Source organism: Zootoca vivipara, chromosome 6, assembly GCF_963506605.1.
Source record: "Zootoca vivipara chromosome 6, rZooViv1.1, whole genome shotgun sequence".
NCBI lineage: Eukaryota > Metazoa > Chordata > Lepidosauria > Squamata > Lacertidae > Zootoca > Zootoca vivipara.
Window position 1 is genome coordinate 26130429 of NC_083281.1, and position 142216 is coordinate 26272644.

A 142216-nucleotide genomic window follows, 5' to 3' on the forward strand; every position below is an offset into this window, starting at 1 on the left:
ACTCATCGAAATTAACAGACATGGCCACCTTAGACCCATTAATTCCAGTGTCTACTTTTGAGTAGAAGTTTCAGTACAACACCCATGACGGTTGTGGAATTTCCAGTTTGCAATACCAGCTGAATTAAGGCCACGGGTGGCTGCCATGCTGTCAATCAGTATTTCTGGCACTCAATCTCTTCCTCTGCCCCCTTTCCCCAGAGCACTGTGCGCTTTGCTCAGCTCCCTCAAGGAGAGCCAGCTATGTTCTCTGCGGATTGCTCTTCCTCATCCAGTGTCAGTGGATCAACAGCTGTGCCCACAGCGAGATCTGCGTCGCCTTCAGAGCTGGACTTCTCTGGCACATCAGAATAAAGGTTCTTCAAGTAGCTGACAAACTTGTCTTCCTTGCTGCTCCAATCCACAGCACATTCCTTCCCCCTGGCATCTGATGCTCCCTGGTCCTTCACATCGGACCCTGGAAGGGGAGAAGTCGAGAGCTCCGGTTTGGGGGGATGGGGAGGTGTAACACATTCACCTACCGCATCATCGCTTACTTTGCAAGAGTCGGACTTCTCATCCTGGTGGGAAGCATCCGGAGCACCCTCTGTAGCAGCGGCGACTGCTGGCTCACTCTCATATTCGGCCTCCCAGTCTTCCCCGTCCTCCAGAGCTGTGGATTTGGCCGGTCCAGCATCTACAGCCTTGCCTACGAAACCAGCAGAATTCCCAGCGCCTTGGGTATTCTGCCGCTCACTCTCAGGGGCGCCAAACACGCATCTTTTCGCTTCTGGGGCATCCTGAGCATCCTGCCAACGTCCCCCTTCCTGGTTCCTTTTCATGCTGCTAGCGCTGGACCCAAAAGAAGACCCTTCTCTCCTCCACCCTTGTGGCCCTGACTTCCAAGAGCTTGATTCGGCAGCGCCTTGCCTCCGGTTGCCCCAAGCCCTGTCAAAATCCTGCCGCTTGTCCTGCCAACGACCTCGATTCCCATGCTCTCCTCCTCCTCCTCTTTGGTTCCCCCTCCAGTCTGTGTGGGGCTGGGCTCTCTTCCAACCCCCTTCTGTGTGTGGCTGGCTGTAGTCAGCCCTGCCGCTCCCACCATTTCTCTGGGCAGCGCTGTTCCAATGGCGCCCATCGTTTTGCTGCTCTAGGACTCCACCGCTTGGCCCCATGTGGCCGCCGTATCCTCCAGGAGCCGCTCCACACTGCTGGGCTCCACTAGGCTGTTGCTGCATGCTGGTGCAGCCCGACACAAAACAGCAAGCCGACCGTTGGCAGCAGCTCACGGCGCACTGAGCAGGTGGCTCGTGACATGTGGAGAAAGAGGCCTGAGCGCAGTTGTTAATGGGTGCTGGAGGAAGGACACACTGTGCCCCCCTGGCAGCATTAATGAGGACACAGAGGACGTCCAAGCGCACGGGCACCGTGAGGGAAAGGGGGTTGTTTGGTGAGGATGTGCGGCCCAGGGAGAAATGCTGGAGGCTGCTGGAGAGCCAGGAAGAGGTGGGCTCATTGGAGGATGAACTAGATGCCACCAGGACTGGCCTCCTCTCTGGGGAGTGGCTATTCACTCTGTCGTCAGCCATGAGGTCTGCCTGTGTGATCCCAGCACTGGTAGCAGCTATGTAGAAACTGCAAAGGATGAAACAAGAAGCCAAGTTTAGAGAAAATAATTATAATAGCAGGAATCCCAATTCTCTGCCCTCTATAATCTCTGAAGGGCAGAGACCATGAGACCCCCAGTTGCTAACCCCCAGTTTGGGGTCTGATTCAGGCCCATTAAGCAAATTCTTCGGCTCACCTCATGCTGAAGATGGTGGGAGAGTAGTTTTGGTGGCGGGAGGATAATGAAAAAAGGGTAAAGTAGTACTGGACGGGAACCTGTCATCTTAATGGGGAAACAAATCTTCGTCCTGCTGGTCATCACACTGACCAGAAATAGGATAACATCTCAGTCCCTAAAGAGGTTAGACACCCATCCTGCAAAAACAACTTAAGAGTAAGTCCCACTGAGCTCAATGGGACTTACTCCTGAGTAAACATGTCAAGGAGTTCAGTGTAAACATCGCTCTACCTGCAAAGACAACTCACCCCAATATGAAACTCGGGTTGCTGGGAAATCATGTTTAATTCCCCTGCATGCAGAAAACAAAAGTAAGCAGACCACCAGGCTCTCCTACTCTACAATATCTGTGTTGAAGGAGGCAAAAGATTGAGCTGGCGAAGATGGAAAAGTTTTGGATTTTTGTTTGGAATACGTTCAGATATCACCAAGTTATTTTAAAGAAACTATTATTTATTACAACGATTTGTATGCTGCTTAATCACAGTTGTCTCCAAGTGGTGCATGTAGCAAGGGAGACACACATGCATGAGACATACGTGTGCGCGCGTGCACAAATCATTTTTATCCCGCTGGAACTAATGGCACAGAAACCAACCCATGCAATAAATAGTAAAGAAAACGCCTTTAGGCATGCACTGAGCGTCTTTCCTCTTGGGTTTGTCTTTGCAAGCTGCCCACACAGAAAAGGGGGTTGGGGAAGGAGAGGGTCCCAGCGAACAGTAACTTTGCAAGCTACCGTACTTTGAACCTCAGCATTCCCCCCCCCCCCTCCTTACAGTGCATTCCCACGCCTGTGGCTATTCCCAAAATGCCTACGTGCAAAAGGCATCTAAAGCCTTGCACCGTGGTCTTTCTTTCTGGCCTTGCAAGCAGCCGCTGGGCTGCTGGAGCAAAGTGTCTGGGAAGAGCCGTGCAGGCATCAAATTTGCTGGCTTGGAGAGGAAAGGAGACCGGGTAGCTCTGCGTATTTCGATAAAAGGTTTTTAGAACGAATGTTTTCCACCCCCCGAAAAGCCCCTGCTTGGGGACACAAACCCAGCTAGGGCGCCTTCCTCCCATGCACCCGGCTGCAAACGGTTCCCGCGCTTTACCTGCAATCCACTTTGCTGTCTCGCGCCCAACAGCGACTCCTGCAGCACGAGGACACGGGCAAAAAAACCCCAAAAACGCCCAGACATGCGCAGTTGTTCTCGCTAAAGGGTGGCGCCCAGAGACCTCATTTGTATACATAGAGGGGGGGGGGACCTATTGGAGCGCTGGAATTAGCCTACGGGGGAGAGGGGCCTAGAAACTTAGATGAAGGGGCGGGGCTTCAAGAGGCACAGCGCGAGAACGCGGGAAGGTAGAATACTTATTATCATCATTGATACTCTAGTCACGCTAATAATGTTTATCATTAGTATTAACAATGCTGCTAGTGCTACTACTAGTATAGGGATGTAGTTGCATTAATAATATACTAGCAGTGTACTGCTAGTATAATACTAGTAGTAGTCCATAGTCATGTATTAACATTCGTAATTATTAAGTAGTGGGTGGACATATCACGATACAGATATTTCTCCAAGTAGTTCTTTATAAGTAAGCTGGAACTGAACCGAACAGCTCAGCCTGCCTGCTTATATAGGCAGCCGGATGAGAGACACTGCACACACCTTTGTAATTCAAAAAAAATCTTTAATAAAAATGTTTTTTTAAAAAAATTGTAACAACAACAGCCTAGGGTTTCCCCCCTAAATTAACTGACATGGACCTGAGTGAAACTGTACTGTACTGTATACGCAATACCCCTGGTTGCCAGGGTGAGAATTCCAATACATAACAGTAATACTCAGTGCTTTTTTTCTAAGAAAAATGTTTAGTGGTACTCTTATTTTGACTCAAGAAAATCACCATTTTATAGTTCAAATCGGGAAAAATAAATACAGTAAATAGACAAAAGTACAAAGATTCACAAAATGTTTAGGGGTATGCATTCCCCCAGAAAAAAGTACTAGTAATACTGCTACAGAAATATTACTACTATGCTACTAGTATAGTACAGTAGTACTAACGCCAATGCAACACTGCTAAAAGTAAACGTACCCCTGATCATTAGGTCCAGTCGCGGACGACTGGGGTTGCGGCGCTTATCTTGCTTTACTGGCCGAGGGAGCTGGCATACAGCTTCCAGGTCATGTGGCCAGCATGACTAAGCTGCTTCTGGTGAACCAGAGCAGCGCACGGAAACGCCGTTTACCTTCCCTGTTTATCTACTGTCCTTGCACTTTGATGTGCTTTCAAATGGGAGCTCACCCCGTTGCGGGGACACGAACTGACCTTCTGATCAGCAAGCCCTAGGCTCTGTGGTTTAGACCACAGCGCCACCCGTGTCCCTTGCAGCACTGCTATTAATGTTATAAAGGACACGAGGGTAGATAGGAGGAAAATATCAGGATCTTTTAGGGATACTCCCCCCTCCAGTTGACCAGCTTCTAGCCCCTGCTTCCACATTCCTCCTAACAAACATGGCTCCTGTGCATTTTAAAGCAGCATGGCAGGCTGAGGTTCATCAGGTAGAGCTTCTACCACCACCCCTGACCTTTCCTCCTGCATAAAGTCAGGGATGGGCATGGGGAGTTTCACTGGCCAAAGTTCTGCCACAAAGGGCATAGGATCCCATCCTGGGAGAGTTGGGGGAAGGTGGTCATCCTTTTAATTCATTGTGATGGGGTAGAGAGGGTTTGCTTCATGCCTTCAGCACAGCAGCGATCCATCAAGGCAGAGATGGGAATGACGAGAGGGGAAGGAATTACCATGCTTACTCTAATGCTCTTCCCCCCCTCCCCCCCCTTTTTGCCAAATCACGTTGCGAAAATTAAGGTGCGCATTAGATTCGATGGCACCTTTACATTTGCCAGCAAATACTTTTTTTGGTTTCAAGCTTTTGAAAACTGAGCTGCGCATTAGATTTGATGGCGGATTAGACTCGAGAAAATCCTGTAATTTGCACAAGCGAACACAGACACATTTTGCACAGCGAGGACGCTTGATGTGCATAAAGTATTATAAAGTTAATACAGTACCGGTAATATCCTCCGCCCTCCCACTTTAGCCAGCTCCCCACCCGGCTCCCACCTGCCTTGTTACTCATCAACCAGGCCAGGAGGTGGCACTGCCCACCAGCTTCCTAGAATTAGGTGTTTCTGCCTACTACACACAGTGCATTCAAAGCATGTTCAAGGCATGTTTAAGGCACATGTCTTCCCCCAAAGAAAGCTGGGAACCGTAGTTTAAGGGTGCTGGGAATGGTAGCTCTGTGAGGAGGAAAATACAGTTCCTAGGAAATTCATGTATTGAATGTATGGAATGGATCCCCCTATGGCTCCATCTCCACTTTTTGAGTGTATTCTGTAGACTGTAGTCTGGAAACTGATGTGGAGGCTATTTATGCACAGGCTTTGCCCAAACCAATGCTGTTCTGCCCCCAAAGGGATAGCAAATCTGTGTATTAGTATTAGGTGGCAGGAATAACAATGCTGCGCCTTCAGAAAAGATAGTGCCTTCCCCCCTTTTTTTAGACCCCCCATGGCAGGTTGGGAAATGTAGGCACAGAAATAATCTACTTTCTATTGGCTCTTGCCAGGGAGTGAGAAGAAACCTCCCTTCCTCCTTTATAATCTAGTGGTAGTCTAGTGATGGCAAACCCAAGAAGAAAAGGTGAAGTCACTTTGTCCTTACAAAGCTCCGCGGAAAACTTCATAAAATGCTTCTAACCATCTGCATTCAGAGCCATGGAGCAGTGTATTGGAATGTGAGCAATATTTCAACACGTGCCTTGTTTATCTCCCATAAATCTATGCATGAGAGTTTTGTGGAGTTTTGTTAATGTACTATCCAGAAAGAGAGAGAAATCTCATAGAATCCTAGAGTTGGAAGAGACCACAAGGGCCACCCAGTCCAACCCCCTGCCAAGCAGGAAACACCATCAAAGCATTCCTGACAATGTTTCCTGCTTGGCAGGGGGTTGCTCCAGACAGAACAAATGCCATCAGGCACCTTCTTCAGTCCCTTAACTGTGCCAGCTGGTCTTTATGAGGACAAAGATCCTTCAGTTTGATTCCCTGCTCCCTCTTCCCTCCCTGTCCCTTTCCCACTAGGTGTTGTGTTTTTTGAGACTGTAAGCCTGAGAGTGGGGACTGTCTTGTTTTAATTGATTGGACGTAAGCCGCTATGGGAGCCCCTTCAGGAAAAAAAATACTTTCATACACTTTTATTTAAAGACCTCACATGTGGTATTTCTACGGCACCTGCATTCCCCTATCCCAGAAGAGGCTGTACTTTTGTAATTACCTTTGCAATTTATTTATTTTAAAAAAGCTGTATGATACCGTTTCCCAAAATACTTTGGTGGAAGCCATGGCTGTTTACATATGGTCTCCCTGAAAGTATTCCGGGAAATGTAGTTTGTTAAGGGTGCCGAGAGTTATTAGGAGACCCCTGTTCCCTTCCCTGTGTTACAGAGCTACAGTTCCCAGACAGAATTCCCAGGGGACTTTGGGAATTGTAGCTCTGGGTGGAGAAGAGTGGTCTCCTAACACCTCAACGACCTTTACAGGTCTTTGGGGAAAACAAGCACTGTTTAATGTGGTACATACCATGAGGCTTTAAACTTGGCCCTCCAGCTGTTTTGGGACTATACTTCCACCATCCCTAGCTAACAGGACCAGTGGTCAGGGATGGTGGAAATTGTAGTCCCAAAATAGCTGGAGGGCCAAGTTTAAAGCATCATGGTACATATAGTATGAATGTAGCTTGAAAGATCAGGAACCAAAAAAGGCAGAGCAAGAAGGAACCTGAAGTTGCCCATCAACAGTTAGCAGGACCTGAGCAGCAGACTGAGCAGCCAGGCACCCATAGTTTTCCCCACCAGGCATTGTAGGTTTGTTTGTTTTTAAAATTATAATACTGTAATTATTTCTAAATTTGCATCTGTACATATAAATCGCCAAATGCAAACTTTATGCAAATTGGCACCTCCTGATGCGTAACTTGCCAGCCTGTTTAATAATACCTTTGCAATTTAGATCAGCATGTCATTTAAATCAGGAAGGGGGGAGGGCAGGGAGCATGGCACATAGGCAAACACCCATTTCAGAGCAGTTGCTTTAGCTTAAAAGTTGTTCAGCAGACCTGATCACAGAACTCCTACATTGTGCCTGTTTTGGCTCCCGATAATATATCTGATGTCTGAGGTGTGTTTGTTTGTTCAGATGCAACAGCTTCAGTTCACATACGATGTCCTGAATGAGAGATTAGCAAAGGAAAACAATTGCACACTCTTGTAGCTCATTAGTCCTTCTTAAGTTGCAAACTGAATAGTCCCAGTTGTTTGCACTTCCAAGGACTAGACTCCCATCAGCCCCAGGAGACATGGCCAATGGGCCAGGGGTCATGAGAACTGAACTCTGACAAAGTGAGAATGTGATTTTCCACAGCTCTTAGCACCTTCATGTGGATATACCCATATCTGGGGTGTGTGTTCTACTGATAATGGCAAACCTGGCATCCCCCTGATTTAAGACGTGCAACCTTAACTCAGTGGTCAAGCACATGCCCTCCATGCAGAAAACCTAACGTTCAAGTGAAAAAGAATCAAGTAGGAGCAGGTGATTTTACTCCTTTACTTAATGATATTTTCATTCCACTTTCCAGGCAATTATTGTCTCCCCCAAACAGCTCCCATAAATGAAACGAGGGAGAGAGGCCCGGACAACAGACTCACAGGTGAAAGAGACAAGACACGCAAGGAAAAGGGGAGGGGAGGGAAAAGGAAGAGGAGGTAGAGCAGCTCTTGAAAGCCCAGAACAAAATGGTGAGCTGTGAACATTTATATCCCTTTCAGGCCAGGCTCATTTCCCTTTGCTGGCATCGTTGCTTGAATGGAAGTTGGCAGACCTTGTTCCTTTGGCTCGGGGGTGGGCAACCTTAGGCCCAGGGTCCCAATACAGCTTTCACAGGTCCTGCTTTGTCCCCGGAGTGTTTTCGCCTGCCTGGAATGTGACATTGGACTTTAATAATGCCTCTACCATGCCTGGAGAGTGCGTGTATTAGCTCACCTACTGTACAAAGGTAGAATTTACATGTGTTGCTCCACCCACTTTTGCCCCCGGCTTCACCCACCACTGCCCTGTGACTCTTGGATGGTTGATCAGAAGGGGATGTGGTTCTCAGGCTGAAAGAAGCACCCACCCCCTGCTTGGGCTGAAGGATGGCGTCACAACGTCCTTCCGCCTTTGCTTCTGCAGCGTTTTCTCAGGAAGCAAGCTCCTTTTCGCAGCTGCGCTTTCTCCAGTTGATCAATAGGACCAATGAGGTCTACCCCTTGCCTTAAATGTTATTCCTGGGAGGCAGTGGGTACAGGCTCCCAGTGGCCCTTGGTCCCCTCGCTGGCCACAGGGGCCCAGATGTGCCCTCATACTCTGCAGTCTGTGGTGATGCGAGAGATGTCTTCCCAAGAGCAGCTGCTAGCACAGAGCATGAACAAATAAACTGACCTAGTATAAAGACAGCTTCCTGTGTCCAAGGGGCTGAGTAGGGTAGGGAGATTCCCCACGCAGAAAAAGCTATGGGTAGGCTGAGGTGCCCATCCAGAGGTCCTTTATATTGTGTGTCCACAGATACTCAGTTGGCATCATCCGTCTGTCTCCTGGAGACAATGAAAGATTGCGCCTTCAGGGGTGAATTCAAACCGTTGGAGAATTGCAGCGCCTGCTGTGGCTGTAGATACGGGAGAGACATGTTCTATTGCAGGTAGGGCAGGCGAAGGCACCCACAAGTATTTTTGCTAATGTTGGGGCACTTAAGACATGATCCTGATCTCAGGACTGTTTATAGCTGCAAACATTTCAGGACTTCATTTCTAATCGCTTACACATCCTGTAGTAGCTTCCTGTTGGAAGTTCAATAACTTTCCATACCTAACAACCCCAGGGGGAATGTTGCACTATAGAGGGAGAACAAGGTAACACTAAGGAGGCATCTCAGAACAACGACTGAGGCAGAATGATGTGCGGACGGTCCAGTAAAAGTCTACCACTAACGCCCTAATATTGCATCCACAACATGTTGCAGAATATACCCGTTGAGATGGTGTCCTTTGGCCTCCCAGCAGATGCCTCAATTTGCAGGACAGGTGAAGCAAAGTAGACATCACGGGGTCCCATTTTCCTTTGCTTTCTCCTCCCCCAGGAGGACAGTGATTTGTTTCTTCAGTAGTTCAGCTCTTTCCCGAGCTTCCTGGCTGGCTCCTGGATCTTCTGTTTCCCCCAGAACTTCCAGGACAGAGCGCAAGGCGTCAGCATTCTTGACTGACTCCATCTGTTCCTGGTCTGCTTTGATCTCTTCCACCCAGTCCAAATATGCCTGCAGCAGCCCCATGTCAGACAGGAAACTGCTTATGATCTTGAGCTCCGGCTTCCTGCGACTCAACTCGGAGAGGACTTCTTTCCCAGCTTTGCTCAAGCGGTTCCCCACAATGCTGAGAAAAGAAGACAGGTGTTATAAAGGTATACTGGGGGAAAATGTGGATAGACACGGGGTTGGGTCCAAGCTAAGTTAGGGCACATGCACACTATACATTGAAAGTGTTATGATGCCGCTTTAAACAGTCATGACTCTCCCCTGCACCAAAGTATCATGGGAACTGTAGTTTGTTGAGGGAGCTGTTAGGAGCCCCCTTTCCTCCCACAGAGCTACAATTCCCAGAATAGATTAACAATCAATCCTTCTTCCTAGGGAACTCTGGCAATAGTAGCTCTGTGAAGGCATTGGGGTGTCCTAACAACAAATTTAGTGTAATTAACTCAGCCAGGATGCAACCCATGATAGACATAGACCTTGTAATAGAAGAGCATGCAGATCTCTCTCTCTCTCTCTCTCTCTCTCTCTCTCTCTCTCTCTCTCTCTCTCTCTCTCTCTCACACACACACACACACACACACACACACACACACACACACATGCTCAAGAAACAAGTGAGGAGGGTTTCAGGGTGAAACACACAAGGGGAGCACTCCCTCAGAACTACACAGCCAGGATATGTACTACCTCAGCAAAGGTCATGCCATTCTGACTGGTTGCTAAAGCAACAGCTCCACTAGTCTCCCTCTTGGATAGTCGACTTTAACAGAATTAACCCTTAAGCGCCAAACTGAATGATCCTTGCTGTTTCGCTTCCAACAGCTCAACTCCCATCCGAACGCCCAGGAAGCATGGCCAATGGTCAGCGGTTATTGGAGTTGTAGTCTACAAACATCTGGAAGGCCACAAGTGTCCCACATCTGACTCAGTGGCTTTCCCTTCCTCCTCACTGCAGCTCAACTAAGGAAATTCATTCCCCACTTTTAAAATTAAATACCGGTAGTTATTTTGTTTACAAATACAGTGGAAAGGAAAACCAAATCTGATAAGTATATCTATGCATGCATACTTTAAATATTTCATTTTGGGGGAGGGAAAAACTATATTCATGATTACATATTCTGCAATGCACACTATAGAAACTACAACTACAGGAATAAAAACTGTAGAAATTCATGAAGGTATTATCTGGTGTGTGTGCATCTGTAAAAAAAATTCCTATATGTATACAGTATTATTCCTTATTACTCCCAACACAGATCCTCTGTGTTGGGATCTTTGCAAAAATGTGATCACCTCTAATCAATTATACCTCCTGCCCAAATTCTATTCTGGTAGGCAGGCTTTTGATTTCATTTCCAGAAGTTTGCAAAATATTATAGTGCAATATCATTGGAGCATACTTACGTCAAGAGCCTGAGCGTTCTGTTGCCCATCAAGGAATCCATGATATTATCCAAGCCACTATCTGTGATTCCTGTGATATCCAGATAAAGCTCTTCGAGGGTGGTGTTCTCCTGGAGAGCATCCCATAAACCCCTCACCCCTTCAGAGCCCAGGCAGTTCCCACAAAACCTTAAGAAATTTGGGGTGGGGGTGGAGATTGGGGGGGGGGAGAGAGAAGTTTAACTTAAAGCAAAGAGGAACTCCCGTAATCAGTGGAATTCAAACTAACACATTGTGAATTCCTGTATAGGAAATCCCCACTTCCAGATTATCCCATCAGAATGAATGAAGCAAAACACACCCCTTCTGGGAATTAGGATTTTACTTCCGTAGAGCTGAAACTGGTTAGAGGGTCATAATGTCTGAACTCCCAGTTAAAGGCAGAATCCTATGGAATCTAGGCAGTGGGCCATCTCAAGGAGGAGGTAGGGACATTATACAAAAGCAAAGAACTTGAGCAAATAAACCAAATCACATGCTGCAGGTGAGCTGTCTGAATTTACGGACATAGGATTCTATGAACTAGAACCACAATGATACATACATTGGAAGCACACAGTTTTCTGCAAAGAATCCTGGGAACTGTAGCTTACTCCTCACTGAGCTGCAATTCCCAGCACCTTAAACAAACTATGCTTCCCAGGACTCTTTGGGGAAGGCCATGTCCTTTAAATGCATGATGTGGATATGACCATAAATCAAGGACCACCTCATTCCATATGAACTGACCCTGTAATTGTGATCTGAGGCCCTTCTTCATGTGCCTCCTCCATGGGAGGTCCAAAGTGTGGCAGCACTACAATGGGCCTTTTCAGTGGTGGCTCCCTGTTTGAGGAATGCTCTCCCTAGGAAGGCTCACCAGGCACCATCATTACTTATCTTTAGGTACCAGGCAAAACCATTTATTTCCCACCAGGTCTTTGGCTTTTAATTATCTGTGGCCTCCTTCAGTGTGATGCATTATTGTTCTAAGTAGAGTTGCCATAGATCCCAGACATTTTGCGCCCCCCCCAAAAAAAAGCTCAACAACTTGGGATAATTCCCCCAAAAAAGCAGCTTTGGGATTTTTTTTTTTAAAAAAAGAGGGTCAACAATTCTTCTTTCTCCTTCTTTCTGGTTCCAGATTTTCGCTTCTTGAAATATGGCAACCCTATCTTAAGTTGCTTTGAGTCACTTTTAAAAACAACCACCACCACCTAAGTAGTAGTAGTAGTAGTAGTTGTGTCACTGGTGAGAGTGATGCCAAGACTTTTGTAGGTTACATCACACACATACAAGGACATTCAAGGTGACTCACAGGAGTCGTTTCACCTGGCACCTTGGGGACCTGAGTATTTCAGCTTCTATGGCTGCTGCCTCACAGTCCAGAGAATTGTACCGCAACCTGGAAAACAGGAAACTGCAGGTGAGAGCTGAGCAAACGGTACGGACCAAAGGTGGGCAAACTATCCCATAAGGAGCATGGTGTGTCCCCTACCAGAAATACTACCCCTCCCCTAACACTCCATAGAGGTCTGAATACGTAGCACAGACTAACTTTACTGTTTTCCTCCTCTTGTAAACCGCTTTGAATTTGCAAGCGGTGCATAGAATTTATCTAAATAACTAAATTCAACGGCATCCAAATCTGTTCCTGCTCCTTTAAACACCAAGGGCATATGTATGTTGCAGATTTAAAATGGATTTTTAAAAGACACCTGGAGGCAAGCCCAGTTCAGGGAAGTTTTTAGTATTTGATGTTGTATTTTTTAATGTTGGGAGCCACGCAGAGCGGCTGGGGCAACCCAGGCAGATGGGTTGCATATAAATATGTTGTTATTATTAGTTATGACTATTATTCCCTCTGCATACAGAGCACTGTGGGAGTTGAAGTTCTGTGCTTTGGCCTCGGGGTCTCTTACCGGCTATTCACAGTACCCTTGCCAAACTATTCCGAGAATTCCTGGGAGAAACATTGCAATTAAAATGATGCAAGTTTGCATTGGACGCCTGACCTGAACGCCACTGCTTGCCCCTATTGATGGCAGGGAATAAGATGCTGGCATCCTGCAGCCACTGCCCATGGCATATGGCCAAGGCTAGAACACTTCCAACCAGGTACTCACTGGAGAGTCTCACACCGATGGAGGAGCCCCCGGAGTCGCCTCAGCCCCCCGATGCCCATGTTGCTGTAGCTCAAGTTGAGGTTCCGTAGCCTCTTATGCTCCGAGCAGCCCAAGACATAGGCCAGGGCTGCACAGTCAGCTGGGTTCAAGGTCACCTTGAACAGATCCACTTCATCCAGGTTGGAAGCTACCTTCTGTGTCACCCAGTCCTGGTGGAGCTCTGCCAGGCAATGCAGCAAGGAGAGCAGCTTCCGGTCTGATTCGTACTGAGCTTTCTTCCCCAGCCACTCCGCCAAAGGAACAAGGGGGTCCCCTGTTAGGCCATCAGCCAAGCTCTCCAGCTTCCCCTGCATCCTGGAGCTCAAGAGGCCCATGAAGAACCTGGAGAACATCTGCAGGTTGTCCCACTGTTGGCCTCCGCTCAGGAACTCCCTAGTGTAGCCGAGAAGTCCAGCTGGAGCACGTCCATCTGGTGAGGGCAGAAGTCTCTCGGCCTGCCCACCTTCTGGAGCTTCTCCATCCCACCAGAGATCCAGGCAAGAAGTTAACTCCTCAGTACTGGGGTCCAAGATAGCCACCGAATACAACGCAGCTAAGAACTCCTGTATGGTCAAGTGGAAGAAGGCATAGACCTCGTCTTTCTCCTGGAAGAAGATCTGGTTCAAGAAAGTGCTGGGCAGGTTCTCTGGGTCGAAGCCGAAACCCCGCAGCTCATCTGCATAGAAGACAACCTTCCCCTTCAGCAGACCAGCGTAGGCTAGCTTGCCAAGCTGCAGCACCAAGTTTTTGGCTTTTTCCAAGGCGCCGCCAGCTTCCCCTGCTCGTCGCAGCCGGAGGATGGTGCTCAAATACTGGCGGTAGACCTCGGTGATGGTGCTCGGTGGGGAGGCCTCCATCACCCCTGTCCGTGGGAAGAATTCCCCCAGCGCTGTGCAGAGAATAAAGCAGTAGAGGGGAATGAAGCTGAGGCTGGCTAAGCCCTCGTGGGCAGATATGTAACCAAGCACATCTGCAGCTCGTGCTGGGTTACGGAAGAAGCGGAAGAAGTAGTCCTTTACCTGCTGCTCTTGGAAGCCAAGGATAATGACGTGGCGGTCAAAGAGGTCTTCTGGAAGGGCAGCAGAAGGCCTTGACGTGACCACAATGGTGGCCTCGGGTAGCAAAGTCCCATAGAGGAGTCCGTGCACCAGATCTTTGATGTGAGCTGGCTGGTCCGATTGGAAACGGGGATTCTTGCTCTCGAGGGAGTGCCGGAACTCATCCAGGCCATCTAAAATCACCAGAAGTTCCCCAGGCCGATCTAGCAGCTCAGGGAGAACCCCGCTCAGGTGGACATGCTTGCTGCGGATCAGGTCCTCGAGGCTCTGGGGTGTCCTGATGAGGCTGAGCTCCCGGAAGGAGAAGTCTAGCATGCAAAGGGCCTTTTGGAAGGCCGCTCCCAACGCCCAGTCGTGGACGATCTTCTGGGCCGCGACGCTCTTGCCGATGCCGGCCGCCCCACTCAGCATTACCCGGCGAGGTTGGGAACTCTCCTCGGGCAGCGGGGAGAAAAGCTGGCTCAGAGCCAGGCGGCGGGGGGCATGGAGGGAGTAGAGGCGGGCACGGCGGGAGGCCAGGTGCAAGTAGTCGTGGCTGCTGGAAGCAGAGCGAGGGCTGTCGGACAGCAGCAGGTCGGTGTAGCGGATCTCGATGTGGCCACAGGATTCAGTGTCTTCCACATTGGTGCAAAGCTTCTCTGTGCGGGTCAGCAGGGACCGGCGGTGGTTCTGCAAAGCAGCTGGCAGGTGGGTAGCAGTTGGAGCAAAAGATAAGGAGGAGACCCAGAAAAGTACAGCAGATAATCCTGATGGAACGTACAGGGCTGGCTATTGTAGGGCAAGGAGATCCATCCCTTGCCCTCCCGTTTGCAGCTCCCGTTTGAACAAGCCTCTCTCTAGACCCACATCCACGTGGACCCGTCTTTTGCATGCATTTTCACAGTATTACTTTGGGGATCTTTACTGGAGATGCAGAGGTTGTTGCAATGGGCAGGATTGCTTTGAGTCAGATGTCTGTGTCGGAATCCTAGGCACCACACAGTTAAAGACTCCTGGGAACCGTAGTTCGCTAAGGGTGCTGAGGGAGACCCCTATTCCCCACTCCCAGAGCTACGATTCCCAGATTTCCCTGGGAAGAAGGATTGACTGTTAAACCACAGGGGGAGCTGTAGCTCTGGGAGGGCGATGGGGGTCTCCTAACAACTCTCAGCACCCCTGAACAAACTAAATTTCCTGGGGATTCCGTGGGGGAAGTTTAAAGTGGTATGATACCACTTTAGATGTATGTGGCCATAAAAACATAGAATTTTTAAAGCTGAAAGGGCCCTCTGCTCAGTATAGGAAACTTGCAACTAAAGTTTCCTTGGCAGCTTCAAGATTCATGTGCTGAGCAATCCATCTTTATCCTCACTGCCTTCCTTAGCATTCATATGTGTATTATATTATGCTGCTCATTTAACAAGATTTAGAATAGATGCTGCTTAATCAAGTGTGAGAATGCCAATGCCTCTTGCTTGCCTGGACAGAGGATGGAAAGGCATGGAGTTGAGGGGGTAAATCTCTGACCTTTGTAAGGCTGGACTGTAACCTGCCGTGCGAAGTTATGAGTCTCATTTGTTGCCCAGCCCAGTTTTGCCTCGGGCCCCCAAAAGGTGGCCCTCAAAGGAATGCAGCCCTCAGTCTGAAAACAGTTCCCCATCCCCTTCTGCACTGAATCCGTTGTCCTGGATTCTGCTTGCACATACTTTCATTGCTGTTTCTCCTCCTCCTCCTCCTCCTCCATTACCTTTGAGTTGTCGGCTCAGGGCTCTTCGAAACGTCAGGTCATTGCTCTTTTCCCCATCTGCCATGACAAGAGAGCATTTAGTGCATAGGGAACAGGCGCCCTACAGAGACCTCCTAGCCCAAGAGAGTTTGCCGCCTGAGGCAAAGGACAAGATGGCTCCCGCATTTCTCATACGGAAGCTGATTGAACTGGCAGGGGAATCTTATTTTGACACTGGGGACTGGACAGTGGCCTCCTGAGGGCAGCAGGGGAGATTCGGGGGCACAGGCAGCCTGCTGTCCAGCTCTTAGCCACTGTTCTCTAGCTCCCATCACTTGCTGCCTGAGGCAATCCTCTCACTCTGCCTAACGTTAGGGCAGGTCCCAAATTTGTGCCAGCCCTGCCTGTCACAAAGCAACACAAACCAGCTGACTGATGCACTGCTCTTTCTGCAATCATTTCCAAGAGCGCATAAAACTGGAACCATTTATCCCAGTTCAGCCCTTTTCCCCATACTGTCAATAGGTCTGAGTATTGTTACAAGTGCCACATAATGTTCATCCCACACACGCCTTTTAATATGTCGGCATTCGCCATTGTTGTTTTCAGCCTGCAAATGATATGCAATTGGGGAGGCTCCCCCCTCATTACAGTGGTGTTTCCTTTGCACTGAAGTGAACATTGTGGGAATAATTACGTCATTAATTATGATAAATTTGTAACTTAACATAAATAACTACACAAATTACGGTAAACGGCAGATAGCCAACAGATAACATTGTATTTGGCAGAAACCAAACTGAAGCAGAAAGGAAACAGCACAGATGGTGACAAAGGCAGGTCAGAATGAAAATTGCTGCCACCTTAAGATCCCTACTAAAGAGTTGGAACAATATGTTTTTTGCAATGTTTATTTCAGTAGAGCATCAGGAAAGGCAAGCAATGCATACTCCTGTTAAGCAACAGGTAGGCTTCCCCACACCACATCCTCAGAGAGAGAGAGAGAAAGAGAGAGAGACATACCCCGGCCTGCAACCCACACCATGTCTTTAACCTTCATTATATTCTCTCTTGCCTAAACTCACACTCCCCCCCACACACAAACGTCTCTTACATCAGCCCCCTCCCTCTTAACGGGTGGGAATTTGCCAACTCCATCATCCTCTGATGGTTTTCCCACTCCAAAACACTCAGAGAGCCGGAGCAACTTCTCTCAAACCAGGGGTAGCCAATGTGGTGCCTTCCAGGACTACAACTCCCATCATCCCTGATCATAAGCCACATTGACTGGGGGCAATGGGAGTTGTAGTTCTAACAAAATTGGTGGGGCATTCCATGGGCTATCCCCATCCCAAGTGCTAGTTCTCCTTGTTGTTGTTGTTGTTTAGTCGTTTAGTCGTGTCCGACTCTTCGTGACCCCATGGACCATAGCTAATTCTCCTAGCTCTCCTAGACTCTTCGTGACCCCATGGACCATAGCTAGTTCTCCTTATGAGGCATCAACTACCCATCTTGGACTATTAACCAGCAACCTATTGGACAACAGAAACTGTTCTTATGTTGAGCCTCCATGGCACCGAACCTTTTACACATGTTAAAGATAACCAGCTTTGGAATCGTGGCCAAAAAAAGTGGGGCGCCGGGACCAGTGGACAGCTTGGGGCAATGATGCTCACCTGGCCTCCTGGTTGAAACATTGCTGCTTACAAGGAGGTAAAGGAGCAAAGAGCAAGATGGCGGCAAGGCCCATGCTATGCGCAGATGCACCAGTGGGGACGCCAGATTGGCTTTGCCGATGCGTTTACATCATACTGACCACACCACGGTCTCGTCCCTCCCCCTCTGCCACCTGGTGAGCAGCGGCAAAGCAACCTGCTGGACGCCAAGAGAGCCCCACTGCCCCACCGTCCACTCAAAGATACAAATATATACACAGAAGCAAGCCCTCCTATGGAGCAAGGTGGGAGGGATGACTTGCCTGCAGGCACTGCTGGGAGCTTGTATTTCTTTGAATTCCAGAATTTCAGCAAAGCTCGTTTGGGAGTTTGGGGAGGAGGCTCTAGATTGAAACAGGAAAGAGAAGGATTGTGAAGGCAAAGCAGTGTGAGAGCAGATGCCCGCCGGCAGGTCTACGAACCAGGATGCCTGTGTGCAGAGTGGGGAAACTAGCCCACTATACAGAGGCAAATATTTGTGTATGTTACTCGGCATCCATCTACACCTAACCCCATCCACCACTGGAACGTGGCCCCCAGAAGCTTGCCAAGAAAGGAATGTGGCCCTTCCCTCCTCCTGCCCTCGAGGTGTATCACTGGCGTGCCTGGCTGACTTGGAGAAGGTTCTCCTTTTCCTTTCTCCGGACAGCTCTTTTCCAGCCAGTGCTGGAGCTCAGGACAGTAGGCCTCCTGCAATTCCCGTAGTGCGTCCAAGAACTTCCGGCTCTTCTCCGACTTGCTGCAGAACCTGTCCAGAAGCGCAATGACTTGGTTGCTCTTGGGTTTGGTCTCCAGCAGGGAAAAGTACTCTGGCTGGGTCAAGAGCCCGTTGTCATGGAGTAGGCGGAGCAGAGGAGCTGGGTTGGGCTCCACCCAGCGCAGGAGAAGTTCCCGGTGCTCCTGGATGAGCCGAGTGCAGTCCAAGGGAGCAGCCATCTGCAGCGATTGAAAGAAGAGGGTGAACAGGAGGGCAGTAGGCCAATCCCATTTTGTTGCTTGGTTGGAAGAGTGTTCCCTGATTATAGGGGGCAGAACCCCCCCCCCCATGTTAATGTATGTAACAACAACAGCTCGGATTCTTTATGTGCAGAAATGGAAGAAGTTCCTACCAAAGAAGAATGGATGGTGGATTGCAGAACTGGCAAAAAATCAACAGGAAAATTAAGATCACCTAATGGTGAGTGTTTCAATGGAAGAATGGACGCCTTGTTTCAGAAATACTATAGTATGATGAACTCGCTTGCAGGATTTGAACTATGAGCAACAGAAGTTATTAGGTTTATAATATTGTAGTTATGATTTAATAGATAGGGTGTAGCAGAAGGGGAAAAACAACAACTCCATGGGAAACGGGGTGGGAAGTTGACAAAAATAAGAGGAAAGACGAAATTGTGTTTTGATTGTATATGTTAAGAAAGCTGAAACTTAATGAAATATAATTGGAGGGAAAGAAAGAACCTTTACATATCTGCCTACATGTCTAAACACGCATATATGTGAACTTATCTCAGATGGGCAACTCCAGGCCAGCTCACTCTTAATGTTCTCAGAGACAAGCAGTTTACTCCTAGCAATGCCTTCAGCAGTACATTACTTTGCTTCTTTGGCAAAAGATAGGGCACTGTGACAAGTCCACCTGAAGTTTTCAGACTACAACTCCCATCATCCTTGACCATTGGCGATGCTGGCTGCTGCGAGTTGGAGTCAAGCAACATCTGGAGGCTCGCCACCCGTAGGGTTGCCAGACTCAATAGAGAACAGGACTCCTGTGCTTTTAATTGCCCTGCTCTCTTTTGAGTCTGGAAACCTTAAAAGAGAAATCAGCAGACCCTTTGCTTGGAAATTAAACAAAGGGTCTGCTGGTTTCTCTTTAAGGTTTCCAGACTCAAAAGAGAGCAGGGCAATTAAAGGCACAGAAGTCCTGTCCACTATTGAGTCTGGCAACCCTATTTGTCAGCAACAAATTGTCGCTGTTTTTTTGTGTTGAATATATGCCATATGGTAATTTATGGACCTAATAGGTACCGGTATCTAAACCATTTGCACATGCAGAATGTAGCCACTCTATATATAGAAATGAGCAAACCAGTAATATTTTAGGGAGCAGGCTAGCAGGCGGGGCCTACACAACACAAAACACCGTTGCTGTGTGTAGGTTTTGTTTTTTATCTTATATTTTGGTTTTTTCCTTTAATTTTTCCCCCCCCCCCAAGAGAGTGCGGCCCTAAGCTATAGCTTGTTTAGCTTATACATAAATCCAGCACTGCTGCAAAGGCACCAGCTTCTCAAACAACATTGGGAAGAAGCATGACGACACTCTGCATTGCAGGGGGTTTGACTAGATGATGCCTGTTGGTCCCAATTCTGTGCATTTCCACATACGTAATCGCTGGAGGTTATTGCAATTGGCACAGTTGCTTTGAGGCAGACAATTGGTCCATCTAGCTCAGCACTGTCTGCACAGACTGACAGCAGCTCTTCAGGATTTCAGGCAACCCTATCTGGAGATGCTAGGGATTGAACCCCAGACCTCCTGCATACAAGGCAGATGTTCCACCACTGAGCTACGAGGTGACTCTGTCCTCTCTGATGGAAATCACTACAGTACTAGGAAGGGAGGTTTGTGAGCTGCAGCAGCAACTGGGGTCCTGCAGGTGCTTGGCCAAAGCTGCAAAGGCTAGAAGGAGCTATGGGGTAAGAAGGGGGCTGCTTTGTCCCTGTTTGCTGCCAGAGCATTTTTGCTTCCACCTACTGGCTCAAACACAAAGTTGTTGCTGCCCCCATATGAATGACACATTTGCAGCGCACCCAAACGTGTTTGGTTCCACCTACTGGAGGGTTTGCATTGCAAAATCATGGAACACCAATCCCCACTTCTCTCCACCTCATTGATTGTGTCCTTGCTGTGACTAAAGCCAGAAAGCATATTCTTCCAAGGAATCTGTGGCCCTGCAGATGCTGTAGGACTGCAACTCGCCCCAATCCCAGCCAGCATGGCCATCACAAGCCAGGGTGGAGGGAGTTGCAGCTCAGTGACATCTGGAGGACTACAGCTTCCCATTCCTCTTTCAAGGAAAAGGGGAAGCGGGTGCCTGGAGGATAAGCTGACATGGAGAAAAGTGTGGCAGGATAGAGGCAGCCATAAAGCAGGGGGCAAGAAAGATGGATGCAAAATTGCAGGGGGGGGGATTGGTGCAAAGGTGCAGCACTGGAGGACGAATGGGGAATTGCACTTTTACAAGTTGGGATGAATGAATGATGAGTGGGAAGATGTATAAATAAATTCCTTGCAAGCAGATCAGGAGGAATGCAAGGCCAATGCTCCTTGTCATGCAACCCACCTGCAAAGAAACCGGAACGGATGCTCAATAAACACCAGAGGTAATTTAACCTCCGCGTAACCTTCGTGCAAGCAAATCAGGATGGCTACTCAATAAAGCAGGTCATCTGAAAGGGCCCTCCGTCGTGCTTTTGCCGCAACAAATTTACACAGCTGGAAAATTTGCATTACAGTGTAGAATCTCCTCGTCTCTCATCTTTGAAAACAACTCTCTTCCTGACTACTGTGTTTGGATTAAAATGCCGGTGGGTTAGCAGGGACCAGGGGAAATCGTTTTGGGCTTGGATCCAGTTCTTCAGTGGCCAGATAAGCAGCTACTGCTCAAGTTGGGGAAAGAGCCACAACCTGTTAATGCAACAGTAAATTGTTGTTGTTGTTTAGTCGTTTAGTCATGTCCGACTCTTCGTGACCCCATGGACCATAGCACGCCAGGCACTCCTGTCTTCCACTGCCTCCCTCAGTTTGGTCAAACTCATGTTCGTAGCTTCGAGAACACTGTCCAACCATCTCGTCCTCTGTCGTCCCCTTCTCCTAGTGCCCTCCATCTTTCCCAACATCAAGGTCTTTTCCAGGGAGTCTTCTCTTCTCATGAGGTGGCCAAAGTATTGGAGCCTCAGCTTCACGATCTGTCCTTCCAGTGAGCACTCAGGGCTGATTTCCTTCAGAATGGATAGGTTTGATCTTCTTGCAGTCCATGGGACTCTCAAGAGTCTCCTCCAGCACCATAATTCAAAAGCATCAATTCTTCGGCAACAGTAAATGGCTCTCCTTTATCACCTCATTTCTCAAAGGCAGGTGCTGATAACGGAAGCTATGAACTCGACCTTTCATTTGGGCAGAGTCAGCGATAAGGGGAGCTGGTTGCTGATCAAGCCCAAAGGTTCAGTGAGGGTGATGTGATATGAATCTATTGTAAATTAGTGAGTTGAGCGTCTTTCCCATAGGGCTTAGTGGTGCATTGCACCGGGTGCCGCCCTCTCAAGGGCGCCCCAGCAAGTGGGGGAGCTGCACAGCTTTGCCAGTGGCCTCCCTTTTCCCTGCACGCCCGCCAGCTGCACCCCGCCAACTGGAAGGCTGGCGGGCGCGCAGCTTCCCTCCCAAGCTTCTGCAGGGATTGCTCTCCTCCCGAGGAGGCTTGGAGGGGAAGCTGTGCTCTCCTCCCGCGGAGGCTTGGGAGGGGCGCAACTTCACTCCCAAGCCTCTGCGGGGATCGCTCTCCTGCAATGGCATGGGGGAGAGTTGCGCCCCCCCCCCCGGATGGCTGGCAGTGTGCAGCTATGGCCACCCCAACACTATCTGTGGTAATTTGGGGGCACTGGCCGGATATTTGCACCCTGGTGCTGCGTCTGCTAAAGACGGCCCTGGTCATCCTTGTACTCTTCTAGGGCTGCCATCTTTTACCTTGCTCCAGTTCAGGAAAATGAACTGGGGAACTTTTTTTTTCCGTTTTCTGTTGCATGAGATTTTTCAATTGTTCTTATATGTTCTTTCAATGCTGATTTCATATCTGAAGTCGGTTTTGTTCTGTAAGCTCTAGGTTGTTTTTTTTTTGGCAATTCATGTTTTTCACTTTTCACCATAAACCCCCTCACTGCCCCTGCTCCACACATCCCTTGAGTGTGTCTGAAATGTTTCCCTGAACTCTGATTATAAGCCGCTTGCTTGCTTGGCTGGTAGGTAGAGAGGGGTGTGTGTATTAACTAGCTTATTGTACACAACATGAATCAATTGATCTGCCTGCATTTGCCTCTGGCCCTAACTCACTGGCCCTCTGGCTCCCGGAAAGTTGCCCAGAAAGGAATCCTGACCTGTAATAGTTGTTTGAGAGGCAGGCAGCCCCATCCCAAACAAACATCACTGCATCCTTTGCTGCATACATAAAAGCCATTTCCTCCCAAAGAGTCCTAGAAGCTGTAGTTTACCTCTCACAGAGCTACAATTGCCAGCACCCTTAAACTACCGTTGCCGGAATATATTTTTCAAGAGTAATTTAAATGTATGGTGCGGACATGAACCAAGCCTGTGGATAAGAGGCACCTGTTGAATGGCACACATCCTTTAAAAGGATGTGGAGGAGGCTGTCAAAAAGAAGTGTCCTCTATATTCTAGCACCACAAACAACAGCGGGGTCGGCAGGGCGTGGGGGGGTTGGGGTGGAGAGAGAAAATTGCTGCCATCTGGGCTTTAGGAGCCTCTGGCTCAAATCCCTTTTCATCCGGGGAGCTCATTGGATGACCTTGACTGGCCTGTATCTCTCCAGCTTAACTACCTCAGGGGGTTATTGGAAGGATAAACAAGATAAGAATTACAAAGCGCGTTGGGACACAAAAAGTGCCAGAGGATTGATGAATAATAATCATAAAAACGATAAAAGTTGTGTCAGGAAGAATAGCTGCTTAGTAGCTAACACAGCAGTTCGTGTGCGCCCGAGAGGCAGGCAGGCCGACAGACAAATCACGCCCTCTAAAATGAAGTAAATTTCAGATTTAAGTAAGGGGCGATGAAGGCGAAGCTAAGCTCAGCCTCAAAGCCCTTGTGTTGTTCTTGTGGTCAGCAGATTGCATTGTTCAGTCCATCTGAAGGACTAACGTGAGGCACATCCCATCAGGCAGCAGATCCCAATTTTTCTACATTCCCAGCCTAACCTTTATTTTAATCAACTAATTTCACATTGCCGTGTACATACGTGTCTCAAGGCGATTTCCAGTTGCCCCATGCAAGCAGCTAAAATGCATTTCAAAACAGTAGAAAAGCAACAACTGGAAAAAAAGTTTAAAACCATAATAAATGGAAATGGATGTCTACTCGGTAACCTGCCTCCCCATCCCAGAATCTAGCATGCACAACGGAGGTCCTTACCTGTTAGCGGACAGCCAAATGTTTACAACCTCAAACACGAGGGAATGCAATGTGCAAGCTTATTTCTCTGTGTGACTGGCGTCTTTAGCACGTTTGCCAATCAATAGTTACCAAGGAGTGGCTCTAGTCAAATATTTACCACAGGTAACTTGTAGCAATGCCCCATTCACCATTGCAGGCGATGCAAAAACAAAACCGGGGCAGAGAAGTGGTTGGAGGACCTGGATATGGCAGGATTTCTGCTTCGGAGGACTTTGAGGGTCCCTAAGTATTGGGCAATTGGGACACAGGTGGCGTTGTGGATTAAACCACAGAGCCTAGGGCTTGCTGATCGGAAGGTCGGTGGTTCGAATCCCTGCGACGGGGTGAGCTCCCGTTGCTTGGTCCCAGCTCCTGCCAACCTAGCAGTTTGAAAGCACATCAAAGTGCAAGTAGATAAATAGGTACTACAGCGGGAAGGTAAACGGTGTTTCCGTGCCCTGGTCTGGTTCACCAGAAGCAGCTTTGTCATGCTGGCCACATGACCTGGAAGCTGTACGCCGGCTCCCTCGGCCAATAAGGTGAGCGCCACAACCCCAGAGTCGGTCACGACTGGACCTAATGGTCAGGGGTCCCTTTACCTTTACCTTAAGCAAAGGACGCGGGTGGCGCTGTGGTCTAAACCACAGAGCTTCTTGGGCTTGCCAATCAGAAGGTCGGAGGTTCGAATCCCCACCTAGTAGTTCGAAAGCACGCCAAAAACTGCAAGTAGATAAATAGGTACCGCTCCGGCGGGAAGGTAAACGGTATTTCCGCCCACTGCTCTGGTTCTCCAGAAGTGGCTTAGCCAGGCTGGCCACATGACCCAGAAAAACTGTCTGCGGACAAACGCCGACTCCCTTGGACTGTAAAGCGAGATGAGCACCACAACCCCAGAGTCGTTTGCGACTGGACTTAACGGTCAAGGGTCCTTTACCGTTCTTAAAGTATTGGGCAAAGCAGGACATTAATTTGTGGTTGGCTACGCTCTGTCCCCATGGTCAGAGGCAGAAATGTTTCTGAATACCAGTCAGTGGAAATCATAGGAGGGGGAGAGCGCTCAGGTCTGGCTTGAGGGTAGCCACTGCGAGAACAGGATGCTGGACTTGATTGGACCTTATCCAGCAGGTTCCTCGGAAGTTCTTAAACCAGAGGAGGGACACAGTAAAGATTTGGAGTGGTCTGTGTAACCTAACTGTATAATTTTGGCCCACTGCTTGAAAGCAGAGACAGGAGAGATTTTGCAAACTGTGTGCACTACACTTAGTGATTTGGGGGGGGGGGTAGATTCCACTTTGTTTGCATTTTAATGAGAATTTACCTCCCTCACGCTTCTCGGATCAACATGTGAACTGAAACACAGCTGGCCTTCAAAATTGGCACTGCCTCAAATTTTGCAATGCAGTTCTCCAGCCAAACAGCATGCTGCAGAAATGCATGCCGTAGGGAAAGCATGTATAAGATATATATTGTTGGTGTACAAAACTGCATCAGGGGAAATTGCCTGCAGGGAAGTTGTATGTTAGTCAAAACTGCAAAAGAAAAAAGTGTTTATGTGGAGAAATTTGCACTAAATTGCCACAGGATTTTCATGAGGATCGAAAGAGAAATGCGAACTGTTGTGCTTCAGCTTGGAAAAATGAGAAACAGGAAACTGACAGATCCATTCCTAATTAACCTCATTGCTTATAAACCCCTCCCCCAAAACCCAGCTTTTTATTTTTTATTTTTTGTAGGGTACTTTTTAATTGAAGAGTGGCATATAGATTCTTGAAAACAGACACACACATTCGCTCATCCATAAATAAATTTGCTTATTTTCATAATTTATACTGGTTGCAGGATCCAGGTTTTCTTTGCGCAGAATTCTGATTTATTTGGAGGCTGTCGTGCATGTCTTTTTCAGCTGAAGAGTAGCCTATAAATCCTTAAAATCAAATAAAAAACTACAGTGAGACTATCCAGCCGTCTGCTTAGCCTGATAATTCATGCAGGTTGCAGAATCCATCTTTTCTTTGCATGGAATTTCCGCACACACATACATGCTGCCCTGTCTTTATCCTTGCAACTACAAATGACACCAAATAGCCGCCGTCTAGGTTGCCCTCCATATGTTGCCATAGCTGCCAAGTTTTCCCTTTTCTCACCTATTCATGCCTATTCAGCATAAGGGAATTTCCCTTAAAAAAAAGGGATAACTTGGCAGCTATGTATGTTGCTGGACCACCTCTCATCATCAACCCTGGCTTGTTGGCTGCACTGGCTAAAGCTGGTGGAAGCTGAAGCCTAACAACAGGGCCGTCTTAAGGCCATCCAGCGCCCTGGTGCTATGTCCCTCCAGCGCCCCCCTCCAGAGCCTCTCCAAGGGCCTGGGAGTGCCAAGCGGACCGCGGCAGCAGTGGGAGGCCACCTCCGAGGACTCAGCGCTGCGCCTCCTTCTCGTTTCCCCAGCGCTGGGTTCCGCTCAGTCGAGCTTCGCCACCAGCACGTGCACAGCGCCCAAGCAGCTCTTGCTGGTCCTGACTGAGCGGAACCCAGCGCTGGGGAAACGAGAAGGAGGTGCAGCGCGGAGTCCTCGGAGTAGGAGAGAGACGCGGCGCAGCCTCTCAGCTAGTGGAGCGCAGTCCTGGCCAGATCGCCGGAACCCTGCGCTCACTTGGCGCCCTTCCAGCGCCCGGCCCCGTGGTTCTCTGCGCCACTAGCCTCTATGGCTTGGACGGGCCTGCCTGACAACATCTGGAGTGACCGCAGACTGGGGAAATCCACTGTAATTAGTCATCTGCAAGGCTTCGCCCTGCCCTCATATTGAGGCGTTTAGATGACTTGAACGCGGTAGCATGTGAGGGATGCCGGAGAAAAGGGAAACAGCCAGAGAGGAGCTATTTCTGCTTTCCAAGCCTTGCTTCCGTTCTCAACTAAAAATGCTGCCTCCGCAATAGGCAGCCCACACATTGCTCAGCATCATCTCGGTCCCTCTGCTGAAGGGCCCCGCCCTTGCCTCTTTCCACCTGGCTTGGTGTGGGGCTTGACAGGCTTCACAAGTACTGCAGCTGCTGCTTAGTGCCGAGGACTCCTCTTTTCAATTGTTTTTAATTTTTATCTGTGTTGTTTCAAATGAGACCATCTTGGCTGTGAGCCCTGGAAGACCCGCACCCTGCCTGCCAGATCCTTTCCCATCTGGCCCGGGAGAGTGGAGTGCTGACTGACTCCAGCTACAAAGGCTGAGGCTGTTGAACAGATTCTTGGGCTGGAGTATTGTTTACGGGGGGGTTGAGAGAGCTGTTGTTGTTGATTGATATTATTGTTGTATCTTTAGTTTTAGATCTTACGATTTATATGGAAATTGTTTCCCTTGGGTTGTGTACTTTTTGATGTGCTGTATTTATTGTTTATGACTTCTGTTGTGTTTGTAATTATGTAAATCTTGCCATGTTGTAAGCCGCCTTGAGCATAGTTCCAACTGTGGAGAGGCGGCATACAAATAAAATGTTGATGGTGGTGATGTTTTAGGTTTGCTGCTAGCGCAGTCCACTCTTACCACTAACATTGCAGGGATGAGCATTTGAGGCTAGCAATGCAATCCTAGGCACAGGAAAGGGGGGCCCTTGAGAGATTTATCCCATTCTGAGGTGGGGGGGCATGCCTGAGGTGGATGGGGCCAGAGACAAAAGTGGGCAGAGAAATTAATAACAAGTTTGCTTTTGTGCAGGGTGCAGGTTTCTAAACACACTGCTACCCCCCTCCCTGCTCACTATCCTCCATGCAGGCAAGCAAGAGTCTCCATCGGAGTCCAAGGATGCCTCCCAGGCAGGCGAAGATGCTCAAGGAGGATGTGAATTGCAGCTGGTGAGGGAGGGTGTGGCTTGTAAAAGGGGTGTGGCCCAAGGGCCAGATAAGGACATGCAAGCCTGAAGTTCCCCACCCCTGTGCTCTGCTCCATCAGAAGCGATCCCCATTCAACTCAATGGGACATCTTGCCAGGTAAGTTTATAAAAAGATGCTGTCCTGGATTTGTTGGATGCCGAGGGACAGTGGGAGGAAACAACTGAGGAACACCTCCCCCCCCCAAGGGAAGAAGGCTCAGAGCCCAGGGAGTGGTGGAGGGATGACGATAATTGGTCGCAGGGAGAAGACTGGGAAGAGAGGGTGTCAGAAGCTGAAGAGGTAATAGGGCTTAGTGAACGGGGGGGGGGGGGAGTCTGTGGAAGAGAGAAGTCCAGAATCGGAGGCAGAAGCTGAAGCAGGAGGAGGGAGGCCAAGAGGCAGAGATGAATCAGGGTGGTGAAGAAGCATGAGTTTCTACCCCTCCTGCTGCAACATGCTCCCCTCCATATTGGTCTCCCAGGACCTGGAGAGGCATGAATAGGGCAGAGGAGTCATTGGGTGCAGGCAGGCAGCACCCCCGATTCCTTGGGGAAATCCCTGGTGAGGAAGGGGGGGGTTTCAGTCTCAGCAACTGATTTTCATGGAGGAAGACCACCGCAAATGAGCTGCTCTGCACATTAAACCTGACACTCAGCCAAGTCTGTGGAGGTTGTGTTTGTGCTAATGAAGAGTTAACTCCATCTTTGATCTGCGTGATTACTGACCGAAAGGTTCCTGTGACATTTGCTGTTTGACTGGTGTTCTTGGGCTGGTAGGCTCGCAACATCTGGAGGGGAAAGGGAACATAACTTTCCAACTCTCTGCTCCATAGGAAAGCGTTTTGAGAAAGAGAGAGAGAAATGAGACAAGGAAATCACTCTCACCCCAGCAGCTGCCTTTGCTATGGCAGAAGGACATGTGATCAGGTGCAGAAAATAAAGATATCAGAGGCTGGTGCAGGGGGGGGGCAAGGCCTTGAAGTTGCCCATTTGCAGAGCATGGCAAGTGTACAAAATCACCTGGTTAGCAATGGCAACTAATTCTACTGCTTGCATTCTGCCTCCACTGTCAAATACAGTATGCTTCTGAATGGCCTCTCACTGGAAACCCCAAATGAAAGAGTTGCTTTTGTGCTCAGGTCCTGCTCGCAGGCTTCCCAGAGGCTTCTAGTAGGCTACTGTGAGAATAGGATGCTGGATTTAATGAACCAGCTGCGCTGAAAGCATTTCAATTGCTGCGGGGGCAGTTGGGCAAGTACGATTTTGAATTGTGCTTTCTATTTTTATTCCGGTGGTCTGTGGCGAATTAGCTTCCTGTGCTGTGACTTTTTAACTGCTGCTGGTTTTTAACACTGAAATAGTATTTCGGAAACTCATTGCAGTGTTTTGATATTTTGCATGGTTTAAAATAAAAATAATAATCCTGTAAGCCACCTTGTGAGAGTAATGTGTACTGAAAGATTTGGCAAAGGTGCATTAAATAATTTTTTTAAAAGCACTTGGAATCCTTCCTTTTGACCAGAACCACAGTCAGAAATAGTGTGATATTCTTAAAGACGAAATGGCTTTTTAAAAATAAATAAACTGAACATTCACAGAAGAGTTTACTGCAGGCATGTCCAAAGTCAATTTCGGGGGCCAGATAGATAGATGATAGATAGATAGATAGATAGATAGATAGATAGATAGATAGATAGATACTTTTATTGTCATTGTACATAGTACAACGAAATTGAATGCCATCCCATAAAATCAAAACAAAAACACAATTGCAGCCACACACACACACACATACATAAACACCCATCACAACTCCCTAAGATCATATTATTTAGTTACAGCATTTAAGATGGTTATAGCTCTTGAATAGAAACTGTTTTTTAATCTATTCGTTCTTGATTTAATTGTTCTGTATCTCTTGTGGCAGTTTATTTCCTGGGGTAAAATCCTAAAAAAACCCTCCACAACTTCAATCCTAAAAAAGGTCAGCAACTTTGGTTGGCCCTTTGGTCGGCCCTCATGGCCCTTCACTTCATCAAATCTGGCCCTCTTTGAAAATAGTTTGGACACCACTGGTTTACTGGAAAGTCCTTAAGGGCTCCCAGCTTTTCTTGCATCTTCCTCCCCCTCCACACACCCCACCACTCCTTAGGCTACAACCCATTAGCCAGTTCAGATGGGATGGGGTCAGTCAAGAGATGAGCGCTTCTTCCCTTTACCTCCTAGTACCACATCCCTTCACGTCAGAACCCAGGATAGTTGTACCTGGAGGAGAGGGGGGAATAGTTCTCTTTCTTCCATGGGGCTGGGGCTGCCACTGAGTTAACAACCTCAGCTGCAGCCGCCACTCCTCCCTCTTCCGCCAGTGTGGAATAGTAAAAAGCTGGAAGCTTTGGTTTGTGCAGCAGCCAATGCAGCAGAGGAGAATGTCTCCTGGGGGCCTTGGTCAGCTTCTGGAGAAATGAAAGAGGAGGAAGAGAGAGCCACCTACCCCTCCCTTTTCTCCTTCCTCCACTTTCTCTTTCTCTCATGCTTCGTGTTGCTAGGCACACATGTCTTGCAGAATGGTCATGATCAAAATGGGGACACTTGTATTCTTGCAAATGAAGAAGAGAGGAGTGTGTCTGTCTCTGGGTGCTTCCAGGTCATTCATTCTGATTTGGTTGAGGGGAGGCCAGACTTCATGGCATCAAAGCCACTGTTACCCCCACATTCTCTGGCACATTTCCTTATTGCAAAAAGTCCAAACTTTTGGAGGAGCTGCTTGTTGTGTGAACAAGGCCTCTTGACCAGCTCTAATAGCATGACCTGACCAGCACAGCATTCATCACAATCATTTTGCACAAAGTTCTGGGTGCCACAATAAAAATATTGATAAGTTGGAACATGTGTAGAGAAGGGCAACCAAGATGATCAAGGGTCTGGAAGCCAAGCCTTATGAGGAATGGTTGAGGGAACTGAGTATGCTTAGCCTGGAAAAGAGGAAACTGAGAGGAGATGTGATAGTCATCTTCAAATATCTGAAGGGCTGTCACATGAAAGATGGAGCAAGCTTGTTTTCTCCTGCTCTAGAGGCTAGGACCCAAACCAATGGCTTCAAGTTACAAGAAAAGAGATACCAACTACACACCAGGAAGAGCTTTCTGACCATAAGAACTGTTTGACAGTGGAGGTTTTTAAGCCAGAGGTTGGATAGCCATCTGTCATGGATGCTTTAATTTCCTTCATTGCAGAGTGCTGAATTAGATGACTCTCGGAATCCCTTCTGTGATTCTGTGAAAGTTTGCAGGGTGTGTTAGATGACATCAGTGATTCAGTGTTCTTTCTTGGTTTGTTTGCAGGGATGTTAGAAGATGTTCCATCAAGCAATTGCCATTCCACACTTTCCAGTGCAGTTCTCCATCATTTTTCAGGGATGTGGAGGGACACTGGGATTTCTGGCATAAGAGCACCAAATCAACTTCAGTTGTGCAACCTGAGTTTGCTGATTGAATCCCTCCCAGTCTGGAAGTGGCTGCAGTATTGTTTTGTTTTTCCACATCAAAATCCATTTGTGGTGTCCTTCCCCAGCTTTTTTTTTCTTTTTCATTTTGGCAGCCTGATTTTCAGTTGTGTGTATTTGCTATTGTTAAAGAAGCCTGAGTGACCTTCAGATCACTCAGAGGGCAGAAGGCCCATGTTGGGCATAAGCAGCCAGTGTGGCAGCGGCCAGATGCTGTGGACTTCAGCTCCCATCATCCCTGACCTAGGGAATGGAGAAGGAATTCAGAGAGGTTTGCATTTAAAGGCAAATCTACCCATTTCACACTTTCTGAAGCAATATGTGAACTCTTCGTGGGGATGAAAATGTCCCCGTTTTAATTGCCACCAGAGATTTATCAAGCCGTTTGTGGATTTCCAAATACTGCACAGCGTTTCTCCAAATGTTGCAATGCAGCCCTCCAGCCCAGTGCATATTCTGGGGCAAAGTGTCCATAAAAATAGATATATTGGTGAAAGGGACATTAAAAATGCATTATATTGGGGAAAAGCACTTTGCAAAAGTGCATATATCATGCACAGATGTTGTTGTTGTTGTTGTTGTTGTTGTTGTTGTTGTTGTTGTTGTTGTTGTTATTATTTATTTCCATGCAAAAGTGTGCCTATTGGGATAAATTTGCCCTAAAATGCTGGTGGATTTTCATGAGGACTTTTTAAAAAACCACAAACTGATGCGGGAATGTGGAGTGCTGAACTTAAGGCTGGAAAACTGGGAAAGTGAAAGAAACCAAAATCAATTGATTCGCCCATCCCATTGGCCATGCTGGCTGGGAACGATGGGAGCTTTAGCAGACTCTGGCTTGAGGAGTGCAGGGCAAGACTGCCTGGCACTCACATCTCTGTTCTCCCACGGAGTGAAATTGCCCCTGTTGATCCTCTATAACGGCTCTGGGGCAGAGGTGCACTTAGGTAATCTTAGCTCACTTTCAGGTGACCTGCTTGTTGAGCATTCATTCTGATCAGTTTGCACAAACTTCGCAGGGAGGTTAGATGGCTGTTTATTGAGCATTCATTCCATTTTGCTTGCGGGGAGGTTAGACAATGTTGTTTCCAGTGCATTTTCCGTTTCCTTATTGCAAAAAAGTCCCGGGGTGTGTGGGTGTGTGCAAGTAGTTTTTTTTGCACAAAAGCACCAAAACAACTTTAATTGCAGGGCCTGAAATCGTGTGATTGAATCCTGCACAAATTTAGCGACACTCTGGAAAGGCCCTTAGACACTGGTCTTTATAGTCTTGTGGAATGCCCCTGCTTTAAAAGCGGTGGGATTTAATCACATACCAGCAACTAATGGGCATGGCTTATCTTACCTCAAAATGTGGGAAGCAGTGCTTTTTCCTGGTGTCATGCAACAATACACAGGATCCAGAGGCGGAGCTAGCTTCTCTGACACCCAGAGCGGCGCACATGCTGTGCATCTGGGGCAGGGCTAGTCACCTACGGGGTGGGACGAGAGTCCCAGGGGGGCAGCGTGGCGATGCCACCCCCCACTCAGGGATGACTCCAGGGCAGACTGTACCCACCACACCCCCTTCCTCTGCCAGTGACAGTACCACCACTTTTGTGGGGAGAGGAGGTGGAAGGACTCTGACCCCTTCAAAGCATCACATCTCCTTCCCCAAGGCCAGGAAGCATTTGCCTCACTTAGAGGTGCAATGCTCTGACAGGACCCTGGAGCTCTGCTGCCACCTTCTCAAAGCCAGGCAGGGGAGGCCTGTTCACCATAGCTGCCAAGTATCCCGTATCTGCCGGGAAAACCCCTTTTTTCTTACCGTTTCCCGGCGGTCTCCCGTTTGGTGGAAAATCCCGGTATTTTCCCTTTAATTGGCTTCTGCCCAGCGGCCATTTTTCTGGTGCCGCTTTGTCCTTCTATGGGCACCAGAAAATGGCGGCGCCGGCGCCGGAAGTCGCTTCCGCGCATGACCGGAAGTTGCGTGACGCGACTTCCGGCGCCGGCGCCGCCATTTTCTGGTGCCCATAGAAGGGCAAAGCGCCACCGGAAGTTGCGTCACGCAACTTCCGGTCATGCGCGCGCTGCCGATCCCGGATCTTTACGACCCGGACTTGGCAGCTGTGCTGTTCACCTGGGTGGCAGTATCCCACTAGGTGGGTGGGTGGGCAAAGGAGCATCAAGCGGCTAGCCTGACCTCACTGCCCAGCCTTGGCTTCAGGCCACGCCCCTCCTCCACCTGCTTGCTGGCAGCGGCGCTGGGTATAGGGGGCGGAGGGGGCTTCGGCTCCCCCAATATGCCTTGGCAGGGGGCAGCACATCAACACATCACATGACTGCGCTCCCTCCATGTGTGTGTGGGGGGGGGGGAGTCAGCGCTCTTCTGGCCAGTGAATACCGGCACTTTTTTTTAAACCTAGATGAAAAGCACTGGTGGTAAGCCAGCCCTGCTAAATGGGGCTCTGGGCTTCTGCACTAAAGTCCTGCCTTGATGGCTCCATTTGTTGGTTTCCCAGGGAACGAAGTAGAGGGACAAAAAATAGAATCTCTGGAAGGGAAAGGCCGACTGGAAGGGAAAGGCCGTGACCGGGGTGGGGAGGGGATGATAATGATGTTTAAAAATTTGTGAAAGTAAGAATAATAAAGAGGTTCTTTGGAGGGGGAAAAAAAGATAGGCTGGTCAAAAAAAAAAGGTAATGAGTAGATTTGATTATGAAAAGATTCGGAAATATAAATTTAGTTTGATTAAGAGGATTTAAAAATTGGGATAGCTTTTATAATATAAGGTAATTTTTCTTTTTTTCTGTAGTAATAGAATGGGATTAAGAATACTGCTGAATAAGAATTGAAAATGGAAGTCGGGATAGGGGGGAGGTTTGGGGAGGTCCTTTTTCTTTTTCTTTTTCTTTTATTTTTTATTTTTATTCCTTTTCAGTTTCTAGTTTTCTTTTTTCTTTTTTTTTTCTTTTTCTTTTTTAGGGGGATCTTTTCCTTTTTGCCCCCCCCTCCATTTTTTCTTTTGGTTTTCTTTTTTTCTTTTCCTTTCTTTTCTTTTTTCTTCTTTCTCTGTTTGGAAACTGGTTGGACGGATGCCCCCCATTCGTTCCCTCTCTTAGAGCCTCTCGGTGGCAGGGGGGGTTCTGGGGAGGGGAGGGAGGGGTGGGAGAGAAATTCAACTACAAAAGGAAACACTGCCGGCTGCCTGCCTTTCGGGGGTCCCTCTGGTGGGAGGAGAGGGCTCTGGAAGGGTGGGCGGAAACCAGTGGTAAATATGTTATGTAGTAGTTCTTTTGTATGTCTGTCTTTTTTTCTTTTTTCTCTTTTTTTATACTATAAAACCAATAAAATATAATTTAAAAAAAAAATAGAATCTCTTGGACCCGTGGCTAGAAATCATGAGACGAAAGGAAGTGTGGACCAGCCCTAGCTCTGCCTAACAACAGAGCCGGCCCTGCCTGCTTGCGACATATGATAAACAATGACCACATGATAAACAATAAAAATGCAACCACAACAAACCAGCTGTGCTTTAAAAAAAAAGCAGGCCGCATGCCCAGAGGCAGGAGTCCTGGGTCCAAATGCATCTCTTGCCACATTCCCTCTCTCAGAGATCCATCTTCTGCAGCTGCAGTCTTCAACCTTTCCTTATCCAGCCCCGCTTTTAACTTAAACATGCATTTGGGGACCCATCACTTCATCTTTTTACCATATATTTGCATGGTGGGAAGTGTTCCTGTTGAGACCCACCTTGGATCAGGCTGTGATCCACTAGTCTACTGTTTCCCAAACTTGGGTCTCCAGCTTGGTCTTGGACTGCAGCTCCCATCATCCCTAGTTAGCAGGTCGGGGATGATGAAAATTCTAGTCCAAAAACAGCTGGAAACCCAAGTTTGGGGAACAGTGGACTAGTGGGCCCCAACTCACCAATGGAAGACCAGTGAGCTAGAGTTTCCAGGGTGTGTGTGTTTGTTTGCCTTTGCCTGATTCTAGTGCAGACATAGGCATAGTATGTTATTCCCCCAAAGGCATCTCTACCCTCAACCCCAAAAGCAGCAGTGAGAGGATGGTTTTTTTTCCAGATCAGGAAACGGGGACTTGCCCTAGAAAATAGTGACATTGGGAAGTTTCGGTATGGAGAAGCAAGAGTGAGAGAGAGACCGAGACCAAGAGAGAGAGATCAATGCCCACAAAGTGTTTTTGTTTCGTTCAAAAAAACAAAAAAACCACTAGAGGGAGTCTCACATGACTCTGATTCTGTAAACAAGTGTATAGGGATTTCCACTGTATTTCACAAATCACTTGCATTTCTCTTGCACCTGTGTGCAGCGGGAACAAGCCAGCCAAAGGGAAGCACACTAAAATGCCATGGGCATTGAAAGGCTGCCATCCCAGACTCTTCGGGTGTCCCTATTTTCCAGGGACAGTCCTGGATTTACAGAAGCCATCCCAGATTCTGATTTGATTTTCCTTAGGACGTCCCTATTTTCATCAGAGAAATGTTGGCGGGTATGGAGGTATACGACCCTCCAAGCAAACTAGATAAGTAACTTGACAACCTTTAGAAGACATCTGAAGGCTGCCCTGTGTGGAGAAGTTTTTAAATGTTTTATTATGCTTTTATATACGTTGGAAGTCGTCCAGAGTGGCTGGGGAAACCCAGTCAGATGAGCGGGGTATTGTTATTACTATTTATTGTTGAATAGGACGTCCCTATTTCCATTGGAGAAATGTTGGAGAGTATGCCATCCTAGGCACACTTACTAGGGTCTGTGGAGTAAATCGCACTGTATATACAGGAGGGTTGCTTCCACATAAACATGGCATTGGAATTCCCTGTTGAATTCCTGGCTCTTGGCTCGGCTTTGCACATTGAGTCAAATCTTAGACCTAGTGGACCTGCAGCCAACCAGAACCCACATTTGCCAGCAACACCATCCTGCACCGGTCCTTAACTTGTTGCCAGGGGCTGGTTCCTGCATCAGCCTTCAATGCCAGGGGTCAGGCTAGCAACTCGGAGAGTAAGAATACACAACAGCAACTCTGCACAGGTGCAGAGCGCGTCTCCCTTACCGTGGGAATAATTATGGATAATTTTCACATCGTGGATTAGGGAGAAAAGTATCCAGATCAGACACCACGCTCTTGAGCACTGTCACCTCTTTTCCTAGATGTGAAGCATATGCTCTCTCTCCCCCACCCAACCCCAGGCATAGCTGGCTTTGCCTAGCCATGCCACAGGATGCTCGAGAACAGATGGGTGTTGACCACTTGATGATTTGTCTCTGAGGTCTGGTCTCAGGAGGAAATGTGGGGAGGGTGAAATGGACTGTACCACTTCAGGCTGCAGGTGGGGGGAAAACAAGTTTGGATGCTCCCCTGCCTTTAAAAACAAACCCACTCCCTGCAAGGAGAAAACTAGCATAGCCCTTTGCCAGATCTAGCTAGTTTTCTATCTGGAGGGACGTTAGCTTTTTGTTTTATGTTTTTAAATGTAAACGAACATTTTTTAAAAAATGTGCTCAACTCTGACTTGAAGTGGCACAGTCCATTTTTAAGCACTTCTGCAGATGCTTGCCTTCCTAAGGCCGTGAATGAAATGATGAAATGATGTATCCTAGCTGTTACACTGTGGGAGCGGCACCAAAATGTTGTTCCACAGGAAGTAGCAGCTGTGGTGGGTAAGAACTCAGTCATACGGGCAGAGCTGGCACTGCTTATGGGCGCCACGTGATCCTTGTTCTGCATTTGGGAGAAACTGATGTGACAGCACTTACACTTTGGAACTCGCTGCCTATTGACGGCAGGCAAGCGCCTACACTGGGAGTTGCAGTCCAGCGGCATTCGGAGGAGCCACAGATTCCCCCAAATGAGTGGGTTGGGCCTATGGCTGAGTTGCAGCCTGACCTGAGGTGGGCTGCAATAGCATCGCTACCACCATAAGGAGGGATAAGAGACATTTAATATAAACACAGTTTTTACAAAATAAACAGGCGGGGTTCTGGCCAACTCAAATCCTGCTCAGAGTAGGCCCATTGAAACTAACTTTAGCTGCACCCATCGATTTCAGCGGGTCTTCTCTGAACAGGACTAACAGTGGATGCCAACCCGGATCAAAAAAATCCATGTTTTGAACTCCAGGCTGATCCCCGTTCTATTGGCTTTGGCCTTCAACAGAGGGTCCCTGATGCGCTGAAACGGCATCAGAAAATGAGAATGGAGTGAAAGGGAAAGGAAGGAGAGAGGAGAGGAGAAACAGAATGGAAATAAATAGCATTTCAGAGCTGGGAGGGGTCCCAGAAGGCCATGTAGGCTGACTCCTGGCTCAGTGCAGGGATCTTGCACCTACAGCATCGCTGACAGGTGGCCACACAGCCTCTGCTTAAACACTACCAGTAAAGGAGAGAGAGACCACCATCTCCCCAGGCAGGGTCTTATGCTTTAGACTCATGTTGGATGCCAGATTCATAAAGGCTGGAAGCCACTGCCCCCAATCACATTTCAGAAATGGTGAGTGGATATTATTTGTTTGTTTACATTTATATCCCACTTGTCCTTTAAGGAGCTCAAAGTGGCATACAAAGTTCTCCCTCTCCCTCTTTTAGCCCCACAACAACCCTACCAGATAGATTAAGCCAAGAGTGAGTGACTGGCCTCCAAGAATAGGCATCTGCGAATGTGTCAATTTCAGTTTCTCTCTGTTTTTAATTTCCCCAATCCTAAATTTAGATCTCTCTCTTTCTTTCTCTTTCTCTTCCTCATGAAACTTCATCAGTGTTTTAGCCCAAATCTCTCCTGATAAACACATGTTTCTATGTCATTTCTGCCTCATATCTGGTTGCAAGAAATTTACCCTCGTATAATGCACCATTGCACGCCATTGTCACAACCTTGTGTGCATTTTTACGCACGCTTTCACCCCAGAGCGTGCCTTTTTGTACACATTCCTTGACCAGGAAAGTGCAAGGTTCGGGGACGTGCGCGTTCAAAAGGACAGCGACTCTGGGAGCACATAGCCAAACATTCCTCTTTGCCAGTAAAACCAGCAGGTAGTGAGGCAGGTTGGCGAGTGAGGCCAATTGGTGCTGAAGGCTGGAAGCAGCGGAGCGCAGAAACTTTGCAGCGCCCTGGGCTAGAGAGAGAGAGAGAGAGAGAATGAGAGAGAGAGGGAGGGAGAGAGAGAGAGAGAAGTGATTATTTATAGTTGGCAGGAGCGGGGAGAGGACACGAGAGGGAGGGAGGGAGGGATGAAATGATAAAGAGAATGACACACAGAGAGGAAGAAATAGAGCGTGAGGAGGAAGCTGCCCCGCTTGCAGGTGCTGGGGGGCAGCAGCTGGAGACCCCCCTGGTCTGTGATAGGTGAGTCCCTTGGAGAGATGTTTGTTGGGGTGGGTGGGGAAGGGGCATTCTTTTCTCGGTTGGGGGTCGCTTGGGAGCAAAGCTTGTGAGAGGGAGAAGTGTTTACTAGTTGTTTACACAACCAGTCAGAGGAAAGAACCCAGGAGTCCAGGGGACCATGCCAGGCTATCCCTTCCTCCTCCTCCTCCTCCTCCTCCTCCTCCTCCTCCTCCTCCTCCTCCTCCTCCTCCTCCTCCTCCTCCTCCTCTTCTTCTCTTACCCCCTAACCACACTGCTGCTCCCCTCCTGTAGTTGAAGGCAGAACCCAAGAGGCTTCCCCTCGCCTGCAAATCTGCGGAGATTTTGACAGCTAGGGAAAGCAGATTCTCTCAACCTCCTGGCTCAAGCCTGCAAAGAATCCTCTTCTGCCCCGAGAAGAGAAGGGAGACTCTAACCCCGTTTCGAGAATCCTGGGCTGGATTACCTCCCCCACCGCCTTCAACGAAAAACCAGCATAGACCCCCAGATCCCTCCCACAGATAAGGACAACAACTCGAGAGAAGCTGCTAAGACTCTGCTGCCCTCTCAGGCGGAGGGATAAAAGGCCCCAGAAGAACTCTGCCCTTTGCTCTAAGCCTCTGTCCACTAGCCACTACTTCCCTCCGATGCCCACGACATTTGGAGAAAGTCATGCTTAAAATGAAAACAGGGAGTTTTCCAGGGCTGCAATACTGTGAGCTGGTCAACCGGTTGGATGGATCGATGAGAAATGTTGTGGGTGACTGAAAATATTTTAAAATGAAATTGTGATTTCAGGCAGCAAGTGGCATTTTTCAACAGGCATCCCTTCCTCCTGTGTAAGAGAATTAAAGTGGGGTCTTTGCCTCTTATTAAGAAGGTGCCTGCTGTATTTGACCCATGAACAAGAAAGTAGGGGGTGTGGGCCGTTGTTGTTACTGTTTGTTTTATTTATATCCCATCCTTTTCTCCAAGGAGCTGAGGTAGGCAGGGCTGACAGGTAGTGACTAGCCCACGGTCTCCCAGATAGGTTCACAGCTAAGTGGGGATTTGAACCCTGGTCTCACACTATACTCCATTTCTTTAGAATGATTCCCCTCCCCTCAAGTATGTAAAGGTATGCATATTTCATTGATTAATTCAGGGATGGGGAGCCACAGACCTAAGGAGAGCAGATGTGGCCCTCAAGGTCTCTATATGGCCCTTGGAGTTATTCCTAGGCTGCACCCTTTTTCTGGCCCCGTTCTGCACCCGTTTTGAGTGCTTTTGGCTGACTAGCATGTGGTCTTGGACTGTGACAATGCCATACCTTCCAAGATATGGAAAGTACCGGGGAGGGGGATTGTGAGTGTCTGGGCCCCTGGGCCCCATAGTCAGGTTTCCTTGCCCCAAAACTGGAAGTTTACTTTTGCCGGGGAAGCTGCTTTGGAAAAATGTGTTATGATAGGCAAAAAATGCGTATGTGCATGTGTACGTTAGGAGCAACTAAAATGCTTAGCAACTTCCATGAGGAATTCTTTACCAATAAAATAAAATAAATACATTGCAAACTGATGTGGGAATGTGGATGTTTGGAAAAATGAGAAACTGAAGTGGACCTGTTGGCCCAATCCTAGTCAGGTTGTGTTATGTATTTATTGTGTTCACATCCCATATTTTTTCTTTAAGGAGATCAAGGTGGCAAAACGTTGTTCTCCCCCTCATCTAATCCCCACAACAACCCTGTGAGGAAGGTTAGGCTGAGAGGCTGTGAATGGCCCAAGGCAGGCTTCCTCAACCTCGGCCCTCCAGATGTTTTGAGACTACAATTCCCATCATACCTGACCACTGGTCCTGCTAGCTAGGGATCATGGGAGTTGTAGGCCAAAAACATCTGGAGGGCTGAGGTTGAGGAAGCCTGGCCCAAGATCACCCAGTGGGATTCCTGGCTGAGTGGGGATTCGAACCTTGGTCTCCCAGGTCCTAGTCCTGACACTCCTACCACTATGCCACATTGGCCCTTGGACTGTTATCCTCTTGGCCAGGGGTCAGCAAACCTTTTCAGCAGGGGGCCAGTCCACTGTCCCTCAGACCTTGTGGGGGGGGCGGACTATGTTCGGGGGGGGGGGGGAATGAACGAATTCCTATGCCCCACAAATAACCCAGAGATGCATTTAAAATAAAAGGACACATTCTACTCATGTAAAAACACACTGATTCCCGGACTGTCCGTGGACTGGATTTAGAAGGCAATTGGGCCGGATTCCAGCCCCTGGCCTTAGTTTGTCTACCCATGTTCTTGGCCCAGCCTCTTTCCTGAGGTTGGAAGATGCTAGGGAGAAAAAAAATAAGCAGGGAGGTGGGGATTCGATGCCGGTGTGTATGAATGTCCACAGGGAGACAGATTTTTTTAATGTCCAGGGAGCAATGTATGCCAGGAGCAGAGATGAACAGATAAGGTCAGGGTGGGTGGAGATAGGAATGGTTTGGGAGAGGGAGCCCATAGGGACAGAGAGAGGGAGTTTTGCAGAGAAAGAGAGAGGGGTGTGTCAGAACAGATCGAAGGGCTTGTAATTACAACTGCACAGATAACTTTTGTTGTTTTTTGGAAAGTGTGCCTGTGTGTGGCCTTTTGCCTTTCAATCGTTTGTTGTTTTTTTCAGTGCTAGTCTGTGAGCAATTTATATGGGTGACCATTAGTAGGTTTGTCAGCAATGGGATACTGAACCAAAAATTTCATGTGCATTTGAAAATGTCCAGGCAGATTTCCAAATCCATGTTCAACGTTAGCAGAAATCCAGCTGCCCCAACCTACCCTCGACTTCTTCATCCAGAAAAGCCAGAAAAATAATTGTAACATTAATCAGAATACTAGGCAAGGCCTGTTCCAGTGTGGGGGGTTTTTTTGGGGGGGGGGAAGGACTTGAGTGAAATGCCATCTGATGTCCCCACTCCTCGGCCAGTGGGCAGGTTTACCAGACTATGGTTGTTGTTGTTTAGTCGTTTAGTCGTGTCCGACTCTTCGTGACCCCATGGACCATAGCACGCCAGGCACTCCTGACTTGCACTGCCTCCCGCAGTTTGGTCAAACTCATGTTCGTAGCTTCGAGAACACTGTCCAACCATCTTGTCCTCTGTCGTCCCCTTCTCCTATTGCCCTCAGACTATGGTAGCAGCTCTCTAAGCTGCAGAAGGAGGCAGGAAGTGGTCGCCATTTAATTTCCCACAATGCCCCAGAGTGGTGCTACAGTTAGGGCATTGTGGGAAAATAAAAGGGTGGCTACATCCCACCTCCTGGGTTTGGTCAGAATGGCAGGCTGGAAGGACACTTCAGCTGGGTGACTGACATTTTAATTTCCTGCAACAAAGAGAGCCCTGCTGGACCAAAGGCAAAAAAACACATCTAGCCCAGCATCCTGTTCTCACGGAGGCCAGCCCACAAGCAGGACTTGTGTTGCAAAAGCAGAACAGTCTAAACAACAACACGCAACACTGATGGCTAATAATATGCTAACTGAATCTTTGTAACATAATATTGTTTCAAAGTTCGTAAACAGAAGAACTAAATATATATAGGAAAACACAAATAAATAAACTGTTTCAAAGATGATTCTTCAGCAGCAGCTTGCTACACTTTTCAGTGATTGCTGATCCATGACTATTTGTTGTACCTTTTAGGACAGTCATTTGAAACAGTTTATTATCTGGAAAAACTGTTCTGTTTGGTGCTGAGAACCTACCATCACACAGTTGTAGGACATTGACTTTGGAAAGGTTTTTTGCCTCCACCTTAAAGACTGACCGCATCTAACATTCATTTGAATCTCATTGTTTGTGTTTTCTCATATATATATATATATATATATATATATATATATATATATATATATATATATATCTTCTGTTTATGAACTTCGAATCAATATTATGTTATAAAGATTCAGTTTAGGGAAGCTTTTATTGTTTAATAAATTATTGTATATGGGCGGGGTATAAATAAATTATTATTATTATTATCATATTATTGGCCATTGTGTTGTGTGTTGTTGTTTACACAAGCAGGACTTGAGCAGGAGCTTTTAGACCAGGGAAGAACCTGTGGCCTTCCAGATGTTGTTGGTGTATAACCCCCAAGGATCTAACGCAGTGGTTCCCAACAGGTGGTCCGGGGACCCCCAGGGGTCCGCAAGCTATGCCAGAGGGGTCCGCAAGATGCTATTAGAATAAAAAATATATTAAATATATTTCGTATGATAACAGATTTTTTGTTTTGGCCACTTCCTGCATGAGCAGAGTCTAGCGCAAAACTAGAATTAGATAGAGGCAGTAGTTCTGCTGTATGCCGTTAGGTGGCGCTTTACAAACACTACTGTTTTGCAAAGAGGCAGCACGTGCATTCTACTAACGCTCACCTCCCCAAGATGCTTTGTGCGCGTCGGCTTCATTTGTGCGCTACTGCGCAGGTACCCTGTCTTCTCCATTCCCCTCCCTCCTCCTTGGCGTGCGCTGCTTCTTTGCAAAACAGTAGTGTTTGTAAACAAAGCGTTGTTTTTCGCGGAAGCTACAGTTCACGTAGTTAAAAATGGACCGTTGGTTAAAAAGTGGTTCGTTAAAACGACAAAGGCCTACAGATGAAGAGGAAGAACTGTAAAAAACGTATAAATATAAAATATAAAAAGATTCTTAATTTGGCTCTCACTTTTTAATTTTAGGATTAGGAATTAATGGGGGTCCTTGTCACAATAGCGGCTCGATGAGGGGTCCTCGAGAAAATTTTGTTGGGAACCCCTGATCTAACAGAAAGGAGAACAGCCTGTGAAAGGCTTGCAAGTTCTTTAAATACAGAAGCATTTGCCCTGAGAATCTGAACTGAAGAACCAGCTATGAAGTTGCAAGGCAAAATGTCTCTTGCTGGACTACAACTCCAATCCTTCCTGAGCATGAGCCATGGTAGCTGTGGCTGATGGGAATGTCTTAGAAGGCCACAGGTTGCCTATCCCTGCTCTACACGCTGAGCAGGTTCATAACAACGACAACAACCAACTTCCACCAAGAGGGCTGGTGGAGGAGAGACAGATCACCACACACCCTGTTCAAGCTCACCTGCCCCCTCCCACTATGAGCCTTGGTCTCCCCTGCTGTTATCCTCACATCCTGCTCCTTCGCAGGCAGAGAACCAAGGCTAATGAGCGAGCAGGTAGGGAGAGGCAACTACTGATCCCCTTTGGTTTACTGAGCCAGAACGAGGGATGGTGGACAAGGAGCTTGCAGTGGGGAAGAGAAAGAGCAGGTCAGTGAGCCCGCAACTGGAATGTGGTCTCCAAGCAGATGATCAACTAGGTTGACCCTCAATGGCAGCTCTGGAGCAATTGGTCCCTCTTCTACCAGCCTGCTTACTCGCCTGCATGGAATTCCTGGTCACCTGTGGTGACCAGGCAAGTAGTTAAATAGAAGACTGGGTGCAGGCGCGCACCCACCTATATTTCACTTTGTTTCTTTGAATTTGCATATCGCTTGATGGTAGGAAGCCTGCCAAAACTTTTTGAGTCGCAGGGGCTGGGTAGAGAGGACAGCAAGGCTGAGATGAAGCATGGAGATGCAGAGGAAACAGCAGCCCTGCTCTGGAGGCCGCTTGGTCCATCTCTCAGTATTTGACTAGCAGCAGCTCTCCAGGATCTCCGACAGGATCTTTTTTGCCAGCCTTATCTGGAGATGCTGGGGATCGAACCTGCCACCAAGCTGGCTGCTTGGATCCCGCGGGAGAAGCCTCTGCATGAGCCTCTTGTTCACAAAGGGCCTACGCACATGCAAGGCAGGGTGCAGGAAATGGCTGAGGCTAGAAAGCCAGCACACATCGAGGGCAGCAGAGGACAGTAGTAAGAAACAAGCAGACAGGGAGTGGGCAGAGATGCATAAAGGAAGGAGCATGCAGGACACTGGCTGCCCATTTGATACCCAACCAAGTTCAAGGTGTTACTCTTGGTATATAGAGCCCTTAACAGCTTGGGACAAGGTTACTCAAGGGCTGCTTCAATCTGTGGGACTGGTTCTCTTACAGGTGCCACATTATATTTCCCCTGCGTTTGCAAAATAAAAAAATGAATAAATAAAATCGACCTTTCAGCATAGCAGCACCTACATTTCAGAACTTTCTGCCTTCCCTGTACTCGTTTTGGGGCCTGCTTGAAGCATTTTTGTTTCCAGACATGTAGGATGCTGGCATGCATTTTAATTTTGTATTTTGTATTAGCTTATTGTTGATTTTAATTATGTTTCCAATCTTCAAAATATCCGTTTTTAGCATTTGTGCTTTATCGACAATGCTGACGTTTGTTTTTGCAAACCTCCAGGAGGTTCTGTTTACAACCAAGCGGCATGTACGTTTTGTTGAATGAATAAAGGATTGCGTGTAGGGGGTTGTAGCTCAGTGGCAAGATTTAAACTGAATCGTACCCATCCCCTGGAACAGGTGAGGATACTAAAGTACAGGGTGCTCCTGAGAATGCACAGAGTATCCCCTCCCCTATGGCTACTTTGCACCTCGCCCATTTCTTATCCAGAAAGCACACCCTGCATAAGATGAGCTTGCAACCCACATACAGCTCAACATATTAATTATTATTATATTGGAATTTATTACCTGCTCTTCACCATGGTGGGTGACAGCAATTTAAAATTCAGAAGATGTGATCCCTGGGTGTGTATGCCTATTCTGGACACAAGTTCATGCATAGAGTGTTAGGGATGCCAGCCTCCCTGCCCAGCTCTTTCCCCTTTGCCTTTGAACAACAGGATAATCTGCAGGCAGTAGCAGGAGATGGTTAAAAAGAGAGGAATAAACTCACAAAATTGTTGAGCTTGAAAGGACCTCGGGGGTCATCTAGCCCAAGCCTGTGGAATCCAGGAATGCTGCCCACAGCTCCCCCTGGGTGGGCTCAAACCACCAACCTTCTGGTTAATAGCCACACACACTAACCCATTGCATCACTAGCTGCCCTGAATCAATGGAGTTCAACCAATAATAATGATAATAATAATAATAATAATAATTTATTATTTATACCCTGCCCATCTGGCTGGGTTTCCCCAGCCACTCTGGGCGGCTTCCAACAGAAATATTAAAATACACTAATTTCTTAAAGATTAAAAGCTTCCCTAAACAGGGCTGCCTTCAGATGTCCTCTAAAAGTCTGGTAGTTATTTTTCTTTTTGACATCTGGTGGGAGGGCGTTCCACAGGGCGGGTGCCACTACCGAGAAGGCCCTCTGCCTTGTTCCCTGTAACTTGGCTTCTCGCAGCGAGGGAACCGCCAGAAGGCCCTCGGCACTGGACCTCAGTGTCCGGGCAGAGCGATGGAGGTGAAGACGCTCCTTCAGGTATACTGGACCAAGGCCGTTTAGGGCTTTAAAGGTCAGCACCAACACTGTGAATTGTGCTCGGAAACGTACTGGGAGCCAATGCAGGTCTTTCAAGACCGGTGTTATGTGGTTTCGGCGGCTGCTCCCAGTCACCAGTCTAGTTGCCACATTCTGGATTAGTTGCAGTTTCCAGGTCACCTTCAAAGGTAGCCCCACATAGAGCGCATTGCAGTAGTCCAAGCGGGAGATAACTAGAGCATGCAGCACTCTGGAGAGACAGTCTGCGGGCCATCAAGTTGCCATGAAAAGCACAGCAACAATAGGCCAGGCCGGTCAGTTGGCAACCTTTGGGAAGCCACACCCGGCCTGTATGTAGATGGGGTCGGAGAATGCGAGTGCCACAAGCGGCAGAGAACACACAACATGTGCAGCACCCTTAATGAATCAGAGCCAGCCTCCACTCATCAGGGCAGCCTCCCCCCCCCCCCAGATGGGAAGGCGTAACATTGAAACTGCCTCTTCCCCACCCCCTATTTTGCTTTAGAAATTAAGCACTATCTAGCCGCTGGGGTGCAAGCAAGGGAGGGGAGGGGGGTGAGAGGCAGCGGCTTCAAATTGGTGTGGACAGCAGCTAGATCGCCCTGAGGCCACCTCTCCGTGCATCGCTAGAACATTGTGCGCTCTTGGTGGTGATGCTGCCGATGACACAGAGCCCTGGCTCTGTGGTGGGCTGCAGGCCTGAGCGAGAGGAGGGTGCAGATGTCTGTCGCTTGGCAGCCAGGATGCAGGCAGAGAGGAGGGGGCAGCTGCTGTTTTTTGTTTTTGTTTTCTCTGGAGGGGAGTGGGCTATCTCAAATCCCAAAGGATTGCGGGTGGGCGCTCAGCTGCAGGCAACAATTAACTGAGCCATGCTAGAGGTGACTGCCTGGCGTTTGAGGTTCTGGTGCTGGCCATAGAGGCTGGGAGCTGGGACTTGGCAGCCTGCCAGCACCTTCGGGCTCGCTGGCTCATGTGCCTCTGTGTCTCTCTCTGTGTGTGTGCCTGCTGCATCCCAGCGAGCCTATGGATGAACTCCAGAGCAAACCTGTTCTATCCAGAGGTAGCTTGAGGCTTGAGGTGGCTCTCGCCGCATCCAGTGTGCTCCCACCACTGGCATAGGAAGTGGTGCACACACAGCCAGCATCTATCCTGTGTGACATACTGCATTTCGACGCATTCCCCCCCAAAGCCAGTTCCGATCCAAATTGATAAAAAGAATGTTTTCCCTCCCTATAGAACAAAATATTATGGGAAAACATTATGCCAAAGTTGGTAAATGTGAGTCCGATTCACACCATACCTCTAAAACAGGCATCCCCAAACTGCGGCCCTCCAGATGTTTTGGCCTACAACTCCCATGATCCCTAGCTAACAGGACCAGTGGTCGGGGAAGATGGGAATTGTAGTCCAAAACATCTGGAGGGCCGAAGTTTGGGGATGCCTGCTCTAAAGCAATATGAGACCACTTTGAACAGTCATGGCGTTCCCCCAAAGAATTCTGGGAGCTGTAGTTTGCGAAAGGGGCTGAAAGTTGTTAACAGATGCACACACCCATTCTCTTTCCAGATATACAGTTTTCAGAGTAAACTGAAAAAAGAGGCATTGGTTCTTAAACTGCTCTGTGAATTACACCTCCGTGAGAGGAATGGTGGACTCTCTCAGCACCCTTAATGCAGCGTTTCTCAACTGCTGTTCCCCGTGAGACGCTGGCTGGTGTGCCGCGACATGCGGCGACGAGAAGGGCGATTTGCATTGTCACGTGCCTGGCGGCCGCCAATAAACAGCACTGACCCGCCGGAAAGCAATATTTCTCCTCCTCTTTCCCAAAGCTCAGTGCAAACGAGCCTGGCGGCCGCCAATACACAACACTTACCCGCCGGACGGCTTGTGAAGCCTTATTACAGGAGATTGCAACCAACACAGCAATTGGCAAGTGTTTCTTACAGTCATAATTATAGTCAATATAGGGCGGCACAGAGTTAAATTTTTTAACTTTTTTAATGGTGGTGTGCCACGTGATTTTTTTCACGGAACAAGTGTGCCGTGGCCGAAAAAAGGTTGAGAAACACTGCCTTAATGAACTACAAGTCCCAGAATTCTTGGGGGGGGGGGAGTGTTGACTGTTTAAAGTGGTGAATGTGAATGTGCATACCCTCCAACATTTCTCCAGTGAAAATAGGGATGTCCCATTCCACAGTGATAATTGTACTATTTATACCCCACACATCTTACTGGGTTGCCCCAGCCACTCTGGGCAGCTTCCAACATATATAAAAACATAATAAAACATTAAACCTTTTTTTAAAAAAACTTCCCTAATACAGGATTTCTTTCAGACAGCTTGGGGGTCAGATAACTCCATAACTTCCAGCATTTCGCCAATGAAAATAGGGACATCCTAAGGAAAAGTAGGACATTCCGGGATCAAATCAGAAACTGGAATGGCTTCTCTAAATCAGGGGCGCCCCTAGAAAATAGGGAATGTGGCACTAACTGAATTTTAAAGTAGTAATGTGCCCAGAGCCCACATGTCTTGATGGCATCATGGTATAAAAGTCCTGCATTCAATACTATTTGTGCCTGCAAAAGGTTTGTGGTTGGCATACTGCTTTGATTCCAATTCTCCATAACATCCTGCTGAAATACTGCAATTTTTTGCCCCACAAATATTCTGGTTTGTGTGTACAGGGGGTGGGGTGTTGTTCTGCTATAGTGAGTGCCGCTCCAGACAGTAGTAACATTGAGGAAGTACTACAGGACACTTATATACTCACCCACCCAAGGTGTGCTTACTTGGTATAAGCTGTATTCCCCCCTTGCTTAAAAAAAAGTGTGTTTACTCTTAGAAATGTACAAATATTGGGAGTGGGGGACAGGGAAGCAAGGGCAAGAATACAAAGAAGGAGGAAACAATGTGTAGAAAAGAAATGCCCATAAAAGAAACCTGTGATAAAAAAATAAATAAATACGGTTGGCTTTCCCAGCGCTTCTAATATTGTTTAGCTTTAGCATATTCAGGAATCAAAAGTTTTGTGTCTCTTTTGTAGGAAATGTATTCTTTTTTGTGCATTCTGCAATGATGGGAGTCAAAGTGCCCCATTGCACATCACATTTGCTATACAGTAGTCTGCTTTCGCTTTCCATCAATTTGCAATTCCTGGTGAGGGAGGGAGCCCAGCAGGGTGTGTTTTCTTGCGCTATTTTAGTCTCTTGCAAGGCCCTTTATCCCAGTTTCTCCAGGCCTTGGAGACTTTTGCCAGGAGCCTGGTGTTTCGACATCTTCACGTTGCAGCAAGAAAGTTAAAGGGGACCCTTTAACTGAGGTTTTTGGATGGGCTTTCAACAGCCTTGAGATGGGCAGGAATCCAGCAACATGGAGCTTCACCCTTCATGGCTAGGGGCAGCTCAAAATGTTTTGCTGCCTGAAGCAAAGGATTAGATGCTGCCCCACCTCACCAATCCACATACTGTACAAAAGTTGATTGACTGGCAGTTAAATCTTACTTTGCGAGGGTCATAGGGCAGTGCTAGAGCTTCTGTTTTTGGATGAAAACAGTCTGAGTCCTTGCAAGACAGAGATGCTACTTTGCAGTTCTCTTGCCCTGAATCTCCTACCATTCTGCTTAATTGCTTCTAGCATTATGAGGGAGGGAGAAAATCTTTGCTCCGTCTGCTTTCTCTACATCAAGCATAGTTTGACACAATTCTATCAAGCTCCCCCATTCCTCACTTTTTTCTCTAAATTAAAAATCCCCAACAATTGTAATCTTTCAGTCATAGAAGAGCTGGTCATTTTGTCTGCCCTTTTCTGCGCCTTTCCCACCTCTGGGATATCCAGCCAAGGCTGGGAGTAAGCCCCATTGAAGTTAATAGGGCTTACTTATGAGTAGGGATGGGCAAGTCTGCCCATTTTGGTTTTTCTCAGTTTCTAATTTGCCCCACTTTTAAATCCAGTTTCCCACATTTCCTCATTAGTTAGGAACCTTATTTTTTAAAAATTATCGTAAGAATTCACCCGCATTTTAGTGCGCATTACTCCTAATATTAACCTTTTTCATGTGCAATTTTCGCCTATTATGCCTATTTCTGCAAAGCAGTTTCCTGTAATATAATGCATTTTGTATGCTCTTTTTGCTACTGCTTGTATCTTTGTGCACCCTTTACCCCAGTATATGAATCTTTGTACGCAATACTTTGATGGACAACTGCATTACAAAATTCAAAGGGCAGATTTCGAAGGACGGCTGCTTCAGTTTGCATATTGTTTCGGGAACTCTGCATTACGTAGGTTCCCCTGTGAAGGTAAACTGGGTTGAATTTCTCCTTCAGCACTACTTCTGAGTAGACATGGCTTGGTTTGCACTGTAAGACAGCTGAGACGTGTGTTCGGTCGGTGGGGGATGACACAGCGTGCCAGGAGAAACAATGGGGGAAAGGCCATGTGAATTTAGCCAAAGAAAGAGGCCAAAGTATGAGTCCAAACTGTGTATTTCAAAGGTTTGTGAAATCCTGGACGTCCATTAAAGACAAGCTGTCTCCTTACACTTCTTTACACACACAGCCCTCAGTCTGAACATCCTGGCAGCAATTCAGAAAATCCAGAACGTTTAACAAATCTGTTCCTTGGTCATGCCTTGCAAATAAGCTCACTAAAGTTACTAGCCCGGGAAGAGGAAACAATGCTTACCAGCAAGCGACAGACCTAAGAGGGACAGGGCTTCCATCCCCATGTCTCCCAGGTCCTACTTCAACACTCTAACCACTACACCATGCTGGCTCCCATACAGAATCAAAGTTGTCACACACCTGATTTTCTTGACTTCTCTTTAATTTTCTCCAGCTTTTCCTTCTTCCAACTCACCCGCTGGCTTCGCTGTGCATGACGGAGAAGAGACGGATTTCCCATTCCCCCAGCCCTGAGCCTCTCTCAGGGCTGCGAACCCAGAGGTGCTTCACAACATGAGACTCTCCGGCAAAGGTCTCCCACTGGCATGTCTCCTAGGTAGGTTCCTTGTTGCTGGCAGGTCTTATCAGGAAGCCCATGTCGCACAGTATAGAATTGGGTCTTTAGCAATGCTTTTCCTCTAAGAAAAGTGGTACTGGTAGCGTGTACCCTTGAGCATTCCACAACCACTTAAAGACCCGCTGAAAGACTCTCTCCCTGCTCCCCGCACCTTTTCCCCAGTTCTGTTTTACAGCCCTGTTTCTGATGCCTGGACGTCCATGCTGCCTAGCTCCATCCAAGCCCTGAAGGGCTCCTGCGTGGTCATTCCCTGCTCGTTCACCTTCCCGGGTTCCCGCGATTCCTGGGCTGGCAAGTTCAGTGTGGCTTGGTACCAGTACCGGTCGAGAGGGTACCCTGAAATCTACAACAGCAAAAGCCAGGGCAGTGTCTTGTCAGGGTACCAAGGGCGGACAGACGTCCTGGGAGACCTAGAGATGGGCAACTGCACCCTTAGCATCAACCCTGTTCGCAGCGAGGATGCCATGAGCTACTATGTCTGGATCAACCCCGATTCGGTTAGCCACCGCTTCTACGACGTCACGGTCCGGGTGGACGTAGCAGGTGAGGTGGGGAGTAGTGGTGATGGTTTGATGGTGATGATTTAAACCACGCATCCCCAAACTGCGGCCCTCCAGATGTTTTGGCCTACAACTCCCATGATCCCTAGCTAACAGGACCAATGAAGGGCCGAAGTTTGGGGATGCCTGATTTAAACTTGCATACCGCCCTATACCCACAGGTCTCAGGAAGGTTCACAACATAAAAGCACAAAATGCATAGTAAAAACGAAAGCAAGAACCTCTCGCCTCCATCCTGATCCTCTCCCCCCACCCCGCCCTCGGAACTTCCTTCCAAACTCAAAAAACCCCAAAGGCTCCTGCCTCTCCCCATGTAGGCTTCCCCTCAATGCCCCCACCCACTTTGCTAAGAGGCAAGCTCCCTCCGGTCACCCCCACCCCAAAATAGGGGCATCACCTTACAAGCTGCCCCATTTCAGGCCACCTGACCGAATCTCCATCCCCACCTGGCCGGAACGCCCCTCCACTGCCCATGTCACATGACCCATGGGGCTCAACACCTTTTGTGTGTGGGTGTTTAGGTGGCAGCTCAGCCTTCCCCCTCCCTGCATCACGTGACTATCCTTCCTCCCAGGAAACCCCTATCCCATCCCGCCGCCCGGCTCGGTCTCGGCTCACCTTCCTGGCTCCCCGCCTTCCCATCCTTGCTGCATCCCAGTCTCTCGCTCGCTCATGGAGGAATCTCATGGCCAGGGCCCAAATTTGGCCTCTTTGGCATCTCTATCTGGCCCTCAGGGCTCTTCCCAGGCCACACCCCTTCCTCAGGCCACACCCCTCACTGCACCTCCTTGAGAGCTTTTGCCTGACTGGAATACGTCCTTGAACTCTGATCATGCCTCTTGCGTGCCTGGATGGAAGTTTGAGAGGGGATTGGGAGAGGAGTGCTCTGGCCCTGTCCACCACTGGCATGTGGCTCCTGAAAGGTTCCCCACAATGGAATGTGGCCCTCGGGCTGATTTGTAGCCTCTTTGCTTGCAGACACTCCATCGCAACTGGAGGTGAGTGACCCAGGCTTACTGACCGAAGGCGACCGCACCCTGATCACTTGTTCAACCCTGCACACCTGCCCCTTGACTCCACCTACTCTGGCCTGGAACCTTGTGGGAGTCAAGGCTGCCACAGCCCAGGAACGTCTTGCTGGGGGTTCCTGGCGGACGGAATCGGAACTCAGCTACACCCCTTCGCACAAGGATCATGGCAAATACCTGCAGTGCACAGCCACCTTCCCAAACCAGCAACAGTCTAGTAATGGAATCTACCTGCAGGTTAAATGTGAGTGTCTGGACACAGTATTGTGGGTGGAGATTCGGCCGGAAGGTCCCCTTCACTTCAAAGCAATGGATGCTCTGCCCTTGAAAGCTGGCTCTCATTTTAAATTGTTAAGACGTTTTCTTCCAGCTACCATGAGGACTAGTTACTTGCTAGCTTTATAAATAAAAGTGGGCATTTTTTTTAATCTAAAGTGAAAAGATTCCTGCAGTTTAGGAAAGTATGGGAAAGAGTGGAGGGGGTTTGAACAATCATTTTCTATACCCACATGAAGCATAGAAACAAGATGTTTATAGCACAATTTAGCACACTCCCACCGTGCATTTAAAGCCCATGGCTCTCCCCAAACAATTCTGAGAACTATAGCATCACAGTGCTACAATTCCTAGCAGCCCATGATTCTTTGGGGAAAGCTGTGTGCTTTAAATACATGGTGTGGATGTGGCCCCCATCACCCACTGCAACCATATGCTGTTATCCCCCTTTTTGTGTGACCCTGCACCTTTAATTCCTAGAAAACAAGTAGAAATTCAGCAGGTGCAGACGGAGGAGTTGGGATCAATAGGTGAGGTGTAGGACAGGCATCCCCAAACTTCGGCCCTCCAGATGTTTTGGACTACAATTCCCATCTTTCCAGATCACTGGTCCTGTTAGCTAGGGATCATGGGAGTTGTAGGCCAAAACATCTGGAGGGCCGCAGTTTGGGGATGCCTGGTGTAGGATGAAGTGTGCAGCCTTAGCAGCAAAATGGGTTTCCATTGACCTCTGCCCTACTCTGACGGACTCTTCCAGATTCTCCCAAAAATGCTGTCGTCTCCGTCGTGGGGAACCCAAACCTGAAAGAAGGAGACAGCGTCACCCTCCGATGCAGCAGCCAGAGCAACCCCCCGGCTGTCAGTTACCGGTGGTTCTTCGGGCCTCGCAAAGCACCACTGCGGGCAGCAGGTGTTGGGCCAGAGGTGACCCTGGCAGATGTGCGGAGGGACTCGGGGCCATACCACTGTGTTGCAGAGAATGATGTCGGGATGGGGGAAGACTCGCCGCCCACCTACCTCAACGTGGAGTGTAAGAAAAGGCTTTGATTTCTTGTTTCACTATCACCGTATTTTTATGTAGCCTACTTAGGGCTTAGTGGCAAAGTCACACCAAGTTCATGTTTACTATGTCAAGTTGCCACCTTTTTCTTCGCCTGGAGCTCCTATGCCTTTATAAAAATGCAATGGGTGATTATTATTACAGTGGTACCTCTACTTACGAATAACTCTACTTTTGAATGTTTCTACTTACGAACGGAGCTCCGTCCGCCATCTTGGATGTGGTTTAGATAGGACTTTTTCTACTTATGAATTTTTAGATAGGGTTGCTTCGACTTACGAATTTTTTCTCCCAATGCATTCCTATGGGATTCGACTTACAATTTTTTTCGACTTACAAATGTGTCTTCGGAACGCATTTAATTAGTAAGTAGAGGTACCACTGTATTATTATTTTGTTATTGTTGTTGCTGTTGTGGCATCTCCATGCCTGGGAAAGCTTTGCCAGATCAATTTCTGCCTATCAGGCACAGTCCAATAATGCATGTTAAGCAGAGGCACCGAGATGCGCCCAACATTGGGGGGGGGCTTTGACTTCCCCTGAGGATCCCAAGAACTATAGTTTACCCCTCACAGGGCTACAGTTCCCAGCACCCCTAACTGCAGTTCCCAAGATTCTTTGGGGGAAAGTTGTGTGCTTTAAATGTGTGGTGTGTGGTATATTCAATCTCTGTCTAGAGATTTGAATGACGGGACAGGGGGAATGGGGGAAACTATTTCCCCACCCTCTTTTTCAGCCCTTCTTCCCTGTTCTACTAACCTCAGTAAACTGGTAAAAAAAAACCTCTTGCAGGCTAGTACTTATCTGCAAGGCTGCATTGAGTGCACATTTTAAAACCCTTTAAGCTTTTGGAAATGTAGCAGCTTGGACCATGGGAACACACACTGTGACGTCTAGTTGTTCTAGTTTTTAAAATATCCCTCTGCCATCCTTGCAGATAAGCCAGTGATCCTGCCTCAAGGGAACTGCACCCTGTCACGGACTGGAGAGATAGTAACGTGTTACTGCATAGCCGAGGGAAACCCCTTACCCGAAATCGAGTGGCGCCTACCAAACCGTACCGTTCCTGGGGAGTTCAACAGCTCTGAGCTGCAGGCAGCCTCAGTCTCCTGGGGACAGGCCATCATTGGGATATTGACAGGCCCCACCTCCAGCCTCACCAACGTGTCTTGCACAGCTACCAACCAACACGGGCCAAGCCAAATCACACTGCCCACCATCCAGGCAGGTAAGGTCTAAGTGCTAATAAGAGGTATCTGGGAACATAGGAAGCTGCCTTAAAGCAAAATAAAAAAATTCCTTCAGTAGCACCTTAAAGACCAACTAAGTTTTTATTTTGGTATGAGCTTTCGTGTGCATGCACACTTCTTCAGATACAGTGAAATGGAAGTTTCCAGGCACTTATGTAGAGAAGGGGTGGGGAGGGGTGGGGATGGGGAGGGGGGATCACTCAGAAGGGTGGTGGAAATGGGTGATTGACTGACTGATAGCTGTTGATGACCGCAAACGACTGCAAATGGTTTTGCATGAAAAAGCAAGGGTTGAGATGGCTGAAGATCGCTTATCATGTATAATGAGATAAGAACCCGATATCTCTGTTCAAACCAGGTCCCTCCATGGTTTTGAGCTTGGTGATAAGTTGCAATTCAGCAACTTCTCTTTCCAGTCTATTTCTGAAATTCTTTTGTAGTAAGACAGCTACTTTGAGATCTTGTATAGAATGTCCTGGGAGATTGAAGTGTTCTCCTACTGGTTTTTCTGTCTTCTGGTTCCTGATGTCAGATTTATGTCCATTTATCCTTTGGCGTAGGGTTTGGCCTGTTTGTCCAATATAGAGAGCTGAAGGGCACTGTTGGCATTTGATGGCATACACAATGTTAGAGGATGAGCAATTAAATAGTCCTGAGATGGTATGTTGGATGTTGTTGGGGCCAGTAATGGTGTTGTCTGGGTGTATGTGGCAGCAAAGTTGGCATCTGGGTTTATTGCAGGCTCTGGTACCAGTGTCCATGTTAAGTCTGGTGGTTGTATTATTGTGGGTGAGGAGTTGTTTAAGATTGGGTGGCTGTCTGTAGGCAATGAAAGGTCTTCCTCCCAGAGCTTGAGAAAGGGAGCGGTCATTGTCCAGGAGAGGCTGTAGATCTCTGATGATGCGTTGTACTGTTTTAGCTTGGGAGCTGTATGTGATGACTAGTGGTGTTCTGTTATTTTCTTTTTTGGGTCTGTCTTGCAGCAGGTTCTCTCTAGGTATCTGTCTGGCTCTGTTGATCTGTTGTTTAACTTCATCAGGTGGATATTTTAGTTCTAAAAAGGTTTGCTGTAGATCTCTTAGGTGAGATTCTCTGTCTGTAGAGTTGGAACAGATGCGGTTGTAACGTAAGGCCTGGCTGTATACGATGGATTGTTTGGTATGTTTGGGATGGTAGCTAGAAGCATGTAGATATGTTTGTCGGTCAGTTGGTTTTCTGTATAAGGTGGTGTCTATACGTCCATCCTGTATTTTTATAGTAGTGTCCAAAAAATGTATTTCTTGCATAGATTGGTTCATTGTTAGGTTGATGGTGGGGTGAAAGTCATTGAATGTCTGGTGGAAGGTTTCCAGGGTCTGTTGTCCATGTGTCCAGATAATAAAAATATCATCAATGTATCGCAGGTACAGGAGAGGTTTGAGTGGGTAGGAGTTAAGGAAACGTTGTTCTAAATCTGCCATGAAGATGTTGGCATACTGTGGGGCCATGCGGGTGCCCATGGCTGTGCCGCTGATCTGGAGGAACAGGTCATCACCAAATTTGAAGTGGTTGTGGGTAAGGACAAAGTGGCAGAGTTTGGTAGCAAAGTCCGCTGTGGTTTTATCTGAAATGGTGTTCCTTATGGCTTGTAAACCATCATTGTGAGGGATGTTGGTATATAGAGATTCCACATCCATAGTGGCTAGTATAGTATTGTTAGGAAGATTGTTCAAATATTGTATTTTCCTCAGAAAATCTGTGGTGTCACGTACGTAGCTGGGAGCACTGATAGCATATGGTTTCAGAACAGAGTCCATATAGCCGGAAACACCCACTGTAATGGTGCCAATACCTGAGATGATGGGGCGTCCTGGGTTTCCTGGTTTGTGTATTTTGGGTAGAAGATAGAAAGTTCCTGGCCGAGGTTCTGCTGGTGTGTTTGGGAGGATCTGTTCTTGGATGTGTAGGGGTAGCTCCTTAATAATCTTGTTCAGTTCTTTTTTGTATGCTTGTGTGGGGTCTGAGTCCAATTTCATGTAAAAGGCAGTATTGGAAAGTTGTCTGCGGGCCTCTTGGATGTAATCAGTTTTGTTCATGATGACGACAGCTCCACCCTTGTCTGCCTCTTTAATTATAATGTCTGGGTTGTTCCTGAGATTTTCTATGGCTCTCCTTTCAGCATGGTCTTAAAGCAAGTGAGACCATTGGTCCATCTGGCTCAGTATTGTCAGCTCTGACTGGCAGCAGCTCTCAGCACTATATGGAGATGCCGGCTGAGCCTGGGATCTTCTGCATGCAAAACAAATTATCTCTATGAGACATGGGGACAAATCTGTCACTTTTGGTTTCTCTCAGTTTCTTATTTTTCCAATATTCAGTTCTCCACATCACTTCTCAATTATATAAAAAAAAGTTGGTATGAGGATACGTCAATGTGAAGTAGTATGAATCTCTCCCAATGTGCACATTTTTTAAAGCAAATTCCACTCATACAGTGCATTTCCCCCTCTTAACTAGTATATGCAGTTTTACTCACATTATTTGTTTGGAGTACAGTGGAACCTCAGGTTACGGCGGGGATCCATTCCGGAGACCCCGCACAACCCGAAAATGACGCACATTGAAGCGCCGCATCTGCACATGCGCGAAGTGCGATTTAGCACTTCTGCGCATGCACGAGCGACGAACCCAGAAGTAACCTGTTTCGGTACTTCCAGGCTTGCCGCAGACGTTCACTGAAGCGGACGTGGACACAGAATGAAGTTTGACTGTACTACATTGCAAAAGTCAGAAGAGTGTGAATTTTGGAAGGGTTACAGTACATGGTTTCAAGATGTGCAAATTAAGTAGATTCACTACATGTAAGGGCTGAACTACCGTTACATGTGACGGGTTTGGGCCTTTGCTTCCTAGCTGTTTGATTTACTAAACGGGAGACACAGGACCTGGGGGTGTGGGGAACAATCCATATCAGAGGAGGGTTATAAAAACCCTTTCCCCATGCCATGGTCGAGATCCAGACCTTTCCCCACCCTCACCCAACCCCTGCACTTCTGAAATGGCGGTGCTCTGTGCTCTAGGTCTAGACCAGAGGTGGTCAACCTGGTCCCTACTGCCCACTAGTGGGCGTTTCAGGATTATAGGTGGGCAGTAGGGGGTTCTACGGCACAAGCTGAATCCTCCTTCCATCGAGTGCCAATACCTGAGATGATGGGGCGTCCTCCTCCCTTCGACTTGCTGTACATGTTGAACTGCTCCTCTGGACACTCGTTTTATTCCCCACTATGCCTCAGAGTGGTGGTAAGCCAGAGGAATCGTGGGAAATTAGGAGGATGGCTTGATTTAGCCATCAGGCACGTTTTGGAATTCTGGACCAAAAAGGGATGGAGGACCGAGGGCAGGCACCACCAGGGGCTTGGCTGATGGCCAAGGATACTAGGGGCTGATACTGACCTTTCTGGCAGGCTTAGCATCCAACAGGTGGTGCTGTCATGGAGAAGGTACCACCTGGATTTCTGCCAGTCAGCTGACTGCTAAAAGGGACCTTGCATCTCATCTGCATGAGGCCGACCTTTTTGCAAAGGACAGCTGCCAGGTTTCACTGTCTCTTTTTGCAGGGGACACCACCCTCCTGCTTATGGCCTCTGGGGGTGCTGTTGGGGGCCTTCTCTTCTTCTCCCTGCTGGGAACGGTGATCTACAAGGTGATGAAGAGCAGGTGAGCAGCTGGATTCATCCACAGCACTGTTAGCAAGTAGACACTGGCTTTCATTATTTAGCAAAAACCGGCTTATGTACCCTCTTCCCCCACCCTCTCCCCATCTGCATTACTATGGAGGGTTGCCAACTTTTTTTACGGGCTGACGCTCCTGCGCCTTTCAGAGAAGCCTGATCTGCAGACATGAGCAGTTGATCCCCATGGCTGGGGAAGCTTCACCTGCATCAATCTTCCATGAACGGTGCGAGATTCTCCCACCGCTTTCAGTTGACAACCTTATTTCTACACCCCACTTACAGCGTCACAGCTTTCTTCCCCCCTCCCTTTTTTGCCACTAGAAAAAAGGGGCAGAAGCAAGAGGAAGACGAGGACCAGGAGGACCCTACGCTGTATGTCACGGATGAAAATGGGGAGCAGAAGACGTCGCTCAAAGTAGAGAAGCCCTCCAGGTCCAAGAAGAAAGAGGAGCAGTTCAACATGTACAGCAAGTCGAAGGGAGGAGGGAGCCCAGCTGCTGACAATGTAGGGGAAGGCTCAGGGCAATACAATACTCAGGGATGGATCTACTGTGAAACTAGCTCAGTCCTGATAGCTCAGTTGGTTAGAGCGTGGTGCTGATAATGCCAAGGTTGCCGGTTCGCTCCCTGTATGGGACAGCTGCATATTCCTTCATTGCAGGGCATTGGGCGAAATGATCCTCAGGGTCCCTTCCAATTCTATAATTCTACAATGAAACTTAAGCTTTGGGCTCCTAATCCTGGAGGAGCCCCAGAAGCTGCTTTTGTCCACATTGCTTAAAAACTATGAGACCCCATATGAGTTTCATGACTCAAATTGATAATTTTTTTTCATAGAATCATAGAACTGTAGAGTTAGGGAAGCAGGTGGCGCTGTGGTCTTAACCACTGAGCCTCTTGGGCTTGCCAATTGGAAGGTTGGCAGTTCGAATGCCCAACACGGGGTGAGCTCCCATTGCTCTGTCCCAGCTCCTGCCAACTTAGCAGTTCGAAAGCACGCCAGTGCAGGTAGATAAATACGTACCGCTCTGGTGGGAAGGTAAACGGCATTTCCATGCACTCTGGTTTCCCTCACGGTGTTCCATTGTGCCAGAAGCTGTTTAGTCATGCTGGCCACATGATGTGGCCTCAGCCTCAAAGTGAGATGAGTGTCGCAACCCCATAGTCGCCATTGACTGGACTTAACTGTCCAGGGGTCCTTTACCTTTACCTTACTTTTAGAGTTGGAGGGGGGCTAGTTTGACCCTCTGCAGTGACTGATGTGGGGTTCAAACCCACAACCCTGAGATTAAGAGTCTCATGCTCTACCAACTGAGCTATCTTGTTAAAGGAGATGACTTGTTGTATATATTTCAACAATCCCGAAGTCTGAGAGTCAGTAGCGCAGATGTTGTAAAGGTGTGGTGATCTGATGTGGAACAACCCCACTGATGATGATAATAGGGGTTACCCAGACCTTGTTGCTGGTTGCGAAGGGGCCCCCATGGCAGTTCAGCCCCCCAAATGTAGGTCTGCCAATGACAATATACAGCTTCTCCAAAGCAATTGTATTATTATTATTATTATTATTATTATTATTATTATTATTATTAATTTGAGACCATCATACCATCAAAACAGATCAAAACAACCCTACCACAGGAAGCTCGGGCAACACACTAGTAACAAAACAGCACCCATCTTAAGTCTATCGAAAGCCTGGACAGGGAGGCGGGGAAATAAGTTTTTACCAGATGCCAAAACATATGTCAACAAAGGAACCGGGTGGCCCTCACTGGGGGAAGCAGATTCCACAAATGGGGAGCCACAATTAAAAAGGCCCCTCTTGTCACCGCTCTCCGAGCCTCCTTCAGATCAGCGGCGTCACTAGCCTTCTGGCTGCCCGGGGCAGCAAACCAGAAGGCACCTCTCGGGGGGGGGGCGTCCATTGCACGCATGCGTCACACGTCACGACACACAACGCACACGTCGCACTACGGAGCAGGTTGCCGGGGGGGGGCAGTGCTCCAGTGCCTGGATCCTTGGATCCGGGCGCTGGAGCACCACCGCTGGCAACCCACTCCATAGCTCCACTCCACCACTGGCAACCCACTCTCTGCTGACGCACCTCGCCGCTCCGCCTCTGCCTGAATAGGAAGAAGACAAATTGCGCTATGGATCAGCTTGCCGCGCGCTTCGTCTTCTTCCTACTCAGGCGGAGGCGGAGCGGTGAGGGGCGTCAGTGGCCGCCGCTGACGCTGCTGTCTGGCCCACCCCTTGCCTCCACCCCACCAGGAAGAAGCGAGGGGCAAGGCCAGAAAGATTGAGGCCTCCGCGATGGCGGTCGCGCCGCCGCCACAGTAGTGAGGGGGCGCCGTGCTGCCCCCCGCAGAGCGGAGCCCGGGGCGACCTGCCCCCCTGCCCCCCTATTGCGACGCCCCTGCCTCAGATGGGGGAACTGGAGAAGGGCCTCTGAAGGCGATCTAAGGGTCTGGGTTATGTTCATATCAGGTAGTTTGTTACGGGTGCTGGGAATTGTAGCCCCGTGAGAAGGGTAAACCACAGTTCCCAGGCTTCTTTAAGGGAAGCCATGTACTTCAAATGGACTGAAACTCTTTCTTTCTCTTTTTTCTTTTTAGGATCTGAGCACCAAGGCCTACGAATCCATGGCGGTGGTTGAAGATTATGAAAATGTATCAGCCGGTGAGCTGACTGGACTTTATGGGAACCTGGGCAACTGGCAGCCCACCTCTGGAACCGACCAGATCTACTCCAATGTCTGACCCAACCCAAGGGAGGAGAGAACTTTTGCCCAAATGCTTTCCTTTTCCTTTTTTTTCTATTTAACAAGTGCTTGTATAATAACTAGAAGTAATGCTAGCTAGACCAATGGGGGTGATCGGGTAGGAGAGCCGTGGGGGTGGTGTCAAATTCGTATGCCCAAATAAACCTTCTGGGGCTCCCTCCATGCAACGGTTACCTCCTACAATTCCCTGGGGGAGTATTGTTAGTATAAACCCTTGGGACTCCCTGCTCCAGGGAGAACAAAATACTAGTATTAACTCTCAGGACTTCCTGCTCTTTTTGTGTGTGTCCAGGGATATGTTCTTGGGTGTAGAACCCCAGTTCCCAGTACATGAGGGGGAATATTTATGACCTTACCCCCCGAGGCTCCTTTCTGTGAGGAAGTATTATTGATCCTCACCCCTGGGATTTCTTGCTGCGAGAGGGATAGCTGTTGGCACTGAACCCCTCCAAGACAGCCGGCTGAAGGGTGTTTGGAAGGCTGTGCTGTTACCGTGTTTCTCCTTTTTTAAGACGTAGGCATAATATAAGACATAGCAGGATTTCTAAGCAATTGTGCGATATAAGCCATAACCCGAAAATAAGACATAGTGATAGACCCTTCCCCCCTCCCGCCAGCAAACTCCCCCCCCCTAAAAATCTCTCCCCATTTTGCTGTCGCTCCAAAGACACGTATTTCTTTTAAAAGCTTGTAAAAATGCACCGAAGAGCCATAGCTGCTGGTTGCTGCAGACTCGTGATTTCCCCTCCCGTTCGATTTTTTTTTTTTTAGCTAGGCTGTGTGAGTGAAGAGGAGAAAAGTGGCATTTGCGGTGGGGAGGAGATGAAACAGGAGGAAGAAAAGAGGGGCGATTGAAGACGCTGCCTTCCCCTTTAGGGAGAGACTCTGTGTGCGCGTCTCTCTCTCTCTCTCTCTCTCTCCCCTGCGTGTCTCTCTCTCTCTCTCTCTCTCTCACACACACACACACACACACACACACACACACACAGAGCCCACCTCTCGCTTCCCCCCACCTTCCCCCCTTTTAAAAACCTTTTAAAAAGTGAGGATTCTTTTTCTTTCTATTGCTTGTCTGTAGAGCTGCCCCTTTAAGGATTTTTACTGGTACCGGGATCGCTGCCGGTGGCTTCTCGCTGTTTAGGAGCTGCTAAAAGTTAACATTTTGTGGGTAAGAGAAGCAGTTAGGACCAGCAGATTATCTCACCCCGCTTTCCTGCTGGCTCAATTGCTACAATTGCTACCATTTACCATTTTAATTGCTGCTCAACTGCCTTGTTTTCTACAGTATCTCTTATCAGCCGGTAGCCTCTTTGCTATCAGTGCTACAAAGTGCTACATTGTTGGAACTTTCGCTCTTAAGTCTTGGGCTGGCTGGTAGAGATCCTTATTTGCTATACGTACTGCATCACACAGATAGATTCCATTATACTGTACTGGTTTAAATTTAAGAAGCTCCAGTGTAGCAGATTGCTATTAAGTGAGTCCCCACCTGGGAGGAGAGAGAGAGAGAGAGCAGCCCTTCGGAGGAGCTCCCTCCCTCCCTCCCTCACGAACATCCCAGGGCCGGGGAGAGAGGGCTGGGCCAGGGACGCACACACTTCCCTTCCCTCAGACTCCCTCTCACGGAGTTTGGTGGTGGCTGTTGCCCGTCCTTTTCTTTCAGTCAAGAATCCTGCCCCGCAGGGAGCCAGGGAGCAAGAGGGGCACTGCTCCTGACGTAATAAAAACAAGACATTCCCTGAAAATAAGCCACCCAGTGTTTTTTTGAGGGAAAAAAGTTATAAGACGGTGTCTTAAAATGTGAGAAACACGGTATAATCCTGTCTTTTTTTTCTATGGCTGAGGTCTTTCCTGCTGTGCTGAGCCCATTGTGTCAGTGGATTTTACTGTCAAGACTTTCAAAGTATATGTCTCTATTTTTGTACTTTCAACATAAATCTGTGGCTTTTATTACTGTGATTAATTTGGGAATGGGGTGGCAGGGAGGGTGCCATGGAGATCTCTCAGCGGGGGGTGGGGGTTGGCAGCGGCAGGAGGCTGCTTTAAACGGAAGACTTCTTCCAGCGCACTGTGTTTCCTTTCAAATGTTCCCCTCCAGGCCCCTCTAGACCCAACCATCAGGACTTTCCCAAAACTACTGCTCTCATTGGTAGTAGCGTAGTGGAAAATTCAGAAGTTCAGGGTCTCTTTCTTATAATCACCCCCACGCCCCTTCTAATATTATACAATATTATAATTATACAACCATCACCACCACAACAAGGAATGCATTGCAACAATCAGTGCAGATCTCCATGTCTTGCCTTTCAGCAAGAACCGCTATTTTCTGTGCAAGTACACATGGGCGAACGTTTTGGTAAACGGTTTTTTTCATGAAGTGGCGATGTACAGTACATGACAAAAGTTGCACACCGTTCTCTTGAGACTGAAGCACCTTGTGTTTAAAGTTTTCCCAAATGGTTACCTTTGGAGCACACAGAAACCCCACACTTCAGTCTTCTTTCTGTGCACCTTTTCCAGGGGGACCCTAGGTTTGGAAGCCTGGAACTCCACTGGTCTGAGTACACCTTATTCTGGGCCTCTATGCATGAAATTCCCCTTTTGCCCACTTTGGTTTTTCATGCTTACATTTTCCTTGTATTCATAAATTTATGAAGCTTTTAAAGGTGTTGTCAGGGAGGTTGCTAGCTACCCTCGAGCAATGACATTCCAAACCATCTTGTCTTTTGTGGTTTTATTGTGAAAGCTATTTACAAGGCAAGAGCTTCATGAAAACATGTCTACTCAGTACTATCAGATTCTCCCAATGGCGCTTTTCGGCTCCTTCCCCCAGCAGAGCAGTTTGGGGACCCCAAATCTCCCCCCCCCCCCGGCGTTTGCGAGCCGTTGATCGCCTCAGTTCTGGGGTGAATTTGAAAGGACGCCCCTCTGCCCTTTCCCCGCTGGAACTCTCTGCTGGCCTCTCCTTCCTCGCTGATATCACAGGCTGCAGGTAGGGCTCTTGTATGCTGCCTGAGCCCCGGCCTGCTCCTCTCACTTCCTCTTTCCTGTTTCCTGTCCTTCCGCTGCTGTCTGAGCCATTGGAAGAGCTGGATTTGATGGGGGGTGGCTGCTCCCTGTAAGCCCACCCCCTTACAGGTGTTGAAACATTTTCACATGCAATACTATGGTATACAGAAAGACAGCACTACACATACAACCCCAGGTTTTCCAGGGATGTCCCTGATTTAGAGAAACTGTCCCAGTTTCTGATTCGATCCTGGAATGCCCCGCTTTTCCTTAGGATGCCCCTATTTTCAATGGAGAAATGTTGGCGAGTATGCAGATATCTGAGGAAGTGTGCATGCACACGAAAGCTTATACCAAAATAAAAACTTAGTTGGTCTTTAAGGTGCTACTGAAGGAATTTTTTTATTTTGCTGGGACAACCCAGTAAAATTTTCATTATGGAATGGGACGTCCCTATTTTCATCGGAGAAATGTTGGAGGGTATGCAACCCCCCCCCCCAATAAGTTCAAACTTCTAGTCCACTGCAATTGGGGTAATGTGCAGAATCCAGTTGTATAATTTATCCAAACGCACAGAAATCTCACATTAGTTTAACGCCAGCCTTCATCACATGGGCATCCTGAGCTGAAATACTGGAGACCAAAACCTTATTGAGGAGACCAAACCTTAGCTTTAAAGACTCATGAACATTTAAACTGGAGAAGGGATTATTACGAGGCGATACCATACTCATCTCCAAATATTTGAAGGGCTTTTACATAGGTGATGGAGCAAGTGTATTTTTTTAAACTCTGAAGGGCTGGACCCCAGCCACTGGGGTTCAATTTACAAGAGGATTTTGGTTAAACATTAGGAATGACCTGCTGACTGTTTTAGCTGTTCAACAGTGTAACAACCATCCTTGGGAGACGGGGAGTTATTCATGGTTAAGCAAAAACGGATGGCTACCCACCAGGGAGGCCACGGTTGTAGATTACTTGCATCAGCCAGTAGAAGATAAGGAAGAAGAAGAACAGCTTGAGACTAAAACTCCCACCTTCCCCTGCCAGCAAAGTGCTATGGCAGTTGTGAGGTAAAAAGTAATTGCAGACACTCCGTGAGGTAAAAAACAAACAAATGCCGCCAGTCATGAGGTAAAAACGCTTTAATTCCCAACAGTAACAAACGAGAGCGCACAAAGCGAGCAAACGAAAAAAAAAACAGTGCCAAACTAATAAATAAGGGAAAATTTGTTGAAGGTGGTAGGGAGCAGTACGGGGTGGGGGGCAAGTTTGGGGAGCCTGGTGTGTGTGTGGTGCTGAGACGGGGAGCAGCCCGGCGGTGCCAAAGTCATCCTTGGCCCTCAGGCCCAACAGCACAGGCCACATCCTTCGTTTCTGCAGCAATTGCAGCAGTAGCGGCAGGTGGGGAAGTGGCTGTTGAAGCGCTTGGCTCTCCGTAGCAACGCCTGTGGTGGCGAGAAGAAAGAGCCCATCATTAACAGATTAATTTATTCGTTTTGCAGTCTGTCCTCCCCATATATGCTTAAAATGAGGCTCACAGTGAGGCTTGAATACAAAGTGCAAACAAAGTAAAATAATAATAAACACATAAAACCAATAAGACCTATAGCAGCCTCTCCAAGTGTCCCTATTTTCCAGGGACGTCCCTGATTTAGAGAAGCTGTCCCGGTTTCTGATTTGATCCCAGGGTGTCCCGCTTTTCCTTAGGACGTCCCTATTTTCATTAGAGAAATATCAGAGGGTATGGTGTTATTCGACTCCGGAGCTGTCTGAAGGCAATCCTTTTTTTTAAAAAAATGTTTTATTATGTTTTTGTATATGTTGGAAGCTGCCCAGAGTGGCTGGGGGCGACCCAGTCAGATGTGTGGGGTTATAAATAGTAAAATGATCATTAGGGAATGGGACATCCCTGTTTTCATCGGAGAAAGGTCGGAGGGTATGGTCTAGTCACTAGTGCAATTAATTTAATTAATTAATTAATTAATTGTCACTCATGTTTACCTCAGAAGAGGGTCTACGGGCATTTTTCGGGCCAAGGTTTGTGAGCGAGGCTTGGCCTGATTTTGTTTATTAAGGAAAGAGGTACAGTACAGATTGTATATTCCTTTTTCCCAAATGCAGTTAAAAGGGGGCTTACAACTAGGCTCGGATACGAAACAACAGATAATATAAAACATGGGAGTATAAATAAATAAAAATCAGTAATACTGATAGTGTAATTGAAACAAGTGGAATTAAGAGTTGCTACAGGAAAGGGAAAGCGGAGGGGGAAACTGAAAACCCGATAGGCTTTCTAGGTGTGGGATTGAGGAAGTATGGACAAGCCCTGAGAGAAGAGCCATAGCTCAGAAGGTCCCTGGTTCAAACCACTGGCATCTTTCATTAAAAAAGATCACGAGAAAATGACCATCCTGGCACTCTGCTGTGCCACTGCCAGGCAGCTCTGATCTAGTAGAAGGGACCTTTCTATGCTCCAGAACAAAAGAGACTCTTAGGGTCCTAATCGGCTGTCATTAGGTAGGACTGCCACAATTTATTTTATTTTATTTTTTAAAATCTAGGTATCTCAACCTGAATGCTTCTGAGCCTATACAGAGAAGCTCTCTTCTGAATGGGCATTTGGTTTTTGGTTTTGGTTTTTTAAGGGATTTAAGTGGGGAATGGAGACAAAAGGAAGGGCAGGAGTAGCCAGAATTGCATTCTCCTTCGAGGCTGCAGGACTCTAAATCAAGATTCAGGAATATAACCTGGCACACCAAAGGATCTTAGTGTGGTACTAAGAGAGACATCTATTTCTCCTTGCACCATGCTGCCCCCTTGCCTTCTCACTGGAGTAGTACAAGCACCACTGGATATAGGTCTCACCTGAACAGTATTTGCCCTGGGCTCTGTCTTGTACGTATCCAAGCTCGTGAGGTCTTTCTCAACATCTGTCTGTGAAGAGAAAGAAAGGAGGAGATTTGTTTTGGCTCTTCTGTTTCTGAAGGGGAGAAATCTTTCCAAAATTCACCGGGGGGGGGGGGAGAGCGAGACATGGCACATTTTCAACTCTGGTTCTCTCCTTGTGTTCCTCACCCTCCCTCAGCACAGTGGCACAGTTGGAAAAGTTTAGACCAGGGTTTCCCAAACTTGGGCCTCCAGCTGTTTTTTGAGGGGGGACTACAACTCCCATCACCCTAGCTGGCAAGACCAGTGGTCAGGGATGATGGGATTTGTACTCCGAAAACAACTGGAGACCCAAGTTTGGGAAACCCTGGTTTAGAATCAGATTTCATAAAAACCCTTCTCTCTTGGCAGTGGGTCAGTGGGAGAACATCTGCTTTGCAGGCAGAACGTCTCAGATTCAATCCCTGGCGTCTCCAGGTAGGGCTGAGAGAGAGAAGCCAAAAGCAGCCAAGATAAATAATGTTTCTGATAATCAACTGTTTATTCAACTCAAGGCATTTCAGTGGAATTTCCTTCACCGGGAGCTGCAAAAGCATCCAATTTCTTAGGACCCTGATTTGTCAAAGCTAAGAAACTGAAGAGCTGAGCTGGATCAACAGTTGATCATGAGCACTGGAGCTCTCCTCTCCTTTTGATCTTTCTCCCCCTCTTGTTGCCAAGGCTGGAAGAGACCCTTATCTGAATCCCTAGGAAGCCACTGCTGGTCAATGTGGACAGTACTGAGATAGATGAACCCAATGGTCTGACTCGGCTTAAGGCAGCTTCCTATATTCCTAAATATCCATTTCCATCTAAAGAGAGGGGCCATTAAGTCCACAGTCTGAAAGTACCTTCCTGCACGACTGCTTAGAGAATGTGGAGCAGCCTTCGAAATACAAAACAAAAGGAAGCTTTCCTCAAAGGTGGGGGGGGAGAGGGGGAGCAGAGATCTGTGATTGTTCAGGGATTGATCTTAGAAAACAAGGACTAGGAACAACTGAAGTCCTTGCCCAAACCCCACAAAAGCCAGTTATTGTCCCCGTTTATTGTAGATAAGTTGCTAAAGCTGAGGCAAGTGAGGCTATCTTCAAGCAAAGCCAGCCCAAGACATTTGGTGCTCTGAGAGTGGCCAATGCCTTCCTCTCAGTATCAATGTCATGTATCAATGTTCAGCCATGGCCAGATTCACACCATGCCTCTAAAGTACCACTACACCACTTCAACAGTGCTGGCTTCCTTCTAAGAAACCTGGGATCTGAAGTCTATAGCAGTAGCTGAGAGTTGTAAGGAGACCCCGTCCCTGTCCCCGTCCCAGAGTTGCGGTGCCCAGAGGGGGTTAACAATCAATCTCTCTCTTCCCCGAAAACACTGAATTGTAGCTCTGCGGGGCAGGAACTCACTAGAACTCAGTTCCGGCACCTCTCCGGTGGACACCATTGCCATCCTAAGATAACAAGGGAGGTGCCCATAATGAATTTGGGCACCTCTTTTTCTAGAAAAATATAGCACTGGACAATGCTAACAAAGTAACAATTTGCTATCTTTCATGGCACCCCAGATCTGTCACGAAGTGGCCACCATGCTTGGCCTCATAGGAGCCAACTCCTAAGGGCCAAGGTCCCTTCAGCCCTCCCCCAAATATTTTTGAGGACCCCCCCCCCCAAAGCTGACGGGCATTGCCATTCAAATGGTGTGCATGTACCATGTCTTGTGGTCAATTATGCAGGGTGGGGATTACCTCCCCCCCCCCCCCAAAAAAAATATTTTAATCAAGTTGGCATCCCTGCTTGGCCTAAGGATAGCTCCATCAGCTTGCAAGTTCATGGAGTCCAACGCAACTCAAGACAATTAATTGTGAAGCTATGCCACTTGAGTCATACCGCTAGACTAATATGTGGATCAGAATGAAGCTTTCTGTGAGATTTCAAAGTTCTTGGCTCGAAAGAAGAACTCCAAAGTGTATTTTTAAATTATGTGCAGGAAGAAATGTTTACTGTGAAGTAAAATACTTTTACAGCACAATTCTATCCATATCTACTCAGGTAAGGCTCAGTGGGGTAACTGTGCATAGAACTCCAGTCTTGGAAATACACATTTTAAGAGAAAAGGCATCCAAAACATAATACTGAGATGTGAAATTTCCTAATTTTTTTATATTAAAACGCCAACAGTTTATATCTTTTGAAAACAACCCCCCCACACACACACAGAGAGAGAGATTTTGAAAGTTTTTTTAAAAACAACAACAACCCCAACAATATAAGATGATGATAATATATGGAAACAGGCTGGAACGGATTTATGAGTGAACACATGTGAAAGTGATGAGGTTCACAAATAGACTGATCCATCCTAGTTGAGGGGGCCTTTGCTCAGTTATATGATACAACACCGGCCAACACCAAAAGATCATTGGCAGAAGATCTGCTTTGCAAGCAGATGGTCTCAGGTTCAAACCTTGGCATGTCCAAGTTGGACTGGGAATGTGTCCTGCCTAAAACCTTGAAGAGACACTTCCAGCAAGTGCAGATGTTCCCTAGCCAGATGTTTCAATAGTCTGACTTCCTATGAAGTCCTATGACTTCCTATAGCAGCTTCCTATGTTCCATTGGATGAACTTGACTAGGAAGATCATCTCAAATTCCGCCTTGTAATTTATAACGTGATTCTCACCTGAAGTTTGAAGGCACAAGTGTTTCTGGTGGCCGCGCTGAGAAGAATGAAGACCACGCAGACTAGTTGCAGTTTCATCTTCCTTTCTTGCGATGGGTCCAGTCCCTTTCTTTTCAATCTGTTTTCTTTTCTTTCTTTTTCTCCCGCCCTCAGGCTGTCGCAATCTCTCTCTCTGAAAGGCCTAGAATGTGTTATTCCCAAGCAAAGAAGAGGGCTACTTTTATATGCCGGAGAGTCCCTCCTCAAATTGGAATCAGCCAATCACCTGTGTTCCAAGAAAGAACACGTTTGGAAGAGATAACTCTTGAGCAAACAGGTCAATAGGCTTATCACATTTTATCAGGAACTCATATTCCACACACACAGAGGAAGAGGGGGCCAAATTTCCTAACTGATGTAACTCGAGGTTGCTCCATGACACTTCACATCCTTATTTACGCCAGCATGTGCAGCAATTGAATGGATAAAGTCTGATGTACAACAACAGGATTAACACATTCTTTCATAACTTTTAATCTACCATCCTTTCTGGGGTTTCCCCAGGCTCTACAACTGATTTACTGTAATTTTGTGGTAGGGTTTTCCCCCCCTTCAATATTTTTTTTTTAACTGGAAGCCAAAAATAGGAAAATGTTTATACACTATGACTTCCCCAGGTTTTGCAACAGGCTTCCAGTCTGCGAACAGAGGAAGTTTCACAGAAGGGGAGAATGGTTTAAGAAACAAATCGGGAATGCAATCGCCACAACAGAGTTCCTGGGGAATACTTAGAATGGAAGACATTACTGATCACTAAAACCTAGTTCTACGGCAGAGCCCATAACAGACATATGAAGAACACAATTCAGATTCGGATTTCTGAAGTCTATGCACATTAACAGATTTCAATGCAAATTGATTTCAGCTCAATGAACTAGCAGCTGGTGTCAATCTAGTTAAGATCTGTTGCGGTTTACGGTGCAATTGTGAAGTTGGATCTAATTCATTGAGAGTCATCTACAATTATCGATTGGGCTGTGAATTCCCAGAAATTAAAGAAAGAAGTGAACAATGACATTCTTAAATTATTTGCTGCAGCTTTACTTCTGGATAATTTTGTGCCACCGAAGGAGATAATGTGTTTGCTATTTTGAATTACAAGGGTTTAAAATAAATAATCAACCCCCCCTTTTTAGTTAATGAAAATGATCAATTAGCTGCCAGTGAAGGAAAAAAGGAACAGTGAAAGTGCAAGACATGACTGTAAAAGCTATTTAATTAGAAGTATCGAAATCCCAGCAATTTTGAACAAATATGGGAAAATCTGAGCAAATCTTTAAAAACAGCAAACATTAAAATAATAATAAGCTATATTAAAAACTTAAAACTATAGTGTGTTCACATACCATTTCAGAGTTTGTCCATGTTCCAAAGGTTGCAAAGCCCTCATAACTTATAGGGACTGGAAATCAAATAATCTGTTGTTTCAAATCCAGTCAGAATGAGAATTAAAATGTATAGGATTTATGTTACATATCAAGGATCTCCCTGTGCGCCAAACAGAATTTGCAGGGGGACATTCCCAAGCAAATTATCCCAGCTTGCATTTGTTTGCATCATATTCATATTTTATACTCCCCCTCCTCAGTGTTCCTAACAATTAATTATTAATATTTTAATAGCTGGTTTTATAGTGCCCCTCAATCATATTCTCAGTACAGTTTACAAAAAGAAAATAATGATAGTTATACAGTCATACCTCGGTTTAAGTATGCCTCGGTTTGAGTATTTTCAGTTTAAGTACTCCGCGGGCCTGTCTGGAATGGATTAATTCACTTTCCATTACTTTCAATGGGAAAGTTCGCTTCAGGTTAAGTACACTTCAGGTTAAGTACAGACTTCCGGAACCAAATGTGTTTGTAAACCGAGGTACCACTGTAATTATGGTTCTTCTTCTGCTGCTGCTACTACCACCACTACAGCTAAAAATAGTGACGGGAAATAAATCTGCAAGAGATTCTCAATTATGAATTTTATTTTATTTATTTTTAAAAGAAGCAAATATTGGGTTTAGTAAGGCAGTAATTTACTGCACTGGAATTCACCCATGCAAGCTTTTCTTTTTTCTTTTTAAGGTATTAATCAAAGCTGGATTTCAAATGCTAAATCTGCAAACACTCAACATTTCAGAAGTCAGATATGAATCCCAGGACTGTGCAAATTTTAAATGGGTAGAAAATTTCCCTTTCAACTCTTCTTATTCAGACAACCTCTGCAAATGTGTCCTGTTAGCTTGATGCCTGCTTCATAAATTGAAACTTGTCAGCAGATTAAAGAATTCTAGTTAATGTTACTCATTCCATTTGTTAAATTTATATATATCTTCAGATTGCCAAAATTGCAATGTCTGTGTCTTTTTGAGGTACTGAAGAAAATACAACTTACAATTTAATAAATAAGACTTACTGTTTATAGTGGAAAGTAGAGGGCAACTTTGCTGTTCTCTTTTGCACTAAACAAAAAAAAAAAAAAGATATAGAGAAGCATGCACTTAATTTGCAACTCCAGATAATCAACTACAGGTTCAGTTGGCTAATAATATTGTTAATTATTGTCACCATATACAGTACAGCACAACCCATTCTGAAATCTTGTCCAGCGTTCTTAAATTCTGACTGTTGATTTTAGTGTCATGACTCTGTTGAGTTCTGTTGCAAGACCAATGCCACAGATTGTCTTTAGAACTTATTTGACTTCAGTCACTGAATATTTATTGAGTTGCTTTTTTAATCCATACAAAAATCAGTGCAGGTAGTTGTAGTTATTTTTATTCTTTATTTCAAGTTTCTAAATAATAGTAGAAGTAGAAATGAATCAAGTTGTGCTGAACTCAGGCAAGCTTTTATAGATTTAGTAAATTATATAAATGAGGTTTTCAGTTCATTTGGGTCCCAGAACAAAATGCTGAAGCAATCATTATTTAGACAACACACAATTATATTTATTAATACTCATTTATTTTGTTGTAAATATGCTGATCATAAGTTTAAGTTGTTCCATGTTCATTCTCAGAATCTTTTTATATGAAATTTTCCATTACTTCTGGGTGTTTTTTTCTGAATAAGATTTGTTACTTTTAAAAATCATTATCAGAATACGTCTGGATAGCTGAGATGCAGATAATTCAATTCCTAATCGCCATATATTTGGAATACTTTTTGCACTCCTTGCCAGTCTCACTTCCATCCAGAGAAGGATAAAATCTTTAAAATCTTTAAAAATGGTTAAGGCAGAGCAATACAAACTATGGGAACCTGGCATAAGTTGTGCCTGCCAGATATATGCTAGTTTAAAATACACTATCCAAATCCTCTCCAGCCTGGTGTTTCTGGGTTTTGGATTTTAAAAAGTATAGGTTCTCAGGAGGTTAGTGAAAGCAACTGAATGACATTCCTTTCTTATGTATTGATTTAAAAAGAAAAGAAAGGGATATTAGATACTTTTATTTATGGAATACAAAGGCTGAATTAGTATTTAAATTATAATAAAATATTTGTGTCCCTTCCAGTATTCATCCTAGACCTATTGAAAATAATGGATGTGTCTAACTTGGGTCAATTCACTTCAGTGCTTCTGCTCTGGGTGTAACTTAGTTGGATACAACCTTTAGCTATTACAAGATGTAAATGATAAAATGTGGATCAAGTTTGGCTACCATTAATTTATTATATGAACTCGAATATGTATCTGATTATATATTTGCAATGGGCACAACTTATATCTGTCCCATTTCTGAATGTGCTGGTTGTTGCAAATTGTTTATTAACTATGTCCTTTATTGACTGAGGCTGTACTGACTTACACACAGAATTCAGAGGGAGCTATTTCTGCAAAGACATGCATTGGATTGTACTATTAGAACTGTTGCTGCTGCTGTTTAATTAGTGCTTTTTAAAAAAAAACCTCTTAGGAGATGGAATCGGTGCATTTAGAATTTATTTGCCACATTAATCAATACTGCAAAACCTCCCAAATTCCATCAATTTCAGAATGATATAAAAATAATAATAATAATAGCAAAAATAATAATAGCAAAGCATTCTTTATTAAATTATTTTTCAAGAAGCTCTCATAGAAATCGAATTAATCGATTTATTCAGTTAGGCTTTGTAAATTATTAAAGCAATAATTACCAGATATAACTATACAGTATGTTTAATTGGCATCTCCTGATTTACCAATTTATTTTTGGTGTTATCAATATGCTGATCGTGTTTAAGTTTTCTCATATTCATTATGTTTTATATGTAATATTTTTATAAATACACACACACACACACACAACCCTATTATAGTTGCTCTGGAAGCTACATTTTAACATTCTTAAAAAATAAATCAGCCAACTTGCATCTTAGAGCAATTAGTTAAATTGTTCACAAAGATAAACAGATAAACTGATTTGAGCCTGTGATGGGATTATTTTCAAATGCACTTCATTTATGTATTTAAAAACACAAATCTGAAAAGCTCCATATGGGTAACATCAATATATTAGAAAAGTAGAATCGTAAGCAAAAATACTTCCATCTAGCAATTCGGGAACTTCCATTTAGGATTTGAAAATGTAAATCTAGGGCACTTTGATGAGCTTTCAATGGAATTTAATTCAGGCTAGTTTGTAACAATGTTGTTGTTGTTGTTGTTGTTGTGTTATGCTTTAATATTTGATCTGGAATTTCTGCTAAATGCAAACAGCCTTGAATATCAGTTGACTGAAAGACTTTGAAATGAAGAAAAAATCCAGCCAAAATTAAACATTTATAAATCCATTTGATTTCAATGGGAAAACTAAGCATTTATTTAAGACTGCAGTCCAAAACCCAGTGAATGAGGAGTAATGTCATTCCCAGGCCAAGTCATGTATATAAAAATGCAGATATCTGGGAAAAAATTGTACAAACAGGCATATGTATATTGCTAAAAATGATATACAAAAAGCCATTCTATTAGGCAAGTTTGCTTTGCCAAAATGTGCATATTAGGCAAAACTGCATACTAAAATACTTATGTTTAGGATAAATTCGATGAACTGTCAAGACAACTTTGAAAAATTGCAAAGAGATGTGAAAATACAAGGAGCTGAACTTAAGACTGGAAACTTGAAAATGACAGATTCACCTGTTGCCGTTTTTCAGCTACAGAAAAATCCATACACGGATGAGTTTGCTGTTATTGTGCAGAATGACAAGAACTGATGTGCTATCTGCATGTGTGTTAATTGGGGGGGGGAAATATCCCCCTAGCCTCGGTGCTCTGAGTTCAGTGACAGACGCTCCCCTTCCAGGCAGAGAGGGGTCTGCCTTGAGCCGAGAAGCCACCCTCTTGGCTGAACGTGTTTGCTCAGAGCCCAGAGGAGACAAATTTGTTTGCCCTTTCTCCACTTTGCTTGCATCCCTAGCGGGATTTGGCTGGGCTCCAGCCGACCTGGCTCCTCTGCGTCGGCCAAGTGCAGACCCAAAGGCGCCAGGCAGCACACCTTCCTTTCCATGCAGTCTGCCCAGGACTAGCGGCCTTGGGAACATTGCTTCCCAGCAGCCCTCTCTGAGCTGAGGACAAGCGAAAGGGCCACAGTCAGAGCGCAGGAGATGCACAAAGAGAGAGACAGAATATGGCGCCATTATTGGGATAAGCCCTGTTTATGCCCTTGAGCTCCTGGGAGCAAGGGGGGGTTAAAAATGAAATGTGCATCCCATCTACTAATATATACCCTCCAACATTTCTGATGAAAATAGGGACGTCATATTAAGAATATTTTTAAAAAAAACTATTTATACCCCACCCGTCTGACCGGGTTGCCACTCTGGGCAGCTTCCAACACATATAAAAACAAATTAAAACATTAAACATTAAAAACTTCCCTATACAGGGCTGCATTCTGATGACTCAGGGTCAGATAACTCCATACCCTCCGTTTCTCCGATGAAAATAGGGACGCCCTAAGGAAAAGCGGGACATTCTGGTATCAAATCAGAAACAGGGATAGCTTCTGTAAATATGGGACATCCCTGGAAAATAGGGACACTTGGAGGGTCTGCTAATATCCAACTTATTATCAGAGCATGGATCTTGTAGCAAAAAATGGCACAACCTGTGCATAAGAGCAGAGTTTAGGGACCCACATTAAGTTTTGCAGAGGTACAATTGTTTTTTGGGGAAAGAACCCACTAAATTGGTGGCGGGACTCTAAAACAGCCCAGTGAGGACTGAGCATGCTCAGTGACCACAGATGACGAATGTGATGTCCACTACAGTAGTATGTGCAAATGTTGTCAACAAGGGACCTGCCATCAGGCTTCCACCATAACTGCATCCTAACAAAAACAAGCCTGTGATGGGTGTCCTGTTCATAACCTAATTTATTAATTGTGGAAATCTATGCATTCCTACTCAGAACTGAGTCCCAGTTGAGCCCAATAGCACTTATTTACAAGGGGGGGGTGAATATGTTGATTTCAGTTTCTCATTTTCCTAATCTTAAATCTGGTTCTCCGGATTTCTACATGGCTTTGCTTTTTTTTTTTTTAAAGAAAAAAGTCCTGAAAATTCACCAGTGTTTAGTGTGGATTTATCGCAAAAGAAAGCAGTGCCTAACCTGGAGGTAACAGAATGAACGATGCAAGGAGGGAGCTGCAGCTCAAGATAGGAAAAGAGGTGGTAAGGAAATGCCTGGATATGTAAAAGGAATTAAAATCTACAGGGCAGGATGCGTGCACCCAAGAGTACTAAAGGAGCTTGCAAATCTCAGAGCCTCTGTCTATATATGGAGACTTTATGGAGAACAGGCACAATACTAAGCTGGCTGGACCGATGGTTAGACTCCTTGAAGTCAGGGAGGCATCCCCCACAGAGGGCAGCCCCTTGTGTCCAATTTTCCTCCCCCAATCTAGAGCCAAAAAGCAAAATTGCCTTGTCTTCAGATCACATGGCTGTGAAGGACATGGGAAGAAACTGGCTATTCTTATTTGGTGCACTTGCTTCTCTTTCACTGTCTTCCCCCCCAATTTCCGCAAACCCCAAGTCTCAACATAAGCAATGCTTTCCTTTCCTTCTGTTCCTTGCCTTCTTAGGGGCCATCTGTTCTGTGCACCATTTCCTCCAGACTGTCCAGTGTTTTTGCAGGTGTGATTCAAAGCACATACAGTACACGGAAATTCTGGCTGCAAACACACTATAGTATGCATTTATAAAGTGTAAAGGTAAAGGTAAAGGGACCCCTGACCATTAGGTCCAGTCGTGTCCGACTCTGGGGTTGTGCGCTCATCTCACATTATTGGCTGAGGGAGCCAGCGTACAGCTTCCAGGTCATGTGGCCAGCATGACAAAGCCGCTTCTGGCAAACCAGAGCAACACATGGAAACGCTGTTTACCTTCCCGCTGTAGCGGTTCCTATTTATCTACTTGCATTTTGACGTGCTTTCGAACTGATAGGTTGGCAGGAGCTGGGACCAAGCAACGGGAGCTCACCCCGTCACAGGGATTCGAACCGCTGACCTTCTGATCAGCAAGCCCAAGGCTCAGTGGTTTAACCCACAGCGCCACCTGGGTCCACTTATAAAGTGTGCCCTCTCCCAAATAATCCCGGGAGCTGTAGTTTTTTTGTTGGAAGCCTCCCAGAGTGGCTGAGGCAACCCAGTCAAGATGGGCGGGGTGCAAATATTATTATCATTATTGAAATTGTAGCTCTGCGAGCGGCAAACTACCACTCCCAGGATTCTGGAGGGATGTTTGTGCTTTAACTGTGTGATGTGAACAAAACCTTGAGCCTGTGCAATCAAAGCAGGTTAAAGGGTGCTGCCACCCGAGCACAATAAATCCACTTTTTTTAAAGGGCTTTTGACATCTAGTAAAGTGATGGGAAAATGCACTGAATAAGGCTGAATGAAGGGATTGACAAGAAGACATATAATCACCCTGCAAGGAAATCAGGATGGATTCTCACTGTCATATGACCTCCCTGCAAACCAATGTGTAGGGAGTTGTAGCTGTTAGCATGCTGGACTAAGTTGAAATCTCCACTAGGCCAGGAAGCTCACCAGGTGGACCTAACTCCCTTCCTCTTAAGCCTAACCAACGGGATGGAATACCACGTATCCCACCTTGAGGTCTTTGGAGGAAAAGGTGAGTTATAAATGCAAAGAACAAATAAAGCAAATCAGAAAAAATGCCCAAGAAAGACCAGATATAACCTGATCTCTACAAAAGCTTTGTGTCAGCAAATGAGGATGACGCTCAGTAAATAAATAGGTCATCATGTGGAGGAACCTTTAGATTTTTTGGGGGTGGGGGTGGGCGTTGTGGGTAGGGGTGAGGCTGTATGGCAGTCCCTTTTACCGTATTTACTCGAGCCTAAAGCACCATTGAATATAACCCACACCTCAATTTCAGAACTTTGAAACCAAAAAAAGTATTTGCTGGCGGGTGTTAAGTGTGCCATTGAATCTAATGTGCACCTTAATTTGGTCAAAGAAAGGTAAGCATTAGGTTCGAGGAGATACGGTAATTCCTGGATCCAGCAAGGATTTGGTTGTTGGAATAGCTAGGCCAGTGTCTTGGTAATGGCCTACGTATGGGTCGGCGGTTCGAATCCCCACAACGGGGTGAGCTCCCGTTTCTCGGTCCCAGCTCCTGCCAACCTAGCAGTTCGAAAGCATGTCAAAGTGCAAGTAGATAAATAGGTACCGCTCCGGCGGTAAGGTAAATGGCATTTCCGCGTGCTGCTCTGGTTTGCTAGAAGCGGCTGGCCACATGACCTGGAAGCTGTACGCCGGCTCCCTCAGCCAATAGAGCAAGATGAGCGCCGCAACCCCAGAGGTGGTCACGACTGGACCTAATGGTCAGGGGTCCCTTTATGGGTTGTTAGGGTAACAAAGGAAGTGGCTGTGTGCCAGACAGAAAACAGTTGGTGCAGTCTCCCTCAACTGGCTGGTAGTTAGGAGAAGAGTTGAGAGTTGTGAGGTGAGCTAGGAGCAGACTGCAGGCAGAAGCCCGAGAGGGAGACATGCTTGATTTCTGCTTAAATCCAAGGCTGTGGCTATGGGAGAACCAGGGCCTTTTTGGGGTGCTCATGCTGTGAGCCCCTTCATTGTGGGCTCAGGTTGTACATATGCATAAATAAGCTACATATCTTAAGTCTCCGCAGTCCCTGGGGAAGTGCACTCACAGACTGTTTATTCCAAACCCTGCGGGCTGACAGGACTCTTTTCGCCTCTCACTCTTTAGCCATTTTGGGGAGACTTGGCCTAGGTACCCCATTCAAATGCAGCCGATCCCTGCACTGTGGGATCCTTTGGAGAATCTTCTCTCTAGGGACCCAGATCTAAAACCATTTGCCAAATTGCAGGTCAGAGGACACCACTGCATGATGCTCAATCTGCAAACAAGCCAGAGAGCATTGCAACATAACCCTGTTTGCACTCCTGGCATCTCCCCTCTCCCCTCCCGCCCCTAAATTCTGGGACATGGACAGTAACAGCCAAGATCACAGGTTACGAGTGGCGACAGGCACAGAAACGGACAGGCGACAGGCAGGCTGGCCAAGCGGCTTGCAAGCTCCACTGTTCCCCTGGGCAAGCTGTCCTGCTGCGCCCTGCGCAGGGCAGGGGTGTCAACAAACTTGTTGTCAAAGCAGCTCAAGGACGCTGCTACTACAGGCTGGGGCTGGTGTCCAGGAAGGAGGGGGTCTACAAGGGAGGGCAAAGGCAGAGGGATTGGAGGAAAACAGAAGTCCACCTCCACCCCATTTCATGGGAACTCTTTGAGGGTGCAGGTTTTTAAATAAATAAAAAATACTAAAGTGCCTCAAGGAAGCGCTAATGCGGTTGTGAGCCAAAACACTCCTTTGCAGAAGACCTCAATGGTCCACTCTATGACCCATTATCCCTGATGAGGATTGGTCTTCGGTACACACTGGGCTGGTGGCTTTTCAATAGCCTGAAGTGCTTTTAAGATCCAGATAAGCCATTGGACCCATGGATTGTTGGGGGATTTAACCAGGTTGGAATGCCACCATCTTCAGTACGAATGCACCAATGCAAGATTCTAAATTTCCACCGCATAGCTAGGTAATTTAGACTAGAGACATGGAAGCTGTGGTCCTCCTGATGTTGTGGCACTCCATCTCCCATGTTGGCCATGTTGGCTGGGGTCAAGGGGTGATGTTCTCCAAGGAATGCTAGACTGGAAGAGCCCAAGGTCCTTTCCAACTAGAAGATTCTACTTCTATATTATGAGGGAGACATGCTATGTTTATCCAGCTGTTCTAGGGCAGAGTTGGGCAGCCTGATGTCCTCTAGACACTGTTGGGACTCCCACAGTACCACCCACTCCAACCAGAAGATGCCCATAAACCAGGGATTCTAGGACTTGTGATCCAACAGCAATCGGAGGAAGACAGGTTCCCCAACCTTATCTAGGAGCAAAGACAGGCTTGTGGGGGGCGAGCCAGGGTCTAGATCTATGCAAACTGGATTGGGTCCCAAACTAGATCACAGGGGCCATGCACAGCCCTAGCCTATGTGCCAGCCTGGGGGGGCACCTGTGGTCCTTCAGCTATTTTTGGACTCAAGACTCCCATCAACCCCAGCCAGCATGGTCAGGGATCCTGTGCATCCCAGGAATGGGATGTGTGGATGCCGCCAGCTCTCTCCCCTTGCTGGGGCTTCTTGAGGAAGTGCCAAGCAACAACCACTCCCCTACCGGTAGTCAAGAGCAGACTCCCTTGAAAGTACAGTGGTACCTCAGTTTATGAACACAATTGGTTCCGGAAGTCTGTTCATAAACTGAAGCGTTCATAAACTGAAGCGAACTTTCCCATTGATAGTAATGGAAAGTGGATTAATCTGTTCCAGATGGGTCCGCGGAGTACTTAAACTGAAGCGTTCATAAACTGAAGCGAACTTTCCCATTGAAAGTAATGGAAAGTGGATTAATCCATTCCAGACGGGTCCGCGGAATACTCAACCTGAAGCGTACTTAACCCGAAGCATGGGTGTAACTGGTTCTGGAAGTCTGTTCATAAACTGAAGCATTCATAAACTGAAGCGAACTTTCCCATTGAAAGTAATGGAAAGTGAATTAATCCGTTCCAGATGGGTCCGTGGCGTTCGTAAACCGAAAATTCATAAACCGAGGTGTTCATAAACTGAGGTTCCACTGTAATGGCACCATTTAGCAGGATACAACATTGCATTTTCTACCTGATGCACAGGACAGATGCCATGTTTGCCTTGCAGCAATGCTTCTGAATGCCAGTTGCTGGAAACCACAGGGGAAGAGACTGTGCTTGTGCTCTTAATTCTGCTTGCTCGGTTTCTTGCAGGCACCTGGCTGGCCAACTAGGATGCTGCTGCTGCTGCTGCTGCATATGGGCCACTGGAGTGACCCAGCAGGCTGTTCTTAAGGCAATTTCCTGCTGGAGATACAGGGTACCACAAACTCTGCACAGGAAGTTGTGGGGATTTGTCTCAATGAGCCTGCATCTGGAAAAGGCCTAATGGACCAAAGCTATAACTGTAGGCAGGTCTAGGGGGCACTAGCAGACCGAGTGTGTCTTTCACCAACTGCTCACAATGATTATATGGCATAGAGGCACTAGGACTGTGGGGAGCCATCTCATTCGGTGGGTGACCCTGGGCCAGCTGCCATCTCTCGGCTTAAACTATCGCACAGAGTTCTTGTGGCAGAAGGCGATGCCATCCCCTCAGAGATTCTTGGGAGGAAGCCTTGGGATTGGGAGAAAGTGTGGTGTAGTGGTTAGCGCTTTAGGCAGAGATATGGGAGATTGGAGTTCCTGTCCCAACTTGGCCACAAAGTTCACGGTCCCTCTCTCGCGGGGTTGTTGTGAGGATGGAATAGGGAGAGGTAGAACTATGTAAAGCACCTTGCACTCCCCCTGGAAGAAAGGTGGGATATAAATGCAACAAACAAACAACTTATTAAGATCTGGGGAGCCCCCCACCCCACAGCAGCTACTGCAACTGAGCTGAAAACCCCTGGTTGTGAAACTGGGGTCTTTGGGTGCAAGAAAAAGGAACCGCCAAACAATTTCGTTCTATCCCCGCATGTAGCCACAAACACCGTCAAACCACAAAATGATTTGGTACAATATTATTTCTGTGCAGGTTTTTCTTTTTTTCTTTTATATATAAACAGAATTTCTTCCTACTTTTCAACGATCAAACTCTACAATCCAACTTTTTTTCTTTCGACTTTTTTGATATACCATTTGTTTTCCCCAACCTCCTCGATTTAACCTCTTTTCATCTCTTCCTCCTCACATTCATAGAGGGTTGGAGCAAAACTGATATTTGGGTACAAATATTACCACAAATCCAGTTACAATCCTGGATATATGTATTTTTTTTTCTCCAGGAGGGCTGGTATATAGAGATATAAAATGAAACAAAAAAAAATCAAACCTAAGGAAAATGCTATTACAATAATATTTTATAATTTTTAGGAACCATTTATCTTCTTTTCTTAAAAAAAATTCTGTGTGAAAGCAGGGGGCGGGGTAGGAAACCCAAAATATAGGAGATTGCTTCTTTTCTTAAAAAAAAATCCATCTCCTGATTATTATTATTTTCTTAACCTGAAATCTAAAACACTGCTGAAGTTTAATTAAAAAATTATATAATATCAAAAAACACACACAAAAGCAACCCTGTTGTCAATTCAATCCACCACTAAAAAAAACCCTCTTTCTAATGGCCTGGGTTTCAGCTATCATACAAACACCGTACCTCTATACAAACGCGCTTGGGAACTAATAAAATAAGAGATTACTTACAAGAAAGAAAGAAAGAAGGAAAGAGAAGGAAGGAAGGAAGGAAGGAAGGAAGGAAAGAGAAGGAAGGAAGGAAGGAAGGAAGGAAGGAAGGAAGGAAGGAAGGAAGGAAGGAAGGAAGGAGACAGTAGTAAGATTTAGGACTGAACTCCACTGTGCCTTAATCATTATTATTTTACAAGTTTTGAAGTGGTGGGAAAACAGAGGGGTAGAGTCGGTGGACATGGCCGGAGATGCAAAACTGAGCTGCAACCTCCCACTTGTTCATGGCACAAGGCTTACTCCATAAAATAACCCGTTGGCCTGATTGCAAGTCAAATTCCAACTAACCTGCTACTGAGTTTCACATGAAGAGCATTCATTTCAGGGCACCTCAAAAGCAGGGGTGGGATGTCCACTTAACCTGCGGATCGTGTCCAAGCTGCATGTGTGTGTGTGGGGGTCAACCTCACCCACTCTTGGGCTAGCAGCCAAACCTGAGAAACCCAGACCCCTACTCCTTCCCCCCCCCCCCACATGGCCAAATCAAAACGACAGGTTCGCCATTGGTGAGGCTTTGAACCGGCAAGACGGTCAGAGGGAAGAAGATGGAATCCGATAGCTTTTGAAACAGCCCATCTCAGAGGAGGGGGAAATGTCCCCATGCCACAGATCCAGCAGAGGAGAAAAGGGGGGGCCAAGTGGAAACTGGCTAACCTGTGTTAAAAATCTACTATAAAAAAATGCATGTTTTGTCTGTTTAATCTTAACGTATCCTAAGGAGAGGAAGGAAGTCGGGAGGGGAAGACAACAGGAAGTGGGGTTGGGGGGGAGAAGGCTGGCGTGGCTGGGCCGACGAGACCCTTGATCAGGCTCTTCCATCCCCACTCCCCGGATTTTTTGCCGCTCCCCTCGGTTTACCCCCAACACGAGGGGAAGGGAGGCAACGTTCGTTCAGAGTAGAAGGGGGTTCTCTATACAAAAGGATGAGTAGAACTGGAGGCTGAGATCCTGTGTAAAGAGGCAGTGGCAAAGTGGGCAGCTGGGGGGCTACTGCCCAGGGGCATCTCCCACAATCTCGATCCCGTGTTGCTGCAGCTGTGCTCTGAGAAGGGCATTTTCGTTCTTCAGCTCCTCGATCTGTGGGGTGGGGTGGGGTGTTGAAGAGAGAGAGATAAGAGAGGTAATTGATTTTATTTTTTTACAAAAATTGTTCATACAGTGGTACCTTGGTACTCAAACAACTTGGAACCCAAACACTGCAAACCCACAAATGTCCTGGTTTGCAAACTTTCTTCAGAAGCCAAAGTGCTCCATTTTGAGTGTTACGCTTCTGTTTTGAGTGTTAAGCTGAGGTCTGTCTGTTTTTGCTATTTATTTTGCGTTTTTGCTGCTCTTTTTGTTTTGTTTTTGTGACTTTGTGGAACCCAGTTCAGCTACTGTGTGATTGCAGTACACTGTTCATTGCTTTCATTTTATGGATCAATGGTCTCGTTAGATAGTAAAATTCATGTTGAACTGCTGTTTTAGGGGTTGTTTTTAAAAGTCTGGAACGGATTAATCCATTTTGCATTACTTTGGGAAAGCACACCTTGGTTTTGGAACGCTTTGGTTTTCGAACAGACCTTTGGAACAGATTAAGTTTGAGAACCACTGTACACCACTTCCCCCCTCCAAGGAGGTCATGTCAAGGCGGTGTGTATCGTGCTCCCCATTTTATCATCACAACAACTCTGTGAGGTAGGCTAGGCCATCTCAGCAATGAGTCTTTGTTATTGGGGATGGCAGGTTTGGAGGGCTCAGGTACCTGTTGCCGTAGCAAGTCGTTGTCCATCTGCAGCCGCTCGGCTTCTTTGAAAGTCTCTTGCATGTGCTGGTTCGTCTGGCGCAGTTCGCGGATGTAGTCGCAGGCTTTAGACAGAATGCCTCCTTTGCTCTGTGGGACACACAGAACACATTTCCTAAATGCCATGCCATGCTCAGAACAGGTAAAATTGCACGGTGCAATAGAATCTGACAGCCGGGGGGTGCGGGGACAGAGGGCATTACACCCCCTCAAACAGCCTCTCCCAATATAAACTGTCCCAAGAAGAACGGGGCAACTCAGCCTCCTTCGGAAGAATGAGCCAAGCCTGCAAGCTGCAGCAGCACCCAGCAGCTCCTCCCAAACCAACAACCCTCCCAGCATTCATGTCCTGCCCAGAAGTTGCCCTCACCGCCCCCGTCTTGCTGTTGTCTGTATTGCAGTCTGGAATGATTTTCGACAGCTGGACAATCCAGTTGTTGATTTTGTCCCGCCTCCTCCGTTCGACTAGAGAGGGGGAGGCAAAGAGAAAACAGGGAACTGATTAGACAAGGGATTTTTTCTAAAAACAAACGGTGGTACCTTGGTACTCAAACAACTTGGCACTCAAACACTGCAAACCTGGAAGTGTTCTGGCTTGCGAACTTTCTTCGGAAGCCGAACGTGCTCCGTTTTGAGTGTTATGCTTCCATTTTGCGTGCCATGCATGCTTCTGTTTTGAGTGTTACACTGAGATCTGTCTGTTTTTGCTATTTATTTTGCGTTTTTGCGGCTTTTTTGTGACTGTGCGGAAGCTGAGTGATTGATTGTGTGACTGCAGTACATTGTTTATTGCTTTCATTTTATGGATCAATGGTCTCGTTAAATAGTAAAATTCATGTTAAATTGCTGTTTTAGGGGTTGTTTTTTAAAAAGTCTGGAACGGATTAACCCATTTTGCATTACTTTCTATGGGAAAGCGTGCTTTGGTTTTGGAACGCTTTAGTTTTGGAACAGACTACAGGAACGCATTCAGTTTGAGAACCAGGGTACCACTGTACCTTTTGGGACCATTGCCACCCCTCTTCCCCCTCCCCCAATAAATAAATCAGGGGCCACAGCAAATCACCCAACCCAATCTGCTCATTCAAAGGAGAAGAGAGCTTTGGAAGTGCACCTCAGGGCAGTTGAAATCCAACCTTACAACACATCCAAAATTATTATAATTATTAAGCCACAAGCCACAGCTGGGCTGCAGGCTACAAGGTTCCCCGCCGCCAGGTGAAACACCTGAGCAATCTCCCCCAAGTTGGGGATGATGCTGGTCTACTGTGTTGCATCATTCCTGACCCTCGGCCATAATGGTAGGGGCTGGTGAAAGTTGCAGACCGAAGCCTATGGAGGGTACCAGTTTGGTTGGGGTGTTTGGGTGGGAATGGCACCTTCATGAAGAATGGAGCTAATTCAAATCCGCCACAGTTATTAGTGGGTGCTTGTGAAGAGCATCAAGCCCTGGTAATTAAGGACGGTTGGGCGAAGAGAGGCACAGATTTGATGGAAAGTTGAGAAAAACAGGGAGCCACCCCCTTAAAACAGCCCTGCAGCAAAAAAAAAAAAAAAGCTTTAAACGTTCCGGGAGATGCTGCCAGCAGTGTGGGTGTCCCTGCAAGCATGAAACAGAGGCTTATCTGACATGGAGGTTGCTAGAGCAGCTCATTTCGTGCCTGACATTTTACTCATCTTGAGAGACCACCTTCACCCCCACTCAATAAACAGGTACAGGGCAGCAGTAACATTGCAGCAGGGAAAGTGGAGATTAAAAACCCTCTCCTTTCACCAGGGGTTCTGCGGCCCCAGAGGACAATAAATCCCGGAACGATCTGAATGTGGTGTTTTATTTTTATTTTTTTTAAAGTGCGGTTTGGGCTGTTTGGCTGTTCTGCGCACCTTCGTTGTGCTGGGCTCGTCTCCTCTCGTCCCGCGGCGTCCGCGTCCCGTCCATTTTCCTAGGTTTTCAAAGCAAAGGCATTAAGGGGGGGGGAATCAGGAGGGGGGCAGGGAAGGGTGCAAAGACCCTGCTCACGTCTCGGAAGCAGCGGCGCCATGATGTGAATATGAAAGGGGCAACGAAAATGCTCCTAATCTCCCTTCCCATCGGCAGAGCGTGGGCCACGGAAACAATGCACCTCCCCCCGCCCTTTCAAACAGGTGCAAACATTCTTTCTGGGGTCTGTTAAATAGAGCTGTAGATCAGCAGAAAGTCCAAACATCAATCCCCAGAATCTCCAGTTAAGGCTGGGAGAGGCTCTTGCCCCAAACCTGACAGCAGTGCTTCTCAAACTTGGGTCGCAGGCTGCTGGTGGACTACAACACCCATCATCCCCTGCTAGCTGGGGATGATGGGAGTTGTAGTCCAGTAACAGCTGGACTACAGTTTGAGAAGCACTGCCTGTCCAGTGGAGGCAGTACTGTGCTGGATGGACTGACTCAGCACTCTGACTCAGCGTAACACAGCTTCCAATTCTCTTAGTTCGGCTTCCTGGCTGGCTGCTTCCTTGGCCCTTCGGGAACAGCCGACATTGGGGGTCAGGGAGCTAGACAGCCGTGCTCCTGACTCATCAACCCTCCCTCTTTGTTCCCGTCCCGGAGCCATACATACGGGGAATAGGGGTGGGTTCGGGGGGCGATGGTACGTTGCGTCCCTGTCTGCAGCACGTCCTGTGGGGTCATCATTACGTAGAATTGGCCTACGGGGAGCAACACAGAAGAGAAAATAAGTTTGCTATTTTGAAAGGAACAGCAAGAGGGAAGGAGGGCCAGCTGGCTGCAGAGGAACCCTAGCCACCCAGGCGCCTTCGATTTTAGGACTGGGATGAGCCAGGATCAACTCCCCACTCACATATACATGAACTGCGCTGAATGCCTTTGGGCCAGTCATTCCCTCTACCTGACCTACCTTACAGGGCTGTTGTGAGGAGAAAACAGGAGCAGGGGAAGAGCACCCAGTATATGCTGTCTTGAGCTCAATGAAAGGAAGGTGTGGACTAGGGACCTGGGAGATCTGGGTTCAAATCCCCACTCAGCCATGAAGCTCACTGGGTAACCTTAAGCCAGTCACATTCTCTCAGCCTAACCTACCTCACAGGGTCATATAATCGGAGAGTTGGAAGGGACCCCGAGGGTCCTCTATTCCAACCCCTTGCAATGCAGGAATCTCATCCATGACAGAGGACCATCCAATCTCCATGTAACCCCCCCCCCCCCCGTCGAACAGCTCTTCCTGTGTTTAGTCGGAATCACCTTTCTTGTAACATGAAGCCATTGGTTCGGGTCCTGTCCTCCTCCAGAGCAGGAGAAAATAAGCTTGCTCCATCTCCTGTGTGACAGCCCTTGAGATATTTGAAGATGGCTTCAAATATAGCCATGGCAAAGATACAAGTGAGGAGAGGGAGAACCTTGTACGACCACCTCAAAAAGTGTTCGGAGTTGTAGGGTGACCCCTATTCTCCACAGAGCTACATTCCCTGGGCTTGTTAAACCGCTGAATTCTAGCTCAAAGGGGGGGGGGGAAATAGAGGTCCTCCTAAAACCTTCTCAGCACCTTTCACAAACCAGTCTTTGTGAGAAGCCATGGCTGTTAAAAGTGGTACAATCCTGCTTTAAATGTATGGTGCGGATGGGTTCTGGGTCTGTGGAGATTGCCCCTGTCCAAATTGCCCCTTGTGGACCAAACTTCAGGATCCCACTCCGGAAAGAAGAGGGGGGGAGAGGTGGCTCGGCCCTTCTCACTTTCCTACCTCCGGCCTGCGTCAGCGACTGATCTGTCGTCTGCACCGACACCGCTGTGGCGTCCCCCACCGTGGAGGCAGGGAAGTACGCAAACCGGGCCTCGCCACTGACAGCATCCGTGGCTGGGCTCCCGCCATTGCTGAAGGGGTTCTGGATCACAGCCTGGAAGAAAACTACAACCATTTGTCTACCGCCCCTTCATCCAAAGATCTCGGGGTAGGCAGCAGGGAAAAAAGCACCCAGCCACATAGGTAATAAAAGCAAGAACAAGAACAAAACAAAACACACACCCCTCTCACAACACATTCAACATGGCCTTGGATGACAATGAGGCAAAGGCCTGGTTACAGAGGAACGGTTTCACCTGGCGCCTACAGGTGTATAAAGGTATACATATGTATGTATGTATGTATGTATGTATGTATGTATGTATGTATGTATGTATACCTTTATACACCTGTAGGCGCCAGGTGAAACCGTTCCTCCTTAACCAGGCCTTTGTGGAATATATATATATATGGTGTCTTCCAAAGCAACTACTCTATTCCGAACTTAAAATGGAAAGCGTAATACTGGTGGTCAACAAAAGAGGTTTAAAGACTTGTCTCAAGGCAAATCTAAAAAAATGTAGTACAAACACCGACAACTCAGAATGGAAGGGAGAAACGTACTAAGAGGAAGGCACGCTTGGCAAATCCACACTGTGATCAACTTCCGCCCGGGAACCAATGTCCCCACCGTGGAAGGACGTGTGGGTCCAGAATTGGCCTCCACAGTCACTTACGGACTCATTGTTAAAACAGTGTTTATGGAAGACAATCTTACTCGGCTTCCTTATCATCTTATATTACTGCATTTCATATTCTTATTTACTTCTAGTTACATTCCATTTTACAAAATCATCACTTAGTCAACAGCTGCACTCTTAATGATTGCTATTCGTGTTGTTCTATTATTTAACCTTTCATAAAACTTGCAAGTGAGGAACGATAGATAGCTCTTTTCTTTTCAGCCTGGATTTATTAGACCTTGACACACATGGTTTTAAAAATAAGGTGTACATTGTTTTGGTGATCATTTGAACGTCCCATCTTTGTTTGTTTGTTAGTTGCTCAGATGTTTTCTCTACGACCAAGAGGTATATATATATACACGTTATGAGATGAATAAGAATTAATAAAAATGTTTTCAGAGATGAAAAATGAACAAATACATTTATACTCTATGGTTGCAATTCCCCCTTCAAAAGAAACCCACTTCCCGCTCCTCTTAATACATACAAGCTCTTTGGAATCTTCTGTATGCAAAGTACGCGTTATACCACTGATCTAACTTATACCCATAGAAAGCTGCCTTATATCACACTGGCCATTGGTTTACATAGCTCAATATTTCTGCACTGACTGGCAGCAGCACTGCTGACTCGGCCCAGTATACATGAAGGAGCGTCTCCACCCCCATTGTTCAACCTGGACACTGAGGTCCAGCTCCGAGGGCCTTCTGGTGGTTCCCTCCCTGCGAGAAGTGATGTTAAGAGGGGACCAGGCAGGGGGCCTTCTCGGTAGTGGCACCCGCCCTGTGGAACACCCTCCCATCAGATGTCAAGGAAATAAACAACTTTCTGACTTTTAGAAGACATCTGAAGGCAGCCCTGTTTAGGGAAGTTTTTAATGTGTGATGTTTTATCGTGTTTTTAATATTCTGTTGGGAGCCGCCCAGAGTGGCTGCGGAGGCCCGGCCAGATGGATGGGGTAGAAGTAAAATAATAATAATAATAATAATAATAATAATAATAATAATAATGATGATGATGATCACAAACCTAGACAGCATCTTAAAAAGCAGAGACATCACCTTGCCGACAAAGGTCCGTATAGTTAAAGCTATGGTTTTCCCAGTAGTGATGTATGGAAGTGAGAGCTGGACCATAAAGAAGGCTGATCGCCGAAGAATTGATGCTTTTGAATTGTGGTGCTGGAGGAGACTCTTGAGAGTCCCATGGACTGCAAGAAGATCAAACCTATCCATTCTGAAGGAAATCAGCCCTGAGTGCTCCCTGGAAGGACAGACCGTGAAGCTGAGGCTCCAATACTTTGGCCACCTCATGAGAAGAGAAGAATCCTTGGAAAAGACCCTGATGTTGGGAAAGATTGAGGGCACTAGGAGAAGAGGGGACGTCAGAGGACAAGATGGCTGGACAGTGTTCTCGAGGCTACGAACATGAGTTTGACCAAACTGCGGGAGGCAGTGCAAGACAGGAGTGCCTGGCGTGCTGTGGTCCATGGGGTCACGAAGAGTCGGACACGACTAAATGACTAAACAACAACAACAACAACAACAACAACAATAATAATAATGGTCTCTCTCATCCCAACCTGGAGATGCTGAGGATTGAACCAGGAAAGTGCTGATGAGCCACCGAGTACATTCCTTGGGATAATGGGCCAAGGCGGGTGGTTACAGATTTCCATATAAAAACACAGGTGTGTGGGAAAGGTTTTTTGGTTTGGGGCACCGGGGAGATACCAGTAGTTGCGTCCTGCCACCGGTTGCCGAACTATATCCTAATGCAAATGGGACAGAGTGCACAGTCCTCTTGGGATAGAGCTGGCACATGAACCAAAACATCTCAAAGTCAGAAAGCAGCAGAATGAGGTTTCACTGGGATACTCCAAGTTCGCACTGCCCTCTTGTGGTAAATGAATGGAAAATCCTTCCATAATAATAAAAAAAGTAGGCCAGTCCTGGAGAGGCCAAAAGGAATTTTGTGTATTTGAGGCAAGTGATATTAAATTTGAGGCAAGTCACATTAAATCTTCACCCAGGAAAGCTAAACACAGGACATACGGAGCCATGGGGCTGAGGAGGAGGGAGATGGAAACATTGGAATGAATAGAGGAGCAGAAGGAAGATTTTTGGGGGTGTGAGGAGAATTATCACACGAGAGATCAGTTCAGCTCTTTGGAGAGGAGAGATCTATTCCTCCCCCAGGACCCACTGCGCAGGGAGGAAAAGGGGGAAAGACCTGCTCACTTTTGTCTCCCCACCCCCGTTCAAGCGCAACCTCCAACAACCCCCCCCCCCAGTAAACATGGACCTCAACAGACGTCAGTTATCCTTATGTAGCCAAAATGGAGGCATGCAGTCACAAGAACAGAGGTTATCAGCTGGCAGGTGAGGAACCCATGATTTGAAGAACAGCAAGAAATGCAATGTAATAAAGCACTCCTACCTGCTAATAAGATATTTGATCATCTGTGTCCAATTTTAATAGCTATCTGATGCACACAGTTTTCATTGTGAAGTCTGCTGACTAGATCAACAACTTGACTGATGGACTGAACTGGACGGAAGGAGTCTGCATCGCTAAAAAGCAAGGCATCTGATGTCACTTTTGGGGCCCAATAAAGCTTCTCTCTCTCTCTCACCTGAGCAACAGCTTGCTGGCCACTGGTGAAAGCTGCCGTCGAGACCACACTGACTGCCCCCGTCGCATCTGTCTGTCCATCCAGCTGACTGTCTGTCACCTGAACGACTCTATATGTCACCTGGCAGTGAGGAAGGAAAACAGAAGTCAGTCTTTCGGCAGAATTCGACAAGGGGGAAGACAGTCCCACAGAGAAGTCAAAATCAAGGCATGTCTGTATTGTGACCAATGACCATTCCTGGTGTGAAACGAGGGTCCTCAGCTGGAGAAACAGTAAGATGGAGAACGGTATTGAATAAAGCATCCCAGAATATTTCAGTGGTCGATATCCAACCAACAAATCCTGCCAGCGCAAGGATTTATGCCTGTGCAACAGACCATCCTCCCCGCTTCCACCATCGTACCCCTAAGTCTGTTCTGGGTTTCCCGCAGCCCTCCTGAATAGACTTGAGGAGGGTGTGGCATGTGAGGTGGGGTGGAAGTTCTGCTGTTCCAGTGGAAATCCTTGCACTGTTGGGGCACATAAGTTGGACACTGGCCAAACTAAACGACAGCAAAACAACAACAACAACAACACACAAATGCAATTTTCTAGTTCTTAAGGTTATGGCAACATCTGCTAAAATCTCTGGAAGCCAGAGGAGATATACTCAGAGGAGGGGGGCGGGGAACACACTGCTACAAGCCCTCCAGGGATTCTCCCGGGTGATAATAAATGAAGAGGACCAACTGTTTCCTCACGTGAAAACAAGCACAGAATTTTGCATACAGAAAGCTAGTATGTCAGGGAAAGTAAAACCATTGCTTGAGAGCTACTAGGGGTGTGGGGGGTGTCCCCACCTTTTGTGATGAGGGCTTGTCCCGCATCTTTCGTAATGGTTCTTCTTGGAATGTTCCTGAGGCATATTACTGAGACACTTCCATTTCCCAAAATGTGGAAGAGGCAACAAGGGGATCATCTACCTTGGGCCTAGTCCTCACCAACAGGGAGGAACTGATTGGCGAAGTGGAAGTACTGGGAACCTTGGGAGGAAGTGATCACGTCCTTCTGGTCCTCACGATACAGAGGCAAGGAGGGGTGGCTGTCTACCATGGATGCTTCAGTCGAGATTCCTGCATTGCAGGGGGTTACAGCGGTTGGACTAGATGACTGTCGGGGTCCCTTCCAACTCTGCAATTCTAAAAGTCTGTGATTTGGCTAAACTAGAGTGGAGGGGTTGAGAATAAATGGTCGGAGCTTGTGGATTTTATAAGGACCCCCCCCCTCCAATAATGTGGGCAATGCTGCGACTAGACATTTCGGGAATATATTCAATCATGCAATGACACGCACAAACACCCCCAGTTATGAAATGGTGCGGTCCCACGAGCGCCACACCGTGTGACTCCTCGGAATGTGACGACTGGCCAGTCGGCAGCCGGAAGCCGCCCAGGGGCCAATGCCCTTGCGCCTTAAGCTCTTACCCCTTCCGCCGTACCCACGCAGTTAAAAGCCAAGCTCCCTGACGAGGGTTCTGCTACCTGTCCTCCATTGTTCTCTGTGCGGAACTGGTACTGGATATTATGGTCTGTGAAGGCTGCTTGCTGGACGCTGGTGATGGCCACTGCAGTCTGCTCATCCGCATTTGTGCCGTCTCCTTGGAGAGAGAGAAAGGAAATTGATTACTGCCAGCTTTGGGCCACTCTCTACCGGCACACCAGCCTCATCAACACAGGTGTTGCTGTTGCTGCTGTTGCAGGGTTTTGCCGTCCTTTTGGGGGCCAACAGGCACATTTGTGACCTTTTCAGTGGTGGCTCCCCAACTGCGGAATGCCACGCCCCTGAGAGATATGCGTGGCGACATCAGGATTAATGTGCCAATGGTGTTCCCATTTACCCAAACATAATTGGGGTCACAGGGTATGATTATATGCCAGCCTGCATCGGTGCTCATCATTTAGTAGGGTGGGTCCTTTTTATGCTATTCAGTTAAGGTTCTTTTATTTTTCTGGTGCAGTTTAAATCTTCTATAGGGTACGATTTTGTAATCATCACTTTGAGAACATTTTTATGGTAAGCGACAAATAAATCACAGAGTTGGATGGGACCACGAGGGTCATTCAGTTCAGCCCACTGCAACACATGAATCTTTTCCCCAATGTGGGGCTCAAACCCCCAACCCTGAGATTAAGAGTCTGATGCTCTACTGACTAAGCTATCCCAGACTTCCTGATAATAATGATATTGATAACATCAGCTGTTGTGGGCATCAACCCTCACGCCACAACCTATTCCCTTGGCTATAATCAAATGCTTTTTTCCAACTTAACTCAGTGGAGGTGTCACTCTGGCGACTGCGGCTCTGCTGGGTTACTGGGGTGTCCTCCCGCAAAGGGAACCCACTGGATTTGGGAGAGGGGGTGCAACAATCCAGGCCACACAACACACTCTTGAACTCAGTCACGTAGCGAGTTTATTTATACAACCTGCCACTCTGGAAGTTAAAACCCTGAACTAGCTTCAACCTGTCATTCATTTATGTTATTCTAGAAACCTGCATCCTGTCTGAAAAATGTGCCTTAGTGCAGGCTGCTACTTAGCACACGGTCACTACCTTGTGGGAAGGACAGCTGTTTTGATAACATTAAATACCCACCAAAGGCCGAGGAGTCTAAACGGTGGAGAATACGAAGGAGCAAAGCTTATACAACTTCTATGAAGTGACCTCAGGCTAGCCACCTTCTCAGCCGAACCTACCTCACAGGGTTGTTGTGATGACAAGTGTGTTTGACTGTGCAAAAGAGAGAGAGAGAGGAATCCCTGTATATGCTGCCCTGAACTTCCTGAAGGAAAAGGAGGAGAGAAATAACAAGGTGGCAGTAGACCGAAACCTCTCTGGGGCAGGGACCTTTCTTTCTTGCTAGAGAGACTCTGGAATGCACTAGTACGAACCCTGACATACGAATGATAGGAAAGGGCTTGCTTCCCTCCTCTTTCTCACATCACACATCTTGTGCATGATGCATCTAAATGAAGGACAAGATGCTAAATGGGCTCTGGGGCTGTGTGGGTCTGCAGGGGGTCAGGGAGATTTGGTGTTCCAGCTGCCAACACACTGCCCCCATGGGATCCAGACAGGAGGCGACCAGAGATTCAGCTTTGTTCACAGACAGACATTTCGTACGCCTTACTTATCGGGTGGTGCCCTGGTGGTAGAAATCCCTCCCCGAGCGGGGGCTACAACTTGCTCACGCAGGTTGGCTGGGCATTTTCTGGGCCAGCCCAGGACCCCTCCTCACCTTCCTGCAGCTCGACTCCCTCTTCACCTTCTTGACCTTTTTCGTGGCTGTAACACAAAGAGGGGGAGGGGAGAGAGAGAAAAGAAAAGAACTGTCAGCCAAGATAAAAATCTAAGCCTGCAGAGGTCAGATCTTGGCCTTGTTCTCTTCCGAAAGCTCATTCAGGGGAACTGTAGTCCACATTCATACCATACCTTTAAAGCACAATAGTACTTTTTATCAATCATGGCTTTACCCCAAAGAAGTATGGGGAGCGTAGTTTATTAAGGGTGTTTTTAGGAGACCCCTATTCCCTTCACAGAGCTATCCATCCCAGAGTACAGTGGTACCTCTACTTACGAATTTAATGCGCTCCGAACGCACATTTGTAAGTCGAAAAAATCCCATAGGAATGCATTGGAAGAAAAAATTCGTAAGTAGAAGCAACCCTATCTAAAAATTCGTAAGTAGAAAAAATCCTATCTAAACCGCATCCAAGATGGCGGACGGAGCTCCATTCGTAAGTAGAGTTATACATAAGTAGAGGAACCACTGTAGTTGAAAAATAGGAATAGGAACTCTGGGGAACTCTGAGAATCTTAGCTCTGTGGTTGGGGGGTGCATGACACCTCCTTATAATTATTTGGAGAAAGTTGTGACTGTTTAAAGTTGCAAGATGCTGCTTTAAATGTCCAGCGCAGATGGGACCAGAGGAAAAAGTAGGGAGCAAGAATTGTGCTTTTACTCCTGCAAGATTGAAAATAATGCCTTCGGCTGTACTCGGGGGATGCTTCCAAAAAATTCCACTCGAAAAACGGTTATGTCCCTGTGGAGATGGCAGTACAGTGGTGCCTCGCTTAACGAATGCCCTGCTTAACGAAATTTACGCTTAACGAAAGGTTTATTCTAGCGGAGGTTGCCTTGCTAGACAAATTCGTTTTACGAAAAATTCGTCTAGCGAATCGCGGTTTCCCATAGGAATGCACTGAAATTCAATTAATGCGTTCCTATGGGCAAAAAAAAATTCAAAAAAATTCGATGCATTCCTATGGGATTCGCTAGACGGATTTTTCGTTATAAGAAAAGACCCGTGGAATGAATTAAATTCGTCTAGCGAGGCACCACTGTACTGAATTGGTGGTGCATGTCCTTCTGACCTGCACTCTTTATAAAGATTTGAGGAGTGAGGTTATCACCCCTCTATTGTCCACTCCAGGTTGCCCAACCACTGTTACAGTGTCCTTTCTCTTGGCAGATAAAGATGAGCAGGTGACTGCATAGGTTGCAAGGTTTATAGCCAGGGCAATTAGAATAACATCCATTATTTGACTATTGACCCAAACCCCAAAATACATTTTATATAATTGACTTTTTACCTTTATCCTCTGTATACCGCATTTTGATTATTGCTATAACTGGTGGCTGATGCAAATAAAGATTCACTCATTCATTCATTCCCAATTGCAGAATAGAATTGCATAAAATAAGGGGAATTCTGTGCAGACGAGATCATCTTTCATTTGCACAAGACGCTCCAGAATTCCACTGCCCTCCATGCAGAATTTTAACACTGCCTGGGCAACAGAATGCCCCTAAAACGTCCTTTGCCAAGCTCTTCTTCCACCGATTTAACAGCCCCTGCTTTGCCAGATACAAATCTCTCACTGTGCAGAGCCTAGAGAAACCCAGCCCCGTTCCCTGGAGTGGGCAGCAACAAAGCCTCACTTCCTGCTCACTATCAGTGACGAGGAACCTTGTTATTCAGCCCGCGCATTCCTGAAAGCCAGAGATCCCTGCGCTGATGTCTGCCACGAGGGTTCGACGTTAATATCCTCTTATTGCTTTGATGGAGACAGGATAAAGGAAGGCACACACCGCCCGGCCTTGCAGCTACAGAGGCACTGCAAAGCATTTGGCTATCTTAATTCTTCGCACTGGCAGAGGGAGATAAGGCTCGTATCTCGGCAGGACGTTGGCGCACAGCAGGAACGGCACCGAGACGCCAAGGGAAGGTGCCCAATGCAGAGGAGAAAGGCTGGGTTAAAGAGCTCAAAAGCTTTTCAGAGGATGCCACCTCCATATCTTTCTTAAGGGTTAGGGTTGTGTTGTAGGTATACCATGGATGTGGTCCAGGCCAGTGACTCCCAGACCACTGAATGCCGAGACACGGTGTTGTTTTCCACAGACGCCACCTCCCATCAGTCCCAGTCAGCATGGCCAACGCTCATTCGAATTTGGAAAGTCAACGCGTGAAACTAAAAGGGTCTACATAGCGGCAGACTTGAGATGGAAGTGTGTGGTGGGCCTTCCTAGGAAGGGAGTACGAAAACAGTAGTAGGGAACATGCGACCCTCCAGATCCCATCATCCCCAACCACAGGGATGATCATGACCGCCAGGATCTTGCTGGGATGCCGGAGACGGCCTTCTCTATGGCAGAGTCTGGGTCAGGACTAGCCAACAGGGCCCCCTTCAGACACCAACTTCCATCAGTGGTGAAGGACAATCGAGTTGAAGACCAACAACAGCTTGAGGGTCAAGTTTGCAGGACTCAAGCTAGCAGGACCAATGGTCAGGGATAATGAGAATTGTTGTCCCCAAACAGCTGGATATCCAAGTTTGGGAAACTCTGCTCTAAAGCCTGGGTGAAGGGTAGCCAATGTGGTACCTTCCAGATGTTGTGGACTACAGCTCCCATCATCCCTGGCCGGGGCAGATGGGAGTTGGATTCTGCAACGCCTGGAAGCCACCATGGTAGCTAGTCCCAGCTCAGACTCTGCCACGAAGAAGGTCCTTTCTGGCAGCCCAGGAATGCAGCTCAGATGGACAACCAAGGAGATTCTCAAGGAGCAGATGGGTACTCTGGCCTTGCCTTCCTTGCTCTCAGATCCCAAGATGCTCTTGGAATGATAGAATTGTGGTGTTGGAAGGGACCCAAGGGTCATCTAGTATGACTCCCTGCAATGCAGGAATTCCGCTTGCAACCATCCCATGGTTGGCTCAAACCATCCACCTTAAGTTTAACAGCCAAACACATTGACCCATTGCGTCGCAGAGGAGGCACCAGCAGAGCGTGGCAAGGGCAACAGTTAAATCCCCTTCCTCCTGGGTGAGCCATAATCACCAGGCACCCAGCTATTCTAAGCTGCTTGTAGAGAAAGCCCAAGACCCGAGGCAAAATGGGTAGGAGATATTTTCTCCACTTGTTCAGTGAGAAACTAGCCTAGCTCATGCCTTTCAGTGTTTCTAGCCAATGAACAAAGCCACACCAATGACTGATGTTTTATGAAAAGAAGATCTAGACAATAAAGAGGAGTGACACACCCATTGCCCAAATACGGAACTTCTTGGTTCATTCAAAAACCTTTTAATTTGGTTCTTCGCCACTGGAGAACTGATTTGCTGCTAACCATCTCCCTGCCGCCCCCAAACTCCAACTATTATGATATCCAGGAATTCAGTGTAGGTGTTGCAGTGTACCCACATAAACACAATGGGTAGCAGGAAAGGCAGGAGTTCTTTTTAATTCTAATTTCCCCACCTGAGCAGGATGCTGGACCACTCGCCTGATCCTGCAGGCTCTTCACCTGTCCCCCAATTTGCATCCCTTCGCATGTTGCTGGACCATAACTCCCATCACCCCATACCACGCCTGCAAGGGCTGTTGGGAACTGAGAGTTCAAAACGTTTGGCAGCCACCATCCTGGAGAAGCTGCCCTGCATTGCAGGGGGTTGGACTAGATAACCTCTAGAGTCCCTCTTCCAACTCTACAATTCTACGATTCATTTGAGCTTCACTCAGACATCATGGTACCTGGGCCTCTATTCCATCACCCATCCCTACCCCTGGGGGCCCCTGCCTTTCCACTTCTCCCCACCCCCAATATGCTCAGCTGAAAGCATGTAGGGCACACTAGACGCAAAGGTGGTTTTTTTAATAATAAAAAACGGATTCCACAATGACTAGAACTAGACGGAGCCCTTCGTTTTATTACTGCCTCGTACACAACAGGGTTCTAATTATTCTCACCTCCTGTGGGGATAGCAGCTGAGTTTGGGGAGGTGGCAGCGGCGGGGGGAGAAGCAATGTCTGTGGATAAGATGTGGGAACTCGAGTACAGAAGAGAGAAAGGCACTTCCAGTTTACGGGAGGTCTCAATAAAATTGGGTTTATGTGATTGGCACGTACTTCTGGGAAGACTGTTGATGCAGAGCTGGCAATGATGTCAAGGTCATCTTGACTAGCCATGGAAACTGAGAGACCAGATGTTGGGGGCAAACCACAGGGATTGTTCTCTTTCTGCCCTGCATCAGGGCTGACCCTCGGCCCTGGACTGCATCTCAAAGCTGCCTGGTGCTGTCTGGGGGGGGGGGGGACTGAGGTGGGGCCCCGCCAGGGATGCAGGTGATTTGGGGGGGGGGCAAAATTGGCTAAAAATATGTCCATAAATATAAATGTTGATTATTGCCTCATAAGAAATGGTTTTAAATAGAGGGTGAATTGAATGGGTGGAGGGGCAGGGGTTGGGGGAGAGGCGGAAAGAAGAGCTAATTTGTCCATGGCTAGGGGGCGCAATATTGACAGTTCTGCCAGGGGCGCAAAATCACCTAGCTACGGCTCTGGCGCTGTCTAGAGTGCCACAACCATAGCCAGTTACGCTCGTCTGGGCCTACAAAGGGGTCCATCAGGTAAGATTTTGCCCAGAGATCCCCCAAACCTGGCCAACCCCTCCCCAACACACTGAGCGCTAGACTCTTCACCCTCACCTCCCTTTACTGCCTCCTCGATCTCATAAGCACAGTCCCTCTCCTTGTTTTCACGTCGTACGGCCTTTTCTGGGAAAGGGACAACCCTGGGGAAAGGTCACAGGTCAGTGGTAGAGCACATATTCTCCATGCAAATGGTCCCAAGCTCAATCCCTGGCCTCCCCAGATACTTTTAAGGGGAGAGAACGCCTGCCTAAAACCCGAGAGAGCTGCTGCCCGTCAGTGTGGAACAGATATGCTTCTCAGATGCATTTCACTCGCTAAGCCAGGCATAGGCAAACTCCAGCCCTCCAGATGTTTGGGACTACATTTCCCATCATCCCTGGCCACTGGTCCTGTTAGCTAGGGATGATGGGAATTGTAGTCCCAAACATCTGGAAGGCCGGAGTTTGCCCATGCCTGCTCTATGCTCCATTCCAGGCACGGAAGAGGCACTGCTAGGTAAGCCAGGCAAGTACACCCACGGAGGGTGCAAAGTAGGGCTTGTGAGAAGGGTGGCATCCTGGGGAGAATCCCGAAGAGGGCTGGAAGGAGGCATTTTCCCTCCCCGCCAAGGCCTGAGGCTTCCCCACCCCTGACATAAGCAGACCGTAAGGCAGCTTCCAATGGTTCTCCTGGCATCACCAACCATCACATGAGATAACTCTGGCATCCGTTCCCCATCAAGTCATGCTCCTCTCTGTTCACAACAGGGCCCACCCCTGCCTAGGAGGTTTCTCTCTCCTTATTTAAACCCCAGTAAATGCCCCCAGTCAATTCCGGGAGTTTAAGAAAGGAAGGAGAGGAAGAAGAATCTGGGGTAGCAACCACTCTTACGTTTTCTCTTATGTCTCACCAGCAGGGCTAAGCCTCACCTCTGTTGACAGCGTATAAGAGATGCCTGCCTGCCTGTTCACCTTCCACCGCCGCCAAAAGCTGAGGAAGCACAGAGGTGGCTAACCTGGGTCCCTCCACCTGGACCCAGGAAATGGTGGGAGTCTCAAATCCCAGCAGCCTCAGCCAACGTGACCAGTGGTCAAGGGTGATGGGAGCTGGGCCTGAGCAACATCTGCACAAATCTGCCAACACTCTGGTCTAGGAGTGCTGACAGTGTGGTTTTTGAGCCTGAATGTCAGTATGTATATACATGTACACACACCTTCAGCCTTATAAATAACACAACAAAAATGACAAATCTGCAAATATACATGCGCACACAAGCAAGAAGCACCCTGCCCCTCTTTCTCCAACCCAACTATTCACTTGCATGAAGTTCCATGGATCACCTATGTGCAATTCCTGCTCACCTACGGCAACCACCCTATTATTTGGCTGAATTATTTCGTGTTATGGCTTTTTAAAAAATCGTACCCTTCCTTCAAGGCGTAGGGAAGTTAATGCAGTCCTTCCCCACTCCACTCTTATCCAGTCTTCATCATGCCTTGGGGTAGATTGAGTAGACCAAAAGGGACTGGCCCAAAGGTCACTCAGTGAATTTCGTGACTGGGCGAAGATCTGAGCCCAGGTGTCTCTCCAGGTCCAGTCTAACGTCCTGAACAACAAACTCAGAAAAGCCGCTTTTCCTCAAGGAAGCTGTTATCCTGCTGGCCGGTGTTCCCACCACCCCGACGCAATATTGTCTGAATGCACATGATGCAGCAAATATTGCTGAAGGTCTGTGCTTGGATGGGAGAAAGGTCCAAAAAACTCTATACATCCAAAGAAAGAAAGAAAGAAAGAAAGAGAGAGAGAGAGAGAGAGAGAGAGAGAGAGAGAGAGAGAGAGAGAGAGAGAGAGAGAGAGTTCTATTGAAGGAAAGCTCCCTGGGAAGAAGTCATGGGTGTTATCAGGTGAATCTACACATTACATCAGGGAAAGGGAGGTGAAAAGTATCAACCAATCTATACAGGTCACTTATAAAACAAGTTGTTGAGTATTTTTGGGGGAGCATCTCCCCCCAAATGTTTTGGTGCTTTTCTTGGATTTACCAAGCATTTAAAAAGACTAATAATAATTGCCCTACTTGCCATACGTCCGGGTTTTTCTGGACATGTTGCCATTTCAGCAAAAATCCACCCAGATGCCATTCTGCAGATGTGTCCAGAAAAACCTGGATCCATGATGGCAGCCCTAGATAAGGCTGATCTGCATGTGCAGTAGATCAGCAAAGATTTCCAACTCCCAATGGTTTAACTATAGCAGCAACAAAAAACTAGGCAGCTGAAATGAAGAGAGCTTGGATTCCCAGGGTTCATTCGGTGGACCACTCCTTTCCATATGAACCCACTCCGCACACAGTCCCAATAATCATCTAGGGACCCTATCATTTTACCTTCCCAAATGCGAATGCCCAGGAGGCAAATTCCAGGATGCTAATGTAACTGCCCTTGCTTCTCTGTGTAACAACTCAGTCTTGCAAATCGATTCACAAATGTTACTGCCTACAGTAGCTCTTACCAGCCTAACACATAGCTCATGTTAGTCATTTGTGCCATACCCATGGTTAAGCCCCCTCTCTTCTAAATTATGAAACTTTCACTGCCTGGTCACCCGGAGTCCAGTTTTGCTCACCATAGGCGAACGAAGCCCTTTAGGAGCCCAGGGAGGGGAGTGCCAAAGCACAGCACAATTCTGCACTGGCTGTTCTGCCCAACTGCCACAGAGTAGATTGCTCTCCTTGAAGCAGCACTGCAACCCGAAAAGAAACAAAGACTATTCCTAGGGCGGCCGTCCTCAACCTGGTGCCCTCCAGATGTTTAGGACTACAACTCCCATCAGCACCAGGCAGCATGGTCAGTGCTTGGGGAGGATGGCAGCTGCAGTCCCACAAGCGCAGGAGGTCACCAGGTTGGGGAAGGTTGTCCAAATACAGGCCACATTGCACTGCAGTATTTTTGGATTTCCCACCAGGTGTGTATCTTTCTCAAGGACACGCAGCAGCCAATCCCAGTTCTACAATAATGTATGCACCAGGCACAATGGTCACAACGGCATGTTGTAGGTGCTCACTTGATGAACACCCCCTGAAACAGCAATGGGTGAAGTGGTGTTTGGTCCTCTGTTCGCAGTGAAGGAACCATGTTGCTAAACCCGCCAGGCCCTTTTTCTTACTTCGTTCTACTGAGCCAAGGCTGAGGAACATCTGGCCCTTGGGCTGCTGTGATGGACGACTCCCAGCACCCCTCTCTCCAGCAGCTACAGTCCCATTAGCCCTGTCAACTGGCTGTGCTCCCTGGGGATGGTGGGTGCTGCAGCCCAAAGCAGTTGCAAGGCTACACATTCCCCATGCCTGCACTAAGGAGCTTGGGGAGGAGAATGAGGAAGGCAATGTGTACTCCCCCCCCCCTCCCATTTTAACCCTACCAACAAACCTGTGGTGTAGGGTTAGGTAGGGAGAGCATGCCTGGAGGTGTCACTCCAGAACATTCAGGGCAACGTAGGAATTTAACCCCGAGTCTCTAACCACTACAACACACTGCTGGACTCTCTAACTTAACACCCTCTCCCTCTCCCCATCACTCCCTCTCCTTTGCAACCCCACAATCGCACCCCCACTTTTTCTGATCACCCTGGCAGTCTCCTCCCTGCTCAGTCACTTAACCTCCTTCCCAGCCCTTACCTGCCAATCAGTGTTGTGTCCCCCCCCACCAAAACACTGAATGCTTCCCCCCCCCTCTCCAAATGCACACAAACCCAAGATTTATCTCCCCCTTCCCCAGCCCTCCTGACAATGCATTTCAGATCTTGGACGGTGCATGTGCGAGTGTGGGGTGTTTTTTTGGGGTGTGTGTGTGTGTGTGACCCGTTGCTTCTCAGCCTACAATGGCACGAAGTCCTCCTGATCACAACCTCTCCTTTCTCCCCCCCCTTTCCCTTTTATTCCAGACACCCAGTTCTCAGCCCCAGGTCACGTCCCCTGGAACTGCCGTGTCCCCCCACCCTCGTCCCACTTCCCCCGTCCCGGAGAGCCTAAGCTCTGCCTCGTCCTCCATTTTGTTCTCCCCCACTCTCTTTGCGCCGCTGCTGCTGCCGCCGCAGGAGGATCATGGCTGGTTCCCTCTCCCCTCCCCCACCCTCGCTAGGCCCGAGAAGAGAGGGAAGGCTGGGTGCCGTAGCCCCCCTCCCCTGCTACATGGGGGTGTCGTGGGATCTTTCCCCCTTACCTGGATGCAGCGGAGGCGGTGGCTGTGTCCAGGCCGGGATCCAGCATGTCCATGGGGGGAGAAGGGAAGGGGGGAAAGGGAGGGGGAGGGAGAGGGGGTGGGGGGAAAGACCCCCGCAGCACCAGGGGGAGAAGGGGGCGGGAGGGGAGGAGGGAGGGGACGAAGTTTAAATCTCACGCCGGATGGAGGTAGAGGGGACGCGGAGGAGACACGGGAGCCGAGGCGCTGATCACGGGGACAAACACTCGGGTCATGTGAGGAGGAAAGAGAGCGAGAGATTCTCTCTCTCTCTCCCCTCCTTCCCCAGCTGGGAGCCCGGGACACGTGAGGGGGGAAGAGACGGGAGAGCGTGGGAGCCGGAGCTGGAGCTGGAGCCGGAGGATGCGGATTGAAAGAAAGGGGGAAAGGGCGGAAAAGGAGAGGAGCTGCAGCTGCTGCCGATCGAACGTCCGCGGCCTGCTTTGGAACGTCGGCGAGCAAGCAGCGGATGGAACGTTGCAACAATCCGGAGAGGGAGAGGGAGGAGGGGGAGGGGATAGAACGCTGCGACGATCCGGGGCGGGGGAAGAAAGAGGCGGCGGCGGCGGCGGCGGCGGCGGCGGCAGCGGTGGAGGAGGGGTGGAATAGAACGTTGCAAACAAGCGGCCGCGGCGGATAGAACGTTGCGGGCTTCGATCGAACGTTGCGGCAGCGTGGGAGGGCGGTGGGGTGTGTGTGGAAGCGTTCTTTGTTGTTTTAGAATGTTGGGCGATTGCGGGGGAATCTTGCAACGCGGAGCTGCAAGAAAGGGATCGCGCGCGGGTGGGGGGGTAAGACGGTATCTACGCGCGATCGGATACTTTTAAGATCGTAACCTCCCAGCTATTGCGGTCCCCGGGGCGCATGCGTACATACTCAAGGCTAGAGGCAGCTGGGGTGTGCTTGGGACGGGAATGGTGACAGTTCAAACGGTAGAAGGAGCCCCCTGAATACTACTTGGCTGGCGGGGCGAATGTGGGGCGGGAGAGAGAGCAAATAGGAGCCCGGTTCGCTGAACCGCTTAGCTCGGCGCAACAACTCGAAGCTGCGCCTGCAAGGCTGCCATCTCAAGCGCGGTTTGCTAAGAACCAAGGGCCACTGTACTCGACAGGACTTAAGAAGTAAACAAGCGAAGGCTCCGGCTGTGCTGGGTTTCCCCTCCCACCCTTTCCTGCTGCCACTGAGCATGCTCTACGGAGAATATTTGCTCGAGCTGCCAGCCTGTGGATGTTTAATCTGGGCGCGGGCCCCGCTGGGCAGAGTCGGAGTTGCTTCCGTGTTAGCAGCCGTGGGATGGCAGGCTCTGTGCCAGCGTCCAAGCGAAAAGCAGCGTCCACTGCGGGCTTGCTCCAACCCGCCATCCATGACTCTAGCTCCCGGACGCTGTTTTAGTCTACTAAAATGGAATTATCAGCGCAAAAGCCGTGTCTTGACCTACTTTCCACAAATTAATCCGCTGTTACGTCGCGTGTCTCGTCAGCAAAAATCTCTAGTCCCAGATCGGAGCGGGGAGGGATCTCCCCAGAGACTCCTGACGGGCTGCTGGTTCCCGGTCCCTAATTTAAGGCCAGAGAGCGAGCATGGCCCCATTCCACTAAAAAGCGGGCGGATTGTGTGTGTGTGTTAATGACGCAGAGAGGCGAGGCTTGCTGTTTTGCATGTTTACTTGGCAGTCGATTCTGTTAATTGTAATAAGTCCCTTTCCTAAGGAAGCGGGCGGGCGTGCCTGCCTTGTTAGGATTGCAGCTTTCCTTTCAGCGATCTCAGGCGGCTCAGCTAGGAGATCATGTAGCTTGACATCGAGCAAGTCTGGTTTAATTTTTTCTTTGGGGAAGCGGGCGGTGCAGTTGTCAAAGGGCTACAAAACAACCAGCGCGGGGGGAGGGGCCTCTCTTGAGCCGTGGTAGGCCAGAAGAAGTCACGCGATTAAGACGCATTCACCAATAAAGGCTTCCGGGGGCGGGCTTACTCTCTGAGTGGCAGGAGGAACGGATTCTTGTTTGCTTGTTTTCAGGCATGGTGGGAGCCAATAGTGAGCTGATAAGGAGGGAAATTCCATGCAAAACAGCATGTCAATCACGCGTGGCGGCGGCAGAAATTAGCAAACAGCCAAAAGCCCTGCTAACAGGAGATTGATGGAGAGGTTGGGGCCACCCTGTGGATATTCTGAATCTGTTTAGCTGTGCCAATCCTTGATGCCAGAGTGAAATCTCATAATGTTGTCGTTTAGTCGTGCCCGACTCTTCCTGACCCCATGGACCAGAGCACGCCAGGCACTCCTGTCTTCCACTGCCTCCTGCAGTTTGGTCAGACTCATGTTGGTAGCTTCGATAACACTGTCCAACCATCTCGTCCTCTGTTGTCCTCTTCTTGTGCCCTCCATCTTTCCCAACATCAGGGTCTTTTCCAGGGAGTCTTCTCTTCCCACGAGGTGGCCAAAGTATTGGAGCCTCAGCTTCAGGATCTGTCCTTCCAGTGAGCACTCAGGGCTGATTTCCTTCAGAATGGATAGGTTTGATCTTCTTGCAGTCCATGGGACTCTCAGGAGTCTCCTCCAGCACCATAATTCAAAAGCATCAATTCTTCGGCGATCAGCCTTCTTTATGGTCCAGCTCTCACTTCCATACATCACTACTGGGAAAACCATAGCTTTAACTATACGGACCTTTGTCGGCAAGGTGATGTCTCTGCTTTTTAAGATGCTACCTAGGTTTGTCATTGCTTTTCTCCCAAGAAGCAGACGTCTTTTAATTTCGTGACTGCTGTCACCATCTGCAGTGATCAAGGAGCCCAAGAAAGTAAAATCTCTCGCTGCCTCCATTTCTTCCCCTTCTATTTGCCAGGAGGTAATGGGACCAGTGGCCATGATCTTAGTTTTTTGGATGTTGAGCTTCAGACCATATTTTGCACTCTCCTCTTTCACCCTCATTAAAAGGTTCTTTAATTCCTCCTCACTTTCTGCCATCAAGGTTGTGTCATCTGCATATCTGAGGTTGTTGATATTTCTTCCGGCAATCTTAATTCTGGCTTGGGATTCATCTAGTCCAGCCTTTCGCATGATGAATTCTGCATATAAGTTAAATAAGCAGGGAGACAATATACAACCTTGTCGTACTCCTTTCCCAATTTTGAACCAATCAGTTGTTCCATATCCAGTTCTAACTGTAGCTTCTTGTCCCACATAGAGATTTCTCAGGAGACAGATGAGGTGATCAGGCACTCCCATTTCTTTAAGAACTTGCCATAGTTTGCTGTGGTTGACACAGTCAAAGGCTTTTGCATAGTCAATGAAGCAGAAGTAGACGTTTTTCTGGAACTCTCTAGCTTTCTCCATAATCCAGCGCATGTTTGCTATTTGGTCTCTGGTTCCTCTGCCCCTTCGAAATCCAGCTTGCACTTCTGGGAGTTCTCGGTCCACATACTGCCTAAGCCTGCCTTGTAGAATTTTAAGCATAACCTTGCTAGCATGTGAAATGAGCGCAATTGTGCGGTAGTTGGAGCATTCTTTGGCACTGCCCTTCTTTGGAATTGGGATGTAGACTGATCTTCTCCAATCCTCTGGCCATTGCTGAGTTTTCCAAACTTGCTGGCATATTGGTTGTAGCACCTTAACAGCATCATCTTTTAAAATTTTAAATAGTTCAGCTGGAATATCATCACTTCCACTGGCCTTGTTATTAGCAGTGCTTTCTAAGGCCCATTTGACTTCACTCTCCAAGATGTCTGGCTCAAGGTCAGCAACCACACTACCTGGGGTGTACGAGACCTCCATATCTTTCTGGTATAATTCCTCTGTGTATTCTTGCCACCTCTTCTTGATGTCTTCTGCTTCTGTTAGGTCCTTACCACTTTTGTCCTTAATTATGGTAATCTTTGTACGAAATGTTCCTTTCATATCTCCAATTTTCTTGAACAGATCTCTGGTTTTCCCCATTCTATTGTTTTCCTCTATTTCTTTGCATTGCTCCTTGCTATTTTTTGGAAATCTGCATTCAGTTTCCTGTATCTTTCACTATCTCCCTCGCATTTTGCTTGCCTCCTCTCCCCCGCTATTTGTAAGGCCTCGTTGGACAGCCATTTTGCTTTCTTGCATTTCCTTTTCCTTGGGATGGTTTTCGTTGCTGCCTCCTGTATAATGTTATGAGCCTCCATCCATAGTTCTTCAGGCACTCTGTCCACCAAATCTAAATCCTTAAACCTGTTCCTCACTGTGTATTCATAAGGGATTTGATTTAGATTGTATCTTACTGGCCCAGTGGTTTTTTCTACTTTCTTCAGTTTAAGCTGGAATTTTGCTATAAGAAGCTGCAAAGCTTGCTGCAAAGTAGACTAAAAGCTTGTTTTCGGTCACACTTGGTTGCAGTGCACAGTTAAACTGTGGAACTTGCTCCCGCAGGAGGCAGTGATGACCATGAACTTGGACAGCTTTAAAAGAGGACTGGACAAATTGCATAGGGTGGCTGGTTGTTAAACGCACTAACCACTCAACTTACACCATTGTTTGTTTGTTTGTTTTTATCCCCAGAGGGAGTGAGTCTGGCTTTTCCAGGGAGGGAGTTCCAGAGTCTGGAAGCGGCTACTGATTACTATATATATATATATATATATATATATATATATATATATATACACACACACACATACATATATATACTCTGCCCTCCCCAGTGAGAACCGGGCTCAGCGCAGCTGACATAAATAAAATTACAATAAAACGTAAAAGAAAGAAAAACAATTGATTAAAATGCAGATTAAAATACAATTTAGATTTAATTTTTAAAAAAATGCAGCCTCATTTTAAAATGGCCCAAATCAAAACCATAAGAGAGGGAAAAACGTAGTGGTCAGACTAAGTCCAGCCCAAAGGCCAGGCGGAACAGCTCCATCTTGCAGGCCCTGCGGAAAGATGTCAAATCCTGCAGGGCCCTGGTCTCCTGTGAGAGAGCGTCCCACCAAGTCGGAGCCAATACTGAAAAGGCCCTGGCCCTAGTTGAGACCAATCTAGCCACCTTATGGCTCGGGATCTCAAAAATATTGTTATTTGTGGACCTTAAGGTCCTCCGCAGGGCATACCAGGAGAGGCAGTCCCATAGGTACGAGGGTCCCAAGCCACATAGGGCTTTAAAGGTCAAAACCACCTTAAACCTGACCCTGTACTCCACTGGGAGCCAGTGCAGCTGGTAAAGCACTGGAGGAATGTGGTCCTGCGGCAAGCACCCCATAAGGAGCCTCGCCCGCGGCATTCTGCACCCGCTGGAGTTTCTGCGTCAGCTTTAGGGGCAGCCCTGTGTAAAGCGAGTGACAATAAGTGTTTGTGTGTGTACACATTACTTTTCTTCAATGGAACTTGAGGCAAGGTACATAGAATATGCAGGTAGTTTTCTTCCAGGCACAAACCCAACTCCGGCCTCACTTAGCTTAAGCAACCTTAGTGTAGAATTGGAGTGGGGAACATTAGGCTGGGGTGGGGGTAGGGGGAATGTGACCTTCCAGATCTCTTATCTGGCTCAAGCCACATCCCTTGTTAGCTGTGCTCTGCTCCCTTCTTGAGTGCTCTTGCTAGGCTGGAATGTGTCATTGAACTCTGATCCTTTCTTAGAGTTAACTATTGGGAGAGCTTCTTAATTATTTTTCTCTGTTATTGCATGGTTATTATGGGAAGCTGTCTTACCGAGTCAGACCATTAAGTCCCTTCTGACCCCTGGTCCTGCTAGCTAGGGATGATGGGAGTTGTGGTCCAACAAAAGTCGAACAAGTTTTGAGACACACTGCTCTAGGTCAATATTGTCCACACTGACTGGCAGCAGCTCTTCGGGGACATTCACACCTTTACCTGGAGATGCCAGGGATTGAACCTGGGACCTTCAAGGTGCTCTACCACTAAGCTACAGGACTTCCCCAAGTGGGTCCCCCTTCCCTGCACTTCAAGACAGCCTTGTGACATCATCTGCTCTTTTTGGCCTAGTAGTTTTGCATATCCTAATCTGCTCATATGACTTCACGTTTCCTTGGTTCCATAGTAGTTCTGACTTTCAGGTCCCTCATGAGAGCAGCTCCAAAGTGATTGCTTTGAATAATGTTTAGATCAGGGATGGGGAACATGTAGCTTTCCAGGTGCTGAACTGCAGCTCCATTCATCCCTGACCATTGGCTAAGCTTTGGGAGGTGATGGGAGTTGTAGTCCCAAAGTCTGGGTGGGTCCCAGGCTGCGGTTGTAGAAACAATTCCAGCAAAATAAAATAAGTTCCCTTTCAGTCACTGTGTCCTCCTGTCAGGAGCGAGCCAGTAGTAAATCACACTGGCAAGTTGTAGTTACTGGTAACTCTTTATTAGCAAAAACATGATCTGCACAGGAGTGTCAGGCCTGATGAGCACAAGAACTCATCTCCTGCAGGCCTTGCTCTCCACGAAGCAGTTGCTTGAGACGGAAGGTGCCCACCTTCCCACAGCTGCCTAAGTCCCCCTCCTCTCTTCCCCGAGCAATTGGAGACTATGTATGTGCGTTACCAATACCTCCTCTGCCCTTTTCATGCCTCTTCTGGTTCTGGGAGACCAAAGGGGAGGGAAGTTTGTTGAAGCAGACCCATCTTGGCCTCTCCCCTGATTCAGCTTCTGCCTCTCATTTTGTACTGCTCTCTGCCAAAGACCCCCCCCCCCCGCTCACTAAGCCCTGTTACCCCTTCAACTCCTCTTCCCAGTCTTCTCTCTCTTCTCCCTCTGGCCACTCATCACTGTCCCACCACCACTCCCCGGGCTCTGAGCCTTCTTCCCTTGGTGATTCCCCAGCCAGTTCCTCCCACCGATCCTTTGCATCCAACCAGTCTTTGACGCCATCCAATTCCCCCCAGCAGAGCTTGTCTTGGGCTGTAACATCTTACTCCAAAGGTGAAAGCATTCTCTGCAGCCCATGTGGTGATCAGATCACTTCCATCTGCTACAGCTTGGAATCCACAGTGTGAACCTAGAAGGGATGACCAACTTTGGTGGATACATTTAATCAGTTGTGTGACGATGACGACAGAAGAACAAAGAGGATCTACTTTCCTGCCCACCCTCCCTTACAGCACTTCTGAATTTTTTAATTTATTTAAAATGTTTGTTATTTGCTTTTCTACAAAGCACTCAGGGTGATGTGCGACAAAGCTAAACGAAAATGGCCAATGAAAGAAATAGAAAACCATTTACAAAAAACAAAATCCAGCACCCCAAACCCAAATCAACAAATACTTTGTCTGTGGAGGGGTTGGAAAACAGGTGTGTCTTCATCTTCTGGTAAAACATGAATAGTAAAGAGAACAAGTGATCTTCTCTGGGAAGATTCTTCCACAATATAGGTTCTACCACTGAGAAGACCCTCCACCATTCAGTGAAGCCACACACTTTCCTAAATGATGTTACAGTTGCTGAGGTTTCATAGAATTGTAGAGTTTGTGGTGACTCGAAGGGTCATAGAATCATAGAGTTGGAAGAGACCACAAGGGCCATCCAGTCCAACCCCCTGCAAAGCAGCAAACATCATCAAAGCGTCTAGGTGACAGGACCATCCAAGCTCTGCTTAAAAGCCTCAAATGAAGGAGAGCCCATAACCTCCTAAGGGAGACTGTTCCACTGTCCCTTGACCTGAGAGCAAGGGTAGGAAGAAGTGGGAAGATGTTCTCCCTAAGGCAGTGATGGGCAACCTTTTGAGCTTGGTGTGTCAAAATTCACCAAAAAACCGAGCATAACTTTGGTGGTGTGTCGCTTCGAGAGAAAACACCCCCATAATTTCACAATATTTATAGTTTAAGTAACAAAAATGTAAATTGTAATATATATAATTGTATTTAATAAACCAAAAACTCATTATTTAACCCTACGCCAAAGGATAAATGGACATAAATCTGACATCAGGAACCAGAAGACAGAAAAACCAGTAGGAGAACACTTCAATCTCCCAGGACATTCTATACAAGATCTCAAAGTAGCTGTCTTACTACAAAAGAATTTCAGAAATAGACTGGAAAGAGAAGTTGCTGAATTGCAACTTATCACCAAGCTCAAAACCATGGAGGGACCTGGTTTGAACAGAGATATCGGGTTCTTATCTCATTATACATGATAAGCGATCTTCAGCCATCTCAACCCTTGCTTTTTCATGCAAAACCATTTGCAGTCGTTTGCGGTCATCAACAGCTATCAGTCAGTCAATCACCCATTTCCACCACCCTTCTGAGTGATCCCCCCTCCCCATCCCCACCCCTCCCCACCCCTTCTCTACATAAGTGCCTGGAAACTTCCATTTCACTGTATCTGAAGAAGTGTGCATGCACACGAAAGCTCATACCAAAATAAAAACTTAGTTGGTCTTTAAGGTGCTACTGAAGGAATTTCATTATTTAACCAAACCAAAAAACCCTTATTTATCACAAAGTGCCCAGAGTTGTTGAGCTTTTTTTGGGAAGCTCCTGGGGTTTTTGGGGTGTGTGTGTGCAAAAGTCGCTTTGCTTTTTTTGGGGGGGGGGATGCCCCAAAGCTGCTGTGCTTTTTTGGGGGGGGGGAAGAGAACAGAAACAAATTTCGCTGGAATTAACACGCAGCACTGACATAGTCTGCCAAAGCGCCAAAAAACCCAGCACAGAACAGGTTAAAAACGAATGCTGTTACACCCAATCATAGTCTGCCAAAGCGCCAGAAAAAACAGCACAGAAAGGGTTAAAAGCCAATCTCTGACTACCAGCAACAACAACAACAACAAAAAAGGATCTGGGTTTTAACAGCGGAGACAAGCTCTAGCGGAGACAAGCTGTAGGAGGAACGGGAGAACAAATTGCAAAACGCACACACAACAACAACAGCGCGAATAGGCCGATGGGACGCATGCCAGCAGTGAGGGCTCTGCGTGTCACATCTAACACACGTGTCATAGGTTCGCCATCACTGCCCTAAGGCATGCTAGGCTCAAGACTGCTTAGGGTTTAAAGGTAATTAACCACCTTGAATTGGGTCCAGTAGCTTGGTGGCATCCTGGACAGCTGTGGCAATACAAATACCTTTTTTGTGGTCTTTTCTGTTGGAACAATCAGGCCACAAAATTCTATACCAGCTGCCCATCTTCAAGGGCAGCCCCCACATAGACCACATTGCACTAGTCCAGTCTACAGATTGGTGCACTGTATAAGTATTTTTACTTAGAAAGCAAGTGACTATTGGACAGCGCCTGCCCCATCCCAATGATCTCAGCACCAAAGGTCTATGGCAGCGTTTCTCAACCGCTGTTCCGCGGCACACTACTGTGCCGCGAAACGGTGGCTGGTGTGCCGTGACGTGCGTCTTGTTTCCCGGGCGAGAGCGCAAACCTGGCTGACGAGAGAAAGCTCCACTTCCGCCACCCCCGCCGTTGAGGGAAAGGGAGCCAGAGAAAGGACTACAGTTCCCAGGGGCTCCTTTCGGGCAACTATTCTCGCCGCTTGCTCTCGCGAGATGGCCCGGCGCCGCTCTTTTCCCCAACCCCACCTCTCGCAAGTTCGCGCTCGCTTGCGGCGCGGTGGTTGAATGTGGGGCGGTGGCGGCGATGGCAGCGCGCTCCGCTGCCTCGTCGTCTCCTCCGACGTTCGTCCGGAAGCTCCGTAAGTGGTGGATCCTCCGAAGCCCCTCTCCCTTTCAGGCTAGCGGAGACGAGCGCGCTGGAGCCGCAGCCGCTGCTTCTAGGGGCGCCGGAATGAGCGGCAGAGGGGAACTTTCTTCCAGGTGTGCCTCGTAATTTTTTTCATGTAACAAGTGTGCCTTGGCCCAAAAAAGGTTGAGAAACACTGGTCTATGGAGTGGAAGACAGAAAGATTTGTTTATTAACATCCTCTCTAGGGAGTTGGACTCGAGTTGCAAAGTGGACATCTGTAGCCGTCGCAAAGTTTAGCAGCTCAGCTGCTAGCCTCAGTTAGATGTTCAGAGCACCAATGCTGAGAAGACCTGGGATGAAGGTGTTGGTTCTTTTAAAGTCTTAAAAATATGTCCTGCTTGGGGACTATTGCTAACATCTGGAATAGTGGTGGCCAACATGATGCCCTGCAAATGTTCCATCACCCCTGACTGCAAGCTGCAAGGGTTGATGGAAGCTCAATACCTGGAGAGCATCAGGTTGCCTTCCTTTGACCTAGAATGTCCAAGAGAACTAAAACTGCCCATGGTGCGTGGGGCTCATGAACTGAAGGTTGATTGGCTGCATTGGTGCTGAGCTTGGGATAGCTATTGGGGCAGGTTGGATGTTCCTGTGGCCTTTGCTGTCTTGCAAGAGGAAAGGCGGCTCGCCTGGAGCCGCGGCGGCAGCCACACACGGCATGCTGGTGATGACCATGATGTCCGGCCGTAAGGTGGGACTCGTTTCTTGTGGCGTGGGCAGCCCAGGAGCACCGGCGAGGGACGCTTTGCTGGCGTAACTGAGAGCCAGTTGCTCCAAACGCCTCTTCTTGAAGAATGCCTGGGTGGTGGCATGCAGCGGTTGGAGGAGGGGAGGGACCGGTTGCCCCGGGTGCAGGAAGAAATCGAAGCCAGAGCAGTCCGAGGGGTCATACGCAAGCTGCCGGGACGCCTCGCCCTTGCTGGGCCAGGCGAAAGGGAACGGGAGGGTGAAATCTTCAGTGAGCACCCGGATCGCAAAGTCATCCTCTTTGCCAAACTCTTTGTAGGCTCTCTGGATGCTGCGGAAATGGTCCTCCCACTTCTTCATGTCTCCATCGTAGATATCCGGGAAGGAGCCCGGGAGAGTTTGGACCAGCCTCGGGGGTGATGAGGTTGTTGCTGCAGTGGAACCTGGCAGGCTGTAGACAACTCCGGTAGAGGTGTTGTGTGGAGCCGCCTGGCTAAAGAGATGGGGTGGCGGCAGAAGAGGTGGAGGAAGCAGGAAGTCTTGCGAGGTGTTCCCTCCCCCAGGCTTGGTACCATTTCCTGCAATGGGGAGGGGCTTGCCCTGTTGCAGCGGGGCAGGGAGACCTGGAGTCCCTTCATCACCTGTGAGCGTACAACCCAAAGGATTAGGATCGAATGGCAGCAAACCCACTCATTCGCTTGCTGGAGACATGCTACTCTGAGTCTCTGGTGAGCAGGATGCCCAAGATACTAGAGATACTACAGATATCCACCCCGGAGATCTCATTCATGCTGTGATTTAGAGTAAGTATGAAACAGCAGAGAGCCCCTTTTGAACAGTAGGAGAGATTGTCACTTTTGCTGATTTTCTCCATACTCCAGCACAGGCACCCCCAGACTGCGGCCCTCCAGATGTTTTGGCCTACAACTCCCTTGATCCCTAGCTAACAGGACCAGTGGTCGGGGAAGATGGGAATTGTTGTCCAAAATATCTGGAGGGCCGAAGTTTGGGGATGCCTGCTCCAGCACAAATGAGATAAGACACACGCACCCACGCACACCCACAACTTTCCCTCAAGTCTAGAGGACTTGTTTGAGAGGAACATAGTGATGACCCCAAAAGAATGACTAGTTTAACTAGTAAGCTAAACTGACCATCTGTAGATCTCCAGATAGATTTGGCAATAGTTTTGCAAAAGAGGAAAAGGAAGATCTGTGTGGATGCAACCAGTGCTTTTTTTCTGTGGGGGATGCAGGGGTACGCATACCCCTAAACATTTTGTGAATCTAAGTTTGGCCTCATTGAGGGGCAGTATTTCAATATGAGTAGGAAAATGAAAGTACCCCTAAACATTTTAAAAGAAAAAAGCACTGGATGCAACAGATCTCCACACAAAGCTTTTTCAACAGTGGCAACTATTGTACCCAACAGTTATTACTCCCCACTCCCTTCCAATAAAATTTACTGATCGGTCCAAGGCCTTTTCATTTACCAAGGCCTTTTAAAGGTGAACTGGATGAGTGATAGGCCTTTTCTTACTGTTTTTCTTCTTGTGCTTTATCCTTGAATTATTTGGAGTGTGTTTTATTTTTTTAAGGCAGGGTGATTTTTTGGGGAGGGGCGCATTGATGTGTATAGCTGAGGTCAATCCTTTTGGCCCAAGCAGCTTGTTAAGGATACTAATAAGCCAGCCAGCCAGCCATTTGTTCAAACGTGACTTCGAGAGAGTCAAGATGTGTAAGCATGGAAGTGGGTTTGGCGGGGGGAAAGATTATGACCGTCAAAAATAAAGGGATGGATGGATAAAGGAACTGAGAGAATGTGACAGATGGAGAGGGGGATAGGGAGGCAGCGAAGAAGCTGATGAGAAAAGTGAAAAACTTTGACAGTGTACATGGATCCAGTATTCTTATGAGTGGCATTGATTTGTGGAGTCAATCATCCTTTGCAGGCCTGGACCATTCCAGATGTTTCGTACTGCCACTGGAGCTGCTGGGAGTTGTTGATCATACCATCTGCAAAGCTCCAGGTTGGCAAAAGCGGGTCTCCATCATTCCTCTATACTTCATTTCAGCTACTAGTTCTCCTTGAAGATCACATGGTGTTCAATCAGGCCCCTTCTCAAAGTGCTTCCATTCTGAGAAGCTTCAAGGGCTTCCATTTTGAGAGCCACCACACCTTCCTCTGGGTTGTCAGTTTGGGGTCAGCCAGCACAATTTAGGAGGCTGAACTGGGCCATGGAACTCCCGGTTCCCAGTCTCAACTCTGCACCCTTCTGTTTCGTTTTCCCTTAGAACTAGTTAGGCTCTGGCTTTCCCTCCCAGACCCTGCAGCATGCTTCCCAGATCCATCACCTGAAGGCCGAGGTGGGTTATCCAAAGTCTCTGGTACTAAGGAAGCCATTGTAACTCATGAGAGGTGGATACGGAAACGGGTTGGGGAAACAATTGTTGACTATTGTCGCCTAGGAAACTACAATGGCTCTATGATGACATCACAACAGATGAATGGGCACGAAAGGGGCAGCATAGTGATGCAAACAATGAGTGCTGAATGAAGGGAAATGGCTCTTTGTTTTATTCTGGTGGTGGGGAAATAAAAATTATTGAGGGCTGTTGATGCATGGGGTGGTGGTGGTGGAGGAATTAACCAAGGGGCGCACGCAAGCGTTAATTTTATTATATTATTTAATTAACATTTTTTATTAACCACCAACTCATAAAAAATGACACGGCTGGGCACCATGAAACCACTAAAACATCTTAAAATAAAGAACAAATGGTCAACACTGAACTGGATTTATTATCTTAATTGTATATATAAACAATAATGACTATTATCCCTACAGTCTTCCTCAACCTAGTACCCTCAAGATGTTTGGACTAGAACTCCCAGCATCCCAGGCTGTGGGCACCGGCATGAGAGTCTGGGGCATATTTAATTGTTCTCTAGCTGGAGGAGGAGAAAAGGGTGCAGGAGGAAGTAGAATAAGATAAAGGATATTTCCAAGCCCTTCTCAATACTCTGCAGTCAACTAAAGACAACCAAACATGTCCTGCCCCCCCCCCCCCGCCCCAACCCCCCTAACTGCCAAGGGAAAATAAAAAAAATGAATAGAAAGAGAACCTACCCAAGTGATGCTGACACAAAAACCTCCCACATACACTAAGTAAAATAATATACTGTAAGTTTACTATCCCCCTTTCCCCCTACCTCTCCCCAAACCTTATACTTTACTGTATACAACATTGAAATCTCACCCGGCATCACCATGACCTGGGCCTGGCCCTGACAGCATAACATTTGCTTTTCACGGTTAAAGGTAAAGGACCTGTGGGTGGTTAAGTCCAGTCACAGGCGACAATGGGGTTGCGCCGCTTATCTCGCTTTCAGGTTGAGGGAGACGGCGTTTGTCCACAGACAGCTTTCAAGGTTGTGGCCAGCATGACGAAACCGCTTCTGGTGCGACGGGACAGCGTGATGGAAACCAGAGTGCACGCAAACGTTTACCTTCCCGCCGCAGCGGTACCTATTTATCTACTTGCACTGGTAGGTTGACAGGAGCTGCGACAAAACAACGGAGCTCACCCCATTGCAGGGATTTGAACCGCTGACCTTCCAATCGGCAAGCCCAAGAAGCTCAGTGGTTTAGACTGCAGCGCCACTTGCATCCCAATTGCTTTTCACGGAGGTTGAGTTAAACTGATCCTGTAGAACGGAGAGACTTTTCTGACTCGGGCATCACCTTTAGTTCCATCATTTAACATGGGACCCAGCTTTTTTTTTTTTTAAGTGTGCCTTTTCGCTCCTGTTTTTCTCCATTTGGGGGAGGGGCCATACCTAGGAGGCAGAGCATCTGCTTTGCATGCCAAAGAGCCCAGGTAAAACCTCTAACATCTCCAACCTCTGGAAAGAGTTTTATCCAAAACGTTTTAAAGTTGCTGGTTGGGCCAGCTTCTTAAGTTCCCTTCCTCGCCAGCTGTGGACACTGCACAAGCACGTTGCTGTGCTGCTGTAGACCCTTTCCCCCTGAAATATTCACGCCTCCTTTTCTTGATTACATCTCTGAACCATCAACAACAACAACAACACAACGTCAATTGAAGACCAATGACTTACAAGAACAAGTAGCAGCTTGCCAATCTATCCACTAGGTGGCAGTCATAAACCTCTATTTTGCCTCTCCTTTGAGAGTCCTCGACTTATAAAGTGAGACTGACAGCTCCGTTGTCCAAATATGAGACACGTATTTAAATTTTCTCTGTTTCCCAAACAAAAAGGTGGTGTAAAGAAAACTGTTCCTTCTCTTCTAAATCAGGCTTTTATTTCTGGTGGAAAAAGTCAATTTTTTTATTAAAAAAAATCCCATGTAATATACATTTAAGCACAATCTGTTGTTCGACTCACACTGGTCTAGCATGTGGCCAAGAGTGACTTACAGGAGATGAGGAGATGGGTTTTTAGCAACTCTGAAAGGTCCGGGGTGTCTTGAGCAACAGAGCTGCAGGTGCTGTGGTGGCTCTGTTACTCTGCCGTTTTCTGCTGTTGCCTGGCCATGGTTTAGATCAGCAGTTGCTAAACTGGGTAGTACCACTCCCTGGGGGTGCACTAAAAGGACAAGGGGTAGAAATCTTCAGAGAACAGCTGCTGTCAACAGGGTTTTAAAAATTTAGCAGGCAGGGGGTGGTGCTGTGGTCTAAACCACTGAGTCACTTGGATTTGCCAGTCAGGTTGGCGGTTCAAATCCCTGTGACAGGGTGAGCTCCCATTGCTCTGTCCCAGCTCCTGCCAACCTAGCAGTTCGAAAGCACGCCAGTGCAAGTAGATAAATAGGTACCGTTGCAGCAGGAAGGTAAATGGCGTTTCCGTGCGCCACTGGGATGAGAGAGTTTGGAATTGGCGGGTTCTTGGTTGGGCATTTCTGGCTGAGCCAGGGCTATGCCAGCCAAAGCCCCTCCCCTTTGCTGAGCCAGAGATCTGCTGGCATAACTCCCTCATCCTGGATCAGAACAGAAGCCGGTATAAGTCCCCAAAGAGGACATCCTGGCGTGTGTTGTGGAGGTGGCCTAAGGACAGGAGAATCTTACACCTGTTCCAACCCTACTAGCTTGGTTTTGTGACCTGCAAACCAGAGAAATGAAGCAGGTGGAAAGGGCAGTGTAATTCAAGCTCCTTGTGAATGGAGTTTGGAAGTGGAGTAAGTTAACCAAACATGACACAGCAGCAGCAAAAGTTGTGCCAGCTTTCTATTGCTAGGATTGTTCTGTGAATATTTAAAGGAATGTATTTGGCCTGGCTTTTTGCTGATGGTGGCATTGTGTGAACACTGCGGGGGACGGGGGGACGGGGACGGATGACCTGTGTACATGAGTACAGTCGTACCTTGATTCATGAATGCCTTGCGACGCAAACGTTTTGGCTCCCTAAGACCACAAACCCGAAAGTGAGTGTTCTGATTTGCGAATGTTCTTTGGAACCCGAATGTCCGATGCGGCAGAAGCTCCTGCAGCCAATCGGAAGCTGTGCCTTGGTTTGCAAACGTTTTCGGAAGTTAAACGGATTTATGGAACGGATTCCATTAGAGAACCAAGGTACGACTGTACTGAGAATTCCACAATCAAATCACACCTGGAAGCACCCTTAGTCTTTAAGAAACCACAAGAGCCCATTGCACCAACTTCCAGATGATGGACACTAGCTTTTAATTGAACTAACTAACTAACTAACTAACTAAATACTGCAAATCTTAAAGTTGCTCATCCCTGGATTAGATTAGACTAGGCCTGTGAGTTATTTTGTTAGCTAATAAATGAGCATGGTTGTGCAGGCATGTGTGCAAATTTTTTGGCCGATGCTGTAGTTCTTTTGAATGGGTCCAGTATTAAGAGTTTCCAATCTGGAACCAATCCCAGGCAGTGTCCTTTTAAAAGAAGATTGGTTTTCAAGTCTTAGTGGGTGATAAGGTCTAGTTTCATTCCAGGAAGAAAAGTCACTTCTGATTTCTGCAGATGACATCTATGATAAGCACATACAAGGCCAGTTACCCAGATTCCACCCCTGCTCAGTTGGCACGGCTACCTAGAGTCTGCTGAAGCCATCAGCATTCAGGGGAACGGGCCCTGTTACAGGTGTCACATAATACTTTTCCCGCTTTTGTAAAGAAATAATAGAATCACGGAATCATAGAATTGTAGACTTGGAAGGGACCCTGAGAATAATTTATTCCTACCCCCTGTAATGCGGGTGCCGCTGTGGTCTAAACCAATGAGCCTCTTGGGCTTGCTGATCAGAAGAACGGCAGTTTGAATCCCTGCGACGGATTGAGCTCCCGTTGCTCAGTCCCAGCTCCTGCCAACCTAGCAGTTTGAAAGCATGCCAGTGCAAGTAGATAAATAGGTACCGCTGCGGCAGGAAGGTAAATGGTGTTTCCATGCACTCTGGTTTCCGTCACAGTGTTCCATTGTGCCAGAAACAATTTAGTCCTGCTGGCCACATGACCTGGAAAGCTGTCTGCAGATGAACGTTGGCTCCCTCAGCCTGAAAGTGAGATGAACGCCCAACCCTGGTCACCTTTGACTGGACTTAACCATCCAGGGGTCCTTTACCTTTTTTACCTATGTAGCAATGCAGGAATATGCAGCTGTTTCATATGGGGATCAAACCTGTAGCTGATCTTTCCATGTGGCAGCACCTAATTCATACTATGATAATAATAGAATCATAGAGTTGGACGGGACCAAGAGGATCAACTAGACCAAACCCCTGCAATGTAGGAGTTTTTGCCCAATGTGGGGCGCAAACCCATGACCCTGAGATTAAGAGCCTCATGCTCTACCAAAACAATACTATGCATCCTTTGAAATTCACTCTTCTCTGAATAAAGTGTGGAGAGTGGAATCTCAGCCAGCTTGGATTAATCTCAAATTTCTTTGTAGAGAACCAAACATCTGTTAGTTATGTATGCAGTTGGCTTTCCTTCTTTTTCTTTGGCTTCAGACTGCCAGTCTTTGTGCAACAGGGATTCAAGGGCATACCGGAAACTTAGGTAAAGGGACCCCTGACCATTAGGTCCAGTTGTGACCGAGTCTGGGGTTGCGGCACTCATCTCACATTATTGGCCGAGGGAGCCGGCGTACAGCTTCCAGGTCATGTGGCCAGCATGACAAAGCCGCTTCTGGCGAACCAGAGCAGCACACGGAAACACCGTTTACCTTTCCGCTGTAGCAGTACCTATTTATCTACTTGCACTTTGACGTGCTTTCAAACTGCTAGGTTGGCAGGAGCTGGGACCGAGCAATGGGAGCTCACCCTGTCGCGGGGATTCGAACCGCCAACCTTCTGATCAGCAAGCCCTAGGCTCTGTGATTTAACCTACAGTGCCACCCGCATCCCTTCTACCAGAAAGTTACTTTTGCACAATTAAAGTGTGTTACAGCACTCTGTTACCCTAGGGGCCTAGCACAAGAAATCCACTTCAAAACAAAACAAAAACCCTGTCATTTTATTTACAGGTAGGTAGCCGTGTTGGTCTGAGTCGAAGCAAAATAAAAAAATTCCTTCAGTAGCACCTTAAAGACCAACTAAGTTTATATTTTGGTATGAGCTTTCGTGTGCATGCACACTTCTTCAGATACACTAGAAACAGAAGTGTCAGACCCTATATATATACAGAGGGTGGTGGGGGTGGGTGGGAATGGGAGATGGGCTGATGGGAGTGGTAAACCTGTAGATGGGTGTTAATGGCTGCTGATGGCTGCAATTAGTCCTGGGCTGAGGTGCTAAAGAAAGCTTGATCATGCATAATGAGATAAGAATCCGATATCTCTATTCATCCCAGGTGCTTCCATGGTTTTAAGCTTGGTAATGATTTCCAATTCAGCAACTTCCCTTTCCAGTCTGTTGCTGAAGTTGCTGGTAGAGGAGGCAGGGTGGCTTGTGCCTTGGGGGCCCTGCTTTGGGGGCTTCCAATGCCCATAGCGGCTGCTTCACCCCATTTCATGGGTGGGCCAGCCCTGGGACATAGTGTAAGCTTTATGCAAGTTTCCATACAGAATTCAAAGAGCTGGTTATGACCTATAAAGCCCTATATGTCTTGGGCCCGGGCTGCAGAAAAGAATCCTAAATTCTGAGTGCAATGTCAACAATAAAGGGTTTCCAAAAATCCTTAAAGTTTCTGTCTGGGGTTTTCAGTAAACTAACAACTTCACCAAACTAAGTCGTTTATCTTGCTAATCATAAGCTTGGTCAAGTTTGCAGTTTTTATATCGTTGCAAGTGTTGGGTAAAGTAAAAGTAAATGACCCCTGAATGGTTAAGGTCCAGTCAAAGGCAACTATGGGATGCAGCGCCCACCTCGCTTCAGGCCAAGGGAGCCGGCGTGTGTCCACAGACAGCTTTCCGGATCATGTGGCCAGCATGACTAAGCCGCTTCTGGCACAACGGAACACAGTGATGGAAACCAGAGCACACGGAAATGCCATTTACCTTCCCGCCGCAGCTGTACCTATTTATCTACTTGCACTGGCGTGCTTTTGAACTGCTAGGTTGGCAGGAGCTGGGACAGAACAACAGCAGCTCACCCTGTCTCAGGGATTTGAACCACCGACCTTCCGATCGGCAAACCCAAGAGGTTCAGTGGTTTACACCACAGCGCCACTTGCGTCCCTTTTTCAGGTATTAACTATGCTACGGTGAAAACACATAAAACATGGTCTTGAAAATCAACAAAACGTATCTGTCCCACATAATGAAGTCAAAATATTAAGGGATCCAAATGTGGTTGTTGAAGAGATATTGATATTCCATTACAGAGGCGTTTAAGAGTCCACGTAGCAGTTGGCTCTGGAAGCAGAGTGTCCTTTCCGCAAGAGTGTCCCTGTGATGAATCAGTTCCTCTGACCTTTCCTTCCTGATAAGGTAATTTGGCGACACTCTCAATGGACGCTTTAAGTTTGGGCAGTGTGGCTTATGGTGATGGGTCAATAAATAGCAGCTTCCGAGCCACCAGTTCACACCTTTGAACGCTTTCACACCCGGGACGGAAGCCTGATCCCGGGCTAAAATGAAGCTCCCAGTTGTAGCCGCAGTTCTTTTAATCTCTGCACTTTGTGCAAGGGAAACGGATGCACAGGTGAGATGGAAACGGACTTCTAGGAGAAGTACAGCATGAGCTTTTAACTGGATGCTAGTTGGGGGCAGGGGGGCGGGAACCAAAACCAATGTGAATCAAAAGTGTCATGTTATTTATTTACCAGAAGCCCCGTACCCAGCATTGCTTGGGAATTATAAAAAAACAATAGATAAAAATTGAAACTAGTGGTTAAAATCAGGACAGTTTTTAAAGGTTCAGTTTGCCCCTTTGATTCAAAATGTCATCTGATCCAAACATAGATGAAAACCTGCTCCTTGATCTCAGGAACCATCATGCAAGATTTAGTTATGGAAGTCCAAATGCACAGCGAACAAACAGTTTGCCAAAATAATTAGTAGATACCTCTGCCTTCCTTCAGTAACGGAAGTCAAGGCACTGTTTATAAAAACCAGAGAGTTTCGAGAGGGCACCTTGCCTGTAAGAAGCAGCAGTGGGGGCCGGTGTGGTAACTCTGTACCCCCCCCCCCCAAATTGCTGTGTTAGTTGACTTATCTCAGTTTTTCATTTCTCTTTAGCTCAGTTCTCCAAGTAGATTACATTAAAGAAAAAGTAATTCTGAAAATTCATCAGCATTTCAGTACAAATGTCTCCTAAGTTTTACATGTTTGCATGCAATTTCCCCTAACATACACATTTCTGCAAGGCAGCACCCCTTAATGTAATACATTTTGTGTGCTATTTTCACTAATGCTCACACTTTACCCTGGTATTGTGCATGCATGTCTGTACACATTACCTGGCTGGTAATTTGGAAGGGTGTCTGCATTTCAGTTTGCGCATTGTTTCGGAAAGGGCAGATGAGGATGGTTCTCTTTTAAATACAAGCGTGTTGAATTTCTTCCCCACTCCTTCTTGCAACATGGAAGGTGACTGTCTGAAGTGGGGAGCTTTTGGGTTAAAACCTTGTTTTCCCTTATGTTAATATCTCCCAATTGCGGACAGGGCTTGAGTCCACATACAGTGCTTCCAGAGAACGCAACAAACCCTTTCGTACTCGGAAATAGGAGAGTAACTAGGGCAGAACTCCTATGCGCACTTACCAGGGCGTACGTCCCATTGAACTCAATGGAATTTACTTCTGACTCTGAATCGGAATGAATAGGATCGTACTGTGAATCCTGCTTGCAAATAATGGCTTATGTCTCAGAGTCTATTTCAAATTAAATTCGTGGAAACTAACAGCATCGTTTCAATTGCTTTTTTTATATATCTCAGTGGAATCCCAGCGGTGCTGGCTTTGGTGCCTCCGTAAGTATCTCACATTTTGTCCATCTGCTTTTGTTATGCTTTCTCTCTAAAAAGATGCTACGCGAGTAGGATCTGCAGCAAAACAGCCTGACTTCTTTAACAGGACCAGTCCTGTTCTGAGCTAGAATTAGCCATCTTCTTCCAGGGTCCTACTTGATCAGACCAAAGACCCATCTAGTCCAGCATCCTGTTCTCACAGTGGCCAACCAGATGCCTATGAGAAGCCCCAAAGCAGCGCATGAGTACAACAGCAACTCTCCACACTAATGATGTCCAATAACTGAAGGCAGTACACAGCCCTTGTGGCTAGTAGTCACGGAAGCCTTAGCCCCCCCATAAATTTGTCTAACCCCCCTTTTAAAGCCATCCAAGCTTCCAGCCAGCACTACATCCTGTGCTAGCAAATTCCATGCTTCAACCATGCACAGGGTGAAGCATCTTTATACCGGGGAGAAGAGTGGGCTGGAAATGTTGCACCCATGCCCTGCTTGTGACATTCCACCTCTTCTCACCCTAGGCAGGGATGGTCAGCTTACAGGATCCTATCAAATGCACTGGACCTAAGCTTTTCCTGGAATGATAAGTTTGTGTGCAAATAAATTTCCACGTGGGGGCAGCCAAGGGCTATAGATAGGGATGGAATTTCCTGCAAATCTCAACAGCAAGCTTATCCACACTGATTTTTGGTTTCGATGTGAGGATGGGCAAGAAAAAGGACTGAAGCACCTTTGTCTCTTGATCTTTTACAGGTTAGTTATTCGGGCCCAAATGTACCTCCTCCACCTCCACCTCAGCCTCCTCCTCCAGTAAGTATGAGAAAGTTTTCTTTGGATCATAGTGACTCTGTGCTATGGGCAGGGGCGTACCCAGGATCAAAACTGGGGGAGGGGCGAGAGAGGGGAAGAGAGAGGGAAGGAAGGAAGGAAGGAGGGAAGGAAGGAAGGAGAGAGAAAGAAAGAAAGAAAGAAAGAAAGAAAGAAAGAAAGAAAGAAGGGGTGAGAGAGAGAGAGAGAGAGAAGGGAGGGAGGGAGAGAGAGAGAAAAAGGAAGGAAGAAAGAGTGGGGAAGGAAGGATGGAAAGAAGGATGGAGCTCCCGTCCGCTGCCCCCCAGCTCAGGCTGCTCCTCCCCCCTCCCACGTTCCTGTCGCTGGCTGCAGCCGCGCTTTCAGGCTGCTTCTTGCCCTCCTCACGTTCCTGCCACTGGCTGCAGCCGCGGAGGGGGCGGAAACAGCCCGTTTTCCCATAACCCACAGTGACTTTTCCCCTTCAGTTTTCAGAGGGAAAAAGTGCGGGTTATGGTCCGTAAAATACAGTAATTTTTATTTTTGCTTCGGGGGGGGGGGCAGCTGCCCCCCTGCCCTCGCTGGGTACGCCCATGGCTTTGGGATATTAAGCTACATAGCTCAATATATCAATTGGTAGTACATTATTCAGGGGAGGGTGTTTATCAGAGAGTGCAGCTGGAGCAAGGTCTGAGGTGGTCTCTGTCTTCATTCTGCTCTTTGTTCTCTTAGGTTGCTTATTACACCTTGCATATGAAGCAAAGTTAAAGCTCACACAACCCCCAAATCTTGGGAATTGCAGTATGTTATGGGTGCTGGGAATTGTAGCTCTCTGAAGGGTAAATTACAGTTCCCAGGGTTATTGGGTGGTGTTGGGGATGTACGTTTATGCAGCCTTAATTTTTTAATGTTGGCGGTGTACGTTTATGCAGCAATTTTAAAAATAATAATATTTGAACAGGGAGGGCATTCTGGTACAGAGAGCCACCACTGAAAAGGCTCTCTCTCTCTCTCTCTCTCTCTCTCTCTCTCTCTCTCTCTCTCTCTCTCTCTCTCTCTCTCTCTCTCTCTCTCTCTCTGGTCTTCACTTGGTAGTTCTGCTTGCCATCATTGTAATTTCATTGTGAAGATGTGAGTGTGACAAATAACGCATCTCAATCTTTTTCAGGGTTCTTACGATGGCCAAAATTCGGTAAGTATGAGAAACGCTTCCTTGGATGATTGAGAGTATGGGGTATGACACAATTTCGCTCGATTAATACACCCTCTGATAGCTACTGAAAAGGTTTTCTCTCTGACCTCCAGCCACCATGCTGCAGATGGAGGGGGAATCTGGAGAATGACCTTTTCCAAGCCCTGCTTAGGGTTGGCATACGTCCAGAATTTCCCGGACATACTTGGAATACTGCAGTCAGAAGCAGTGCCTTTGCGGAAATCAGATAAAATGTCCTGGAAAATCCAGGTGCATGGCAACCTACGTCAGCAGTGTCGTTTTTGCCTACAGTGGTACCTTGCTTTATGATGACGATCCATTCTGGGGAGCCGGTTGCTCCCCGAGTTCGTCGCTCGCCAAAGGCACGCTTCTGCATGTGTGCAAAGCGCCGATAGAGCGCTTCTGCGCACGTGCGCACAGAACCCGGAGGTAAATACTTCTGAGTCTGCGGCGGTCGCTCTCCAAGTTCGTCGTAAACGGAGGCGGTCGCAAACCGAGGTTCCACTGTATTTTCCTTAAAAATAGCTAAAATACGTCATTTTTTGTTATTTCGCTAGAAAAACTCAACAAAACTTTAAAAAATGCTCAACAACTGTGCCCCCTTTAACAACTCTTGTATCTGGATTCTCACTTTTTGAAATATGGCAACCCTATGCCTGGTTTAATTTTGACCAGAGCCAGCCTCAGTCAGGGCCGGCCCACTCAAAAGGCAAGTTGAGGCAACTGCCTTGGGCAGAAGAATCCATGGAGGCAGCAGATTCAGGTCCAAGGAACACACATCCTGCTGCCACCGCTACTGTTGTAGCAACAACTATAGCCAGCTCCTTGGAGGCTGGATTTTCCGCCTCCAGGGCAGCACCCCTAATGCCACCTCTACAGTGGTCTCTCATTGAATAGGAGATACTGCTGGTCTCCTCCCACCCCTAAGATGATGGAGGTTGCCCTCTGCATCTGCCCAGCATGATTCAGAGCAAGTCCCATTCCTCCCCACAACAGCCTTTGATTCCCACTTCAACCGTCAGACAAGGTTGATTTGATTCCCAATCTTTACTCCCCTCTTGTTCCTGATGTAGATCTTTATTTCTCCCTTGCTTGTGATGTCGCTCTTCACCCACCCCTTCTTCCCTGGCAGGGCAGGTGGGCCCTTTTGTGGTTTGGCTCAGGTGGCAAAATGTCTTGGGCCAACCCTGGCTCCAGAGCACATATAATGTTGAATTATAGCTGTTTGTGGCTTCCTGCCATTGCGTGGATGTGCCAGTACTGAAAGTGGCTGGCCCCAGTTTTTTGAGGACCTGCACTTGGCTCATCAATACGTGCTGTGTTTTTGCTTGGTTTCATTGTGCTTCTATAGTGGTGATGTCTGGTGGGCAAGAGACAGGACTGAGCAACTTGCTTATGTATCTTGGTCTTTTTCAGGCTTATGTTGGTGTCCAAGCCCAACCTTGGCAGCCTCCACCTCCCTCAGTAAGTATGAGAAACTCTTCTTTGGATGATTCTAGGTCAGGCATCCCCAAACTGTGGCCCTCCAGATGTTTTGGCCTACAACTCCCATGATCCCTAGCTAACAGGACCAATGGTCAGGGATGATGGGAATTGTAGTCCAAAACATCTGGAGGGCCGAAGTTTGGGGATGCCTGTTCTAGGTTCTTTGATATGGGGTGTTAGACTATGCAGCTTGGTTTAGATATCACTTAGTAGTACATGGCTCAGAAACTGAGCATTGAGAAATCAGCTGGAGCGGACTCTGAGGCAGCCTTCACTTGTATCCCTCTCTTCGCTCTCTTAGTTCTTCAGAGTTTTTGGTAATAATGGTAATGAAGGCACCAGGTGGACCTCCCTGCAGAAGGCAGGGAGTCACCATCAAAAGGGTTCTCTCTCTGGTCTCCACTCACTACACTTCAGATGGAGGGGTTGTCCGGAAAAACGCTTAAGGTGACAATCTCCAGGTGATACAAGAGAAGGCAGGCAAGCAGGTATTTGGGTTAGTGCTTTTAAGGATAAAAGAAGCACTTTGAATTAAGCTTGGAAACTCATTTTAAATGGAGTGGAAATATGGAAGGATGCTTAAAACTGAGAGCTGCATGCCAGTGGTGGGCATGGCCAAAACGAAACCCACGCAGGTGCTCCAGGTTTCCTTGCTTATTTGGTTTATTTATATTGTATGCAAGCATGCGTGTACATGCTGCCTGGAGCGGCATCCCGCTCCGTCGTGACGCATGCGTCATGACACATATGTCGTGAAGCATGTGTTGTGACGTAACATCACTACGTTGTGACGCATGCGCATGACGGAGCAGGTTGCTTGCGTGTGCGCACTATGGAGCAGGTTGCCGGGGGGGGGGCGGTGCTCCAGCACCCGGATCTGAGGATCTTTATGCCAGAGCGGCGGCGGCGGTGGCAACCCATTCCGTAGCTCGCTGATGCCCCTTGCCGCTCCGCCTGAGCAGGTTGCCAGCGCTGCCGCACTAGCATCGGGATCCTCGGATCCAGGCGCTGGAGCACCACCGCCGGCATCCCGCTCCGTAGAGCGCTTTGTGCTTCTTCCTACTCAGGCAGAGCAGTGAGGGGCATCAGTGGCCACTGCTGACGCTGCTCTCTGGCCCGCCCCTTGCCTCCGCCCCACCAGGAAGAAGCGATGGGCGAGGCCAGCAACATTGGGGCCTCCGCGATGGTGGTTGTGCCACCGCCACGGTAGCGCCAGCTGTCGGTGGACGGGGCGAGGGGGCGCCGTGCTGCCCCCTGCAGAGTGGAGCCCGGGGCGCCCCGCCCCCTATTGCGACGCCCCTGTATCCAAGGCACTGATACCCCCAGCTTTTAGTCAAAAAGAGTGACGTGCAGAAATCTCCTTCAAAGGCAGTCCCTGCCCCCAGACTCAGCATCTAAAAAGACATGGCATGTGAGGAAAGAGGATTGGGGAGGGAGGAGGTAAAAGCAAGCTCAAGCACGTTACAGTTTGTATGGTTCTGCCCACGATGCTGTCTCAGATGCACCAGTAAAGACTGATGTCACGTTTCCTCCGTATAGTGTTGTTTCATTTATTTAACAACCAGAGGATGGTTTTCAGATTTATTTAAACACGGCCCTGTTCTGTGCCTCACGCACAACTCACACATGCAGTCTGCTTCTAGCTGAGCAACAGCCTCCTGCATAAACTGCATGGCAGGTTTTCCTCTGAAATATAAGAAACCTCTTAAAGGACTAACACCACACTCCATAGGCAGAGTCTATCTGTCCAGAAGAGCACCAATTCCTCTCCAAGGTCCCTAACAAAAAGACCCCGAGAAGATCCTGCTGGATTAGGCCCATCTAGTCCAGCATCCTGTTCTCATCAGATGCCTGTGGGAAACCTGCAAGCAGGATCTGAGCTCAAGAGTCCACTCCCCTCTCGTAGTTTCCGGCAACTGGTATTCAGAAGCAGTTTATGGAGATGATGCGTGTTGGGCCAGAACTGAATAACCTCTGTGTCTTGATCTTTTCCAGAACTATGGCGGTGGCCCAAAGGGTTGCCATCTTGTGGTTTGGCTCAGGTGGCAAAATGCCTTGGGCCGACCCTGGCTCTAGAGCACACATGATGCTGAATTATAGCTGTTTGTGGCTTCCTGCCATTGCATGGATGCACCAGTACTGACAGTGGCTGGCCCCAGTTTTTTAAGGACCTGGACTTGGCTCGTCAATACGTGCTGTGGTTCTGCTTGGTTTCATTGTGCTTCTGTAGTGGTGATGTCTGGTGGGCAAGAGACAGGACTGAGCAACTTGCTTACGTATCTTGGTCTTTTTCAGGCTTATGTCGGTGTCCAAGCCCAACCTTGGCAGCCTCCAGCTTCTGCAGTAAGTATGAGAAACTCTTCTAAGTTCTTTGTTATGGGGCATCAGGTTATGTGGCCCAGTTTAGTAGTTCATGGTTCAGGGTGGTCAGGAAGTGCAGCTGCAGCAGACTTGCGAGGTGGCCTTCCCCTCTCTTTGCTATTACCGTAGTTCTCAAATGTCACCTGTGTGATATTAATAACGGTGCCAGGTGAGCCTCCCTTTAAAAATGTGTCAGGGAGAGGAGATTATTAGGTTGTTCTTGTTTTTATTTTGATTATGTGTTTTGTGTTTTTATATTGTGATCTTATGTTGAGAACTGCCCTGAGACTTGCAAGCATAGGGTGGCATACAAATTTAAATAATAATAATAATAATAATAATAATAATGGCAGTCCAAGGTGAGGAGCTGCCACTAAGGCCTCCAGTAACAGTATTGGATCCAGGTGTACTCTAAGTTCACGAGACTATTCTTTCAAGGGAGTACAAGCCTACAGGGCGTCCCTCTTCTCAGGATTCAGCTTCACCCAATTGTTTGTCATCTAGCCCGAAACTAAACCCAGGACGCCAGTCCAGGGTTTGACCTGTGGACCCTGAAGCACGCCCCCCCATGGGAATATGTGGTGATAAGCTCCTCACCCCTACCATATTTATTTATTTTTATTTCACGACGTTTATAGAATCATAGAATAGAATAGAATCATAGAACCATAGAGTTGGAAGAGACCACAAGGGCCATCCAGTCCAACCCCCTGCCAAGCAGGAAACACCATCAAAGTATTCTTGACATATGGCTGTCAAGCCTCTGCTTAAAGACCTCCAAAGAAGGAGACTCCACTACACTTCTTGGCAGCAAATTCCACTGTTGAACAGCTCTTACTGTCAGGAAGTTCTTCCTAAGTTCTTCCTAATGTTTAGGTGGAATCTTCTTTCTTGTAGTTTGAATCCATTGCTCCGTGTCTCTTTTGATTGTTTTATAGGACTCTTTTGATTGTAAAATAATCTCTAGGCAGCTTGCAAACCTTAGGGAAGGCTTGTCCATATATTCAGTTCTGATTGCTGTGGGAGAAAGCAGGATCAGTGAATTTATCTTTTGTCCTCCGTAGCAGGTGGGCTTGTATGCTGGCTCCCCTGGCCAGGTGAGTATGACCACTTCTTTGGCCTCCTTCTGTAATATCCCCATTTTAACTTATTTCAGTTGGGTGGATACACTCACGAGTTCTTGCTCGATTTTCTTGGAAGCTGGAGCTTTCTGACTGGCATTAACAATTCCCCCCCCCCCCCAAGTCCAGAAGAATCCACTTGAGACTATATGCCTTGTGCAGGAATGAAATTTGTGCAGGGGAAATTGGTGTGCTCTGAGCTGACCCGACGCCTCCGTTGAAATGCATAGATTAGTGAAAACACAACACAAAATACATTCTGTTAAGCAAAATTGTATGCAAACATGTACATTCGGAGGACTAGCACTAAAATACTGATTCATTTCCACAATGACTTTTCGAAAATTGCAAATGTTCAGAACTGACGTTTCAAAAAATGACAAGCTGATACTGACAGATTTGCCTATCCCAAACTACAAATCATCCCTAACAGGAATAGGGGCTGGGTTATTTATTTATCATCCAAAACATTTATACCCTGCTTTTCCTGATCATATAAACTCAAAAGCTGGATTTGTTGGAACAGGGATGGGGCAAGGGAAATGTGTTGGCAACGTCAGGGGACGTTTGGGTTGGCCATGGTCAACGGCAAAGCCAGGCATCTCCCAGCCTTGCTGCCTTGCCTCGTCTTGTCCCACCCAACAAGCACAGTACTGCCACTGCCTTCAGCCCACCACTCACAAGATACTTCTGCATGCTGGCTTGGGCTGATGGGAGTTGGAGTCAAACAACATCCATAGGTCGCAGGTCCCCTATCCCCACTGGGCCCTCTTTGTTGTAATAGTTTGGTAATAAACCAATCTCTTTTGAGAATCTGCGGTCACCCAAGTGTTGCCCAGTGTAAGCCCCATCATCCCTGGCCATTGGCCATGCTGAATGGGGCTGCCAGAAGGGAGAGGCCAACAAAATTTGGAGGACAACAGCTTCCCTATCCTTGGCACAGGTGGAACCACACTTGTCCACCAATGATTGTCATGGGACACCTGCAGCAACTTGGGTTTCTGTTAACGTGCTTCCTTTTAATTTGAAAAGGGAAAGAGCATAAATTACAATTAGAGGGAGGAAGATGTGTTTCTCTCATCCATCCAAACATGTCTTATACTTATGCCATATGTGTGTGTGTGTGTGTCTGTGTGTGTGTGTAGATACACAAACACCCCATCACTGATATTTTTAAAAAATATTTTAAAAGCTGGGAATAGAAGGTCCCTTTTGTTTTATAAAAAGAAATTTGTGGAAACAAAATCAACAATTCTTTCTTTCTTTCTTTCTTTCTTTCTTTCTTTCTTTCTTTCTTTCTTTCTTTCTTTCTTTCTTTCTTTCTGTAGCAGGGCTCTGGCTACCCTGGCAGTCCAGGTCGTCCTTACCCTATCTACTACAGTGGCCCCCCTAGCTCGGTGAGTATGAGAAGTGTGGTTCGTCTTTTTCTGTCTTCCCTATCTTTTCATAGAAACCATGTGAGCCGTCTGATCCTAGTCCTACTGATTTCCATGTCACCCCTCTGTCTAAACAAGTGCTGCCTAGGACCCCAGTCCAAAGCTTAGGGTAAGGGTAAATTATATAGGCTCACCAATCAGTGATCCACTGGGTTGCCAGGGCAGAAGCATCCCAGACCCTGAGACTTCGGGCCCCAAATCTGAAACCTCAGGGTGGTGAAATATTGCTTGAGGAATTCCATGTCAGCTACAACTCTTAAACAGACTGACCTGAAACCAACAAGCATGTTTAATATGAATAGGGATTGCTTCTAATAATAAGTCTGTGTTTAAGGTTTAGGACACCTAAGCAGTCTCATTTCTGATGCGGAAACAAACAAGACCAGATGACATTTTGTATTTGTATTTTTCTAGGATGACAGTGAAGCGAGAGATAACGCATGGGTAAAATAACCTTTATTTACATGAAGTTGCGAATTCTCCTTGCGCCGGGTCTCAAATGGATGTTTACTGTAGGTCTGTGCACCAGGCATAGCTGAGTCCTGAACCAATTCAAGGGAACCGGGAGTTGATTGAGTTGGGCTGAGATAGGCCTGGATGACTGTGGACCTGTTTGGGTAGCTCAAAGCAATCTAGGGCTGTCAGGGGGCAGGACATCAGGTGGGAAGGAGATGCAAGCATTGGGCAAGGGAACTGGCTGGATTTTCCTGGGAGAAGGTAGCCTCTTTGAATAACCAGTGTCTCTTTCCTTTCTAGTGGGAAGACCTCATCAACAGTGTAGAAGTAAGTATCGAGAAAGGTCTCCCTTCTCTGGCTTCTTCATACAATCTCAGTGCTGAGAAAGAGGTTAGCTAAGCAAAGAGAAGTGAAGTTGGCTATTGGGTTGGATTTTTTTTTGAGCCACTCCCGTCTAGCAGGTAGCATGCCAATACTTGTATCAAGATTGTTGTTGTTTAATCGTTTAGTCGTGTCTGACTCTTCGTGACCCCATGGACCAGAACAAGATTCTGTATCAAGATTACCTGGGTCCAAATCTCAGCCAGGAAATTCCCTGTGTGACCACTTGCTCAGCGGGGTCTACCTCACAGGGTTGACAAGATGATTAATAGGGAGGATTAGTTAGCCTGTCCTGAGCTTTTTGAAGAAAGGCAGGATGAAATGGAACCTTCTTCTTCTCCTTCTTCTTTGGTGATCACTCACAGCCGAGTAAGATTGTCTTCCATAAACACGTTTTAAACATGAGCCCGTAAGTGACTGTGAAGGCCAATCCTGGATCCACACGTCTTTCCACAGTGGGGACATACCTTTCCGGATGGGAGTTGATAATGGTGAGGGTTTGCTAAGTGTGCCTTCCTCTTAGCTCCTGAGTTCGAGCGTCTACAAAATCCATGACACCTTTGGTAAAGGCTGTTCTCCAACTGGAGCGCTCGCAGGCCAGTGTTTCCCAGTTGAAATGGAATATGTGTATGGAAACCATCCCATTTTAGTACTGCTGTTCAGGATTCCCTGGAGCAGTTACTTACATAAGAAAAGACAATGTGCTTCAAGTGCATTTGTGCAATTAGTATTTTGTCCAGTCTCTGGCCAAGGTCCACAAGCAATTCTTTCTGGGGGTATGTGCATATGAGCCTGAGCTTCTCATTTCTCTTGTGAAGCCAAGAGAAACAAATGATGAATTTTACATGACTACTACTACTAAATACTGCTATTATTTGTAGAGCCAGCTTGGCGCCAAAAGACAAGTGAGTATAAATCTCATTTCTCCAATTGTGAAAGCTGTAACTTGGGGAGGAAAAATTGCGCATACAGTGGTACCTCTACTTACGAAAAACTCTACTTACGAATGTTTCTACTTACGAATGGAGCTCCGTCCTCCATCTTGGATGTGGTTTAGATAGGATTTTTTCTACTTACGAATTTTTAGATAGGGTTGCTTCTACTTACGAATTTTTTCTCCCAATGCATTCCTATGGGATTCGACTTACAAATTTTTTCGACTTACAAATGTGCGTTCGGAACGCATTAAATTCGTAAGTAGAGGTACCACTGTATAAGTAAAATGTCCTAAGACTTTATCGGGCTGGTAAGGGACTAAACATTAAATGAAAAATAATGGGATGGGAATCTTGATGTGGCTGTATGACTTGCAACCTTCCCAGGGCCGTCTTAAGGGTATCCAGCACCGTGGTGCAAAATCCCTCCGGCGGCCCCCCCCCGGCTTGCTAGGTGCTGCTGGAACTGCGGCTAGCAAGCCTACTGTTGCGAGGGGGCATGGTGGGAACAGCGCACCGAAAGGAGCCCTTTCGGGTGCTGCTCCCGCCGCTCCCCCTCGCCTGGGCAGGCTTGCTAGGCGCCATTGGAACGGCGGCTAGCAAGTCTGCTCTTGCGAGGGGGCGTGGTGGGAACAGGACACCGAAAGGAGCCCTTTCGGGCGCTGCTCCCGCAGCTCCCCCTCGCCTGGGCGGGCTTGCTAGGTGCCGTTGGAATGGCGGCTAGCAAGCCTGCTGTTGCAAGGGGGCGTGGCAGGAACAGCGCACGGCGGAGTATACAGTCAACTGCCCCCTGCAAGTGCAACGGAGGAGGGGCAGCGGCAGAGCTAGGCTGCTTCAGCGGCAGCACCTCGCTTGCCGCCTCGAACATTAGCCCAGCGCCCCTGATGGGGAGGCGCCGTTACGTATCGCGCCACTAAGCCAAATGGAAAGGACGGCCCTGAGCCTTCCTTAGATTTGGACACTGCTCCTAAACTGGAGCTTTGTGCAAATGGCCTCTCAATGGAGAGTGCTTGGGGAACGACAACACTTTTTTCAGGGGGGGGGGGGTAATGCACCTCAGACATATTTTCAGAAAATGCATCTTCTGATATATGACCTAAACTTGAAACTAAAAAGCCCATTTACATTTCAGAATCAGTGTGTGCCAAGGGGTCTGGGCGCCTAGGCAGGTTCTTTTCTCATACTGAAACAAACAAGATCAAATAACATTTGCATTATTATTTTTTGCAGAGTTCTTCAAAGCAATCAAGCCCAGGACTGGTAAAATACATTTTGTTCAATTAAGGTTGTGATTTCTATATCAAGCTGGCACTAGGATTGTGGTCCCCTTGATTCTAATTCAGTTCCCAAGCTTAGAATTTTGCTCTAACAATGCAGTCCTATGCATAACCTCAGAAGCAAGGCTGTCTGCACGCTGTACCTTTAAAGCCCATTCAAAGCACCTTCTTTTCCTCAAGGAATTCTGAGCACTGTACTTGGTTAATGCCTTGCTGGGAATGGAAAACTACGGTGCGTTGAGTGTGCTTTAAAGGTTTAGTTTGCACACAGCCTAAGTCCCTTTGTGTTCAGTGGAGCTTACACTCAGGTCAGCGTCCACAGGATTCTAGGCTAAACATACGTCCCAATGCACAATCCTGCGCATGCCTATTCAGATGTAAGACCAATTGAATTCAATGGACCTTGTTCCCAGGAAATTGAGTACAGGATTTCACCTACAGAGCATCAAAGGAAAGTTGCAAGAGGGAAGTATGAGGACTAGTGGTCTATTGTAGGGGAAGAGATGGAGTAGGTACATTCATAAAAGACCTATGGGTACAACCCAACAACAATTTGTGATGAATCCCCATTGAAAAAGCTCTATATACGAATACCTAAGAGTCATTTGGTTTCAATGGGTCTTAGTTGTGACTTCTTTTTTGGTGGGCTGTGGCATTAGCTGTTTTAAATGGGCCTAGATTCAGGTAGGTAGCCGTGTTGGTATCTGAAGAAGTGTGCATGCACACAAAAGCTCATACCAAGAACAAACTTAGTTGGTCTCTACGGTGCTACTGATTCTAAATGGGGCAACTGACCCCTGCCCTCGCCTCTGCATGCAGCTTGCTAGGTGAATGTGGAACCATGTGATATTCATGTGGAAATTGGTGCTGTGAACCAATGCTGTCTGGCCAGTTCAGGTGTTGGATTTGTACACATATAGCGCTCATAAGATCTCTGGCCATTGAGCCAACTGGCTCCTTTCAGCTTCTTCTTTTGCTGGGGCCGGACTAGGAGATCCAGTCTGTTTGAATAACCAATGTCCCTTTCCCTTCTAGCTTGGAGGAATTTTTGGAGGCGGGAGACAACAAGTAAGTATATGGAAGCAGCCCCCCCCTCTTTTTGGCTATTTTGTTTAAGTTCAGTATCTAGTGAAATAGAGGTTAGCTAAAGATGGAACACAAGTGTACACAAACCATCCCTTTTTACTCGGGGCCTGCTTAAACATTCAGTGGGATCAAGGCCACAGGCATTAATTGCATTTGTGCAATTAATATCAAGTCTTAGAATCATAGATTTGTAGAGCTGGAAGAGACCCCAAGGATCATCAACCCCCTTCAATGCAGGAATATACAGCTGTCCCATACGGGGATTGAACTTGCAACCTTGGCACTATCAGCACCACACTCTAACCAACTGAGCTATCCAGCCATGTTTTGGATGACGTCCCTTAGATGCTCAGGCAATTCTTGCTGGGGATATGTGTTTATGAGCCTGAAATTCTGTGCAATTTGTCATATGGAAGCCAACAAGAATGAATAATGTCTATTTTATTTTGTTTGTTTTTTTGTAGCCTGTGGTCTTGATTCTGTTGAATGGATAAGCAGGCCCTGACTATGGGTGATGATGAGCGATAGAAGCCTCATTTCTCTCGATTGTTAAAGGTGTAATTTTTGGATGGGGAAGTGCACATATAAATGTGTTGAAATGTATAAAGATTACATTGGGCTAGTAAGGGCTAAACATTTAAATGAAGCATAATGGGATAAGACTTTTGGCTTGAACTGACTACATGTAGCTTTCCTTAGAGAAGCAGGCTGCTACTAAACTGTGTGAAGATGGCAGCTTGATATAGAGTAGGGAGACAAATTTACGAAGTGGCCTTCTTTTTCAAGGGTGTGTGTGTGTGTGTGTGTGTAAATGATAAATCTCAAAAAAATTCTCAGGGATAATTGGCCCCTCCACCCCCGAGGAACTCTGTCTCGGCTCTGTCACCTAAACAGGTTTACTTGGAAGTAATAACTCCATTTGATTACAAAAAATAAATGTGTGCTTAAGGGTCTGTGCACCTATGCAGTTTCTTTTCCCATATGGGCACAAACAAGATCAAATAATATTTTAATTTTAATTTTTTGTAGAGTTCTTCAAGAGGAACACAAGGATGGGTAAAATAACTTTTGTTTTCCTGAGGCTGTGATTTATGTGTCAAAATGCAACTGAGATCCTAGTTCCCTTGATTCTGATGCAGCGCCAAAGGCATGTGTGCTTAGAACCACACTCTAACAATGCTATCCTGTGCATATCTCCTTGGAATTAAGTCCTATTGTGTTCAGCAGGGCTTATTCCCAGATAAGCATCTATAGGATTGCATTCTTAATGCTGTACATGAATCGCTGCACAATCCTATGCACAGGTGCCTACCCAGACAAAAGGCTTCGTACACACCATATATTTAAAGCACATTCAGATCACATCTCTCCCTGTCAAAGAATCTTGGGAATTGGAGGATTAAGTTTTACTGGAATTGTAGCTACATGCGGAGTAAAGTTTTGTTCCCTGGGGGAAAGTGTGCTTTAAATGTATGGTGTTCAATGGGACAGCAAACTAGGGTATAGAATTTCACCCTCAGAGCATCAGTGGTAAACCTCAAGAGAGAAACATAAAGGCTAGTGGTCTGTAGAGGGGAAGAGATGTGATAGGCACAGGCAAGAAAGACCCAGTGCACATACATCATGAGAAGTAGTGGATACAACGCATCATAAGAAATAACAGGTACAATGCTCCATTAAGAGCTCCCCATGTAAAAAAACCAAAACCAAAATGTGATCTTCCTATCTCTTAACATCTAAAACGATTTCCATGGGACATAGCTATGACTTCTTTTTGATGGATTTAACTTGCCTTAACTGCTTTGATGATTGCTGTGGTATTAAGTGTTCCACCCTATTAGGAGTCATCCTACACACAAGTAGGACCTCGGCAGAGACACATGCCTGACTGGCATGTTCTCTCCCTCCTGGTTGATCATTTGGGAGCTTCAAAAGCTTTCTTCTGCCTGGACATCACAGCGACTGATGCCAACAGATATCAGCACACTCAGGGATCAACAGAGGGTTCGTGGTTTGCGTAACAGACCTCAGCAGCTCAGCTTTTGGCTAATCTACTTTATTTACATATAAACACACACGGAGCACTGCAACATGGTTCCCTCTCTCTAGCATCAGACAGCAAAGAGAAAAGAACAAAGGACAATAGTCCCACTTCATGGAACACAGTAACACAAACATCCTGTCTTTGTCACTTCCCACTCTATGGAATGATAATATACACCATCATGTGATAAGCAGCAATCCCATGACTGCAGACACAGGAAGTGAATCTTCAACACATCCGTCCTATAAGACTTCCCCTCTTTGCCCAATGGTAGGGCTAGCCCTGGCTATTGAATACAAAGTGGGAAAGCTGCACCGACTGAGGCAGGATGGGGGGGGCAGGAGTCCCAACTTCAATAAAATATCGTGGGTGCACAGGTAAACACCACCCCACATAATCACATGATGCAGTGCACACAAATCATTTGACTGGAAATGCTTATCAACTGGGGGGGGGCTGACACCTTCAAATATTCTATTGTGGGGGACAAAGCCCCCCACAGCCCCTAGGAATTTTCCTGCTGCATTTTAGGATATCCATGCCCTAGTGTTCAGTGTGTGTGTTTGTCATCTCAAACCTATGTGTGAAGCCCCAAAGCGAGAAAGGCAGGTGTGGGGGAGCAGGAAAAAGTGAGGGCAGCAAATAGATGAGAACCCCCCTTTTCCTTGCAAGAAGTTGCCATAGATGTTTCAATATATGTGGTTGTGTGAGGCATTCCCCATCTATATGCCACTTACTGTTACAAATAAATTGTGAAGCGGTTTATGAAAACACACATAAAAAAGCCTTTTTTTAATAATCTATGTTCCCCCCCTTCTAGTGGAAAGATTTTTGGGGAGGCGCACCAGTAAGTATACAGAAGTGTCTTTCTTCTCTGGGTGTTTCCTATCACCTCAATATCTAATATTGAAATCATTTAGCTGAATGAAAAGGTGAAGTTGAGTATTGGGCCAAATTACTAGCATGTCATGACTTGAAGCAAGAAATTGCAAAACATGTCACATGTAAGCTGTTCTGGTTAGAAGATGATGATGAATGTTACTAAATATATTGCCACCCATCACCAGCCAGTCCACGAATTTAAAATTCAAAACTTCAAAGCAATTAAACTACAGTATAGAATGAGTCCTGAAAGCATGCATCATACATGTTTTGGAGGAGAAGGTGTGCACAAGCAGAGGAAAATGTGCAAAGGTTGTTTCAGTTTAATTTCTCACGTGGAAGCCAATAGGGGAAAAAATAACATCTATCCCCCCCCCCCTCCTTCTTGTAGTTTGGTTTGTTCGGCAGCAGAAGGAACGTGAGTATGACAGATTTCATTTCTCTGATTGTAATCTCTTCTCCTTGTCCTTTCTTTGGGCCAGCACCTTGAATATGTGGGCTTATGATCCATCCCTTCCATATTCTTGTAGATGGACACACACAGATAATTATTGTGTCCTTTCTTCCCTTCTTCAATTATTGTATCTAAATTAAGCATGTATAATCCTGGGTACAATGCCTTGTGCTAAGGTTGCTACTTAAAGGTAAAGGTAAAGGGACCCCTGACCATTAGGTCCAGTTGTGACCGACTCTGGGGTTGCGTGCTCATCTCGCATTGGCCGAGGGAGCTATTGGCTGAGTACAGCTTCCAGGTCATGTGGCCAGCATGACAAAGCCGCCTCTGGCAAACCAGAGCAGCACATGGAAATGCCGTTTACCTTCCCCGCTGTAGCGGTTCCTATTTATCTACTTGCATTTTGACGTGCTTTCGAACTGCTAGGTTGGCAGGAGCTGGGACCAAGCAACGGGAGCTCACCCCGTCACAGGGTTTCGAACCGCCGACCTTCTGATCAGCAAGCCCTAGGCTCAGTGGTTTAACCACAGCGCCACCTGGGTCCCAAGGTTGCTACTTACATATCACCAAAGAGAGAGAGCAGAAGATGATACAGACCTGCATAATTTATTTGTAGAGTTGGAAATTAGAGATTTCTATAATTTAAGTAGAACACAGTACATCTTACCCTCGTGGAAGAAGATTGTGACCAGGTGGCCGGTGTGTCTGCTCAGTCTGTTGTCTGTGGGCCACTTCAAAACATCTGCTTTCCCCTTTAACAGTACTTTTTCTTTAAACTGGACTGGTTCAAGAGTCCCTCAAACAGAAGATTGAAAGGCAGCACAGCAAAAATACACATTCTGTAGTTTTAAAAGAAGTTGTATACAACGTATTGGCCACTATATAAGTCGAGTTAATTGTGTCCCCCCCTTTTTATATAAAACAACCAAAAACTCTGGAAATGTAATTTTGGAAAGTGAAAGAGTACATACCAAAGAGAATGTGCAAAGGTCGTGTCAGGCTAGTAACCGGTGAAACAATAAATGAAATACAATGGGATGAGATTGAAGGGGATGGACTTACTTGTAGGCCTTCCTTAGATGCTAAATTAGAGTTGTGTGCAGATGGCCTCTCACTCTTGAGTGTGTGCAGAAAATTCTACAAAATTGTCTACTTTTTCTGAGCTTGGGTGGGTGAGGAAAAAAATTAATCTCAAAAATGTTCTCGGAAAAAGAACCTTCTAAGGAATTCTGGCTCAGCTCTATGACCGAAACAGATTTACTCAAAACTAATAAGCTCTTTTAATTTTATTGGGGGTTGCTTCCAATAACTAAGAGTGTGCTTAAAGATCTGTACACATAAGTAGTTTAATCTTTTATGTGGAAAGCAACAAGATCAAGTAACTTCTCTTTTCTTTTCTTTTTCCTTTTTTGTAGAATGACGACACCCCAAACTGGGTAAAATGCTATATATAAATGTATCTGACATTGTGATTTTTGCATTAAGTTGACACTTATATTCCAATCCCCTTGATTTCAGTGCAGCTCCCAAGTTATATGTGCCTATAACCACACTCTAACAATGGAATCCTACGTATTCCTTCTCAGGATACAAATGCAGTAAATAGATAAATAGGGTAAGCCCCACTGAGTTCAATGTAACTTAGTCCAAAAAGACATGGGGTATAGAATTTTACCC

General features: G+C 47.3%; 4 protein-coding genes and 1 long non-coding RNA gene across 7 annotated transcripts in view; 2 read left to right on the plus strand and 3 right to left on the minus strand.

Moving 5' to 3' along the window:
* Positions 1-7477: 7477 nt before the first annotated feature.
* LOC118087899 (NACHT, LRR and PYD domains-containing protein 12-like) lies at positions 7478-17708 on the minus strand (the record flags this gene model as incomplete). Its single annotated transcript, XM_035120962.2, has 6 exons — positions 7478-9347; positions 10637-10804; positions 11973-12059; positions 12781-14557; positions 15604-15660; positions 17561-17708. Coding segments are annotated over 6 exons (2565 nt in total), but the record flags the coding sequence as incomplete, so codon positions are not given.
* Positions 17709-27439: 9731 nt separating this feature from the next.
* LOC118087695 (myelin-associated glycoprotein) lies at positions 27440-61776 on the plus strand. 2 transcript variants are annotated; one of them, XM_035120615.2, is made up of 9 exons: positions 27440-27495; positions 50437-50598; positions 50782-51162; positions 52158-52451; positions 53241-53513; positions 54481-54771; positions 58390-58489; positions 58828-59011; positions 61125-61776. In XM_035120615.2, the coding sequence occupies exons 2-9, from the start codon at positions 50556-50558 to the stop codon at positions 61266-61268; spliced, it is 1710 nt and encodes a 569-aa protein (XP_034976506.1). In that variant the 5' UTR covers positions 27440-27495; positions 50437-50555; the 3' UTR covers positions 61269-61776. The 2 variants fall into 2 exon arrangements, with proteins under 2 accessions (XP_034976506.1, XP_034976505.1); XM_035120614.2 differs by lacking the exon at positions 27440-27495 and adding an exon at positions 38135-38223.
* Positions 61777-65606: 3830 nt separating this feature from the next.
* On the minus strand, positions 65607-70103 carry HAMP (hepcidin antimicrobial peptide). Its single transcript, XM_035120728.2, has 3 exons — positions 69902-70103; positions 67169-67237; positions 65607-65748 (listed from the first exon to the last, which is right to left on the minus strand). The coding sequence occupies exons 1-3, from the start codon at positions 69977-69979 to the stop codon at positions 65644-65646; spliced, it is 252 nt and encodes an 83-aa protein (XP_034976619.1). The 5' UTR covers positions 69980-70103; the 3' UTR covers positions 65607-65643.
* Positions 70104-82490: 12387 nt separating this feature from the next.
* Positions 82491-104387, minus strand: USF2 (upstream transcription factor 2, c-fos interacting). Of its 2 annotated transcripts, none has more exons than XM_035119961.2 (10): positions 103869-104387; positions 94982-95028; positions 93167-93339; positions 91704-91823; positions 88284-88437; positions 87146-87233; positions 86434-86492; positions 84920-85014; positions 84511-84639; positions 82491-83843 (listed from the first exon to the last, which is right to left on the minus strand). In XM_035119961.2, exons 1-10 carry the CDS (start codon positions 103919-103921, stop codon positions 83754-83756), a joined length of 1008 nt encoding a protein of 335 aa, XP_034975852.1. In that variant the 5' UTR covers positions 103922-104387; the 3' UTR covers positions 82491-83753. The 2 variants fall into 2 exon arrangements, with proteins under 2 accessions (XP_034975852.1, XP_060131655.1); XM_060275672.1 differs by having other exon boundaries at positions 93224-93339; positions 103869-104386.
* A 29069-nt stretch (positions 104388-133456) lies between these two features.
* LOC132592376 (uncharacterized) overlaps positions 133457-142216 on the plus strand; it is an 8843-nt gene continuing 83 nt past the window's right edge. The window contains exons 1-8 of the long non-coding RNA XR_009557840.1: positions 133457-133807; positions 134743-134766; positions 136027-136056; positions 137109-137141; positions 138189-138215; positions 140024-140050; positions 140477-140503; positions 141955-142216. The exon at positions 141955-142216 is cut by the window's right edge and continues 83 nt beyond it. This is a non-coding gene — a long non-coding RNA (uncharacterized LOC132592376). The remainder of the gene's footprint in view (positions 133808-134742; positions 134767-136026; positions 136057-137108; positions 137142-138188; positions 138216-140023; positions 140051-140476; positions 140504-141954) is intronic.

Coding starts and splice junctions, on each gene's coding strand:
- USF2 (XM_035119961.2), bottom strand. CDS start 103,921: ATGGACATGCTGGATCCCGGCCTGGACACAGCCACCGCCTCCGCTGCA. Junction 85,015..86,433: donor ACGAGCCCAGCACAACGAAG/GTGCGCAGAACA, acceptor CCCCCTCTCTAG/TCGAACGGAGGAGGCGGGAC. Junction 83,844..84,510: donor ACGACTTGCTACGGCAACAG/GTACCTGAGCCC, acceptor CCCACCCCACAG/ATCGAGGAGCTGAAGAACGA.
- LOC118087695 (XM_035120615.2), top strand. CDS start 50,556: ATGAGACTCTCCGGCAAAGGTCTCCCACTGGCATGTCTCCTAG. Junction 50,599..50,781: donor CCCACTGGCATGTCTCCTAG/GTAGGTTCCTTG, acceptor CCTTTTCCCCAG/TTCTGTTTTACAGCCCTGTT. Junction 52,452..53,240: donor AATCTACCTGCAGGTTAAAT/GTGAGTGTCTGG, acceptor GGACTCTTCCAG/ATTCTCCCAAAAATGCTGTC.
- HAMP (XM_035120728.2), bottom strand. CDS start 69,979: ATGAAACTGCAACTAGTCTGCGTGGTCTTCATTCTTCTCAGCGCGGCC. Junction 67,238..69,901: donor CTTGTGCCTTCAAACTTCAG/GTGAGAATCACG, acceptor TTCTCTTCACAG/ACAGATGTTGAGAAAGACCT. Junction 65,749..67,168: donor CCAGGGCAAATACTGTTCAG/GTGAGACCTATA, acceptor TCGCCACCACAG/GCGTTGCTACGGAGAGCCAA.